This window comes from Oncorhynchus tshawytscha, linkage group LG30, assembly GCF_018296145.1.
Source record: "Oncorhynchus tshawytscha isolate Ot180627B linkage group LG30, Otsh_v2.0, whole genome shotgun sequence".
NCBI lineage: Eukaryota > Metazoa > Chordata > Actinopteri > Salmoniformes > Salmonidae > Oncorhynchus > Oncorhynchus tshawytscha.
This window is the reverse complement of record NC_056458.1, coordinates 10,393,666-10,530,580: the sequence shown is the minus strand read 5'-3', so window position 1 is coordinate 10,530,580 and position 136,915 is coordinate 10,393,666. Positions and strand designations below refer to the sequence as shown.

The 136,915-nt window shown below is 42.8% G+C and overlaps 3 protein-coding genes and 1 long non-coding RNA gene across 4 annotated transcripts; 1 reads left to right on the top strand and 3 right to left on the bottom strand.

Annotated features, from left to right (window-relative positions):
- Nucleotides 1-16,510: 16,510 nt before the first annotated feature.
- LOC112231382 (cornifelin homolog B) lies at nucleotides 16,511-17,559 on the bottom strand. The gene is made up of 3 exons (XM_024398117.2): nucleotides 17,448-17,559; nucleotides 17,152-17,306; nucleotides 16,511-16,933 (listed from the first exon to the last, which is right to left on the bottom strand). The coding sequence occupies exons 1-3, from the start codon at nucleotides 17,548-17,550 to the stop codon at nucleotides 16,814-16,816; spliced, it is 378 nt and encodes a 125-aa protein (XP_024253885.1). The 5' UTR covers nucleotides 17,551-17,559; the 3' UTR covers nucleotides 16,511-16,813.
- Nucleotides 17,560-27,385: 9,826 nt separating this feature from the next.
- Nucleotides 27,386-29,689, top strand: LOC112231381. Its single transcript, XR_002950438.2, has 2 exons — nucleotides 27,386-28,196; nucleotides 28,429-29,689. It is a non-coding gene; the product is annotated as an uncharacterized LOC112231381 (long non-coding RNA).
- Nucleotides 29,690-34,079: 4,390 nt separating this feature from the next.
- On the bottom strand, nucleotides 34,080-41,688 carry LOC112231380 (claudin-7-B-like). Its single transcript, XM_024398116.2, has 4 exons — nucleotides 41,169-41,688; nucleotides 35,474-35,638; nucleotides 35,296-35,380; nucleotides 34,080-35,125 (listed from the first exon to the last, which is right to left on the bottom strand). Exons 1-4 carry the CDS (start codon nucleotides 41,389-41,391, stop codon nucleotides 34,966-34,968), a joined length of 633 nt encoding a protein of 210 aa, XP_024253884.2. The 5' UTR covers nucleotides 41,392-41,688; the 3' UTR covers nucleotides 34,080-34,965.
- A 41,999-nt stretch (nucleotides 41,689-83,687) lies between these two features.
- fgf11b (fibroblast growth factor 11b) lies at nucleotides 83,688-131,598 on the bottom strand. The gene is made up of 5 exons (XM_024398115.2): nucleotides 131,172-131,598; nucleotides 96,724-96,834; nucleotides 94,732-94,835; nucleotides 84,017-84,215; nucleotides 83,688-83,876 (listed from the first exon to the last, which is right to left on the bottom strand). The coding sequence occupies exons 1-5, from the start codon at nucleotides 131,362-131,364 to the stop codon at nucleotides 83,692-83,694; spliced, it is 792 nt and encodes a 263-aa protein (XP_024253883.1). The 5' UTR covers nucleotides 131,365-131,598; the 3' UTR covers nucleotides 83,688-83,691.
- Between the last annotated feature and the right edge of the window lie 5,317 nt (nucleotides 131,599-136,915).

The following is a 136,915-nucleotide window of genomic DNA, read 5'->3' as shown; positions in this document are numbered from 1 at the left end:
TATACTAAATATATTCACATGTCACCAAATAGTTGATTGAAACACACTGTTTTGCAAGAACGGTCTACAGTAGCCTCAACAGCACTTTGTAGGGTAGCACCATGGTGTACCCGGAAGACAGCTAGCTTCCGTCCTCCTCTTGGTACATAGACTTCAACGCAAAACCTAGAAGGCTCTTGGTTCTCACCCCCTTCCATAGACTCACACAGTAATTATGACAACTTCCGGAGGACATCCTCCAACCCATCAGACCTCTTGCAGCATGAACTGACAACGTTGTCCACCCAATCAAAGTATCAGAGAATCTAGCACTGAAAGCATAAGCTAGCTAGCTAGCACTGCAGTGCATAAAATGTGGTGAGTAGATGACTCAAAGAGAGAAAGACAATAATAGTTGAACAGTTTAGAACAAATTCATTTCTTAAAAAATGAAGGAGAAGCGAGAGAGCGTTATTATTTTTTTCAGTTTCAGTTTCACTTAGCTAGCAAATGCAGCTAGCTAGTTTAATCTACTCAAAATACCCTGCTTAAACAGAGGGATGCTAAGTTAGCTAGCTGGCTATGACTATCCAACACAACACGGGTACTCTTCCAAGTCAAGGTAAGCTTTTAGTTTTATGAATTTATTGCCACAGGGGTCTGCCAGTTTAACCGCTAAATTGCTTAGTAACTGTAACGTAACTGCAAGATTGTAACAGGGTTTACTAACGCATTAGTTCTATTAGCTATGTTGACTAGGACGTTACTTTAGCTAATATGGTGACAACGATGTAGGCTGTGTGTAGTGGTTATGATATGGTTTGGCTCGGAATGGTTTTTTTCACCTGGTTACATAGAGCTGATGTGCTGTGCATTGAAGTCCACAAACAAAGGGAAAATGTGAGAGCAGGAGAGAGCATAGATGTAGAGAGCACAGAGAAGGAATGCAAAGTGGCTGCTATGAAAGTGAACTCTGTTTATGCCTGATCAGGGGTGTATTTATTCCACCAATTCTGTTGAAAACATTTCTTAAACGGAAGCAAACGGAACAAAACACGGATGAACATACAGCTAGAAGAGGCAGTATTGAACGTGTCACTGTCTGTAACCTCAACATGTTCTCTCGGCCTGTGTGCAACGACATTGTAAACCCTCATTTATCGGCTAGGTTGTAGCAACCTCATGATGGGTGCAGGGGAAATTAGAGTATCACGTAGTAGCCTAAACCTATCGCTGTTACATTGAGGCGGGTGAATAGAATATGAATGACAGTCATCTAATATGCTGTGATAGAAATAAGGCAATGCTCATGAGAAAAATATTGTCCTCCCTCATCATAAACGGCACTGACCGCCACTGTTGAAATCGTAAACAATCACTTCAGATGTTATTAGATGCATTGTTAAGCCATCATGAATTGACTTATAATACATAAATCCCATTATGATTTTTTTTATATTCATGCACTCAGAAACAAATGTATCAGTTTCTACATATCATTTTGTTTTTAGATTTGTCTTAGAACATGGACAAAACAATACTAGACAATCTTATTTCCAGCACGTTCCATGCTGCTCTGTACTTTTTAGACAGGTATTTTGTCACTGGTGAGATAAGCTTTCTTTCAGCAAACAACTGAAAGTGACAGCAATCAAATGTATGGGACAATGCACTATGCAACCTGTATTATGTACCAGTATTGTTTATCAAATCAAATCAAATCAATGTCTAAAGCCCTTTTTACATCAGCAGATGTCACAAAGTGCTTATACAGAAACCCAGCCTAAATCCCCCAAAAGCAAGCAATGCAGATGTAGAAGCACCTTTTGCATATGATCCACAGAGAATTGTCAGTGAGAAATACAGTACAACTTCTGTTTGACTTAGTTTTCTAAGTATCTTATAGGACCAGGTCTCCCAGTTTCCCGTGTTTTGCTTTTCACTATCTGGGTTTTCTCTGTTTTTTTCCTATCTGCATGTGACATTTTCTCTGTTTTCTTTTCATCTAGTTGTGTGTTTTCCACTTTTTTCCCTTTGTTTTAGGTTTGTCCTCTATCTTTGTGTTCTCTGGTTGAGGCATTGACTTCTTGGACCTTCGTTTGAGTAGCACTCTGAAAAAGGAGAACAGAGCCCCTACAGAGCCCAGTGGGATGGTCAGTAGTAGATGGCCAGCACATAAATACCAGGGCATGCTGTAGGCCTCAGTACGGAGGTGGGCATCTCCTTCAGTTCCTGATCACATACTCCACCCAGAAGGTAGTACGCTCCAGGGGTTGGAGAAGCTGGTCCCGGTTTAGGGTGCAGAGTCTCTCCATGCTGCGCTGGTAAGAGGGGTTCTTCAGGATGTCCTGCAGCGCCTCCAGGAACTCCCATTCAGTGAGCGTGGCTGCATCCAGCAACCGGGCCGCCCTGCTGGCTTTGCCAACGCACCAGGTTGTCCTGCTGGTCAAACAGCAGAGGCAGGCCCATTACAGGGACACCTTGGTAAATGGCCTCATAGACACCGTTGGTGCCTCCATGGGCCACAAATGCACGGGTCTTTGGGTGGCCCAGGAGGTCATTCTGGAGGAGCCGTCCAGCAGCAGGGTGTTGTTCCCTAGAGAGGACAGTTTTTCTCCCATGAACCTCCACACCACCTCCTGTGGCAGTTGGGCGAAGGCGGCAGCGACAGCCTCAGTCACCTCCTTAGGCTGGAGCAGAGATGAGGGTTCCCAGGGACAACCCAACCACACCCTGCTCCCCAGAGCTCTGCATGAACCCCCTTATGTAGACCACATTAGGCATACTGGGCCACAGAAACTCAAACACAAGTCCACCCTCATCAGCCACATATCACCTGGCTGCTGCATGGGCAGCAGGTCACTCCCTCGGGGGAATATTGATCCAGTATGTCACTGTAAATGGGTTGGAACAACAGGAGGAGGTTGATGATGTAATGTAGGAGGTTCTGTGACCTCTGGAGGAGACCCATGTTGTCAGTGAGCCCAGAGCCTGGTACAGGCACATATGAGATAGGAGAGGAGGCTTTGTAGAAATGGTCCTCTCCAAAGCTCATTCAGTACACATTGTAGAGCATGGTTGAAGAAATTCACTAAGATGAAACCAGCATGCATGCCAAGGTCTGTGAACATGAGGTCAAAGCTTGAGTCCTTGAGCTCTGCCATCAGGGCCCGGAGAGCATGGTTATGGTGGCACTGTCGGCAGCTCTCTGATCTGGATCAGGCCTGTGTCCCTCCAGGACATTACGCACAGCCTGCTCAAAAAGGTCGAACTCTGTATCCTCCGGCTTCACCGTGGCTGAGGTGTAGTGGGGTGAGGTCTCCCTGACAAAACCAGCTGTTAGCCTGTCGTATGACGGTCATCTGTTGGCCCCGCCCATTGAGTTCCTTCACCAGCACCTCCATGTTGACCCAGTGGCTACCATCCATAGGGAACACCAGGATCCTGCTGCCATGGCAACTAGGGGTTGGTGTGAGAAGGAGGAGCAACAACGGGAGGAGGAGCCAGACAAAGGTGGGCAGGACCAGGGCTTTCAGCACACGCTCAGACATTTCTTTCACCTGAATAGAAACAAGATCGTAGTCATGGGAAATGGAAATAATTTACACAAAAGTGTATTTATTTTTAATAGCAAAAAAAAAATCATGCACTGCTTAATAGTAGTACAAGTACAGTATTTTAAGGTGTAGAATATATATTTGGAAGGTTGGAATGAGTTGTAAAATAAACTTTCAATGTTTTATATCATTCTTACAAATGAATGATTACATTCTGTATGTTGATTTTGATTGCTGTGTGGTCGAGGTGTTTCTAGCTAGGACAGACTTGTGGGTGGCACAAAGATGTGCACCTGAAAAGCAACCAACCAAGCAGGGCCCATGAGCTCCAGTAAAGGCAGACAGGTACTCTATCTAAACTCTCCCAAGGTGGAGTAGGCAAAGCAAGGAGACAACACCAGAAACCACAGCAACCTACACAAACAGTCAGACACACCTCATCAACAGAGAGAGCAACAACAATACCACTCTTTTGAGACACTAATAGTTTTGCAACTCTTACTACAAGGAGTAAAAACAGTCATAGCCTGATCGTGTCTGTTATTCATCAGTGTTGCAGTGGTGGCTTTGTGAAGGATCCTCGGAGCATAGGGGCTGATGGGATATGATTTCCAATGGATACTCACAGGAAGGAATGTCCAGACAGCAGTCGAAGAGGCCAGTATTCCAGCCCTTCAGAGAAGGTGCTGCCACCTGCTGATGGACTATGGTACTGCATGGTGGTCAGACCTGCCTGCAGACACAATGACACGGAAGACAACACTCTTATTAGTCCTTTTCTTGTGGGGGAAAATATGTCTTGTAATAACACAGAAGTAGCGACATACAACAGACTTTACATATGCTGCATGTTGTTGGCTTTTTACTCGTGACCCAAGGATTTTGTTTTTGTTTACATAGCATCAGCATGGTTGAGGGAGCAAAAATGGATGGGGTTGGAATGCTGTTAACAAGCCTAAACCACCTAAAGGTAACATTAAAGCTGGATAGAGTAGCAGCATCATGACGCCTTCAATATTTTCAAAATAAGTATTGTTTTAATTGTTGCGCTGATATTGAGTTGTATGTTCACATGACATTGCTTCAACATGCCTCAGCAGAATGCTTCTTCAGGCTCTAAGTGTCAACGTTGTATTGTTCTCCGAGATCTAGCAGGACATACCTGGCATCTTGTGGGTTGGTTTGGCTTTTTAAAATGCTTTTTCAGCGTCAAGTTCAAGCCTAATTATTGGCTGCGCTGTAAATCATTCAAGGTGGTCCAACTCAAAAATGTTTGACTTCCACATCTTTTTGAACCTCACCTAACATTTGTGCTTGTATGCAATTCACATTTGACCAACACTTTTTCTGAGTCAATGAGACAAGTTGGGAAATAGCAAGTGTTAGACAGATGACTGATAAAAAATAAACACAAAATAAAAGTAAATTACTGTTCTACTAATAGAATCCACTTCCTTTCTAACTTCAGTCATGGTCCAATCATGGACCAACCAGACGGAGGGTTCTGTCAAATCTATCCAACCAGATAAACAGGTGCAAAAATATCACTAATAATAAGAACAAATCCTCATTCTTGCTCTTTGGTTAAATGCCTCATATTTCAACTGATATCTATGTTTTGAATTGTAAATGTTCCTTAACAAGTAAATTGAATAAAATAAAGTACTTGCTGAAAGGCACAATGGGCGATATGTTTATTAAACTCATGTATCGTAAGCCAACACAGTATTTTAAATTGCGAGTCTTGGTAAAATAAACTTGTTCTGTGAGTAACTAGTTGCTAAATCCTATTTAGTTCGCCCCCTTTAGATGTTTTTTTATACAGTGTACAGAAGTAAACTCGTAAAAATGTTGCCAGGAAAGTATAGCAGCGTGACACAATTGTGGCTTCCTGTTTACTCATTCACAGTCCGGCGGTAACCCTGTAGAGATATGACCAAATCTTCCACAAAATAACTGCACCCTTTTTATCCATTTTACACTATTATCCATTATTATCAATTATTTATAGTTTTTATTATAAAGAAACATTTTTGGATCTATACCAAGCTAGAACATTTGGTTCCTTGGAAGTTGTGGGAACGTGTGTTTTTGGTTTCACATTGCTTGTGGGAACGAAGCCATAAGCTTCCTGACTGGTAAAACTGAATTTGTAAAAAAAAAAAAATCTGAGAACAGAAGTGAACATTTTGACTGTTCTGGGAACGATCATTTTTTTTAGGTTGAATGGAGGTTCTGAGAATGTTTTACTCTTGTTACTTGAATGTTTACTGGGAGGTTTTTATTTATTTATTAACACAGAAATTCAATTATAGGTTATTTGGAGGTTAAAACCTTCACTGAATGTTTCAATAACACTTTAAATAACACTGTTAGCTTATTTTGGGTTCACTTTTTTGAAAACCGAGCACAGATAGGACACATGGGAATGCATTTCCTTAGGCATTAATCATGTCAACACATGTCTTTTTTTATTGTGACACAGCATCAGTGAGATTCAAACCTATGATTTTCTGGTCTCTATCCATTGAATTAGTACACTGTGGCACCAGGATGAGTTGATCCTGAGAACGGAACACATGTGTTTTTAAATAGCATTCTTAGAACATTCTCGGAACGCTCGTTAAGTTTTCTTCACCATCTGAGAATGGAATTTAAAAGCTTATTGATGTTTATGTGCACACTTCTATTTTGTAGGACACTCCCCAAATATTGCCATGAACTGACATAAAAGAGAACCATACATTCTCTGAACGTTCTGAGAACGTTCCCAGGATTTAGTAAAAATATGACAATAAATTGAACCACATGGGAACTTGTGTGGATTGTGCTAAGACAATGTCAGTACTTACACAGAACATTCCACACACGTTCCCATGTGGTTCTACTTAAGAACGTTGTTTCTTGAAGTTCTCTGAACAACTTGAGAACATGACTTTAGGAGAATATTCCATCAACGTGGTTGCCATGTCGCTTGCAATGTTCTCAGAATATAAGATCATGTTCTAGACACGTTTCGTGAGAACATTGCAAAAACATTCATGTTTCCAGATTTCTGAGGGTTAGAAGAATTTTCCATCAACGTCCCACCAAACATGGTTGAGGTTTTTGCTTCCATACACCCTAACTAATAGAAAACTGGACACTCAAACATCTGGGGAACATTACAGGTTACGGGTTACATTACAAATACATTCTCTCTCCCTGGAATTGTTAGCTGGGAGGACAGGAGACGACTTTGACTTAGTCATGAAGCACAATACAATATGTCTGGAATAACTGCAGGTATATATGTCTGGAATAACTGCAGGTATATATGTCTGGAATAACTGCAGGTATATATGTCTGGAATAACTGCAGGTATATATGTCTGGAATAACTGCAGGTATATATGTCTGGAATAACTGCAGGTATATATGTCTGGAATAACTGCAGGTATATATGTCTGGAATAACTGCAGGTATATATGTCTGGAATAACTGCAGGTATATATGTCTGGAATAACTGCAGGTATATATGTCTGGAATAACTGCAGGTATATATGTCTGGAATAACTGCTGGTATATATGTCTGGAATAACTGCAGGTATATATGTCTGGAATAACTGCAGCTATGCAAGCTACTTAACGGAAAGCTCACACAAAAGCTGCAAAACCTGAATGAGAGCCTTTCGTTTTGATTAACGGAAAACAAAAGTGTTACAACTGGAATTAGGTTGGTGCTTTGAGTATAAATGTATAAAAAGTGCTTTACAAATAAAGTTCAGATCAGTTCAGATCTGTTTAAACTGAGATCAATTCAAATGTAGTTTGATTGAGAGGGCATTGTGGCAGTGGAGATTAACAGCAGACTGGGCCAATGACGGATATATACAGTATGCCCTGACTCGAGCAGCATTCACACTATGCCTATCTGCCCGCCACTGGGAACAGACGTCAATTCAATGACTATATCACGTTGGTTCAATGTAATTTCATTGAAATGACGTGGAAACAACGTTGATTCAATGTCTGGACGACAGATTAAGTTATTTCTCCATGAAAAGGATCATTCAAATGATCCAACAGGAAATACAGAAAGGATCAGTTTTAACAAGGCCAAAAGACGGAACCAGGGCCGGCATGAAAATACTATGCAAATGAGAGGGTTGAGTTGAGTAACATAATGACATAGCCAAGATGAATGCCAACTCCAAGGCATTGGAGAGAAACATACATTTTATAGAGGTGGAGAAACAATTTGTTTTACGCCTCTAAGGTGTTATGCAATCATTGTAACAAAATGGCCCCCCTGGACAGTCAGAAAAGACACCTTCCTGAAGATACAGACATACAGTGCCTTGCGAAAGTATTCGGCCCCCTTGAACTTTGCGACCTTTTGCCACATTTCAGGCTTCAAACATAAAGATATAAAACTGTATTTTTTTGTGAAGAATCAACAACAAGTGGGACACAATCATGAAGTGGAACGACATTTATTGGATATTTCAAACTTTTTTAACAAATCAAAAACTGAAAAATTGGGCGTGCAAAATTATTCAGCCCCTTTACTTTCAGTGCAGCAAACTCTCTCCAGAAGTTCAGTGAGGATCTCTGAATGATCCAATGTTGACCTAAATGACTAATGATGATAAATACAATCCACCTGTGTGTAATCAAGTCTCCGTATAAATGCACCTGCACTGTGATAGTCTCAGAGGTCCGTTAAAAGCGCAGAGAGCATCATGAAGAACAAGGAACACACCAGGCAGGTCCGAGATACTGTTGTGAAGAAGTTTAAAGCCAGATTTGTATACAAAAAGATTTCCCAAGCTTTAAACATCCCAAGGAGCATTGTGCAAGCAATAATATTGAAATGGAAGGAGTATCAGACCACTGCAAATCTACCAAGACCTGGCCGTCCCTCTAAACTTTCAGCTCATACAAGGAGAAGACTGATCAGAGATGCAGCCAAGAGGCCCATGATCACTCTGGATGAACTGCAGAGATCTACAGCTGAGGTGGGAGACTCTGTCCATAGGACAACAATCAGTCGTATATTGCACAAATCTGGCCTTTATGGAAGAGTGGCAAGAAGAAAGCCATTTCTTAAAGATATCCATAAAAAGTGTTGTTTAAAGTTTGCCACAAGCCACCTGGGAGACACACCAAACATGTGGAAGAAGGTGCTCTGGTCAGATGAAACCAAAATTGAACTTTTTGGCAACAATGCAAAACGTTATGTTTGGCGTAAAAGCAACACAGCTCATCACCCTGAACACCCTATCCCCACTGTCAAACATGGTGGTGGCAGCATCATGGTTTGGGCCTGCTTTTCTTCAGCAGGGACAGGGAAGATGGTTAAAATTGATGGGAAGATGGATGGAGCCAAATACAGGACCATTCTGGAAGAAAACCTGATGGAGTCTGCAAAAGACCTGAGACTGGGATGGAGATTTGTCTTCCAACAAGACAATGATCCAAAACATAAAGCAAAATCTACAATGGAATGGTTCAAAAATAAACATATCCAGGTGTTAGAATGGCCAAGTCAAAGTCTAGACCTGAATCCAATCGAGAATCTGTGGAAAGAACTGAAAACTGCTGTTCACAAATGCTCTCCATCCAACCTCACTGAGCTCGAGCTGTTTTGCAAGGAGGAATGGGAAAAAATGTCAGTCTCTCGATGTGCAAAACTGATAGAGACATACCCCAAGCGACTTACAGCTGTAATCGCAGCAAAAGGTGGCGCTACAAAGTATTAACTTAAGGGGGCTGAATAATTTTGCACGCCCAATTTTTCAGTTTTTGATTTGTTAAAAAAGTTTGAAATATCCAATAAATGTCGTTCCACTTCATTATTGTGTCCCACTTGTTGTTGATTCTTCACAAAAAAATACAGATTTATATCTTTATGTTTGAAGCCTGAAATGTGGCAAAAGGTCGCAAAGTTCAAGGGGGCCGAATACTTTCGCAAGGCACTGTACCTACAGTTGAAGTTAGAAGTTTACATACACCTTAGCCAAATACATTTAAACTCAGTTTTTCACAATTCCTGACATTTAATCCTGGTAAAGATTCCCTGTCTTTAAGAATGTGAAATGTCAGAATAATAGTAGAGAGAATGATTTATTTCAGCTTTTATTTCTTTCATCACATTTCCAGTGGGTCAGAAGTTTACATACACTCAATTAGTATTTGGTAGCATTGCCTTTAAATTGTTTAATTTGGGTCAAATATTTCAGGTAGCCTTCCACAAGCTTACCACAATAATTTGGGTGAATTTTGGCCCATTCCTCCTGCCAGAGCTGGTGTAACTGAGTCAGGTTTGTAGGCTTCCTTGCTCGCACAAGCTTTTTCAGTAGGATTTTCTGTAGGATTGAGGTCAGGGCTTTGTGATGGCCACTCCAATACCTTGACTTTGTTGCCCTTAAGTAATTTTGCCACAACTTTGGAAGTATGGTTGGGGTCATTGTCCATTTGGAAGACCCATTTGCGACCAAGCTTCCTGACTGATGTCTTGAGATGTTGCTTCAATATATCAACATAATTTCCCCGCCCCATGATGCCATCTATTTTGTGAAGTGAACCAGTCCCTCCTGCAGCACGGTTGGGATGGTGTTCTTCGGCTTATAAGCCTCTTCCTTTTCCCTCAAAACATAATGATGGTCATTATGGCCAAACAGTTAGATTTTTGCTTCATCAGACCAGAGGACATTTCTCCAAAAAGTATGATCTTTGTCCCCATGTGCAGTTGCAAAAGTAGTCAGGCTTTTTTATGGTGGTTTTGGAGCAGTGGCTTCTTCCTTGCTGAGCGGCCTTTCATGTTATGTCGATATAGGACTCGTTTTACTGTGGATACAGATACTTTTGTACCTGTTTCCTCCAGCATCTTCAGAAGGTCCTTTGCTGTTGTTCTGGGATTTACTTGCACTTTTCACACCAACGTACATTCATCTCTAGGAAACAGAACGCGTCTCCATCCTGAGCTGTATGACGGCTGCGTGGTCACATGGTGTTTATACTTGCATACTATTGTTTGTACAGATGAACGTGGTGCCTTCAGGCATTTGGAAATTGCTCCCAAGGATGAACTAGACTTGTGGAGGTCTACAATTTATTTTCTGCGGTCTCGGCTAATTTCTTTTGACTTTCCAATGGTCAAGCAAAGAGGCACTGAGTTTGAACGTGGGCGTTGAAATACATCAACAGGTACACCTCCGATTGACTAAAAAGGATGTAAATTAGCATATCAGTAGCTTCTAAGGCCATGACATCATTTTCTGGAATTTTCCAAGCTGTTTAAAACTTGTTTTTCAACCACTCCACAAATTTCTTGTGAACAAACTATAGTTTTGGCAAGTCGGTTAGGACATCTACTTTGTGCATGACACAAGTCATTTTTCCAACAATTGTTTACAGACAGATTATTTCACTTATAATTCACTGTATCACAATTCCAGTGGGTCAGAAGTGTACATACACTAAGTCGACTGCGCCTTTAATGACTCCAACCTAAGTGTATGTAAACTTCCGACTTCAACTGTATGTGTCAGCATGGGTTACTTACACAGTGACACTCCACTCTAATACTTAAGTTAATCATGAAAAGATGCAGCCTAACAGCAGGAGGGAGAGACAAACACATTGATATTTAAGTCTGACTTAATGAGAAACTGACTGACAGGCAGAGACAGTCATTACTGAGCTGCAAACAGAGAGACTGATATACTGTACACAGACATAGCTGACACACAGGGGTTCAACCTAAATTCATTTGATTTGTTTCATACTGATCTACACAACCTTCTCCACAATTTCAAAGTGAAAGAAAATTATAGAAAATGTTTAAAAAAGTTTTAAATCAATAAACATATACAGTATATATATATATACATACATACATATATATATATAAAGTATATATATACACTACCTTTCAAACATTTGGACACACCTTCTCATTCAAGGGTTTTCCTTTATTTTGACTATTTTCTTTTGACTATTCTTCTTCTAGAATAATAGAGAAGACATCAAAACTATGAAATAACATATATGGAATCATGTAGTAACCAAAAAAGTGTTAAACAATTCAAAATATATTTTATATTTGAGATTCTTCAAAGTAGCCACCCTTTGCCTTGATGACACCCTACAATTAGCCTACTAGCTAGCTAGCATCTAAGACAATATAGAAACCTTCCTCCAATAGCTCTGTTATCATCATTATTATCATCATGATTATGATTTCTATCATTTAGGGTTTAGGCATATAGCCTGCAGTTATTCCAGTTGTGTTATCCAGCTAGTGTAATACTAATAATGGGTCTTGCTAACACTAACAAGCTAGCTAGTGTTTACATTGAAAATGAACAACTCTTAATACTAGTATTGACACAAGTAGCTAGCTAGCTAGCTAATGTTAACATGCTGGGTGTGTCTCATGTAACACCCTTGGGTAAAGATACCCTGAGAACAAGGTTCAGGGAAGATAAGACCATTGATCCCAGTTAGCTAACCTTTGGTAGCTAGCTAGCTAGCTAATGTTAGAGGTCAAGGCATAGAAAGTATATTCTGTATGTTAAAGACATGCTCCGGAATTTAGTTCATACATGCATAATCTATGAGCAGAATTACTGTTTTACCCCAATTAGCCACAAAATCCCTAGTTTGAAAGTGACTGTTTATTGGAAGCTGTGTGGCGCCATTTTCCCCCACATGGGACAGCCCCTAGCAATTTGAGTTCCAGCCAATGAGATTCAGCCCCTCGACATTTGAGTGACAGCTAGCAAGATGCATATACAGCAGAGCGAGAGAGAGAGCAATGATGTGGTGCACATGTGTGATGTGGTACGCAATTTTGGGGACCACTTTTGACTCATGAGCACTACTTTCAGAACTACAACCTCTTTAACTAAGTTAGCTAGCTAGCCTAGTTGGTAGGCCTACCAAAAAGAGCAGCTAATGTTTGCTAGCTAGCTTGGGTATTATGCTGGATGATTTAACACAAATAGTTCGCTAGCTAGCTAGCAAGCTATTGTTAGTTAGCTAGCCAACACCAGACTAGATAGCTGGCAAACGCTAGCTAACTTCCTATATGCTAAATCATTCAGCACAATTTCTGTATTCAAAAAGCCAAACAAATTGCATGAAAAACCTACCTTCTCTCTTTGTGGACATTTTTGTCTCCTCTACAACACTCTCTTTCATGACAATCTCATGTCTGGATTTTGAACACTGTCACTATGCACTATCAACATAAATTGTGGGCACGTCATCGTTATTTTGAGCATGTTGCACAGATGAGCAGATCGTGGCGAACGGCCTTATTTCCTGGGATAAATATATAAGTGCACCAATGCATCCCATCCAAGAGTGAGAATGTTCCTCAACCGTGAAACCCTTGCAAGGTTCCATGATGAAATAAGAGGTTGTCTTATGACCATTTTAAGTGAATTTATAAACCGTTATTCAACCAAGCTTATAATAGGCTCACAATTTGTCAAGCACTGAATGACTATCTCACAATTTTAATCATACCTGTTTACTAACGTGTTAAATATTTTTGATTTGCGCTTAACCCAATGAGTCCCACCGTATTGCCGGTGCGCTTTGGACTTCTAACTCCTTTTAAACATTGTATGGTTGAGCTACAGACTTCTGGGTTGAACATTTGGATGCGTTTATCCCTTCCGTATCCATAGATACCATTAGACTGTGTGATTAACGAGGGTAGAGCTGCGTTTGGGAGACACGGGCGGAATCCGAAGGAGACCGAATGGTTTGAGCTACAAACTCTGGCGAACATGCACATGTAACAAGCTCACATAATTGCTGTCACGAACTCCAAACTCCAGACAGTTCTCACTGACTGGTTGGATATTAATTTCCCCGTGGGCAAATAATTTCTGTACTTACAGCATTCATATACATTTACTTTATCAGGTTTTTGCTTTATTTTTTAATATATAATAATATAATATATAATATAATAACATTTTTTTAAACATTATTTTATTTTAATTTTATCTGTCAAAAAAACTTATGAATGCAACTGTTTATGTCAAAATGTTGTGTGTTCTACTTGAAGCCCTGGTTGTCCTGAAAATAAAAGGGTAAAGCCATAGCTGCAGGAAGATGTTTTGAGTAGAGGGTGCTGAGTGCAGGAAGATGTTTTGAGTAGAGGGTGCTGAGTGCAGGGGGGGAAATCCTCTTTATAATTAAGTAGTTGCAGGCTAACAATGAAATATAATTCCTAATGTGATGAGAAGCCTAAGCATAGGACAAAATTCGCTAACAGTATCACTGCAGCTAAAAGCAAATTGAAATAAATTTGCCAAAATGATATAGGCTTAATTACTCTATACAGAAATAAATAATCATTCAAAATACTTTTCAAAATACTTTCCCAGACAGCTTCTTTTAAAGCGGTGGAATGTTTCAAGCCTATATGCCTAGTTGGGAAGCCAACAATTTGAAGCTGTCAGTGAAATGCAATGCATCTAATATATGTGTGAAGATAATGTGTCTTGAGTATATTTTGAAATGTTACTTGAACTCCGTGAAGCTTTTATTTGGGCTGCAATTTCTGAGGCTGGTAACTCGAATGAACGTATCCTCTGCAGCAGAGGTTACTCTGGGTCTTCCATTCCTGTGGCGGTCCTCATGAGAGCCAGTTTCATCATTGGGCTTGATAGTTTTTGCGACTGCACTTTAAGAAACTTTCAAAGTTCTTGAAATGTTCCGGATTGACTGACCTTCATGTCTTAAAGTATTGATGGACTGTCATTTCTCTTTAATTTGAGCTGTTCTTGCCATCATATGGACTTGGTCTTTTACCAAATAGGGCTATCTTCTGTATACCTCCCCTACCTTGACACAACACAACTGATTGGCTCAAATGCATTAAGAAGGATATAAATTCCAGTTAAATGAACTTTTAAGAAGGCACACCTGTTAATTGAAATGCATTCCAGGTGACTGCCTCATGAAGTTGGTTGAGAGAATGCCAAGAGTGTGCGAAGCTGTCATGAGGCAAAGGGTGGCTATTTGAAGAATCTCAAAGAGAACATGTTTTATTTTTAACACTTTTTTGGTTACTACATGATTCCATGTGTGTTATTTCATAGTTTTGATGTCTTCACTATTATTCTACAATGTAGACAATAGTAAAAATAAAGAAAAACCCTTGTGTTCTAAAACCTTTGACCGGTAGTGTTCACTGAGTGTACAAAACAGTAAGAGCACCTGCTCTTTCCACAGCAGATTGTCCAGGTGAATCCAGGGGGAAGCTAGGATCCCTTATTGATATCACTTGTTAAATCCACTTTAAATCAGTGTAGATGACGGGGAGGAGACAGGTTAAAGAAGGATTTATGTCTGTGTGCCAGTCAGAGCGTGAATGAGTAAGACAAAAGATTCAAGTGCCTTTGAACGGGGTATGGTAGTTGGTGCTAGGCACACTAGTTTTTTCACACTTAACTGTTTCTTGTATGTATCAAGAATAGTCCACCACCCAAAGGGCATGCAGTCAACTTATTATTTATTAGGACAGTGTTTTTTGTTTTGTACACAGTAGGGGGGCAACTCAATATTAGGAAGGTGTTTCTTTAATGTTTTCTGCACAGTAATTGCGCCGGACACACACTCATTTGATTGATTTCATACAATATTGCACTTCACTAGCGATAGCAAAAGTTAAGACAGATAGAAAGGGAGCCAGACAGGAGGAATAGAGATGAATATGATTTAAAGAACCTGTATTATCATCACAATGTTTTCTGTTTATTTGTTGGCTTTATGTATTTTGACTCAGTTGACAATGGAGGTTATAGGCCTGCTGATACATTGGCCTAGGCTACTTCTCTAGCTGCCAATGGCTCTTGGTAAATTAATGTGTCCATATGGCAGAGGCTGGTGCTCTCGCATTAGTGGAATTTGAACTTAGCTTTATCATTTTAGTTCTGATTTGTATTATTAACCACGATACAATGATTAAGAAACTAAAAAGTTATTGAAATTAAACTATTCCACCAAAAAATGGCTCACAGGTTGGTAGAAATTGTAGGATGCATTTTAAGCCTTCCCCAAAGTTGAAACTCTCATGCTGCCTAGGAATAAGTTGTTATGAAATAGTGCACTTTTCTTTGTAGGCTGTTACGTTCCCTAGCAAGAAACCAAAAGATGTCGCTCGAACAGAAGGGGAAACTAACAGTGTCACTAACAACCAAAACGAAACAGGAGGGGTTCTGAAAGACACTCAGGGGGGGTGACAAGCTAGCACAGATGTAATACATATTGACTAATGAGGTGATGCCAATCGGTGTGCCCAACATTCTAATGTTCAACCTCTAAATATAAATGGTTAAACCAAAGCCTGTAACAAGGCCTACTGCAAAATTACAACGAGAGAGAGATAATGAGAGGGGTGTTGTAACTAAGATTGTGCCTATTAAAACTCGGCTTATCCATCGCGGCGATCCATCACGGAGAAAAGCGCTCACCTCAATCCAGCACCAGGGGATGGAAAGCACCACTGTGTTGCTTGCTATACTAGTGGGCTCGTACAGAGTTTCCCAAACTCAGTCCTGGCCCCGCTGGATGCACATTTTGGTTTAGCCCTAGCACTACACATCTGATTCAAATAACCAACTCATCATCATATTTGAATCAGCTGTGTAGTGCTAGGGCAAAAACCAAAATGTGCACCCAGGGGGGGGCCCCAGGACTGAGTTGGGGAAACCTTGGGCTAGTACACCTACATGTTTGACATGGTCAGGAGCAGGCCTACGATCATGGGCAGGATCGAGCACTGCTCCAGATCACTTGATATCCATGACAAGGGGGAGATAAGAGAAGAGGGAGAGGGATGGAGAAAGAGATATCTGACTTAACTCAAACTAAACTGTGTTTCGTACCATCTCGCTCTACACAAAAGACACATATGAAGATATTCAAACAAACAGAGATGAACAGAGATAACAGGATGGAAAAATGTTAGCATTTGTAAATATATTTATTTGATATATATTTTATAGAATAAAACATTTATAACATATGTCCTTATTGTGGGCATAATAGTACATAGAATGACGTATATACATCATTTTAAGCATGCATAAATATTGTTTTAATATACACTGTTTACAATGACTTCTTGTCAAACAATCTGACAATTCGGGCATGTAGGAATAAATACACAGTCTATAAACACAGAAACATGACTCTGAAAAAGGTTATGGCTCTATTGGGATGACTACGGTGATATTGAGGTTATGGTAACATGTTGGTCATTCGTTCCTACTTCCTAGCACTGACCAGGACAATGGGGATGATGCGGCTCTTCATCTCTCTGGACATCTGGCACCAGACACAGCAGTTGCAGCAGGTGGCGTTCACACAGTCGTTACAGATAGTGCCCTGGAGACACAGTCAGCAAATTTACAACAATGGTCATATAGCAGACATTGGAATGGCCAAGCACCAGAAAAGAGAAGGGAAAATGTTCACTAACTATTAACCCTATGAATATCACAGTGCACTAGGTAGGTGGTTGGTGGTGTATAATAATGTACTTTATTTGAGTTCGGTAATGTAATGTTTTTTTTCCAGAAGCAGCCAACTCTAAATGTACTTACTTTGATGCCGTAGCGCTGGCGCATGGACACCCTCATGGACATTGTGACGGGTGGGATGATGCCAAAGATGTCCAGCAGAGGGAGACAAAGACACTGTCCGTACTCCCTTGTATGTATACAGGCATGGCAGGGACAACACCAGAATCCAAAACAGCCTCGCCAAAGTGAATGAAGCACCAATCGAGAAAACACACTTACATAAACTATGAATTTGAATGATACGCGCACTAATACTCTTACATACAAATATACACAAACAAATGTGATCACACAAACACATGCACACACACACTAACAGTCTGCCATGTCATCGGTGCAGTCACAGATTCCGGAACTCCACTGGTCAGACTCCTTGGACTCCATGACGGGCAGAGGCTGATCGATGACGAATGAAGGCATGATGACTTCTTACCTACAAAGACAGAGGTCAGAGGACATCTTCAACAAACCACTCATGGCTTTGGTTTGCTTTGAGAGACAGTTCTTAAGCTGTTCTCATCATTGTACAGATCTAATGCCAGTAATCAGACAATTCCTAATTCCCAAAAGATATCACATTCATTAATCATTCTATCAAACTTCAATCCCAAAAAATTATTCAAAAAGTGTCTGGTCTTCTGTTATTTACCGAATGATTACAACATCCTTTTCCATCAGGTAAACATAATCAAATTAGATCTCAACCATAACTGATAAAACATGACTTGGATTAGAGAGTAAACTATGGAGCCAAAGAAATGATATGAAACACAACTAGGATTCCTCTCCATATAACCTTATTGAATCTCACAAGTGCATTTTTATCTTAAAATGTTTATTGATAAAATATAATAAATGTAAAAAATAAAAGTCCATTGATAGTCTAAGTCTGAACATCAAAAAGATGGCCACCTCTTACCTGTGAGAGAGAGCTTTGAGACTGAACCATTGATGACATCAAGCTGAACTGACGTCTGACACAGGATTTTCTGAATAAGAGCTGTGGAAGAGTGGAGGAATATTTGACATGAGGTAATGTCTCAGATACAGTCCTAGAAACCGCACCAGCTTGTCAATCCTGAACATTCCAGGTCAGGGTTAGACTCTCTAGAACAGAGTCAAAAAGAGGGTGAGGCAATTAGGCTACTTAAGGTCAAAGAGAAAGGGTAACATGACATAGTAAAAGCAAATCACCAGAACTATCACACCACACAGGATGACACAAAATCGAAGCTAGCCTTGTTCGATGGAAATTAAAATTAGGAGTCCTTTCTGTTCCATTCAAAGGGCAGGCTAGGAAGTATGGCTGGAACGGTGCTCAGCGGGTTGACTGGTTACACGAATGCCTGCGGGGATCAGCCATCAGAAATGTATGCTCACTGCCTGAATAAATTCGGGAGGACTATAACCTTCTCAAGGAGCAGCTGAATCAGCTTTTTGGTCAGTGGAACCCCCCGCACACAGTCAGAAGGAAGTTGGGAGAGCTTTGCCAATCCAAGGAGTCGTCGGCTGAATTTGCAGAGGAAGTGCGCTGGCTGGTCACACTTGCCGATCCTGGTGTAAAATGTCATAGCCAAAAGTATAGATGCAATGGTTGTAAAGGTCAAGAGAGGTCTGTTCGTAATCAAGAGATGTTCTACTTTTTTGACACCACACTCCACAAAGCAAATCCAGCACGCTCCAGTTTTATCTTGTCTTGATAACTGTCCAGTCATATGGTCAAGTGCTGCAAAGAAAGACCTAGTTAAGCTGCAGGCTGGCCCAGAACAGAGTGACACGTATTGCTCTTCATTGTAATCAGGGGGCTAATATTAATACTATGGATGCCAGTCTCTCTTGGCTAAGAGTTGAAGAAAGACTGACTGCGTCAAGTTCTTGTTTTAATTAGAAACATTAATGTGTTGGAAATTCCAAATTGTTTGCATAGTCAACTTACACACAGCACTGACACACGCACTTACCCCACCAGGGGTCTTTTCACAGTCCCCAGGTCCAGAACAAATTCAAGGAAGTGTACAGTATAATACAGACCCATGATTGAATGGAACTCCCTTCCATCTCATATAGCGCAAGTGAACAGCAAACCTGGTTTAAAAAAATAATTAAACAACACTCACGGCACAATGCCTCTCCTTCACTATGTGACCTACTTGTTGTGTGTATGTACTGACATGTATGTGGAACTGGTAGATGCGCACACACACACACACACTACATGTTAATGTTTTTGAACATATGTAAATTGTAAAGTATTTTGTCTGTAATGTCTTTTTCGTTATATGTCGGACTCCAGTAAGACTAGCTGTCACCGTTGGCGTCAGCTAATAGGGAGCCTAATGATTCAAGATCCCAGCTCACTTGTGGAGGCTCAGAGACATGCAGAAGATGAATAAGCTACAGCTAAAGCTTGAACAGGCTGCCGCTGTGGACCACAGGATCCGGGAGTTGCCAGAGTACTCTCTCAGGCAGTTCGAAGGCAGCAGTCTTGAGAGTCAGGAGAGGAGACAAGGACATTTAGCACTGCAGCAGGTTAACAGGACGCACTGCTACAGGGCCGTGTTACCAATGTGGTGAGGAAGGACACTTCCGGAGAGAATGTGTGAGGCCCCTCAGCCTAACCCCTCCCCATACCCGGGGTGGTAAAGAACTTGGCCAAGCTACTTCTGCAGGTGGGCTTGTCAGCCAATGGAGCCAGTCCTCTACTGTACAAGTCAGCTGTACTACAAACAGAGGGCCAAGTTTGCAGATATCTCTGACAGTCAACGGCATCCCAGTCCAAGCTGTTGTAGAGACTGGAGCTGAAACAACAATCCTCTCTGTGAGCCGTTACCAGCAGTTCCCTGTGAGTGAGCAGACAGCACTCAAGAAGAAACTCCTTTGGAATGCTGAGTCGGGGAAAGACATGACTGCCATGGGTGGACTGAAACTTAGATTTAAGATCTGCACCAGGAGCTTTGAATGGGAGGTGTACATGGCCCCTATACATGACACTTTCCCCCTCAGCCTGGACCTGTTGAGAGCTGCACATGTAACTATTCATGCCAATGGAAGAGTCTTCATCGAGGGGGAACTTTTGCCTGACAAAATCGTTGGAAGCTACAGACCAGACTACTTCGTAGCTCGGGTCCTCCTGGAGAAAGACACAACCTTCCTACCAGAATGTGAATGTTTAGTCTGGGGTGAAGTTGACCATCCAAAGCCCGGTGTCTCTAAGTATCAACGAAGCGGTGTCCTTCAGAAGTGTCGTCACAACCATGGAGCAGAGGGTGTCTGTCAGGCTCTGCAACCTTTCGAGCAACAAGGCCACTCTACCAAGAGGAGCTTGCCTTGGTTTCCTGGTCGAAACATTCACTGATGACCCAGTCCATCTTGTCCAGCTGAGCAGAAAGTGCCCAGCGACCAGAAATGAGAAGAGTGACTGCTGCCACAGACCTACCTGAACATCCCCGAGCTATGTTTGCTGCTTCAAGCAACAAACTCAGTGGGGAACAACAACATAGGATGATTGAGCTCCTGCTGGAGTACAAGTCCCTTTTTGAAATGACCAACACTGACTTAGGTTACATGTCTACTGTCACCCACAAGATAGACCCTGGAGTGTCTAGGCCAGTACGTCAACAGGTTTGACAGACAAGGTTCCAAGGAGAAAAGGAAACGCACCTCAAAGCCATGCTGGAAGCAGGTGTTGTCACACCATCCTCCTCAGAGTGGGTATCTTAGCTTGTAAGAAGGATGGTGGAGTCCCCTGGTGTGTCATAACCGCTGCCTCAACAACCTGACAGCCAAGGATGCATACCCCTTGCCCAAGATTGAAGAGTGTCTTGACATCCTTGGCGGAGCAAATGTCTTCTCCACATTAGATCTTCAATCCGGGTGTTGGCAGATAACAGTCGATGAAAAGGACCGGGAGAAGACGGTGTTTATCACTAGATATGGGCTCTACCAATACACCTGTATACCATTCAGCCTTTGCAATGCCCCAAGTACGTTTCAGAGGGCCATGGAGCTCGTCCTCTGTGGACCCTAATGGGAAACATCTACTGCTCTATCTGGATGACACCCTCATCCTGGGGAGAAAAGTTGACGAGAGCCTAGAACGGCTTGCAGATGTCTTCCAATCCCTTCACAGCTACGGACTGAAGCTGATGTAATCCAAGTGCAACCTCCTCAAGGAAGAAGTCCTGTTCTTAGGGCATGTCGTGAGTGGTGAAGGCAGAAGTCACAACCCTGCTCTGATCAAGGATGTGTAAGCCTGGCAACCTCCTAGTAATGTGCAAGAACTCCAAGCCTTCATAGGGTTACGCAATTACTACCGCAAGTTCGTTCCAGCCTTTGCAGAACTTTGCCAGCCCACTCAACATTCTCCTCAGGAAGGAAGCTAAGTTCCTGTGGAGAGAAGAGCACCAGAATACCTTCAATCAGCTTAAGGAAAAACTGAGAACAGCCCAAATACTAGGGTATCCAGCTGCAGAAGGGAAGTACATCCTTGACACGGATGCCTCAAACCACAGTATTGGCTGCAGTGCTTTCGCAACTACAGTGGAGAGAAGATAATTATCACCTATGCAAGCACCCACCTCACGCCAGCATAGCGGAAGTACTGCATCATTAGGAGCTAGCTACTGGCCACTGTCCGCTACACCCGCCAATTGAACAGTGAGCGAGGTTCGCGGATGATGTAGTGCCGCTGGCGCTGAGGTTCATTGGACTTGGAGAGACTGAGAACAAGGAGCCCAACAGTGCCAGTAGCGACCCATCACAGGAAGACGGCCAGCCAGATGTGCCAACGCTAGAAGCTCCAACTGTAAACTGGCTTCGGCCACTTAATAGTGAGGAACTAGCCGAAGAGCAAAAGAAAGATCCTTTCCTCTCCATCCATCGCCAGTGGAAAGAGTCAGGAAGCCTTCCCACTAAGGATCAAGTTACTCTGGAGAGCCCTGCACTAAGAAAGTACTGGCTGTGCTGGCCAAGTTGAACTATGCCAAGGTGTTCTCTACTACCACTGGGAGAAAGCTGGTGGACTCAGCCCATCTTCATTGTTGCTGGTGCCAGCCTCAATGCAGACTGAAGTGTTGCAAGCTTGCAACGACCTGTCAGAGCTTGCCACGACCCTTCTCCACCAGAGCTACCACTGGTATGGAATGGGAGGAGATGTCCACCTGTTTATAGAGAGATGTCAGCACTGCAATTCTCATAAATCTGCAGGTCCCATTAAAAGAGCCAAGATTCAAACTAACAGGCTGGAGCACCTCTGGATTGTCTCCATGTGGACATGCTAGGCCCATTTTCCAGGATCCAGTTCCGGAAACAAGTACATCCTCAACATCATCGACCAGTTTACTCTGTCGGTTGAATCTTTTCCTGTTCCTGACCAAGGAGCTAAAACGGCTACTAAGAGACTTGTATATTACTTCAATGCCAAACTCGAGGTGCACACAGACCAAGTTTTCTGTTCAAGAGTGTGTGCAGGCTCTTGCAGATCTCAAAGACAAGGACAACCCCCTATCAATATCAACCGGCTTCCAATGGTCAGGTTGAGCGGTTCAACCGCACACTACTCCAGATGATCTGCTGCTACGTGGACCAGAATCAGCAAAACTGGGATGAACACTTGCAGCTCCTGACGTCAACGTACCCCAGCTCCCTTTAGGCAATCACTGGGTTCACTCCAAACCGACTAATGCTTGGAAGAGAGATCCATCAACCTCAGGATATCTGGTCTGGTGCAGCATAGGTAAAGTATGACAGGATGGAAGGCCCAGCGTTCCTCTACCACCTGGAGAAGGTCTAAAGGAAGCACAAAGAACTGCAAGGGAGCATTTCTGAGCAGCTCAGCAGAGTCAAAATAAAATATATGAGAGAGGACTTACACTGTCGGAGATCTTGTCTAGAGTTGAAGTTGGAAGTTTACATACACTTAGGTTGGAGTCATTAAAACTTGTTTTTCAACCACTCCACACATTTCTAGTTAACAAACTATAGTTTTGGCAAGTCGGTTAGGACATCTACTTTGTGCATGACACAAGTCATTTTTCCAACAATTGTTTACAGACAGATTATTTCACTTAAAGTTCTCTGTATCACAATTCCAGTGGAAGAAGCCACAGCTTGCTTTCTTCCTTGGAGTTTCCAGTCAAGTTATAAGTCAGAGAGACTGTGCACTTTGTTTATTTATATTTATTGTTTAAGCCAGTCTACAGCAAGTTTAGACCGTAATGACGGTAGTTATGTCATACTGTAGGTTAAGGGGTTAGGGTTATGGCATTTGTGCCCAACCTTCTTTGACTTGAGATCTACTTTTTAATTTGCCAGCCTGATGAGATCTACCAGTCTCTAAATCTAAACTAACCAGCAAAATGTATGAAACGCAACACATCGCTGATTATGGACCTGCTGCTATGATACCTATTTGGTACCCAAATATAATTTGGACCAATAACATGTTTTCCACAAATAAGTGCAACTCATGTAATTTCCTACCTTAGTGTGACTTTTGGCATTGGGTGGAGGCAAGTAGGTTTCATAGTCAGGGCTGTAGCAGCTTGTTGCAAGTCTCATGCAGGCCACAAGGTGGTCATCAGACATAGTAGGTCTGTACTTAGACTTTATTATCTTCATGTGAGAAAATGCAGACTCACAGAGGAAGGTGGATCCAAAAGGAGCTGATAAGTTGAGAGCACATCTTCTAATGTTGGTATAATTCTCCTCCAGCATTAGCTCCCTGAACTCTTCCTTTCTCAGTGGTTGCCCTGGATTTCAGCTGAATGTCATTTTGAAGGGTGAGAAATGTAGTTTCTGCTATTGTTGTGTCCAACTGAAAAGGTGATTCCATTTTGGATTCAATGACCTCCAGATTTATGTCTGTGCCAAACGGAAAACTCAGATACTGTAAGTGGCAATAGGCTCAAGTGATGCAAAGTCAGTGAAACGACTGTCAAATTCAGATGAGATGCTCTGGACTTGCACCACATAACATGCACTGTCAAGCTGTGCTGTGTCCTTGTCCCTGACGTTCAAGTTCTGAATGTATGTGTTGAAAGAAGTGCAGGTCCTTACGTTGCAGCTTTCTCGTGAGCAGTTGTAGTTTGCATTTAAAAGTGTTCACAGAGCTGATCATGTCGATTACGTTTGTCGTTTCCTTGCAGCTCTACATTTAATTCATTAAGCATGTAAGTTCGGTCAGTGAGAAAAGCTAAATCCAGGAGCCACTGTGTGTCCTCTAGCTGTGCATATTCTGCATGTTTGGAGACCTTGAAAAACTCCTTGATTTCAGGCATCAAGTCACTGAATCTCCCTAAAAATGTATCTCGGCTCAGCCACCTCGCATCTGTGTGCAGCAGCAGGCCTGTGTGCTCCGCTTCAGTCTCTTCTAAGTGAGCCCGAAATAGCCTCCGCTGTAGGCTTCTTGCTTGAGTAGGACACACAATCTTCATCGCAATATCCATCACCTTTTTTCATGATTAACATCTTCCTGCACAAAGCTTGTTGATAAATTACGCAGTGATAACTAAGGAAATCCGGGAAAGATTCATCCCGTTTGCACAAGGCAACGAACCCACTAATGCGGCCTACCATAGCGGATGCCCCACAGGTAGGAATGAAAACAAGCCTACAAAATGGGCATTTGGAATTTGTTAGCAAACCTCATAAAAGCTTGAAATATATATTTGCCCCTTGTGTGCTGTGCCACCAGAGACTCTGGGTTCGATCTCAGGCTCTGTCGCAGCCGGCTGCGACCGGGATTGGCGTCGCCCCATGGTTAGGGAGGGTTTGGCCGGTAGGGATATCCTTGTCTCATTGCGCACTAGCGACTCCTGTGGCGGGCCGGGCGCAGTGCACACTAGCCAGGTGTACAGTGTTTCCTTCGATTCATTGGTGCGGCTGGCTTCCGGGTTGGATGATTGCTGTGTTAAGAAGCAGTGCGGCTTGGTTGGGTTGTGTTCCGGAGGACGCATGACTTTCGACCTTCGTCTCTTCCTCGCCCGTACGGGAGTGGTAGCGGTGAGACAAGATAGTAACTACTAACAATTGGATACCACAAAATTAGGGGTAAAATGTATAAAATAATAATGATTTTTTTTTAAATGCATAACTGTGCCACATCTCCCATATCTGTGGACTCGTCAAACTGGAGGGAATAACACTTGCAGTTGTCAGTTGATTCTCAAGGTTCTCTGCTATTCCCTCACATCTTCTTGTCACCGTTTTTCTGGACAACTGAATGTCATTGATGGCAGCCTCAATAAATGCTTAATTGATTGCCTCCCCATCTTTGAATGACTTTTTATGCTTAGCAAGAACGCGACTCACACGATAAGATGTTGCCGCCTTCCCAACTGCTGCGCTGTCAGTTGATTTTTTAGTTTTTGTAACTTTCTTCTTCGTAATTCAGTCTTTGCTGGAAAATCTATTTCCTGGGTTTTGTGTGGTTTTAAACTGTTGTTCTATGTTACTTTTCTTTGGGATAACGATGCTATTTTGGCAAATGAGACACACACATTTTGAGTTTGACATGACGAAAAAATAATAATAAAATAAAATAATTATTGTGGAAATGACCCATTTTCAGTTTTTTTCTTTGTATTCTTCCCTTCACTCATTATTGGTGCTGTCGCCCACACAACTTAAGAACAATTTAACAACGAATCTGACTACAAAGTTTGCTAGCTAGCTACCTGCCTGGCATCACTGTTACCTCGACTTGGAGTTGGCGGGCGGCATCTGACCGCGCTAACTAAGCATATGTAAATAAGTGGGCAGGGACTGGTCCTATTTTACGTAAATCACGTGACTTTTCAGACATCGCTGTGAATGGAGGATTGTCGAAAAACATTAAAACAGAGATTATAGGCATTGTATGGCTGAATTTTAGTAGATATATAATCATCTCACGATCGCTTGGCAAGCACTCCACGATAGACCAGTAGATTGCGATCGACTGGTTGGGCACCCCTGGGTTAGGGGAAGGGATAGCTAACATGCTAAGTAGTTGCAAAGTAGCTAAAGAGTTGAAAGTAGTTGTAAAGTTGCTTAAATGCTAAAGTTGTCTGTGATGAGATTCGAACACGCAACCTTTGGGTTGCTAGTCGTTCGTGTTAAATATCGTACTAATTTGGGTGCCCCGGATTTATGTTTACTATGTTGCATCTATTCTTAACTGCTAAGCAGGTAGCTTAGCGGTTTAGAGTGCTATACCAGTAATTGAAAGGTTGCTGGTTCAAATCCCCAGATCAACTAGGCACTTAACCCTAATTGCTCTTATAGGTCACTCTGGATAATAGTGACTGCTAAAGGATGTAAAAGTAAAAGAAACCAGGCTGGGTAACTAGTCTGACCTAAGAACAATGTCCAATTGCTGGTACAAGTATATTGTTTTTAGAAAAGGGGCGTACCAGGGTAACCGATTATAAATGACCAAATATTTGATCAACTTACCTCATAATAATTTTAATAGAGTGACTTAAACAATGTTGATTAGCATTTTAACTCTTGTGCACCCAACATGTTCAGGAAGATATTAGGGTCACAACACCAAAACACTTCATTGCATTTTCCCCTTTTATCGACCTCACATTTCCAGGAACTGAGGATGTCCAGGAAGGACATTAATAATGGAGATGTGATAATCAAACATAGAACTGTCCTACTACTTTGACAAGTCCTTTCACACGTGGGCTATAATTGCAGCAGGGGAGTGAATGGACAGACATGTTGGACATTAGTGTGTTGCAACAACAACAATAAAACAGCTAGTCCTGCAATGTACTACACCAAGTCTTTCCAACATTCTCTCACCATGCGAAGCAGGATATTACCTTCATCAGAGAAGTTTGATGACTCATACAAACAGAAAGACCGATTTAACACATCTAAATGAATAAGGCCAGATGTCTGAAATATGCAGGCCTATTCTGTGACTGTGTCTGCCCGAACAATGTCTCTTCTACCTCCACCCAGTCAGCTAAATGGAGGCACTTTTTTAATGCTGTGACTATGATCAGATTCACAACCTCTTTAGTCTCTTTATTATTTGCCTGTTTGTAATGGAATTCCATAAATACGAGTGTGTGAGTAATCTCATACTCATACATCGATGTTTTATTTTATTTTATTTTACATGTTGCCATAATTCCTGCAACTTCAATTCGTTCATCATGACGCTATCAGGTGCGGGTTTGGGAAATCCCGGATTGTAATAACGCATTTATCATTGACGGTCTACACCTTTAAGACGTCGAAACTGTGCGTACTGGGAGTGGGCATATGTTCAACTGTAAAATCACAACAACACATCGCAATTGGGGGGTATGTGAAGAGGACTCTCTTCAGTGACCACTAGTTATAGAAAAGATTTAAAATAATGTACACCAATATTTTACCAGATTAACTGAAAAGTGAATCATACTGAAACAATATTGATGGGGAAATGCATTTGGGATAAGTTTTGCGCAATGGTCGAGCAAGCGTCTTGGTCTGCAGACGTCAACACATTTAGTGTGACAGTTTCACGAGCTGATATTTTTCGTTTTGATTTGCCTCTAGAATGTTGTGATTTAATAGTCTGACATTTATGGCAGAAATGTGTTGTGGATCAGCAGGGATACTGTGTCGGCAAAGTGTGAATATGTATTCAGTTGATTTTTATGAGTTGTGTTATGTACCACATTCTCCATTTTAACTACGTCTTCAGACAAGAACAACGACATTTATCTCATCGACACTAAAATATCTGCCGGTATCCTGCATGCTGTACTGTTGTGGAAGCAGGGACAAGGAGAAGCAGCGCTCGGACGCTGCTGAGGTGTCGAGAATTCTAGAGACAGAGAAAAACCGAAAGAACCGTGAAAGCGCACCTCAACCACTGGAAATGTACGGAATAGCGGGCATACCCGAGTTTCTACCCCCCTCTGGCGTACTCCAGCCCAGCTCAGTAATCCCACTCGAGTCTGGTGAGGTGCCTGGTTTGGGGAGTCGATTCAACAGGGGTGTGCTGAGCTTTGACTCCCCCCAGCGGAGACGAGGCCAACGGGCCCCGAAGCTAGGGCAAATAGGACGTTCGAAGAGAGGTGAGTGCGGCAGATAAAGCAAGCAAAAGATAAGGAACGAGAATTGAGACGAAAGAAACTGAAAATATAGTTGGTCTAAAATATAGTTTCATTCTAGGTTTATCGATAAAATAACTAAGTTAGTCTGACCAGAATATGTACTTATTTTAATTGTATGATTATACAGAATCAGACGAACCTTGTATGTCTTTTCTCCTGCTTTTAATATATATATATATATTTTTTTTTACAGTGGTGATAGAGGATGAGGACTTGGATGACGTCATGAACAACAATGGCCTCCCCATTTCAATCAATATCTCTCCTGTTGCCTAAACACTGTCAGACTGTCCAGACCTCAAGAAGCTATCGTGCACATTTGTGAAATTCTGAGGCGAGTACCACTTGTTCTGGACCATACCCAGTTCAGGTGCCCATTGCAAAGTTTACAATAGCAGCATGCGCATCACCAGTAGTTTAGCTCTTCCCAGAGGGAAGGTGGGTGTCCCAATGAAATAGAGAGAACACGGTGCATCTCTGCTGCGGTTCTGGTTTTGAACGGGAAGGGAGCAAGTTGGATAGATTTGGAGCCAGACAGTCTGAAACATAAGCACACACAAGAAGGCCCTACCCATCAAGACCTGGCCCTTAAAAATGAGTTGACCTATGCTTTTTCATTGTTTCACATATTATTTTGACAAAAACACTTTATTTTAGCCTTTGATGGTCGACAAAACTGTCTCGTTTTGGTGCAAGTGAAGTGTCTGTAAAATCTGTTCTAAAACATGATAGATAGATACACTGATACACTTTCATTTGTCATGCACGTCCTAATTAGAAACTTAGTAAGCCTATACCCTGCCTATGTTGTAATGTATTTCATTTTTACCATTGAGTTACTAGACAAAGGAGTTCTCACTGTGAACTAGTGAACTTCTATGTATCCCTGAATAGAGGTGTAAAGACAACTTCTTTTTTTTTGAATTAGCTTCTTATCCAATGTCCTTCACCAATCACCATAATAATCTAATCTGGTCTATAAAAAAAAAATCATATGACATTCAGACAAGTTGCCAACCTCTGCTCTTGGAGTATGGAGTATCATTCATTTTGGTGGTTCATGTAAAACCCAGTTACGAATCAGAACGATGAAGTAGATCGCAACATGGAGGAGAAATTTGGTATTTGGTGCATGACTGACCGAGCTGTGAGGAATACATTGTTTTGATATGGAACCATTGGTCAGTTTGGCTGTAAAGGTATACAGTTATATCACTAAAAGGGTTAGGCCTACTTCAACTCCAGTTACAGTAATTCAATTCTCATTAAAACAAAAATAAATTATATGCTTGGACTGATACTAAAGTGAGTGTTTGTTGTTTTTTACTCTTTGCATGAAAGAGTCTGATAAGTGGCATGTGTTATTGTAAAACCTTGATTATACTTCTTGGAATGTGATATGCTGTTGTACAGTGATAGTACCACCAGATGGAGATAAAGTCGAAGGAACACAGTGCTCTGTCCAGAACTTTTGTCTCACTCAACTAGCACAGACTTGTAATTCATTTGGAATAAAACCTGTTTGGGTAGTCTTTGGAAATGAACCTATTTTTGGGTAGTCTTTGAAAATTAACCTAAGTCACGGGATCCCTGTTGAAGACAATGAGGACATTTTTGGTTTGAGGAGAAGTGTTATTTTGGCAAAATGTGGATCTGAGAGAACTTTGTGGATGTACCCTCCCCCTACATATTTATTTGGACAGTGGAGCTAAAACATTTAACTTGGCTCCATATTCCAGCATTTTGGTTTTGAGATCAAATGTTTCAAATGAGGCGACAGTACAGAATGTCACCTCTTATTTGAGGTTATTTCAAATCAAAGTTTATTGGTTGCATACATAGATTTGCAGCTGTTATAGCAGCAGGTAAACTAGTGGTTAGAACGTTAGGCCAGTAACCGAAGGTCGCTAGTTTGAATACCAAAGCCGACAACATGAAAAAACATTTTGATGTGCCCTTGATCAAGGCACTTAATCCTAATTTGCTCCAGGGGCGCCGTACTACCAAGGCTAACCCGAGAATACAGTATATACTTAAACAGTGAGTAAACAACAGAATATGAGGTGACCCGTGTTCAATGACTCTGTAAATGGGGAATTAGTCTCAAGGTGCAGGGCAGAGTACCGGGCAGGCAGCCGGCTAGTGATGGCTGTTCAACAGTGATGACATGGAGATAAACTGCTTCTTTCAGTCTCTCGGTCTCTGCTAGAAGGGTGACTGAGGTTCTTGATGATGTTATTGGCCTTCCTTTGACACCGAGTGCAGTGGGCACCCGGTGATGCTTGCCCCCCATGATGCATTTTTTCATACATACACTATGCGACCAAAAGTACATGGACACCTGCTCTGAGAAAATCTTGTTACAAAATCAATGGCATTAACATGGAGTTGGTCTCCCCTTTGCTGCTACAACAGTCTCCACTCTTCTGGGAAGGCTTTCCACTAGATGTTGGAACATTGCTGCGGGGACTTGCTTCCATTCAGCCACAAGAGCATTGGTGAGGTTGGGCACTAATGTTGGGCGATTCGGCCTGGCTTGCAGTCGGCGTTCCAATTCATCACAAAGGTGTTCGATAGGGTTGAGGTCAGGCCAGTCAAGTTCTTCCACGCCGATTTCAACAAACCATTTCTGTATGGACCTCGCTTTGTGCATGGGGCCATTGTCATGCTGAAACTGGAGGGGCCTAGCCCGAACCATGAAAAACAGCCCCTGATCTTTAGTCCTCTTCCACCGAACTTTACAGTTGGCACTTTGCACTGGGGCAGGTAGCGTTCTTCATGCGTCCATTGGACTGCCAGATGGTGAAGCGTGATTCATCACTCTAGAGAACGTTTTTCCACTGCTCCAGAGTCCAATGGAGGCAAGCTTTACACCACTCCAGCTGAAGCTTGGCATTGCCATTGGTGATCTTAAGCTTGTGTGTGGCTGATCGGCCATAGAAACCCATTTCTTGATTTGTTGTAAAGGTGGCATCCTATGACGGTGCCACGTTGAAAGTCAGGGCTCTTCAGTAAGGACATTCTACTGCCAATGTTTGTCTATGGAGATTGCATGGTTGTGCGCTCAATTTTATATACCTGTCAGCAACGGGTGTGGCTGAAATAGACGAATCCACTAATTTGAAGGGGTGTCCACATACTTTTGGATATAGTGTATCCGTTTACAAATCAAGCACTTTATTTATCTAGTCCTCCCATCTGAAGGTGTCATAAATATTTGGACAAATTCCAAATACTATAAAGTAGTCAAACGTTTAGTATTGGGTTCCATATTCTTAGCACACAATGACTACATCAAGCTTTGAAGTTTGTTTTGGTTGCGTTTCAGATTGTGCCCAATAGAAACTAATGGTAAACAATTGTATTGTGTCATTTTGGAGTCACTTTTATTTAAAGAATAGGTTTCTGAAAACTTCTCCATTAAATGTAGATGCTACCATGGATACAGATAATGAATGAATCGTGAATAATGAGAAAGTCTGAGGAACTAGAAAAAGGGACTCCAAAAATGACAAACCATTATTTACCATTCATTTCTATTTGACACAATCTGAAACACAACCAAAACAAACTGCAGATGCATCCAAGTTTGTAGTCACAAGTGTGACATAGTGCTAGGAACAATGGGACCAAGTAAACATTTGACTACTTTAATACAAATGAATTTGTTCAAAAACTTATGACACCTTCAAATATGGGGGATTATATACACAGTGCCTTCATTTCTAAACAGTAAAACATATGAAAATACTCTAAAATAAAAAGGTGACATTCTGTACTGTCACCTCATGAAACATTTGATCTCAAATCCAAAATGCTGGAGTAATAGAGCCAAATTAATATTTTATCTTCACAGTCTAAATAAATACATATGGGAGTGTACAATATGTTATGGAAACTTGCCTAGCAAAGGGTGAGTTACAGCCAAACTGCATACAATTCTGTTGGATCAAGAAGTGCCTAAGGAATAGGTTCAGGATTGATTTTGGACAGGACATGTATATTTTTGCCTCTCTTATATCCAATGACTTGGTATTTTGTGAAAGTTTTAAAAGGACAGAATAAACTTTGTGGTAATGCTCAGTTTGTACAACACCACCCTGAAGATCTCACAAGACAACACTGCATTTCACAGTTATGAAAACTTAGGACACTAAAGAGGCCTTTCTTCTGACTCTGAAAAACACCAAAAGAAAGATGCCCAGGGTCCCTGCTCATTTGCATGAATGTGCTTTAGGCATGCTACAAGGAGGCATGAGGACTGCAGATGTGTCCGTACTGTGAGACACCTAAGACTACAGGGAGACAGGACGGACAGCTGATCGTCCTCGCAGTGGTAGAACACGTGTAACAACACCTGCACAGGATCGGTACATCTGAACATCACACCTGCGGGACAAGTACAGGATGGCAACAACAACTGCCCGAGTTACACCAGGAACGCACAATCCCTCCATCAGTGCTCAGACTGTGCGCAATAGGCTGAGAGAGGCTGAACTGAGGGCTTGTAGGCCTGTTGTAAGGCAGGTCCTCACCAGACATCACCGGCAACAACATCGCCTATGGGCACAAACCCACCGTCGCTGGACCAGACAGGACTGGCAAAAAGTGCTCTTCACTGACGAGTTGCGTTTTTGTCTCACCAGGGGCGATGGTCAGATTCACGTTTATCGTTGAAGGAATGACCGTTACACTGTGGCCTGTACTCTGAATCGATTTGGAGGTTACAGGGTCCATCATGGTCTGGGGCGGTGTGTCACATCCGACTGAGCTTGTCATTGCAGGCAATCTCAATGCTGTGCGTTACAGGGAAGACATCCTTCTCCCTCATGTGGTACACTTCCTGCTGGCTCATCCTGACATGACCCTCCAGCATGATAATGCCACTAGCCATACTGCTCGTTTTGTGAGTGATTTCCTGAATGACAGTAATGTCAGTGTTCTGCCATGGTCAGCAAAGAGCCTGGATTTCAATCCCATTGAGCACGTCTGGGACCTGTTGGATCAGAGGCTGAGGGCTAGGGCCATTCCCCCCAGAAATGTCTGGGAACTTGCAGGTGCCTTGGTGGAAGAATGGAGTAACATCTCACAACAAGAACTGGCAAATCTGGTGCGGTTCATGAAGAGGAGATGCACTGCAGAACTTAATGCAGCTGGTGGCCACACAAGATTACTTTTGATCCCCCACCCCATACAAATATTTACACATTAAGTATGCAGAAAATAAACACAGTTGACAATGAGGATGTTTCTTTTTTTGCTGAGTTTATATTACACTGGTCATCCCCAAAGCCAACATCTTTGGCCGCCTTTCCTTCCAGTTACCTGCTGCCAATGACTGGAACGAATTGCAAAAATAACTGAAGTTGGAGACTTTCTCCCTCACCAACTTTAAGCATCAGCTGTCAGAGCAGCTTACTGATCACTGCCGCTGTACACAGCCTGTGTAAATAGCCCGTGCAACCAACTACCTACCTCATCCCCATATTTGTTTTTCCTGCTCTTTTGTACATCCTCATCTGCACAGATCAAGCCAGTGTAAATTGATAAATTGTAATGTCACCACTATTGGCCTATTTATTGCCTTAACTCATTTGCACACTCTGTATACAGATTTTTCTATTGTGTGTTATTGGCTGTACTTTGTTTATCCCATGTGTAACTCTGTTGTCGCACTGCTTTGCTTTATCTTGGCCAGGTTGCGGTTGTAAATGAGAACTTGTTCGCAACTAACCTACCTGGTTAAATAAAAATATTTCAGCCGAGTTCACATCTGGTTGGTTACAAAGCAACCTAGCTAATCAGGATAGGACTAGACAAGACTTATAGCAACAGCTCTGCATATACCCAAAACCACAACTTTATTTACAGATGCCAAATCGCATAATAACTAAAATAAACTCTTAAAATAAACACACAAAAAACAAGTTGAATATTCTGAATGTGACAGAAAGGATTACAATTTTACCATCTTTGAAGCACACCTACTGTACGCTACTAGCTAATAAAACAAACAAGTACTTGACCAAAGGGAGAGTATGGAGTCAAATGTTTCACCAAATGAGTCACACCGATTTCCTTTACCACTGATAATAGCAATAACTGAACTACAGCAAATAGTCTGTCAATCTTGTAAAGATATGGAGGACTCCGTCCCAGACCTTCAAATCATACAAGTCTTGACTGGTACCTCATAGTATGTGTTGTCTTAGGCTTTGAAATAAAAATATCTAGCATAAACATTAAGTCAGAAAATAGAGTTCCCATCTGGCTCCTAGAAGATGTTGTGAGAGGTTTGACTATTGTAATGCAATACCAAATCATGGTGGCCCTTTCATCATTACAATCATCTGGCCTGTCCATGTAGCCTACAGTAATAGACATGGGAGAAAAGTGGAGTAATGGTGTGAGGGGGATATAAAACATTCTCACAGAGGCAGACGCTCACCATCTGCTCTCCCTTACAAGTAAATATCATGAGTCGTCCTCGAAAACAGTCACATAAAAACAAAAACAGCTCTTAAAATCACAGCCTTACAATATCAGTAATTGAGGGTACACCGCAGATGAAATGTTAAACATACGTAGTTCAAAAAAAGACAACGCTATCTAGGTGGACTTGGCAGAGACCAAATGACATGTTGAGTTGGACTGATGCACAGTACATGTGGGTGCCTTTCCTTCAGCCTCCAGGCAGCAGGGCAGAGAAAGAGAGGGGGGGGTCTCCTGCTCAGACGAATTCCTTGGTGCTGCTAGGGGGGCGGGTGGTGGCGATGGGGTATTTGGGTGTAGGTTTGCCCTTGGGGCATGACGCTGCGAGCATGGCACCGCCGATTATGTCCAGGAAGGCTCCAGCCCAGGCAATGAAGATGGCTAAACCAAACTCATACCTAGAGGAGAAGAGGGTTTGTGTTGGTATCAGTACAATTACATACGTGACAGAAAATGGACCGCAACTTATATCATTCACCAACTCCAAGACGGGGAGTTAATGATTCCAGGTAACTAGAGGGGCAATAAAGAACAGAAGGAGGCCATAGAGGGATTCAGCAGTACTTACTTGGAGTTGACAGGGGCGAATGGATTGTAGAACTCTTTGATGATGTTATGAGCAAACCACGAGCAGGCAATAGTTGCAGACAGAGCTATGGAGAGGGAAAAATGTTAGAGGTTAAAATATCCGACCATACAGAGAATTTAGAGCAAATGACATATCCGCCAATTTCAAGGTAACTCACATCCAATCAGCAGGATGATGCCTCCAGTCATGGTGATGCGAGACTTCTTTATTTTGTCATCTCCTCCACAGTTGCTGCACTTCATTCCCATGGTTGCCACCCCCAGTCCAGCCACAGTCACAATGATGCCCACAATCATCAGGGCACGCGTTGCCTGGAGCGCACCTGTAGAGGTGGGGAGGACAGAGTTAATACACCAGATTATCCCTTTAGGGTGATATGCCCTTCTAAACATTTTTTTCTCTTCTTCTTTTCAACAGAGACGAGTTATAGTTTATAGAGGAAGGAGAAGTACAAATGGTCTAGTGAATGAATGACCATGTTATTTGACAAATGTTTGATTTATCCACACAGACTTTAGAGGACTCTGCGACAAGTTGTTTTGGTCATAGGAATAAAAGGCTTAACTTGATTTTATAGGCATGTTTAGCTTTAATAGCCAGGTTATTAAGACCAGAAAGCAGTAGCCACTGAAACTCTTCCACACTGAACTCGTCTCTGCCTCAACCACTCTCTCCCCCAATGTAGGCAGGTGTATAACCCGGTTTTGCATGAACATTGCCATTGAGAGCTTCCGCCATTTTAAAGTTGTCAAGTGGGTGGGGAGTGATCAGACAATGATCAGAGCATAGTCTTCTTCAAAATTGCTTTGCCTAGTTTGTAAATGTCCACTGTTTAGTGGCCACAATAAATTAATGGCAAGATTTGGTTCAAAACTCCAGCACTGCAGGTGGTGTGGTAAGTCACCAATATTAGCTTCACAAACATCAAAAGAAGATGTACTACTTTTAGAATTAGATTGCGTCAATGGTGCTGCCCACGCAGTCACAGCTACAACATAGCGATCTCTATAAATCTCTATGGGTGCAACAGAAACCATATCCAACGGAAACCCTCAAGGGTGGAGTGTGTGTGGGTGGGTGATTCTCATGAAACCAGTTTAAAAAATGTCTGTAGCAAATTGAGAAACAAACCGTGATGCATCTGCAAATAATCAACTACCATTCTGGAGGACTAAGATCTCATTTTAGGGAACGTGTTATTTTAAATACACAAATGTGCCTGAATTGTACAATTTCACCTCAAATTCCCGTAAAGAGTCCAGATTAAAACTCAGGTATTTTTTTTTAACACTTTAGAAAAACCTAATTTTAATAAAACACCAAATATGTTGCTGTAGTTTGTCCATGAATCATAAAAATCGTTTACTAGTTGAAGTTTACATGAAACTAATATTTATGCCTACAAACAGTGTGAACGCGTGTCATTGCCATAACACTTAAGTTCCTGTAAAATACTCCAGTCAGTTTCTAATTCAGTTTTAGTCACCCATGATGCATCATCTAGGAGTAGCCCTTAGATGAGCACGGTGAGTTAAGTTATTTGCTTATATGCCTTGAGAATAAGGTTCTTATTCTCAAACACCACCTTCACCCCATTAAAAAGCTCAAACCGGGAAAAAGTTATTTTATAATTTCATTTGAAATATATTTTTTTTTTCAGTCTTGTGTTTAACTCAGGCCTTCTCATAATTTTGGGGGGGTATTTTCTTAAAACTGCATTGTTGGTTATGGGCTTGTAGTAAGTAAGTATTTCACTGTAAGGTTGTATTCGGCGCATGTAACAAATAACATTTGATTTGATTCATTAGGGGAGCAATATACGCATTAGAAATACGGATTTGTTTCACTTTTTTGGACTTATGTAATGAGAATTGTGGAAAAATGCATATTATCTGAATTAAAAATAAAATAAAAAAACGATGAAATAGTTACGTAAAGATCCTAATCTCAGTAATTCAAGAAGAAATTATAAAAATTACAGAATGCATCTTCATTTTTACAGTTCCGTAAGAATGACCTGTGTTTGTGTTGTATGTGTGCAACCCCTCCCTGGCTCAGTCAGCAAGTCAGGAACAGGTCAGACCAGTCTTGAGACCGGGGGAGTCGGGTTTCACTGAGGGAGACACTCCCTCTCCATGCCGCTATAAACATTTCCTTCCTCTATTGGATAGCTAGACCCTCTTACAGCAGATAGATATGGATTTTGCTTACAACTGACATTGAGCACATTCACAAGAGCCCAAATCAAAATGGCTGCCTTGAAGTCAGCAAAGTTCTCCAATATTGCATTATAACACCCCAAACAATTCAGGAACCATTTAGACAACATAGCAACAACATTTGAAACTACTATTAAAATGTGGTTGTGGTTCTGAAAAGCTCTAATCAGTATTGGCATGAGAAAAACTGTAGGCATACTCTGCAATCTTCACTTACCAGGACAACATGAGGACATTAATGTAAGCAGTTGGCACAACCTAACGCCTTATTCATATCTGGCCATATTTAATCTCCCGGCTATCAGCGCAATGAAATTGATATCAAGCTATTATTTTCTGACTTGTTACATCCGACCACTGGTTTGATAACAGTGCTTATCAGAACTGGCTTGTGTTCATGTTTGCAGATACAATAAAGCATACAAGCAAAAGAGAGAAAGCGATAAGGAGTCTAAAACAATACACCCTCATCAAAAGGTGTTGTTGATACACAAGTCAAACAAAGTACTTTAGCGCCACTAAAAAAAAACTACCATAAACAGTCTAGGGAACTCAAGCAGCCGGAAGTCTGGGAGCATAGGGAACTTCACAGGTGTACCATAGGTGAAGTGTCAGAAGACATGAGTGGACTAGATGGCACACCCGCAGTAAGCCACACACTTAACTCTACATCTAGACAGCACAGGGTGTATACTGATGAAGAGTAATGGAGGACACATTCTTACATTGCAATATAGTGGATAGAGAAAAGACCATAGAATGCATTTACATTTTGCAAGACTAATTGATAAGATAAAGGATCAAGCAATTTAAAAATCAGAGGGAAGTGGTCAGTAAGTGTACTGTAGTCAGAGGCTAACATGTAGCTGTAGCTCCATGTCTAAAATATTGCAATGTCATGATTTACAGTGTTTTGGTATAGGCTAATCATATTCTAACACGCCCAGACATTTATCTGAAGAGACCGTGCAGAGGAAAGGCTGTAAAAGTGAGCGGGCTATTGAAAAACAAGGGACGAGCAGGTGTACGATTACCCTTGGACACTGCGTTGAGTACTAATTCTCCCCATAATACAACAGGGCCCGGTTTCCCAAAAGTATCTTAAGGCTAAATTCATCGTTATAACCTTTGTCGGAGCATGCGCTGTTTCCCCAAAACCATCGTTATTAAGTTAAAACATTGGTAATCAAATGCCTGCCTCGCCACTCGTAGAACAGCGAAGTGCACAATTAGATGCTTTTTTTTTTTAATCCTCCCGCGTCACTACATAACGCTAGACATGACTCAGTCCCTCTGAAAGCCGATAACTTCAGAACAAAGTTGACAAAGTCACAAATGTCTTCGCAAAGATGCTTCAAATTAGGCTAATGTAAACAGTAGGCTATCGGTCCATTTATCATATTGAAGCGCCATCACTTTAGGGAAACCCTGGCCCTGATCATTATCAGATCATACGCCTACTAAATTGATCTTGGTCTTTAGTGGGGTAGGATGAAAAAGGAGAACATTGCTGCCAGTTTTATTCAATATAGGTTATAGAATGTATAATGTGTGGTCCTTGCTAACAGTTCCCTGTGCGCGCAGTTTCATACAGTGCCATCCCTGCATATTGAGTCTCTTCACTGGCGTGTTGACGAAACAGAGCACGATAAACGTGATATTTACCCCCATGCCTGCAGCTTGCACACCCTCGATCACCAACTTGGTTTCAGTATTTCATATGTAAATCCAAGACACTCCATTTAGTATGATATATTACGTTTCGAATAGTATGTATTAATTTGTGGATGTCCATTACCCATTTCATATGGCATGTTACAAATCGCAAGCTGTACAATATTCCAATTTGTTGTGGCAAATGTTAACCAGCTCCTCGGGGTTCGGGTTTAAGATTAAAAGTGAGGGGAAAGGCTAGCCAACATGTTAAGTATACTGAACAAAACATGTAAAGTGCTGGTCCCATGTTTCATTAACTAAAAAAAGATCCCGGAAATTTGACTTACGCACAAAAAGCTTCTCATTTTGTGCACATCCCTGTTCATGAGCAGTTCTCTTTTGCCAAGATTATCCATCCACCTGACAGGTGTGACAAAGACGCTGATTAAACAGCATGATCATTCAGAACTTGCAACCCCCCCCCCGCACATTTTCCGGGTGGCGCACGCATTATCTTCATTGTCGTTTTCCTTCCTAACAATAGCTTTTGACATGTGCGTTGCCATCAAAGCAAGTGCCTTATTATGTTATCATTCTAATTTCTGTATATTGGTGTTGTCACTTCTATTGTAGCACACCATATGTTTGGAGAATAATGTGTTTTCAAGTAATGTTGACAAATCTTGCATTCCGATTCTTGCATAGATTGTAATGGACACGTGTGTAAAATACTTTGAAGGTTGTACGAATTATGATGAGCTAATTAACAGCCATGTTTGTTGACATCATACAAAGCATTCTGATTGTCACAAACTGTCAGACCAAAGATGTATAACAAAATGAGGTGAAGGTAAGTGAATGATGGTAGATGATATACCCCCTTCAACATGCATGCTACAAACAGACCCAAATCATTTGCATAAAAAGTCATTCATTCAGTGGCCTGTGTTTGATTATATCCCCAGATTGCTGTATTCTCAGAGGTTAGATAGTGAACTGAAAGTGAGATTAAAAATTAAATATATCAACCCCATAGAGAAAGGGATAAAAAACATTTTAATTTTAAGATGGATGGCACGCAGAGGGTCTGAGTTGAATAGTGAATGGACAAAGCAACCAAAAGTTTACAATTGAGCATGGACACTAAATATGAGTCATAAATCCAACAACAACGTGTGTCAATTGCATAATATTATCAGGTTTCCAATAATGCATGGAGCATGCTAGCCCTCGTCATGAATCTGTTCCATTAAATTACACAAGTGTCAAAGAAGGAATCTTCTGTAGGGGGCAGTTTTGCTAAGAGAAGCGATGCTCGGTCTGAACATTAACACGCATCGCTTGCAGTAGGTTTTGGGAGCATAAGGACATTTTATAAATCGGTGCGAAATTATTTTCAAAAACAAAAAAAAAAGGTTAAATTCATACACCTTTACAAGTTTAGGTTTCCCTCACGACCATAGTTCTAAGTTACAACGCTTGTTTACCGAAAACAAATATTTGACTATCTGTGCTAATTATCTGTCTCTGAACACCTGTGTGTAAACGAGAGGCCAGCCATTTTTGGTCAATGAAAAATAGGGTCTGCGGCAAGTGTTAAGTATACAGTAAGTGTGTAGTTTGCATTTCTGAAGTTGATATGGAAGTAGAGGAATTTGTGTTTCTAGAACCATAGCGCAATTAAATCAATTCACGTTTAGATGGAGTATTTGGCAGGTTTGGCCTCGAGCCAATTCGCCCTTTAAAAACAGAACATGTAAGACTCCTCTAAGGTTTAACGTTAGTTTCCTTTAGTCCAATATTGGGCAAGGTGCATGCCTCATCCACAGCGCAAATTCCGTCGCCTTCAACGTTCATACAGCATGTTCAACATAATACGTTATATTGCACTCATAGCTCTAAGATCCATACAGGGGCAAGGCAAACGTTCAATACACACACGTTTATATATTAAAACAAATTCATTAGCCTACTTACTGTCAAGTTGCAGAATTGAGTCGTAGACTTTGCATTGGATCTGGCCGGTGCTCTGAAATGCACAAGACATCCATAATCCCTGGTACATAGACACTGCTGTGATGATGTTGTCCCCGACATAGGCGGACATCTTCCACTGGGGCAGGATTGTGCCTACAATTAACCCGATCAGACCTAGTAGCGACAGGGCAAACCCCAAAATCTGGAGTCCCGAGTTGGCCATTATGAACTTCTTGAATCAAACTGAGTTTTAGGAAAGTCACTGTTCTTGTAAAACCTGTAGAAAGTCTAATTGTTTTGTAGGAACAAAAAAATAAATGACCGTCCACCTGGTTGAGACTAGCAGTCCTCCACGCGTTCACCCAATCTTAAAAAAAGAAGCTGTTGTTGTAAAATTGTTTTAGAAAGTAGTCTGCGAAATATAAACCCAATTTGGTAGTTTTGCCTGTAAAATGCAAAAGGGACTATTTCTCAGACACCTGTTGAATAGCCGCACCTTCGATATAATGAGGATTTGTCTGCGAATGGGCGTTTTTTAAAGTAGCTTCCTCCTCACAAGGGGCGGGGGACGCGCACAGTTTCGAGTCATCAACAGGTATCTTGAAGACCTGAGGTTTCATGATGTCATGGTATCAGTCACTGCAGAATAGACGCCATCGCAATCTTTTTTTTAACGAATGCGATAGGGCGAATTTAGTGCATTTCTTGTATTGTTTTCCATAAATCAATGGCTGCAACTCCTGTGCGCAGACATAGGCTAGCGAGGACATATCCCAGGGCACAATGAATGATATTTTCCAGTTTGCCATTTAGCTTAAAGTAATGGGATATTTTTTCTCTCCACTGCATTGGATGACGAAAGATGCCTCCAGAGAACACTGTTTGCATGGAGATGGTGAGTTTATCGACCCAAAACATCCCATACTGAAACTTAATATTTGAAATACATATATGTAATATATGTACTAGAATTTTAAATAAATATATATAAATACATTTATTACTCATGTCACATATATTTCATAAATATATTTTCTTAAATTCCATTTTGCCCATCTAAAAAAATATACGTTGTAATATTTGACATATGTACATATATTTACATGTATTACTAATCCATATGTGGTAATATGCATTTTACATACATGTATTATTCAGATAATTATTGACCATATATGCAAATGTGCAGGCTAGAAATACATGTTGACAACATGCTGTGGTAGCTAGCAAAATATATTCCAAAATATATTTCATAAGTATATGTTGACATTTATTTTTATGAAATACAAGATGTATACATTTACCTTAGATACAGTAGTTAGGCAACATTCAAATGCAACGCATAACACAAAAAGTTCAACACTATTACACAATAGCATGCTGTAGTATACTTTGAAAAGTTTTAATAAATGACTCATGACTGACAACTAAAGGAGTGCTTTTAATAATCTTTATTTTCAGCTCAAATAACTTGGTCCATTGTTGAATTGTGGCATAGGAGTCACTGGAAGGTTGCATCTGGATAAAAATTTTAAAAAAGTACAAATTACCTCTGTGCACTTCTCATCTGTATTTGAAAATAAGGTATTTAAAGATCAAATTGATATTTACAATGCAGATTCCTTCTCCTGGTCCATTACCAGACTAAGGTTGCGTTCGTATTTTCACTCTGGGGTGCCAGAGTGCGCTCAGAGTGCGCTCTGGACATTTCTAATTTAGAACGTTGTCAGATTGTAAATTAGTAAATTCAGAGTGTTTTGCTCTCGGATTGTTCAGAGCGCACACTGGACGCTCTGGCGGAGGAGAAGGGTTGATCTGATCGTTCTGACCTCACAACGGCAGTCAAGCAAACTGGCTAACTACTTCCAGATATAAATGAGAGAACACCTCACTCTGACCATTTTACTCACCCTAGCAGAGCTGGTTAGGCAGTGTTCATGTTACCCAGAGCTTTGATGACTGTAACTGTGCGAATGGCAACAATTGAAATATGTTTTTTTTTGCCGACGTTTACTGACAACGGCCATATTCAACGGGTGTTGAGAGTTCGTAAATGTATCAGTTATCAGTTATTCTGCTCTCTGGCACACTGAGACGAAAGTGCTCTGAAATCGGAGTAGATAGCCAGAGCAAATTTACGAACGTGCCCTAAGTTAACAGTTACCCTGTGGATAATGCAGAGGCGGAGAGTCAGTAAAACATTTCTAAAAGATGAAGAATAAGGTGTTAATGTTCATGAACACATTTGTATTTAATTGGGAACTAGCTAGCTAAAAGAAACAAAATAATAACTTATATTGGCTGAGGTCTATGCATAGGCCGTTGATCCTTCAAACCAGAAGGATCCACTGCAGGGAAAAATATGATTATTTTTTGCTCGAAATAATCATATTTTTCCCTGCAGTGGATCCTTCTGGTTTGAAGGATCAACGGCCTATGCATAGACCTCAGCCAATATAAGTTATTATTTTGTTTCTTTTAGCTAGCTAGTTAGTTACAGTCATAACATTTGATCTTTAAATACCTTATTTTCAAATATAGATGAGAAGTGTAGCTAGCGATGTTGCTGTCAGAGAAACCCCAGATAGAACAAGGAGCTAGGATTAGTTGTGAAAATCTTTGGAGAAACCCAGCCCTCACTATAAAGCTATGTAGCTAGCTAGCTAGTAACAAGCAACACATTGCTTGGCAGGCATCATTTAATGAAAGGCCTAACCCAACTAAAATGTTTTGTATTGTTACCCTAATGTTTGAGTGTCCAGTTTTCCTTTAGTTAGGGGAGCATTCCATCTATGTTAGCAAAAACCTTCTGAGAACCTTTTTAGAATGTTTGATGTTAAAGTTAGGAGAACATTCCCTTAATATCAAGCATAACTTACCTAGAACGTGGTTACAATGGCCTCAGAATATACAACATTAATGTTTATGGGACATTGCAAGAACATTCATGTCTCCAGTTTTCTGAGGGTTAGAACAATAATCCATCAACGTCACATCAAACGTACACAAAAAATGGTTTCCATGTTCTCAGAATATAAGATTAGAATGTTCTAGACATGTTAAATGAGAACATGTATGTTTGGTGGGAATTTGATGGAATATTCTCCTAACCCACAGAAAACTGGACACATTAATGTTCTAGTGAGACTCTTAGAGGAACATTCTCTAAATTTGTGGCAACGTTTGATGTCATGATTATTTGCATCAATCCAGCTGCCATTTATTTTGCAAACTCCATCACGTGAGCTACAGAAAATGTAACTACATAAATTTCTTTGATTTTTCCCAGACCTTAAAAGTTGACTACAAATGTGGTTCTAGCATTGTTGTGGACTTAGAACATCCATTTTTTAAATTAAAAAGTGTAACTTTGAGAGCAAAAACCTGAAAAAATGGGGGAATTGCTGACAAATTTGACACGCTCATTTATCTACATGACAAAAAGTATGTGGACACCTGCTCGTCGAACATTTCATTCCAAAATCATAGGAATTCATATGGAGTTGGTCCCCGTTTTGCTGCTATAACAGCTTCCACTCTTCTGGGTAGGCTTTTCACGAGATGTTGGAACATTGCTGCAGTGACTTGCTTCAGTTCAGTTGCAAGAGGATTAGTGAGGTCGGGCACTGATGTTGGGCAATTAGACTTGGCTCACAGTCAGCATTCCAATTCATCCCAAAGGTGTTCGATGGGGTTGAGGTCAGGGCTCAGTGCAGGCTAGTCAAGTTCTTACACACTGATCTCGACAACCATTTCTGTATGAACCTTGCTTTGTGCACAGGGCCATTGTCATGCTTAAACAGGAAAGGGCCTTCCCTAAAATGTTGCCACAAAGTTGGAAGCACAGAATCGTCTAGAATGTAATTGAATGCTTTGGAAGTTACGATTTCCCTTCACTGGAACTAAGGGGCCTAGCCTCAACCATGAAAAACAACCCCAGACCATTATTCCTCCTCCAGCAAACTTTACAGTTGGCACTATGCATTGGGGCAGGTAGAGTTTTCCTGGCATCTGCCAAACCCAGATTTGTCCGTCGGACTGCCAGATGGTGAAGCGTGATTCAGCACACCAGAGAATGCAATCCACTGCTCAAGAGTCCAATGACGGTGAGCTTTACACCACTCCAGCCGACGCTTGGCCATGCGCATGGTAATCTTAGGCTTGTGTGCGTCTGCTCAGCCATGGAAACCCATTTCATGAAGCTCCCGACCAACAGTTCTTGTGCTGACGTTGCTTCCAGAGGCACTTTGAAACTTGGTAGGGAGTGTTGCAACTGAGGACAGACGATTTTTACGCATTATGCGCTTCAACACTCGGCGGTCAAGGGGCTTGTGTGGCCTACCACTTCGTGGCTGAGCCTTTGTTGCTCCTAGACATTTCCACTTCACAATAACATCACTTACAGGCAGTTCTAGCAAGGCAGAAATTAGACTAACTGACTTGTTGGAGAGGTGGCATCCTATGACAGTGCCACATTGAAAGTCACTGAGCTCTTCAGTAAGGCCATTCTACTGCCAATGTTTGTCTATGGAGATTGCATGGCTATGCGATCCATGTAAAACACCTGTCAGCAACGGGTGTGCCTGAAATAGCTGAATCCACTAATTTGAAGGTGTCCACATACTTTTGTATATATAGTGTATTTCAGTAGTAAGTCTACCATTACCTACTTGCACAGTACAGCTTGGGTTTGCCTGAATGTGAAATACTAATATGGGATTAATCATTTTAGGTCATTCAGAGTACGTAACTGTTTTTCATATAATTTTTCACACAGGGCGCCTTTCCTTTGAACCGTTTGTGAAATGTTTGGTAAATTTGACTATTCACACTTCTCCAGGCACCACAACACCACTGACTAGAGTAAAATAGCAGCCTATGTTTTATTATGTTTGTAACTGGGGTTGTTTTTGTTCCTGCATGTCTCTCTTTCTCAATATCATGTCACTAAACAATTCTTTAATACAAGGTAACACAACATTCAAAGACGAGGTACGTTATTTGCATATAAGAGTAGGATAATGAATACACCCTAGGCAAAGACCATGGCAGAGACTGACCTGGGGTGTATTCATTACATCTTACAATGGAAAACGTTCACTGTTTAAGAACATAAGCAAATGGAACCAAATGGGGAGGGACCTATATGAATTTGTCCAATAGAAACTCTTGTTTTCATTGCAAAACGTTTTCCATTTGGGGTAAACAGTATTTGTTGCAAAACGTTTCGCAACAGACAGAATCAGACTAATGAATACACCCCTGGTGTGCCACCCAAAGCACAAGAATTTAGCAAGCAAACGTACAGGAGGGATACAACTTAATCACCCTAAAGACGTGTTGCCCCAAGCCAGGATTAATGAGAACACAGTTCATGTTGAAGTTGTGGAGAATACCTTCCAATCACCAGTGGTTTAAAGTACTTAAGTATAAATACTTTAAAGTACTACTTCAGTTGTTTTGGGGGGTATCTGTACTTTACGTTATTATTGAAATGTTTGACAACATTTGCTTCACTACATTCCTAAAAAAGATGATGTACTTCTTACTCAATACATTTTCCCTGACACCCAAAAGTACTCCTTACATTTTGAATGCTTAGCAGGACAGGAAAATTGTCAAATTCACGCACCAATCAAGAAAACATCCCTGATCATCCCTACTGCCTCTTATCTGGCGGACTCACAAAACACAAGCGCTTCGTTTGTAAATGATGTCTGAGTGTTGGAGAATCCCCTGGCTATCCTTAAATGTTTTAAAATGAAAATACATTTGGCCATCTGGTTAATTAATTAATATAAGAAATGTGAAATTATTTATGTTGCTTTTGATACTTAAGTATATTTTAGCAATTGCACTTAGTTTTGATACTTAAGTATACAGTTGAAGTCGGAAGTTTACATACACCTCAGCCAAATACATTTAAACTCAGTTTTTCACAATTCCTGACATTTAATCGGAATAAAAATTCCCTGTCTTAGGTCAGTTAGGATCACCACTTTATTTTAAGAATGTGAAATGTCAGAATAATAGTAGAGAGAATGATTTATTTCAGCTTTTATTTCTTTCATCACATGGGGGTCAGAAGTTTACATACACTCAAATAGTATTTGGTAGCATTGCCTTTATATTTTTTTAACTTGGGTCAAACGTTTCGGGTATCCTTCCACAATAAGTTGGGTGAATTTTGGCCCATTCCTCCTGACAGAGCTGGTGTAACTGAGTCAGGTTTGTAGGTCTCCTTGCTCGCACACACTATTCCAGTTCTGCCAACACATTTTCTATAGGATTGAGGTCAGGGCTTTGTGATGGCCACTCCAAGCTTTAACTTCCTGACTGATGTCTTGAGATGTTGCTTCAATATATCCACATAATTCCTCATAATGCCATCTATTTTGTGAAGTGCACCGGTCCCTCCTGCAGCAAAGCACCCCCACAACATAATGCTACCACCCCTGTGCTTCACGGTTGGGATGGTATTCTTCAGCTTGCAAGCATCCCCCTTTTTCCTCCAAACATAAGGATGGTCATTATGGCCAAACGGTTCTATTTTTGTTTCATCAGACTAGTTGTCATTTCTCCAAAAAGTATGATCTTTGTCCCCATGTGCAGTTACAAACCGTAGTCTGGCTTTTTTACGGCGGTTTTGGAGCAGTGGCTTCTTCCCTGCTGAGCAACCTCTCAGGTTATGTCGATATAGGACTTGTTTTACAGTGGATATAGATACTTTTGTACCTGTTTCCTCCAGCATCTTCACAAAGTCCTTTGCTGTTGTTCTGGGATTGATTTGCACTTTTCGCACCAAAGTACATTCATCTCTAGGACACAGAACGCGTCTCTATCCTGAGCGGTATGACGGCTGCGTGGTCCCATGGTGTTTATACTTTCGTACTATTGTTTGTACAGATGTATGTGGTACCTTCAGGCATTTGGAAATTGCTCCCAAGGATGAACCAGACTTGTGGAGGCCTACAGTTATTTTTCCGAGGTCTTGGCTGATTTCTTTTGATTTTCCCATAATGTCAAGCAAAGAGGCACTGAGTTTGAAGGTTGGACTTGAAATACATCCACAGATACGCCTCCAATTGACTCAAATTATGTCAATAAGCCTATCCGTAGCTTCTAAAGCCATTAAATAATTCTCTGGAATTTTCCAAGCTGTTTAAAGGCACAGTCAACTTAGTATGTAAACCTCTGACCCACTGGAATTGTGATACAGTGTATTATAAGTTAAATAAACTGTCTGCAAACAATTGTTGGAAAAATGACTTGTGTCATGCACAAATGAGATGTCCTAACCGACTTGCCAAAACTATAGTTTGTTAACAAGAAATTTGTGGAGTGGTTGAAAAACAAGTTTTAATGACTCCAACCTAAGTGTATATGTACTTCCGACTTCAACTGTATTTAAAAAAAATACTTTTACTCAAGTAGTATTTTACTGGGTGACTCATTTTCTGTGAAGGTATCTTTACTTTTACTCAATTATGACAAATGGGTACACCATTCTACTTCCTGATGAAGCAGGTTCTAAACTACAGGACTGCTTTGCTAGCACAGACTGGAATATGTTCCGGGATTCTTCCGATGGCATTGAGGAGTACACCACATCAGTCACTGGCTTCATCAATAAGTGCATCGATGACGCTGTCCCCACAGTGACTGTACGTACATACCCCAACCAGAAGCCATGGATTACAGGCAACATTCGCACTGAGCTAAAGGGTGAAGCTGCCGCTATCAAGGAGCGGGACTCTAACCAAAAAGCTTATAAGAAATCCCGTTATGCCCTCCGACGAACCATCAAACAGGCAAAGCGTCAATACAGGACTAAGATCGAATCGTACTACACTGGCTCCAACACTCGTCAGATGTGGCAGGGTTGCAAACTATAACAGACTCCAAAGGGAATCACAGCCGAGAGCTGCCCAGTGACATGAGCCTACCAGACGAGCTAAATAACTTCTAAGCTCGCTTCGAGGCAAGTAACACTGAAACATGCATGAGAGCATCAGCTGTTCTGGATGACTGGGTAATCAAGCTCTCCGCGGCCAATGTGATTACGACCTTTAAACAGGGCAACGTTCACAAGGCCGCAGGGCCAGATGGATTACCAGGACGTGTACTCCGATTATGCGCTGACCAACTGGCAGGTGTCTTCACTGACATTTTCATCCTCTCCCTGTCCGAGTCTGTAATACCAACATGTTTCAAGCAGACCACCATAGTACCTGTGCCCAAGAACACTTAGATAACCTGCCTAAATGACTACTGACTTGTAGCACTCATGTCTGTAGCCATGCAGTGCTTTGAAAGGCTTGTCATGGCTCACATCAACACCATTATCCCAGAAACCCTAGACCTACTCATATTTGCATAACGTCAGGGGCGGAGCTAGCATGTTGGAGTGAACGGCTGTGCGTGAGAGGCTCCTGCAACTTTTTTGCGAAATAATCTAATTTAACCTACTTTATGGCACTTTATGGCCTACTCCCCACTAAACAACGAGACAGACATGGCGGGTTGCACATGCAACAATGTGACACTTACAGAACTTACCCGGGTTTTGGGGGAGCTACGTGTTGCTATAGCTGAGGATCTTAAGGCCACTATTGCTGAACTGGACACCAAAATCGAGAGCATCATTCGAACAGTCGCTTCACATGGCCAGAGTATTGTGGACCTTGAGAAAGCTTCTGAATTCAACGCTGGTAGGATCGACGAGTTAGAGAAGCTATGCACGTCATTGCAGGATAGTGTGCAGAGGCTTTCTGTGAAAGTGGTGGACCTGGAGGGCCGATCCAGACGTAATAACCTTTGCGTTGTTGGTCTGGCAGAGGGGGTAGAGGCGGGCTCTCGCCCCACCGACTTCTTCGCCAAGCTATTGAAGGATGCAATGGGATCGGATGTTTTGGATTCGGATCCCCAGCTAGACCATGCACATCACTCCCTTGACCCAGTGCCTGGACCGGGCCAACGTCCTCGCCCAGTAATCATCTGTTGTCACAGTTTCAAGACCAAGGATCTTATCGTGCGTGAAGCTCGAATGAGGGGCAACCTGTCACATAAAGGGCACCCATTCCGTGTCTATGAGGATTATGCGCCCGATGTGGCAAAGCACTGCGCCGACTACAGAGATGTCATGACCAAACTCGACAAACTCCATCTTCGCCCAGCCTTGCTCTTCCCTGCAAGACTAAGAATTACCCCGCCTTCCAGTGAGAAGATTTGGATCTCCTCGGTTTTGGACGCAGAGAAGTTAATCCGGGGATATACACCAATCCCCCGTACAGGGTAGAGTGCCTTGTCATTGTGTGTTTGGGTCTGCTCATGGACTCGAATCCATACTATACCATATTGGGTGAAACCGTATTAAACGGGCTCAACAAGGGACGCTGAGCCGACCAATGGATGACGGTCAGAGCTCTCATTTAACGTTAAACTCACTTTCATCCCGGCTGTGCTCAGAGTGATGCATATTTTTACTTCCAGGTTTGATCACTGACACCTTCGGATGGATATACTTGTATTCCCCCATTTTTGTTTTGTATCGTTATTTATTTTACAATCCTTACATTATTCTTACTACCATACCATTTATTTATTGCTTGCAGGGGACTGGGGGTGATGGTTGGGAAGGGGCAGACGCAGACACCTGGTTAGCAAGTTGATGTTTTGTGCCGTTCTGCCTTTGTCTAGCCGTAGGCCGCTCTCCCGACTAGAGTCCCACCAGCCCCCTGTAGTGCTTGTGTCTGTGTAGGTGTGAGTACATATAATTACTATTTGTATTTTATTATTATTTTCTCTTAGCATTTTAGTATTATGTATGTGTATATTTTAAATCAGTGTAGATTGTTATTCTGGGGTATGAATGTTTGTATGTGTATATGTGCATATGGATGTATATACATATTCTTTTAATATATATTTTTATATATGATTTTTTTGTGTGGGTATGTATGTATGTATGTATGTATGTGTATATGTGTATATGTGTATATGTGTATGTATATGTATGTGTATATGTATGTGTGTGTATGTATGTGTTGGTATATATATATGTATGTTAATTTAGCAAATCCTTAACTGTGTGCTAGACCCATATTTGGATCGATCATCTACCCGGCGAACCCCTACCTCCCATTCAAGCGAATTCTTGAATACCTACATAAAAAATTCTAACTTATTTGATATAAGGAGGATCGCTAACCCTACGGGTAGGGAATACTCCTTTTACTCTCATGTTCACAATGTTTACACTCGAATTGACTACTTTTTGTTGGATGCTAGACTACTCCCCTATACCTGTGATGTGAGGTATCATGATATTATAATCTCGGACCACAGTCCACTCACATTTTCCCTGAGATTGAGTGACATTGTACCAAACGAGAGGGTCTGGAGGTTGAATCTTCAGCTCCTCACAGAACCAACATTCTGTGAATATCTTAAAGACCAAATTACATTTTTCTTTGATACCAACAACAACACAGGGACTTCCCCAGCATTATTGTGGGAAACACTGAAGGCTTATCTGAGAGGCTGTATCATCTCCTTTCAGGCTGACAGGAGTAGGCAAAACAGAGGAAAACTGGAAGAACTGGAGGGACAAATTCCCTTACTGGATAGGGAGAATGCTAGCCATCCATCTATGGAGAAACATAAAAAAATTACCTCTTTAAAATTTGAATATAATCAGATTCTCTCAGCTAAAATTGCTAAATCTTTTCTCCATGCCAAGCAAAAATATTTTGAGTTTGGTGACAAACCACACAAATGACTCGCCAGACAACTTCAAAAAAATGTGAGTGACCGAATGATTCACAAAGTTAAATCTGCATCTGGGGAATTACTCTCTTCCCCCAAAGACATCAATGACAGATTCCGTCAGTTTTATGAGACTCTATATACATCTAAAGCGGACCCTAACCCCTTAATTATGCAAACATTTTGGGAGGACTGTAATCTTCCTACCCTGAACCAGGAAGATTCTAACTTCCTGAATAAGAAAATATCTCGATGAAATTCGAGAAACAATTAAATCTCTAAAGAGTGGCAAGACCCCGGGCCCAGATGGATACCCTGGTGAATTCTATAAAACATTCAGCAACATGCTCTCTCCCTACCTGCACAAAATTTTGGTTCAGGCCAATGAGGATGGAGCTCTCCCTTCTACTTTGGACGAAGCGTTCATTACAGTTATACATAGGAAGGGTAAAGATCCAGAAGAGGTAGGGTCATACAGACCAATATCTCTCCTTAATACAGACCAAAAGATTTTAGCAAAAACTCTGGCTAACAGGCTTAGCACTTTAATTGGCAAATTGGTCCATTCGGATCAGACCGGCTTTATCCCTAACAGAAACTCATTCTTCAATCTCAGGCGCCTCTTCAATATTATGTATTCTCAGAGGTTACCCAACGTGGACCTTGCCGTCATATCTCTTGACGCCGAAAAGGCCTTTGACCAAGTTGAGTGGCCCTATCTATTCAAGGTCCTACAAAAATTTAATATTGGAGATGGGTTCATAAATTGGATCCAGCTTTTATATAGGAACCCCTGTGCCAGAATACTCACTAACCAATCATTGTCGCCCCGATTTAACCTTTACAGGGGGACAAGGCAGGGTTGTGCGCTTTCGCCTATGCTCTTCACCCTAATTATCGAACCGCTCGCTCAGACGATTAGATCTCATGCAGCAATACACGGCTATAATACAAAAGATACTCTAAATAAGATTTCCCTATATGCAGATGACATCCTCCTCTATGTAACAGAACCCCAGGCTAGTATCCCAGCTATTCTTGATGTGATCAATTTGTTTGGTACCTTCTCGGGATACAGAATAACTTGGAACAAGAGTGAATTAATGCCCATACGGTCGCAAAACACCTCCTGGCTAGAACATCTCCCATTTAAGTTATCTTCAGAAAAATTTACCTGCCTAGGAATTGTAGTTACCAAACAATACTCCTTACTATTTAAAGAGAATTTCCCCTCTCTGATACAAAAACTCAAGGCAAACATACTCTCCCAACAAGAAGAATTAATGCCATTAAAATGGTCTTCCTCCCACAACTGTTCTACCTATATCAGAACATCCCAATATTCATACCTAAATCCTTTCATAAACAACTGGACTCAATTATCAATCCTTTCATCTGGGATTATAAAACACACAGGATAGGTAAAAAACACCTCTGTAAATCCAAGATGGAAGGAGGATTGTCTCTCCCAAATTTTATATTTTATTACTGGGCCGCTAACCTCTGTGCTGTTACGTTTCTGCTGGATGACGCACTTCCGTCATCCAGCTGGCTTAGTATGGAGCGTGAGGAGTGTCACCCCTTCTCTATTGGCGCTGTGATTTTGTCGCCTGTCAATCTGGAGTTGTCAATTTATTGTAACAATCCTATTATACATAGCACAGTCCGAATCTGGAAGCAAATTAAAGTCCACTTTGAGCTTAGACCAATGTCATTCATGCTCCCTGTCGCCAGGAATCCCTCCTTTGCCCCTTCTAACGTTGATAACACCTTTGAGCGATGGGGAGAGTTGGGGATACGTACCATAGGGGATTTATACATAGAAGGTACCTTTGCTTCCTTTGAGTTGCTGAGGGAAACTTATAATCTTCCCAGAAGTAATTTTTTCAGATACCTACAGAGACTACGTTAGAAAACACCTCCCAACATTTAGGAATGCTAAACCTTCCATGTTTGACGGATGCATAAAAATATGCCCCACCTCAGATAAACTGATATCGCGTCTATATGATGCTTTTCAATCTGTTAGCACAGCTTCTACAGATGCCATCAAGGCAAAATGGGAGGAAGAACTAGGGACTGACATCTCGGTGGCAGACTGGGAAGAGAGCTTGGAGTATATCCACACATGCTCCATTAATTCCAGACATCGTCTCATACAATTCAAGGTATTACACAGATTACACTATTCCAAAACTAAACTGCATGATGAATGAATATGGATGAATGAATGCACACAGAAATATATAAATCATTATTTAAATAATGAATCCCACTTTCATTGTTTTTATTAATTCATATTATTTCTTTCTTTATTTATTTATGTATTTCTTCCTCCAATATGACAATGAAGGGGTATCAAGGAAACTTATGTGGGTGGTATCTAACACAACATTGGTTGATCAATGTCATGGCGCATTACTTGATTGTGTTTGCCTGGGCTGCATTCAGTATGACAGAATGGTGTTCAATGTTTAATACAATGGAAATGGTACTGTACTGAATTACCCACTGGTGTGCTGCACGAATTCTGTGACAATGGTCCCACCTATATTAATCAGGCCACACCTCGCCAGCACTTTCAAGTCTCTGGCTACCGCTCGCCTAATTGAAGCCATACTACTTACCAGGATAACTGGGCTGCTATAGTTATCTACCTGTTGTACATCTCTCAAGTGTGTAGTTTGATTATTTACTTTTCAGACCATCAGAGCCAGATAAACGCAATGGTGGGTTAGATACCACCCACATACATTTGATTGACACCACCTCATAATCATATTGGAGGAATAAATAAATATATATGAATAAAATGAATGAAAGTGTGAATAATTAGATAGATAAAGAACTGGATCAGCTAGAAAACAAATCAAGACAAAACAATATGAGAATATTGTCCCTACCGGAAGTCAAGGAAAAAGGCGACCTTTCCACCTATATGATCAAGCGGATATCGGAGGAGCTTGGTGTGGATGTATCACCAAAGGAACTGGAGTGATGCCATCGGTTTAGCATGAAGCAGAAGAATGCACTCCCAGGAATCCTAGTTCCACAATAAATGCTTGATTTGTTCGATAATGTCCATTATTTATGTACAAGAAGCTAGTTTTGTTAGCGCGTTTAGTACACAAATCCAAACGCTCGTGCAGGTTCATCCGAACGTCGGACGAAAACTTCAAAAAGTTATATTACAGGTCGAAGAAACTTGTCAAACTAAGTATAGAATCAATCTTTAGGGTGTTATCATAAATCTTCAATAAAGTTCCAACCGGAGAATTCCGTTGTGTGTAGAGAAGCCATGGAACGCAGGTCGCTATCGTGTGAATTGCGTGTGACCAGGCCCTGGCTCTCTGCCAGACACCTGGCTCATTCAGCTCCCATTCAGCCCCACAACACAGTACAAGCCTCATTCAAGTTTCTAAAGACGGTTGACATCTAGTGGAAGCCCTAGGAAGTGCAACTACATCCATATCCCACTGTGAATTCAATAGGGGCTGGGTTGAAAATCGACCAACCTCAGATTCCTCACTTCCTGTTTGGATTTCTTCTCAGGTTTTTGCCTGTTATACTCACAGATATCATTCAAACAGTTTTAGAAACTTAAGAGTGTTTTCTATCCAATACTAATAATAATATGCATATATTAGCAACTGGGACCGAGGAGCAGGCCGTTGACTCTGGGCACCTCTGGGCACCTTTCAACCAAGCTACTCAATACTGCCCTTGCAGCCATAAGAACTTAACCTTAACCCTAGCCACTGGGATTTTTGCCCATTTTTCAAGGCAAAACTGATCCAGATTCTTCAAGTTGGATGGGTTCCGCTGGTGTACAGCAATCTTTAAGTCTTAACACAGATTCTCAATTGGATTGAGGTCTGGGCTTTGACTAGGCCATTCCAAGACAATTAAATGTTTCCCCTTAAACCACTCAAGTGTTGCTTTAGCAGTATGCTTAGGGCCATTGTCCTGCTGGAAGGTGAACCTCCGTCCCAGTCTTCAATCTCAGGAAGACTGAAACAGGTTTCCCTCAAGAACTCAAGAACCCTATATTTAGCGCCATCCATCATTCCTTCAATTCTGACCATGTGGGGATGGTGTTCTCGGGGTGATGAGAGGTGTTGAGTTTGCACCAGACATAGCGTTTTGGCCAAAAAGCTCAATTTTAGTTTTAGTACCTTCTTTCCATATGTTTGAGGAATCTCCCACATGCCTTTTGGCAAACAGCAAACATGTTTTCTTTAACTTCTTGGATATAGGGGGCGCTATTTTAATTTTTGGATGAAAAACGTTCCCGTTTTAAACAAGATATTTTGTCACGAAAAGATGCTCGACTATGCATATAATTGACAGCTTTGGAAAGAAAACACTTGACGTTTCCAAAACTGCAAAGATATTGTCTGTGAGTGCCACAGAACTGATGTTACAGGCGAAACCCAGATAAAAATCCAATCAAGAAGTGCCGCATTTTTTTAAACCGCCTCATGCCAATGACTCCTTATATGGCTGTGAATGGGCCACGAATGAGCTTAGGCTTTCTGTCGCTTCCCCAAGGTGTCGACAGCATTGTGACGTATTTGTAGGCATATCATTGGAAGATTGACCATGAGAGACTACATCTACCAGGTGGTTGCTTGGTGTCCTCTGTTGCAATTATTGCGTAATCTCCAGCTGCAGTATTTTTCCGTTCGCTTCTGATGAGAAACCAACTGTCACCACTGATATATTATCGAAATAGATATGTGAAAAACACCTTGAGGATTGATTCTAAACAACGTTTGCCATGTTTCTGTCGATATTATGGAACTAATTTGGAAAAAAGTTTGGCGTTGTAGTGACTGCATTTTCCGGTCTTTTTCTTAGCCAAATGTGATGAACAAAATGGAGCTATTTCGCCAACATAAATAATATTTTTGGAAAAAATGAACATTTGCTATCTAACTGAGAGTCTCGTCTTTGCAATCATCCGAAGTTCTTCAAAGGTAAATTATTTTATTTGAATGCTTATCTTGTTTTTGTGAAAATGTTGCCTGCTGAATGCTAGGCTTAATGCTATGCTAGGCTATCAATACTCTTACAAAAAATGCTCGTGTAGCTTTGGTTGAAAAGCATATTTTACAAATCTGAGATGACAGTGTTGTTAACAAAAGGCTAAGCTTGTGTTTCAATATATTTATTTAATTTAATTTGCGATTTTCATGAATAGGAAACGTTGCGTTATGGTAATGCGCTTGAGGCTATGATTACGCTCCCGGATACGGGATTGCTCATCGCTAGAGGTTAAGCAATGGCTTTTTTTCTGTCCACGCTTCCTTAAAGCCCAGCTCTGTGGAGTGAATGGCTTAAAGTGGTCTTATGGACAGATACTACAATCTCCTCTGTGGAGCTTTGCAGCACCTTCAGGGTTATCTTTGGTTTATTTGTTGCCTCTCTGGTTAATGCCCTCCTTGCCTGGTCAGAGATTTTTGGTGGGTGGTCCTCTCTTGACAGGTTTGTTGTGGTGCCATATTCTTTCAATTTTTTAAGAATGGATTGAATGGTGCTCCGGGGGATGTTCAGAGTTTCGGGTATTTTTTTATAACCCACTTCCTGATCTGTACTTCTCCACAACTTTGTCCCTGACCTGTTTGGAGAGCTCCTTGGTCTTCATGGTGCCACTTGCTTGGTGCTGCCCCTTGCTTAGTGGTGTTGCAGACCCTGGGGCCTTTCAGATCAGGTGTATATTTACTGAGATCATGTGACAGATCATGTGAAACTTAGATTGCACACAGCTGGACTTTATTTAATTAATTTTGTGGCTTCTGAAGGCACCAGATCGTATTTAGGGGCTTCATAGCAAAGTGGTGAATACAAATGCACGCACCACTTTTTCATTTTTTTTATTTTTTGAAAAAAGTTCCCTATTTCATTTCACTTCAAGAATTTGGGCTATTTTGTGTATGTCCGTTACATGAAATCCAAATAAAAATCCATTTAAATTACAGGTTGTAATGCAACAAAATAGGAAAAACACCAAGGGGGGTGAATACTTTTGCAAGGCACTGTATCTTTTAACAGGTGTTTGCCAGTCTCACAGCTGAGCTGCAGAGGCGTTTTTCAAAGAAGTATTGTGAGATAATGCAAGGGGTCCAGTCTCTCAACCCAAAGAGCACAACATTCTTGAATGAGGAGCCTCTGTTTGCCTTTGCTCAGACCTTCTCGTCAGATTTAAGCGGCTTCTTGATAGGAGAGAGAAAAGTGGAAGGGACAGACCGTCTAGTCTCCTTGACTTTGTTGTGTTTGTAGAACCATATAAAGAGGTCTTCAATGAGCTATTTCGACTTTAGAAGATTTCTGTTGTTACACCAGTCAGCAGTGCTTCTTGCGAGAGAAGCTTCTCAGCTTTACAACCGATTAAAACCCACCTTAGGACAACAATGGTTGATGACAGGTTAAGTCACCTCGGAATTCTCAGTGTTGAGTCAAGGAGGGCACGTTCCCTCAACATGGATAAGGTTGGGATTTAGATCTAATGAGATTTAGCCAGTTCTCAACAGAACCGCAGAATATTGCTGTTTTAAATCTACCTAGGGTAATTTGGCACTTAGGTGGTCCCTCTGGTCATGAATAAAACCTGCACGGTGTACTAACTAGTACACTGACATTTTAAAATGACAATTTCAAAGGGTACAATGTCACAGATTCAATTTGGTCTTTATTAGGCCAATTCCAAAACATTCCTTCGCTATAAACCTAATATATATGATACTGTAAGTTTGTAATATTGATGGGCACCAAAATTATTTATATTTTTCAAGTCTGCTTGATTTCTGGTATGTCAAATTGCAGTGTTTTTTGATGTTGTTGTAAATTGAATTTTGTAAATAAAACTATGCAATTTATGTAACACACAAATGCTCTTATCTCCTTGGTGCTTGAGCTTTATTTTCTGAAAATATTTTGGATTTTCAACACTTACAGACCCAGATGATATATTCATGAAAACAGAGTGACCCAAGTGTCTCCAGTATGTGAGTACAGTACTGTGTGTGTGTGTGTGTGTGAGAGAGAGAAAGAAAGAAATGGAGCTGCAGTTCTGAGGTAGAGACACTGTATGTTAAAGAATTCTAGTGAAGTAACCCTTTTGGACCACACTATCTGCCACATTGAAGAACTCCGGGTTAAGTGAATTATCACTTCTACCTCTAATCAGCAATCATAGGATTCATTCATGCTCCTTAGATACCAGGTTAGGGTTACACACACATTTTCTGTCATGGTCTATGGACCCCCTGAAGTAGCCTTGGCCACCCCCATGCGCACCCCATGTATAAAACTAGTTCTACCACTGGGTGGAGAGGGGTGGATTTGGTTTGTAAAATGAATAAGAGTTCTGGACAGATTAGGAAAGGATTCCTAATCATTATCACTCCTTGTTTGTCATTACAACTAAGATTTCATAGTGGTTATTAGTGAGAATGGAGAGGGGCTATGTCCGGGGGCTTGGGATGGGGTGACTGGGAAGGCATCAGACACTTCTCAGAGGTGTGCTTGGGGCCTCCACTCATCCCATTTCAGTCTCTCAGAGGACCCACTCAACCCAAGTAGACCCCCTCCAACCACTATTCTTTCATTTATAAGGTAATACTAACCAACCACAGTACTTAAGTGGCAGTCTTTCTTCAAATGTATGTCAATGTATGTATCCACAGTTTTTTTGGGGGTTCATTAGGAGAGGAGTGGGAACTAAAAAGCCCTAAAAAGGCATAGTGCCTCAAGTACAAAGACGTACTTTGCATGATGTTTATTTTTTTATGTAATGTCTGCTCAGCCCACATGCTCTATATGTAATGTATACAATATCTATATATTTATACTATGATCCTCCCATTCTATTGGGATGCCCACCACCCTCATATGTCATGCCTGCTAAAATGTTTTACTTGGTTCTTCAATGATAGACAAAACAGGTAAGTTTACCTTAGAATCAAAGTAAAGACCAACAAAATCTAACTTATCACATGGAATATGCACAGGCTCCATAATGGGGAAAAATAATATTATTCTTAAACACTTAGAGATTTCAGCAAATGTGGTTTTCTTGCAAGAGTTCCTTGTAAAAAAAATAAGTAATTTAACATTTAAAGTGGAGTAACATCAGAGGAGTAGACATCCTGATAAATAAGAATACACCATTTCCCCTTATTTCTAAGCACATGGACCAAGAAGGTTGAATTGTTCCTTACATGGTGGAAAATCAACATTGATTTCATTGTATATCCCACCACGGGCAAATCTGGTGTTTGTTCATAGAATTCAAATCCAGACAGGAACTATTATTTTAGCAGATGACCTAAATTATACATTCGATAAGAGTGACAGATGTAGTAATAACAATGTCCAAAGAGGCTGAAAATGTTTATCTCTAAAATAATTTACACCTGGAGGTTATTATTCCCAGCTACAAAAGACAATGACTTTTTTTTCAAAGTAAGAAAAGCTATTCAAGAATTGACTACATTTCTATTTCCAAAATTGCACTCAACAATTCACCGGATTCGTAAATGAATGATGCAGTGCATTCGGAAAGTATTCAGACCTCTTGAATTTTTGCACATTTTGTTAAATTACTGCCTTATTCTAAAATGGATTAAGGTGTTTTTTTCCCCTCATCAATCTACACACAATACTCCACAATGACAAAGTGAAAACAGGTTTTTAGAAATGTTTGCAAAGGGTGCAACAGGTCAGCACCTCAGGAGTAATGTCAGTTGGCTTTTCATAGCCGATCATTCAGAGCATCGCTCCTGCTGTCTCTAGAGAGTTGAAAACAGCAGGTCTGGGACAGGTAGCACGTCCGGTGAACAGGTCAGTGTTCCATAGCTGAAGGCAGAACATTTTAAACTGGAGCAGCAGCACGACCAGGTGAACTGGGGACAGCAAGGAGTCATCAGGCCAGGTAGTCCTGAGGCATGGTCCTAGGGCTCAGGTCCTCCGAGAGAGAGAAGGAGAGAAGAAAGAAAAAGAGAATTAGAGAGAGCATACTTAAATTCACACAGGACACCGGATAAGCCAGGAGAAATACTCCAGATATAACAGACTGATCCTAGCCCCCTGTCACAAACTATTGCAGCATAAATACTGGAGGCTGAGACAGGAGGGGTCGAGAGACACTGTGGCCCCGTCCGATGATACCCCCGGACAGGGCCGAACAGGCAGGATATAACCACACCCACTTCGCCAAAGCACAGCCCCCACACCACTAGAGGGATATCTCCAACTTACCATCCTGAGACAAGTCCGAGTATAGCCCATGAAGATCTCCCCACGGCACAACCCAAGGGAGGGGGCACCAATCCGGACAGGAAGATCACGTCAGTGACTCAACCCACTCAAGTGACGCACCCCTCCTAGGGATAGCATGGTAGACCACCAGTAAGCCAGTGACTCAGCCCCTGTAATAGGGTTTAAGGCAGAGAATCCCAGTGGAGAGAGGGGATCTGGCCAGGCAGAGACAGCAAGGGCGGTTCGTTGTTCCAGTGCCTTTCCATTCACCTTCACACTCCTACACTCAATCATATGACCCACTGAAGAGATGAGAGATGAGATGAGTCTTCAATAAAGACTTAAAGGTTGAGACCGAGTCTTTGTCTCTCACATGGATAGGCAGCACATTCCATAAAAATGGAGCTCTATAGGAGAAAGCCCTGCCTCCAGCTGTTTGCTTAGAAATTCTAGGGACAATTAGGAGGCCTGCGTCTTGTGACCGTAGCGTACGTGTAGGTATGTACGGCAGGACCAAATCAGAGAGATAGGTAGGAGCAAGCCCATGTAATGCTTTGTAGGTTAGCAGTAAAACCTTGAAATCAGCCCTTGCCTTAACAGGAAGCCAGTGTAGAGAGGCTAGCACTGGAGTAATATGATGTCACGGCTGTCGTCAGGGTGGAAATGACCGGACCAAGGTGCAGCTTAGTGAGCGTACATTTTCCTTTATTAATGTAAATGTCGGCAACAAAACAAGAAACAAAGAAACGACCGTGAAGCTTACGAGGGCTATAGTGCCACTAACAAAGATAACTTCCCACAATGACAAAAGGGAACAAGGCTGCCTAAGTGTGATTCCCAATCAGAGACAACAATAGACAGCTGTCCCTGATTGAGAACCATACCCGGCCAAAACATAGAAATACAAAAACATAGAAAACAGAACATAGAATGCCCACACAAATCACACCCTGACCAAACCAAATAGAAACATAAAAAGGCTCTCTAAGGTCAGGACGTGACATATGATCATGTTTTTTGGTTCTATTCAAGATTCTAGCAGCCGTGTTTAGCACTAACTGAAGTTTATTTATTGCTTTATCCGGGTAGCCGGAAAGTAGAGCATTGCAGTAGTCTAACCTAGAAGTGACAAAAGCATGTGGTTGTCGTAAGAACGGTTGTCGTAAGAACGGAACCAAGGCGCAGCGGATGTTGAGTGAAACAAAAATATACCAATAAATGAACAACTAAACGTGACTATGTGATGCAAATGCACAAACACAAAACAATATCCCACAAACACAGGTGGGAGAAATATCTACTTAAAATTATCCCCAATTAGAGACAACGATTACCAGCTGCCTCTAATTGGGAATCATACAAAACACCAACACAGAAAATATAAATTAGAACACTACTACACCATAGAGAAACAAGGGCTCTCTATGGTCAGAGCGTGACAGTAACCCCCCCCCCCAAAGGTGCGGACTCCGGCCGCAAAACCTGAAACCAAATGGGGGGTTAGGGGGGTGACTAGTGTCGGTGGCGGCTCCGGTGCGGGTCGTAGCCCCCCCTAGACCCCGGATCCAATCATGGCGCCGGGCTGAACGCCGTGCCTGGACTGGGCACCGGCGCAGAGGAAGGCTCCGGCCTTGGAGCGGGACTGGACGCCGTGCCTGGACTGGGCATCGGCACAGAGGAAGGTTCCGGCCTTGGAGCGGGACTGGACACCATGCCTGGACTAGCCAACGGTGCAGAGGAATGCTCCTGCCCTGGACTGGACGCCTGGAAGCTCCGGACCATTGACCCTCGCTGGAGGTTCCCGAACCGTTGACTGTCGCTGGAGGTTCCGGACCTTGGACCGTCGCAGGAGGTTCCGGACCGTGGACCGTCGCTGGAGGTTCAGCACTGTGGACCGTTGCGTGAGGTTCCTGACTGTGGACCGTCGCAGGAGGTTCCTGACTGTGGACCGTCGCAGGAGGTTCCTGACTGTGGACCGTCGCAGAAGGTTCCTGACTGTGGACCGTCGCAGGAGGTTCCTGACTGTGGACCGTCGCAGGAGGTTCCTGACTGTGGACCGTCGCAGGAGGTTCCTGACTGTGGGCCGTCGCAGGAGGTTCCTGACTGTGGACCGTCGCAGGAGGTTCCTGACTGTGGACCGTCGCAGGAGGTTCCTGACTGTGGACCGTCGCAGGAGGTTCCTGACTGTGGACCGTCGCAGGAGGTTCCTGACTGTGGACCGTCGCAGGAGGTTCCTGACTGTGGACCGTTGCCGGAGTTTCCGGACTGTGGACCGTTGCCGGAGCTTCCGGACTGAGGACCGTTGCTGGAGGTTCCGGACTGTGAACCATCTCCGGAAGCTCTGGACTATGAATGCACACTGGAGGCCTAGTGTGTGAAGCCGGTACAGGTGGCACTGGACTGGTGACACGCACTTCAGGGCGAGTGCGGGGAGCAGGCACAGGACTCACCGGACTGGGGAGGCACACCGGAGGCCTGGTGCGTGGAGCCGGCACAGGTGGCACTGGACTGGTGACACGCACTTCAGGGCGAGTGCGGGGAGCAGGCACAGGACGCACCAGACTGGGGAGGGACACCGGAGGCCTGGTGCGTTGAGCCGGCACAGGTGGCACCGGACTGGTGACACGCACTTCAGGGCGAGTGCGGGGAGCAGGCACAGGACGCACCAGACTGGAGAGGCACACCGGAGGCCTGGTGTGTGGTGCCGGCACAGGTGGCACCAAGTTGCACCAGACTGCTAACCGGATCCTCTGGGCGGATGTTGAGCAGAACACACTTGCACAACATCTCTCTCATCTCTCTCTCTCCTAACTTCCCCAATGCCTCCCTGACCATCTATGGCACTTCAGGGCAAGTGCAGGAAGCAGGCACAGGACGTACCGGGCAGGGGACACACACTTCAGGGAGAGTGCGAGGAGGAGAGACAGGACGTACCGGACTGGGGAGGCGCACTGGAGACCAGATGCGTGGAGCCAGCCCAGGTTTCACCGGACTGATGACACGCTCCTCCAAATGCCTGCATTGCCGCCTACTCCTAATCAACTCCATTCTCCGGTATCCCTCCTCACACTGTTCCATCAACTCCGTCCACCTCTCTATCTCCTCCCAGATATTCTCTGGCTCTTCCCTCTGCTCAGCCGCCAGCTCCATATGCCCCCACCCCCAAAAAATTATGGGGTTTCTATGGCCGCCGTCCCCGCGTCGTCGCCGTCCTTCTTGCGTCCTCTGCGACTCCTGCCAAGGAAGGGTCTCCTGTCCTTCCATGATTTCTTACCAGGTCCAACTTATTTTTCTCATCATTGCACGCTGATTGGTCCTTGTTTGGTGGGATATTCTGTCACGCTTGTCATAAGAACGGGACCAAGGCGCAGCGGATGTTGAGTTCCACATATTTATTTTCAAGTGACACTTCAGCAAAACAAAAATATACCAATAAACAAACAACTAAACGTGACTACGTGGTGCAAATGCACAAACATAAAACAATATCCCACAAACACAGGTGGGAGAAATAACTACTTAAATATGATCCCCAATTAGAGACAATGGTTACCAGCTGCCTCTAATTGGGAATCATACAAAACACCAACATAGAAAATATAAACTAGAACACAACATAGAAATTATAAACTAGAATACCCCCTAGTCCCTCCCTGACCTACTACATCATAGAGAAACAAGGGCTCTCTATGGCCAGGGCGTGACAGCATGGATACATTTTTCTGCATCATTTTTGGACAGAACATTTCTGATTTTGCATTGTCCAGAGTCCAGAGTAACGCTGAGGTCCTTCACAGTTTTATTTTAGACGACTGTATAACCATAAAGATTAATTGTCAGATTCAACAGAAGATCTCTTTCTTTCGTGGGACCTAGAACTAGCATCTCTGTTTTGTATGAGTTTAAAAGTAGAAAATTTGTCGTCCGCATAGCAGTGAAAGTTAACATTATGTTTCCGAATGACATCACCAAGAGGTAAAAATATATAGTGAAAACAATAGTGGTCCTAAAACGGAGCCTTGATGAACACCGACATTTACAGTTGATTTGTCAGAGGACAAACCATCCACAGAGACAAACATATCTTTCCGACAGATAAGATCTAAACCAGGCCAGAACTTGTCTGTGTAAACCAATTTGGGTTTCCAATCGATGGTATCAAAAGCAGCACTAAGGTCTAGGAGCATGAGGACAGATGCAGAGCCTCGGTCTGATGCCATTAAAAGGTAATTTTCCACCTCCACAAGTGCAGTCTCAGTGCTATGATGGGGTCTAAAACCAGACTGAAGCGTTTTGTATACGTTGTATGTCTTCAGGAAGGCAGTGAGTTGCTGCACAACAGCTTTTCCAAACATTGAGAGGAATGGGAGATTTGATATAGGCCGATAGTTTTTAATATTTTCTGGTTCAAGGTTTGGCTTTTTCAAGAGAGGCTTTATTACTTCCACTTTTAGTGAGTTTGGTACACATCTGGTGGATAGAGTGCCGTTATGTTCAACATAGGAGGGCCAAGCACAGGAAGCAGCTCTTTCAGTAGTTAGGTTGGAATAAGGTTCAGTATGCAGCTTGAAGGTTTAGAGGCCATGATTATTTTCATCAATTTGTCAAAAGATATAGTATTAAAAAACTTGACTGTCTACCTTGATCCTAAGTCCTGGCAGAGTTGGGAAGACTCAGGACAACTGAGCTTTGGAGGAATACGCAGATTTAAAAAGGAGTCCGTAATTTGCTTGCTAATGATCATGATCTTTTGCTCAAAGACGTTCATGAATTTATCACTGCTGAAGTGAAAGCCATCCTCTCTTGGGGAATTCTGCTTTTTAGTTAGCTTTGAGACAGTATCAAAAATACATTTTGGATTGTTCTTATTTTCCTCAATTAAGTTGGAAAAATAGGATGATCAAGCAGCAAAAATAGGATGATCGAGGGTTCTTTGATACTGCACAGTACTGTCTTTCCAAGCTAGTCAGAAGACTTCCAGTTCGGTGTAGCGCCAATTCCGTTCCAATTTTCTGGAAGCTTGCTTCAGAGCCCGGGTATTTTCTGTATACCAGGGAGCTAGTTTCTTATTGTTAAAGTAATTTAAATGTTGAAAGATAATGATTAAATAATTCCACTCTGAAACCTTATAACTGTATGAAATTGATTAGAATCATAAAAGTATTAATGATGGGTGTAGTTTTAGTCAGAATTAGGGTAAAACAATATACCTGTACAATGTCTCTATAGTACAGCATGATGCTGCCATCACAATGTTTCACCTTAGGGATGGTGCCAGGTTTCCTCCAGACGTGTTGTTTGGCATTCAGGTCAAAGTGTTCAATCTGGCTTTCATCAGACCAGAGAATCTTGTTTCTCATGGTCTGAGAGTCCTTTAGGTGCCTTTTGGCAAACTCCAAGCGAGCTGTCATGTACCTTTCACTGAGGAGTGGATTCCATCTGGCCATTCTACCATAAATGCCTGATTGGTGGAGTGCTGCAGAGATGGTTGTCCTTCTGGAAGGTTCTCTCATCTCCACAGAGGAATTCTGGAGCTCTGTCAGAGTGACTTTCCTGACCAAGGCCTTCTCCCCTGATTGCTCAGTTTGGCTGGGAGGCCAGCTCTAGGAAGAGTCTTGGTGGTTCCAAACTTTTTCCATTTAAGAATAAGGAAGGCCACTGTGTTCTTGGGGACCTTCAATGCTGCAGAAATGTTTTGGTACCCTTCCCCAGATCTGTGCCCCAATAGAATCCTGTCTCAGCGCTCTACAGGAAATTCCTTCGACCTCATGGCTTGGTTTTTGCTCTGACCTGCACTGTCAACTGTGGGACCTTATATAGATAGGTGTGTGCCTTTCCAAATCATGTCCAATCAATTGAATTTACCACAGGTGGACTCCAATCAAGTTGTAGAAACATCTCAAGGTTGATCAACGGAAACAGGATCCACCTGAGCTCAATGTCGAGTCTCATTGAAAAGGGTCTGAATTCTTATGTAAATAAGGTATTTCTGTTTTTTATGTTTAGTAAATGTGCAAACATTTTAAAAAAAACTTTTCGCTTTGTCATTTTGGGGTATTGTGTGTAGATTGATGAGAAAAATAAATATTTGAATACATTTTAGAATAAGGCTGTACTGTAACAAAATGTGGGAAAAGGGAAGGGGTCTGAATACTTTCCGAATGCACTGTATTGTGATATCGGATCATTCTCCGATATCATGTTTAATTACACCAATAGATAATGAATTTAGCGACAGAGTTTGGACCCAAAATGTATTTACTACATTTATTTCCATGATGGAATTGAAATGTCAACTGACCAATGTCGATAGTTTCAAATACACGCTTACATTTAAAAGTTACATATCACAAAATTTCGATGTGAAATCTTTTGGACATCAGAGCAACCTTGACAGAATCTTATTTGAGTCAGAAAATTATGTTCATCTGATAGGTAAGATATACAAAACCTTACAGAGAGCATATCCAACTGTATAAACTATTGGAACCAATATTTTAAAATAACTGATGTTGGCACAAAATGAAGGGAATGTTGGAGCATAACTAATGAAATTACAGCTAACAAAAATGTATGCTTAATCCAGTATAAAATAATGTATAGAATGTATTACACAAGACACAAAATTATCCGATTCTACAGCAGAACGGCAGAGTTCAATTTGAGGTATAAAACTAACAAGGATTCAATAATCCATGTTTTCTGGGAATGCAATCAAATCCAGAATGTATGGGCGGGGCTAGAATGTTGGCTGTCAGAAGTATTACAAAGTAAATGTAATTTTAATCCTCACTGCATGTTTCAATATATGGCATATGGGGGTGTAGTGAGAAACCCAATGGGCTGGATGATTCTCTTCACGGTTCAGAACAAATATATTGTGGGTCGGAAATGGTTTAGTTAGTCTCTATGCTGCGCTGCAGCGGATTTAGAAGCTACTAGTAGGCAGCCCACTCGCTGTGGCGTGATTTCGGGTGCGTTCGTAAATTCACTCTGGCTGTCTACTCCGATTCAGAGCACTCTCGCCTGGGGGTGCTAGAGCGCAGAATAACTGCTAGGGCTCTGCTAGGGCGAGTAAAAGGGTCAGAGTGAGGTGTTCTCTCATTTATATCTGGAAGTAGTTAGCCAGTTAGCTTGACTGCCGTTGTGAGGTCAGAACGATCAGATCAACCCTTCTCCTCCGCCAGAGCGTCCAGCGTGCGCTCTGAACAATCTGAGAGCGAAACACTCTGAATTTACGAACTACAATCTGACAATGTACTGAATTTACTCATTTACAATCTGACAACGCTCTGAATTTACTAATTTACAATCTGACAAAACTCTGAATTTACAAATTACCACAGCGCACTCTGGCACTCCATATTGAATTTAAGAACACACCCCAGATTGTATGATTGATGGATGAGCGCTAGGTGTTTGTTCACTCTGGTTGCTAGGCAACCCAACACCACAGCGTGGACTGTCTGCTAGTCGCTACCATAGAGACTAACTAAAACATTTCCGACCCACAATATAATTGTTCTGCGACGCAAACCGACCCATGGGTTGAAGGAATGTTAATGTTTCATTCCACCCGACAGCTGAATTTTTTTGGAGGTCACCTACTGGAACCGTGGGTACCAGATTTGATGCAGGACTCTACTGGCAACCCATAGGAATCCTGGCTAGGTTGGGGACTAGTACCTTGCCAGTCCTGTCATTTGCCAAAGTGGAATGCAATAGCTGAACAGAGATGGCAAGCAGGCTATAGGAATTCCCACCCAGTTAACTAAAACGGTGGAAGCCCTCAATGGCAATGACCATGCAAAAACGAGTTATTTCTAAGTAATAATCTCTACACATCTCTATGATGAAGACCCACATTTGGTATCTTAATATTGTGCTGTGATTGGTAAATATTTTGAAAAGAACATTCATAGATAGAAAAAATGTCTGAAACCTCTGATTGGCTCATATAAACTCAGCAACAAAAACAAAACGTCCCTTTTTCAGGACCCTGTCTTTCAAAGATAATTCATAAAAATCCAAATAACTTCACAGATCTTTGTTGTAAAGGGTTTAAACACTGTTTCCTGTGCTTGTTCAATGAACGATAAACAATTAATGAACATGCACTTGTGGAACAGTCGTTAAGACACTAACAGCTTACAGACGGAAGGCAATTAAGGTCACAGTTCTAAAAACTTAGGACACTAAAGAGGCCTTTCTACTGACTCTGAAAAACACCAAAAGAAAGATGTCCAGGGTCCGTGCTCATCTGCGTGAACGTGCCTTAGGCATGCTGCAAGGAGGCATGAGGACTGCAGATGTGGCCAGGGCAAGAAATTGCATTGTCCGTAATGTGAGACACCTAAGACAGCGCTACAGGGAGACATGATGGACAGCTGATCGTCCTCGCAGTGGCAGACCGCGTGTAACAACACTTGCACAGGATCGGTACATCCGAACATCACACCTGTGGGACAAGTACAGAATGGCAACAACAACTGCCCGAGTTACACCAGGAACGCACAATCCCTCCATCAGTGCTCAGACTGTCCGCAATAGGCAAAGAGAGGCTGGACTGAGGGCTTGTAGGCCTGTTGTAAGGCAGGTCCTCACTAGACGTCACTGGCAACAACTTTGCCTATGGGCACAAACCCACCGTCGCTGGACCAGACAGGACTGGCAAAAAGTGCTCTTCACTGACAAGTGGTGGTTTTGTCTCACCAGGGGTGATGGTCAGATTTGCGTTTATTGCCGAGAGAATGAGCGTTACACCGAGGCCTGTACTCTGGAGCGGGATCAATTTTGAGGTCGAAGGATCGTCATGGTTTGGGGCGGTGTGCCACAGCATCATCGGAGTGAGCTTGTTGTCATTGCAGGCAATCTCAACGTTGTGCGTTACAGGGAAGACATCCTCCTCCCTCATGTTGTACCCTTCCTGCATGCACTGCAGAACTTAATGCAGCTGGTGGCCACACCAGATACTGACTGTTACTGACTGGATGGGGGTACAGATCAGAAGTGAGTCATACTGTAGTGAGTAAGGGTGTTATATTTAGGTGGGGTAAGTCTGCAGGTAGAGAGTTTTTCAGATGACAGTTAGCTGTGTACTGGGGAAGCGTAGGAGGCATGGGCTAAACTGTGATGATTGGGATGACATCAGGTTTCAGTCAAGTGGAGTCAGAGCTTTGACCAGATTTGAATGTACGGAAATACCTTGATCAAAAAAGGAGCAAGTAATGTGTCGGTCATTTCGTCAAATGAATGGGAAATGATTCATTCTGTGACATGTTTACATGCTGTACTGTGGTTTTAAGTACCTGACATTTCTCCTATTGCAAGCCAAGTGTATTACGGAGGGAGTGGTGTCTGCTCGGCTGTTACCAGTCAAACGGGTTTACTGAACAACCTCTGTAATTCTACAACCACCTTTAGATCCAATAGGGCGGCGGCTCACAGTTGGCCCAGCGTCGTCTGGGTTTGGCCGGTGTAGGCCGTCATTGTAAACAAGAATTTGTTTCTTAATTCACTTGCATAGTTAAATAAAGGTTAAAAAAAAAGAAAAAATATATATTTAAAGTAGTGACTGAAAAGTACAATGAAGATCCTACCACACACACATTTACATCTAGAATCCTGAATGCATGTACACAAACATAGTCAGAAACAATGACGCTCACATATAAACACATACACACATTATGGCTAGTCACACATACACTCATGTGAGAGTGAGACATTTCACACTCAAGCTTACACACACACACACACACAATCATTTATTGACTCACTTTAGAGGTAAATTATTTTGTAGACGGAGAGAGAGAGAGAGAGAAACAAAAACACACATCTATGTAATTACCCTTTGACTTCTGAAGGCAGAGTTTTTGTTGTCAAATTACTCACTTCGTGAGAAAAACATTACCTCACCTGATGTGTGGAGAAGATGAAGCTGTGTTTAGTTTTTTTATTTATAGAGTAGCTTTTCGTTGACCACAGTCTATGTAAGGACTTCCCAAAATGAGAATTAAAAGTACTACCGTCATGTTATGTAGCAGTGCCGCTAGGTCTCAGGATAAAAGGTTACCCCACGTTTGATGAAACGATAAAGCTCACTACTGTCATCTAGTGGACAGTATGAAGTGTGTGTGTGTGTGTGCAGGCACGTGCACATATAGCGTCTACCTGGCCCTGTCCCTTTGCACTCCCACTCCCCCAATGCCCTTTTGGGTGGTAGTATATAAATATTTTTTTAAATTGTACACATTTTTTGTTGTTGTTGTTGTTTTGAATCTACTGCCCACAAGTCATCGTGACATCATGAAGACTGAAATAAATAAATAAATAGGTCTATGCTAAAAAAAAGAAGCTAAATGGTTCACTACAAAGGCAGTCAGTGAGATATGAATTATGAAAGTCGATTGATGAAAGTTGGTGGATGCCCTTTTTTCATTTTGAGCACCTATCCCCTAATAAGTCGGTGCACGGACCTGTGTGTGTGGTGTGTGTTTGTGGGATATGTGGCAGAGAGAACAGTGCCATGTTTTTACTGCTCTGTCATTTGTAAAACTGCTGCTGTTATCACCTCTCTGAATGCCAAACATCATTAAGGTGTCCATGAGCTTCAACCCCCCCCCCTCTCTCTCTCTCCCCCTCCGTCAGTCAGTCAATAAAGCAAATTTACATCCAAATGAGAACATAAGCTGAAATGGGGGGGGAACGAGACAGGAGATGAGGATTAGTGTGTTAGCAAAATAAAGGTGAAATGAGCAGTGACACATTTGTCAGGGACAGAGAGGAGAGGATGATGAAGGACAATGAGGATGAGTGCTGCATGCTAACTGTGTGTGTGTTCACAACATAGAAATACACATTTTTGAAACGTCCAGGTTGTCCTGTATTTTTGGTAAGCTACTCTTGATGTGGCAGTGGGACACTTAGAACTCATAACTGAATATCTTCGGGAAATGAGTTCTCATTCCTGGAGACAGTCTATTAACTGTTAATGCATACGCCTGTCCAATTAGGACATGCTCTGGATCTTTGGTGACTACTATGTCATTTCTAAACCTCCGGCTTTGGGCATTATGAGCAGAATTACTGTTTTACCTCAATTAGCCATGAAACCCCTAGTTTGAAAGCGACTGTTTTTCTGAAAGTAGTGTTTCCCTCCATTTTCCCCCACGGGGGCCGGCCCACTAACAACTGGAGTTCTAGCCAATGAGCTTTGGCCGCTTGCTATTTGAGTGACAGCTAGCAAGTTGCACATGCAGCAAAGCGAGAGAAAGAGCAATGATGTGGTGCAGATATGTGACGTAGTAAGCAATTTTCAGGGACCTCTTTTGGCTCGTGACACTACTTTAAGTACTGCTGGCTAAAAAGTATACAAAAGTACTTTCAATTTCTTTCAGCCTTGACTGCAGTGATTGACCGAGAGTGCTGGTTTCCGGACAAACTGATGATGTTCTTGTAAATCCAGCAGAGGGCAGCAGAAGACACAAATATAGGAGTTAGTTGATCTCATTTTAAAAGGATGAGCAACTGCAGTATGGATCTCGTGGGTGTGTGTGTGCGTTTGTGTGTGTTTCCATGTATGTGTGTGTACCCTTATGCACCCTTCTGAGACAGATAGTGTGTGTCCTCAGCCTCAGTGTATGTCAAGGTCAAGAGATGAGGACATCTGTGAGGGGGAGAGGTAGAGATGAGGTGTGTAAACGGTTTGAAGTGGCCAGAGAGTGTGAGAACCAGGGTTGGAACTGTAATCAGTTATGTTACCATTTAAAAAACAGAATCAGATTACAGATACTTTTGAAAAACTAGATGATGACTTCTTGGATTACTTGTAAATTCAGAAAGGATGTTTGCGAATTTGTAAAAAACATTTGACACCTTTCTGTTTTCTCAATAACATTCAATTCAGCATTTAAAAAAGGCACAACTTTACGTTTGTTCCACCAGAGCGAGTCTGACTACAAGTCAAATGTGTTTGATGGATCCTTTTTGTCTTCTTCTAATGATTCACGAAAAATGATAATATCGGTACCAGGATTTGAATGGGATTTGTGACACAAATGCTAAAACGTTAGCATATGGAACTAGTATCAGAGAACTAAACCAAAACATGGATTGCTGTCAAACCTTGTCCATAGACTGCTTACAGGCTAAGGAAACTAATGTGACATTTTGTAATTTTGGGTGAACTATCCCTTTAAGGGGAAAGTAATCCAAAAGTAACAGAAAGTAACCAGATTACGTTACTGCTTTTGGATAATCCAAAAGTTGCGTTACTGATACATTTTTTTGTAACTGATTACATTTAGAATGTAACCTACCCAACCCTGGTGAGAATGTGTGCAGCGTGTGTGTGGAGGAATGTTTGTGTGGAAGAATGTTTATGTGGAGGAGTGTGTGATGTGTAATGAATGGTTTGTGAGGGAAATCCCAGCTCTGGGTCCAGATGGTAAATGTAATGAGGAAATTCAGCAGCATGCAAGGTGCATCTCCTGACACCAACGTCCCCCTCCCCTCCCCCCTAACACTGCCTCTCCCGGGAGGAATTATGAATCATTTATGAATGAATCATTACTTTTAACAGATCGTTTTTCTCTACTGTGAAAACAGCCAGCGGTAGGAAAAACCACTATGTATTTATGTCTCAGTGTGTATTTATGTAGATAGATTTCTAAGATCGGCAAAAGTACGACTTAAAGCTTGCATAGCATATTTGTCATGGCTTTGCTCTGAAGCGCACATGTTCTCTTGCAGATGACTATTTCTGGTAATGGGTTACCTCAAATACAGTACGACCAATGGCCATTGCCTCATATGTGTGATGAAATGCCTGAATCCATTTTCACTGTATTAATCTACCGTAGCACAGCTTGATTCAATCTGTTGAAACATAGCCACTGCATTGAGTACATATTTTCCCCATTGTAGTTGAGGTCATGCCTGTGCTCTACCCAGCAGTCACCTGGTTAGCTGTAACCAGAGGAAAGCTGACCTTGATGGAGGTCAAAAGGTCAGTGGCCAATTTCAGTATTTCTGAAAATCCTTGACAGCCGTGACTTGTAATAATCCATCTGAATATCCTGCCTAGATCGTCAACCTGGGCTGCCAGACACCTAGAAACATCATTAATGTTTCTCCCACTGCTTGTAATCCGTCATCCGGTTAGCATGATTATCACTGAGACTGGCCAGTCTCACCAACCTTGGAGTGGCCGAAGAGAAATAAATGCTGCTATTCATCTCTCTGATGTGTTTCTTAATAATCTGCAGGTTTTTGAAATGCAGGCTGATTATAAAGTCGATCAGATGGAGATGAGCGAGTGTTTAATCTCAGCCCTGGGGATCCTCTCGCACTTTCACCATTTCTTTTTACGACAGTGGATTAGTGCTAATTTACTCATCTCTCACGCTCTAAAACACTGCATGATTGTGTGTGTCACAAAACATTCTCACTCTAAATCGTTCATTTAAATAGTCAATCACATCCAAAACATACATGGTTTACGACACCATGACGCATTAAGCGTTTCTGTACTTAGTGGGTTATATGTGGGTAATTATTTTAAATGGCAATTAAGTGAATGTCTTGCCATCATGCTGCTGACTAGAGGCCTTGGGAGGGTTTTAGACTTTGGGCTGCTGTGTGTGAGAGGGCTGTGGTAACCCTTGGCCCTGTATTAATGAGAGGCCGTGTGTGTGTGTGTGTGTGTGTTAGAGAGACAGTGAGAGACTCTGTAGGGTGATGATGGGTCACGTGGTTTCCCTGCGCCACTGTGCTCAGCTTGGAGGAGCCAGGTACTTCTGTCACCTGTCTCTCTCCACTCACCTGTGAGCACCTGCAGCTGTCAATACCATCTGAACACACACACACACACACACACACACACACACACACACACACACACACACACACACACACACACACACACACACACACACACACACACACACACACATGGCCTCTCATTAATACAGGGCCAAGGGTCACCACAGCCCTCTCACACACAGCAGCCCAAAGTCTAAAACCCTCCCAAGGCCTCTAGTCAGCAGCACACATGTATGAGAGTATGTGTTTTCTTCACCTTGAGGCCTTGAAGTTCCACTGGTCAGTAGCCACACATAACTAGACCCTGTAATCACTTAGCTATAAGTCAATTTGCACAACACATAATCAAAAACACGTCATCAGATGACCTCTTTTGACCAGAGCATGAGTCATGACAAGAATCACCAAGGGACAATATGTACAATCATACAAATATATCTGTTTGTTTTATTGAATAATATTCCATAATAAGACATCTCCCCTTGATTCAGGTGTGATTTACTATAGAAATGTACACAGGTCAGTGTCAAACTCAGAGAGAGGGTGAGGGGAGGGGCCGGTGTGTCTCTAGTTACTGTGGAGGAGGAGTCATCCCTTATCATGAAAGTTGGTAAATGGTGGTGCATGCATATGCGTTGCAAAAATTCTCAAGTCAACCTGGATTTGTTGTCCTTATTGCAGACTGCTGGACTGTTTTGTAGCCTGTTAGTCCTCCTTGCTAACTGTTAATCCTTGCTGATGACGGTTTGCCGTCCTTGCGAGCTGGTTGTCCCAATTGCAAGTTGTTAGTCCTATCTGTATTGTTCATACTCTCTAGTCTCAGTTTTTTGTTGTGGCTGGAGTGTTAGTAGATCGAGCTCTGCTCACTTTGTCTCAGTTGCCATGTAGAGTCCCACCTGGTAAGTAATACCACAGCCCTTCTTTCATAGGCCTCATCAGTGCTAAGCCCTGTGTTATTACTTATGGCTCTTGTTGGAAGACGTCTGTAACTTTTGGAAGACGAGAGGAAAGGACTGAGATAAACCAAGAGCCGAGAGGAAAAAGGAGGGGGCGTAGTTTGTTTTTGGAAGACTTGTGTGACCATAACGCTGAGCCCAGTGGGTGCTGGGGAAGTCTGGTCATTGCTGGGAAAGGTCATAACTGACTGACAGACAGGTGTTGGCTTTAGGAGGACAAATCTGGCCTTTGCATGTTTCCACATACTCTTTTGAACTTTGACAACATTTACAGTTTAGGGTTAAATCTCTGGCATACTGTAAATCATTCACACTGTGAGCTTCCACCCAGAGGATTTAGTTTGGGTGGAAGCTCACACTGCCTCATTTAGCATTCTGTGGGAACGATGAACCAGTGACCTTACCACTTCACCCCAACACAACACTTTTGTTCACCTACAAAACCACATTGAGGGGAGGATTGGTATGAGGAAAGAAAAACATCCCTCCCAAGAGTCTGCATCAGAATGTCATGACAACGCAAAGTAAAACACAACAAGAAAAATGTTCACCACCTATTCTTGGAGATATTTTCTGAAAAATATCAATACAACACCTCACACACATATATCACATATATTATTTATATATGGACATAGCTATATAGTAATATTTCTATGAAACAATGAGCCAGGAAAGCACCAACAGATGCTAGGTTTCCCTGGCCTTTAGCTGTGTACTGTAGACTGACAGCCCTATTAAACATCACTGTTAAATCATACGTAAACAGTAAAAAAGCCAGACTTTGGAAGTACTGTCAAATCCCTTCATAAAGAACTCTATAAATATTTATTATTATTATTAGAATATCATTTTAACCACTATTTTCTCTTGTTATTATGAGATTGGTGTTCCCTTTTGTTTTTGACCCCAGTTGGGTCAGAACCTAATACCAAAGTCCTTCAAACAGAGTGCACTCTAATGGAGTTCCACGGCATTGTCCCCAGAGTCTCAGAAAAGGACGGTTAAAAGACAGAAACCCAAGTAGCTCAGTACATGGCCAGATCACACTGGCCAGTTGTATGGGGCTGTTGATCTCTGAAGTGTACCGTAAGATGGGAGAAATATCTGCCCCCACATTTGTTGTGCAACAGGCCACGTTGTCCAGTTTGCACGTTGGAATGGGACAAAACTGCTCTTGAGTTCATTGTCCACAAACATGGGTTGCTCCTCCCACTGCACCTAAGGGACATTATTGCTCTCAACGCTATACTATTGCTTTCCTCTTTGGCTTTTATTGAGTCTATCGATCGTCACTTCACTCTCTTGTTTTTTTTCCCCCTCTCCCATTTCTCTCCTTTTTCTCCCTCACACACTCATGTACACATACAGGTAGGTCATTACACTCGCTCAGTCACTCTTTCACTCACCCACACAGACACACACGTGCAAACGAACGCACACACATGTACAAGCACACAGTGTGTGGAGGGAAGGTTAATGGGCAGTAGACATATAGGACACCTTTTGGCGAGATTGCGCATTAAGTGGAGTGTGACTTCGAAGCGGACATGTGCGAGCGAGTGTGTGTGGGAACCACAACTGTCCTTGTATTCTCAACATCACTACCCCCTCCCCCTCCCCTTGTGGGACCTGCTCTGCCTTAAATTCTGCTCTAATCAAGAAAAGAGCTCTCTTTGCCTTACTTTATGATAGCTAATTTGTTATTTCTGCCTCAACCAGCTAAATATCCCTCTGGCTTGCTCTCAATATCAGAACCAAAGAGCAGTGGTGTAAAGTACTTAAGTAAAAATACTTAAGTAGTTTTTTGGGGTAGCTATACTTTACTTTACTATTTATATTTTTGACAACTTTTACTTTTACTTCAAATCATTCCTTAAGATGATATTGTATTTTTTACTCCATTCATTTCCCTCGACACTCAAAAGTACTTGTTACATTTTGAATGCTTAGCAGGACAGGAAAATAGTCAAATTCACGCACTTATCAACCGAACATCCCTGGTCATCCCTACTGCCGCTGATCTGACGGACTCACTAAACAGAGAACATCCCTGGTCATCCCTACTGCCGCTGATCTGACGGACTCACTAAACAGAGAACATCCCTGGTCATCCCTACTGCCGCTGATCTGACGGACTCACTAAACAGAGAACATCCCTGGGCATCCCTACTGCCGCTGATCTGACGGACTCACTAAACAGAGAACATCCCTGGTCATCCCTACTGCCGCTGATCTGACGGACTCACTAAACAGAGAACATCCCTGGTCATCCTACTGCCTACTGTCTCTGATCTAGTGGACTAACTAAACAGAGAACATCCCTGGTCATCCTACTGCCTCTGATCTGACGGACTCACTAAACAGAGAACATCCCTGGTCATCCTACTGCCTCTGATCTGACGGACTCACTAAACAGAGAACATCCCTGGTCATCCTACTGCCTACTGTCTCTGATCTGGCAGACTCACTAAACACACATGCGTCATTTGTAAATAATGTCTGAATGTTGGAGTGTGCCCCTGGCTATCCGTAAAAAGAAAAGAAAATGGTGGTGTCTGGTTTGCTCAAGAAAAGGAATTTTATATGATTCATACTTTTACTTTTGGTACTTAAGTACATTTTAGGAATTACATTTACTTTTGATACTTAAGTATATTTTAAACCAAATACTTTTAGACTTTTACTTAAGTAGAATTTTACTGGGTGACTTTGACTTTTACTTGAGTCGTTTTCTATTAAGGTATCTTTACTTTTACTCAAGTATGACAGTTGGGTACTTTTTCCACCACTGCCAAACAGTCCTGCTTCGCATTTAATATCATTTCACTGCCTCAAATTCAATATCAGAACTAGTGAACTTTCACCATCTCACTTTCAAGATCAGAATAAGTGAACTTTGCCTCACATTCTATTTCAGAACTAGTAAACTGTCTATGCCTCACATTCAATATCAGAACTAGTGAACTGTCTATGCCTCACATTCAATATCAGAACTAGTGAACTGTCTATGCCTCACATTCAATATCAGAACTAGTGAACCAGTTTGTCTCACATTCAATATCAGAACTAGTGAACCAGTTTGTCTCACATTCTACCTCAGAACTATTGAACTTCCTATGACTCTAAGTGACTTCCTCTTTCTCTGCTTCACATTCTACCTCAGAACTATTGAACTTCCTATGACTCTAAGTGACTTCCTCTTTCTCTGCTTCACATTCTACCTCAGAACTATTGAACTTCCTATGACTCTAAGTGACTTCCTCTTTCTCTGCTTCACATTCTACCTCAGAACTATTGAACTTCCTATGACTCTAAGTGACTTCCTCTTTCTCTGCTTCACATTCTACCTCAGAACTATTGAACTTCCTATGACTCTAAGTGACTTCCTCTTTCTCTGCTTCACATTCTACCTCAGAACTATTGAACTTCCTATGACTCTAAGTGACTTCCTCTTTCTCTGCTTCACATTCTACCTCAGAACTATTGAACTTCCTATGACTCTAAGTGACTTCCTCTTTCTCTGCTTCACATTCTACCTCAGAACTATTGAACTTCCTATGACTCTAAGTGACTTCCTCTTTCTCTGCTTCACATTCTATCACAAAATGTGTGAACTTTTTCTGCCTCACATTCTATTTCAAAACTATTGAATTTCCTTTGACTCTCATTGACTTACTCTTTCTCATAGTAAACTTTTTCTGCCTCACATTTTATCTCAGAACAATTGAACTTTCTTTGTCTTACTTTCTTTCTCAGAACTAGTGCACTTTCTCTGTCCCACATTCTATCTCAGAATGTTCTCTGCCTCACATTATTTCTTAAAACTTTCGCTGTCTTACATTCTTTCTCAGAACTATTGAACTTCCTTTGACTCGAAGTGACTTCCTCTTTTTCTCCCTCCCATTCTATCACAAAACGTGAACTCTTTCTGCCTCACATTCTATTTCAAAACCATTAAACTTTCTTTGACTCTCATTGACTTCCTCTTTCTCATAGTAAACTTTCTCTGCCTCACATTCTTTTTCAGAACTTGCTGACTTTTACTGCCTCACATTCAATATCAGAACTAGTGAACTTAGCATCACATTGTTTCAGACGTAGAAAACCAGTTTATCTCACATTCTACCTCAAAACTAGTGAACTTTCTCTGCATATCATTGTTTCTCAGAACTAGTGAACTTTCTCTGACTCACATTCTATCTCAGAACTATTGAACTTTATTTGACTCTCATTGACTTCCTCTTTCTCATAGTAAACTTTCTCTGCCTCACATTCTATCTCAGAACTATTGAACTTTATTTGACTCTCATTGACTTCCTCTTTCTCATAGTAAACTTTCTCTGCCTCACATTCTATCTCAGAACTATTGAACTTTATTTGACTCTCATTGACTTCCTCTTTCTCATAGTAAACTTTCTCTGCCTCACATTCTATCTCAGAACTATTGAAGCTTCCTCCTCATACGTTAGAACTCAGCAAGGAACCCTCATTCCCTAATATTAAGTCTAACCCAAAAACGTTCTCAGATAGTCTACATCACCAAAAAGCAGGCTTGATATTTCAGAACATGACTGTATCTCAATGACTGCCTACACACTCTGACCCTCTTAGAACATTCTAGACCATCTCAGACATACTCTTATCCTCAATAACATGCCAAAAACATCCTTCTCACATTCTGTACATTTTGGGAACATGTAACATTCTTAGAATGTCACTTTAATAATGTTTGCATATCTTGCGTTACTCATCTCATATGTATATACTGCATTCCATACTATTTTACTATATCTTAGTCTATGCCGCTCTGACATTGCTCATCCATATATTTATATATTCTTAATTCCATTCCTTGACTTTAGATGTGTCTGTATTGGGTATATGTTGTGAAATTGTTAGATATTACTTGTTTGATATTGCTGCACTGTCGGAACTAGAAGCACAAGCATTTCGCTACACCCGCAATAACATCTGCTAAACACGTGTATGTGACCAATCAAATTTGATTAGATTTTCATTTGTTATGCATTTTCCCTCTCTGGGTTTTCCCTCATCTTCTGTAATGTTGTGTAACATATTTACAGGCAGTCCACTGCTATTGCCTGTTTCTTATAGAGGGGCTCTGTAAGGGATGAAAATAATGAGCTCACTTGTGTTGCCATCCCTTCTCAGTGACCCACTAGACAGGACAGGAGCTGGTCACACAGAACACCCCTGCCATCTCACTCTGACAGCACAGCCGCCATGGCAGGAACAAGCTACGCAACAATGCCTTTGGGCATTTTACTTCATATATCCCCATGCTTAGAAAATCAGCCTTCTGTACACCAGGATGTCCCTGTGTATGTTGTACTTTTGTGTCCATGATTTGTTTCAGATGCTATTGCCCATTGCTTCCTTCAGCACTCTCAGGCCAATAACAATGGGGTGGTAGTGCTGGCTTTGAAAGGTGGCCATTTGTCACCCAAACATCATCTTCACAGAGAAGGACATCACTAAGACACCCCTCACCAGTGCCCCATGTCCAGTATGAAGGACGTTGTAGAAGTCCCCTCCCACTCAACACACAGATACACACACACACACACACACACACACACACACACACACACACACACACACACACACACACACACACACACACACACACACACACACACACACACACACACACACACACACACACACACACACACACACACAGAAACAGACACTTGCACAAACATGGACACACACACTATGCACTCCCAACATAAACTCACATATTCCCACAAACATCCATACACTGGGAGAAGAACACAATCACAAACAGCCACGCACACAAAGAAATCCATATTTGCGAGTGGATTCCTCTGTGGTGATTTGATAACTCTGGTGAGGGGATAAGCAGTGAGATGTCTTTAGAATAGCAAGTAGGTGCTCCAGCTGTGTCTTATAAAAACTCATCCAGAAAGCCCCATATATCTATTGTGCTCCAGCTAAGAGCCTCCTCAGACTTTGATGTCAGCTTTAAACTCTGCTTCCTGTCGACAACAGTTGCCAAGCAAAGGATACAGTCAGCGGTCACTGGCACTACCTTTCAAGTGACAGAGAATTTAATCAGATTCAACAGGTCCAATCCTTACCATTTATCTGAAATAGTTTAGTGAATTATGAGCACCACAAGGTGAGTTTTGGAGGCTAGCAATTGGGAGTATTTTAAGCATGCACATTCATAACCACTGTCACTATCTCCCTCACTTGTATAAAATGCCATACTTTCTTTTTTAACACAGCCCAGCTCTGACAGAGACTCAAACCTGTACAAATATTGCAGAGACATGTTAATATTTTTTTTTTACATACATTTAAGCGAATAACTTAAGCAATTATGTCTGTATTCCATAAAATCCCCAGGAAATAACCTTCAAAGAGTTGCATCATAATAACATTGGGCCCAGAGGGCATTTAGCTTCATCACTCTCTCACATGCTCAGAATCAGCCTGCTGAGCCCAATCTGAAATCATCTCTGTCAGGCTACTGTTATGTGGGCCAGACATGGCAGTCATGTCCCAGTCAGGGTTCTAATAGTAATTTGGACATGGTGCTTTCATGGCTCCAGAAGGGCAAATGGCTATCAACTTCAGATAATGGGATACCCTGACATTTCTGTCTCGTTATTTTGCCTTTGAGATTATTGCAAGGTTACGCGGCAGTTGAATCATCAATATCACCATAATCACTGTAACCATTGTAATTATCCTCATCCTCATCATCCTCATTATCATCCTTTACATCATCCTCATGATTTCATATGATAATCTTCTTCAGTTCCCTCCATTTATTTCCTCATTGTGATTTGATCAAAGGAGAAATGGACTTTGAAAGAGTGAGCTAGAAAAGGCTGGTCACTGAAAAAGGTTATCCTGTAGCCTGTAGATATCTCTGATCCCAAAAAAAGAGCTGGCTTGACTTTTCTCTTTCAGCAGAAGATTTGGCATTTTTGAAAGTGATTGGCAGACTGCGGTTCAACAGACAGGCCTACTATCAAATATAAATAGATCCCCCCCTGATGCTGTTCAATAAAGCATCATTTTGATGGCCCATGTCCAGCTGCGGGGTGTGTGATTTGCAGGTGGGCAGATGGTGGAGGCCAGGCATAGCGACACTTTCACCATGGTGATTTCCATTACTTAGAAGACTGGACCCACGCATGGCGGTTATGATGACATAAAGTGATTAGTGTGAAACACTTTTTCTCCAACACACACACACACACAATTGCACGCACATACATCAAAATACACAGATTAGAAATGACTGTGTGTGGGCGAGGGTAGGTGATTTCTGAAAATTGAGACAGGTGATGGAGGGCAGTAGATCAATTAAAGAGGTATGACACAGGCTGTGCTTTTTGGTAGTGAGTGTACCAGAGGAGGGGTAGAGGTGATTGACAGGGTGGAAGGGTGGTGATGCTGACTCGGTCCCTGGTCCATCTCTCTCTCTCTCTGGTGACAGGTGAGAGGAAACCCTCCCAGAACCAGACCTGGTGAGCTGCTGATGAGCTGTTGACCCCTGACCCGTCAGCATGGTGCAGCCCCAGTGCACTTCTGGTAAAGGGAGCCCATGAGGGTCATTCCTCCAGCCAGCCCAATGCATGATGGGTGATTGAGTCCCCATTGAGTTCTCAGTGTCACTGCTCCCCGCCCCCCCCTCCCCTTGGTCCCCTGTGCTACGAGGCGTCAGCCTTGGGAGCTTTTTTCTCTTTCCTGCAGTTCTTGATGGAGAATGTTATTTCATGACGTTCTTCTGACGTCTTCACTGTCTTCCGAGCAGGGCTCTCTTTATCTCTTTCCTTCTCTTTTTCCTTCGGTTCATTGACTAGTTCGTGTAGCGATGGCTCCTTGTACATGGCAACTGTGGAGCAGAAGAGAGAAACGGTTGAGTGTCCAGTGCACATCTATGGCATCTATGATAACTTAATACGTTTCTGATATATCCGTGTCTTATTTGTTCCTCTCAAACATTCGTCATAGCTTGGAGGGCATGTGACCAACCTTCAATAACTTTAGGCAGGAAGTGTGCGGCTCCCTTGGTCTTCTTCACCCGGTTGCCCTTCATAACCTGTCCGTCGCGGTTGATACCGATATACCAGGAGCGGCCCGACTGGTTCTGGCGGTAGAGCATGGAGGAGTACGTCACGTAGTAGTTCTCAAACACACTCTCCTTGAACTTACACTCTGGAGTGAAGTGTTCCTGAAGGAGAACAAACACAACAAACATCATGAGAGGATCGACTGTACCCATTAAGCCAACCCAGAAACACAGACAGACATTCCAAAGCATGCATAGTATGTGCTCACAAATACCGTAGGCGCACACACACGCTCAGTGAAAAACATATTCATTTAGAGAGTTGTGTCTACGGAGAATGGAAGGGAATGCTAGGATTCTGTGTGTACTCATGTTCCTTTGAAAAAGCGAGAACATCCTGGTCTTTGGGGAGAAGAGTGTGGAATTATTACACTCATAGAGAGGGATTACGTTACAGCATCAGTGGTATGAACTTAACGAAGCCCTCTAAGGGTACAGTGGAAGGGAGAAATCACTGGGAAACTCTCCCATAAACAAAAGATTGACACATACCTACAAATACACGCACATAGTATGCAAATGAATAAATACACAACACAACAATACATTCACAGTTGTTTTGGAAACACATGAAAGTACGGAGGCAGAACAAATGCTTCAGATGGAAGTCCCCTTTCAACCTTCAAATTCAACATTCAACACACTCTGGAATACTGGCTGAAAGTGAACACACATAGCAGAACCCCTTCAAAGTTAAAGCGTATCCAACATTTATGGTGCACCTCCACCTAAGACTTACCCCAGACCTGTGTGTCACCGGTGTCTTGTGTTAATATGGGCTCTAGTGTTATAGTGTTTCCTTGGGGCGACCAGAAATGTTGGGGGGAGCAGAATCAACAACCTCTACGTCATTCAAGACTGTTGCTTTGTGAGAAGGTGTCCCCAAAGTTAGAGCAGTTCCACCAAGGCCATGGCCCAGTAAAAACATGGCTGCCGGCCCGCGTAGATGGAAACAGAAAAGTCTGAGCCTTTTGGGTAAAACACTGGGGTAAATCTCAGATGGAAACTCGACAGTTATTGGCTGCTAGAACACCTCCCCAGTCCCTACACCAGTGTTTAACCCGTCTATGTCCAGCACTCACATAAGGACCACTAAACCCTGCAGAATGTTGCCTGGTGATTGTAACCACTAGCGACAGGTATACATCTCTCTTAGTCACCGTCAGCCTCCTTCCCTTGTCAGAGAGCAAACCCAATCTGCACGATTTATATAGTGCGAGCAGAAGGGCAGAAACAGCTGACTGGAGACTTTCTCTGGGGCTCAGGGAGACTGGGGGAGATGGTGGAGGACTGGGGGAGGACGAGTCGGCAATAAGAAGGGGCATTAAGGAGTCAGTAGTGGACTCGTCAGCATTAAGGAGCTCCATGGTCACACGCTCCCAGATCATCACCTCTCACCTTCAAGGTGCTGTGCGTGTCTGGGAAAGTCAATCACGCCATATCTCCACCTCGCTCCGCCACGCCCTCATATCCTTCCTCAGTTCCCCTCGACCCCATTTTCTCTATCGTACCTCCGGACCACCTGAGCCACCCTCATCTGTAGGTACTTTCCACACCCAGCCCCCCCCAGATCACAGAGTTATTTATACGTCTTCTGTCAGGTTTGGTATCTTAAGGAGCTTGATAAATGATCTGCTTCATTCATTATTAATCAGGGTGGAGAGGGAGAGAGAGAAAGGGTATTTGGTATTTTATTAGGATCCCCATTAGCTGTTGCGAAAGCCACAAGCTGCTCTTCCTGGGGTCCACACAAAACATGAACCATGACATAATACAGAACATTAATAGACAAGAACAGCTCAAGGACAGAACTACATACATTTAAAAACGGCACACATAGCCTACATGTCAGTACATACACACAAAATATCTGGGTCAAATAGGGGAGAGGCGTTGTGCTGTGAGGTGTTGCTTTATCTGTTTTTTGAAACCAGGTCTGCTGTTCATTTCAGCAATATGAGATGGAAGGGGAGTTCCATGCAATGATGGCTTTCTATAATACTGTACACTTTCTTCCATTTGTTCTAGATTTGGGGGACTACGAAAAGACCTCTGGTGGTATGTCTGGTGGGGCAAGTGTGTGTGTCAGAGCTGTGCGTAAGTTGACTATGCAAACCATTTGGGATTTTCAAGATAAGCCAAAACTAGAGCCTGCAGGACTTGCTTTACGGAGTGTGGTGTCAAAAAAGCAGAGCATCTCTTTATTACGGACAAACCTCTCCCCATCTTCACAACCATTTCATCTATTATGTTTTCACCATGACAGTTTACAATCTAAAGTAACACCAAGCAATTTAGTCTCCTCAACTTGTTCGACAGCCACACCATTCATGACCAGATTCAGCTGAGGTCTAGAGCTTCGTTTTAGTTTCTAGAGATGTTTAGGTCCAATTTACTGGCCACCCATTCCAAAACTGACTGCAACTCTTTGTTAACGGTTTCAGTGACTTCATTAGCTGTGGTTGCTGACAAGTATATAGTTGAATCATCAGCATACATGGACATACAGGCTTTGTTTAATGCCAGTGGCATGTCATTGGGAGAAAGAGGGTCTGAGTCTGAGGCCTTCTCCCCTGGTTCTCCTCCAGGACCTGCAGTTGGAAGCAGGGCACCAAGGACAATTGGTCTCCAATCACCATAACCTAGGACCCTACCACTGACTTCTGTGTCACCATAACCCACAATCAACCTCTGAATCATCAGCAGGCAGGATAACCCATTACTAAGACCTAGATAACCTTCAATTCTGAAATGACCCTCATGATAACACAATTTCCTCTCTGAAATTATACCCTCACGAAAACCCACCAGTCGACTTCTGAAATGACCCTGACGATAATCCACGTGTTGTACTTGTAAACACTACCATGACGACAATCTTTGATAAATCCTGTGGAATGAGCCTAATTATAACCCACGTCTTCATTTTGAGGTCTATGTAACAGCAGGATGTCTCCTGAGCTTTCCTGGAAAGACGTCAGCACAGACTAAGGACCCTCTTCATAAACCGACCGCTAAACCCCTGGACTAACCATCCTCATAATCTCCAACTCGGCTACCATGGCTGCTATGACTAATCTCATACAACCTAGTTTCTGTAATTACCATACCTTTAATCCATGAGTCAGCCTCAAGGACCCAGGTAATCTGCTATCTATCTCTTTAGAATGGAAGACACCTCCCCCACAATGTGACCTTTGAACTTCCACTGAGTACCTATAGAACCACCAGTGGAGTAAATAATTGCTGAGCGTGTGTTGAACGTGACAGGGAGGGTCACCATTTTTAAGCGTAGAAGGGGGGACAAAATATTAAATTAAATAAAAATCTCACCCTTCACTTGTGACTTACTGACTGACTCGGGCAGCCTCCTTTCCCTGCATCTCCAGCCAGAATGAATTCTAATGAAAGCTGGCGAAATAGGTAATATCCAGCGTCCGTGGAGAGAATCCTGAGGATGGGAAGAACCTCTTTATCATGCAGAGCAGTGTCCCGACCTTCTCCTCAACCCTCTCCTTTCTCCTCCTCCTCTTCCTCCTCCTCCTCCCTCAGTGCCTGATCACACCTATTCTACCTGCTCCAAGAAGCTGAACTCCTAACGCCACCATACGTTACGCTACGTTGCTCTCCTGAAACACTAGTTAGGCCAAGCACTCAGGCCAGGGGCTAGCACATAAGGTGCTTACATTGTAACTGGTACCTCTTCCTCACCCATCAGTCATTCATACATTTAGGGCTACTCATGCAGATTCATAGGGAGAATCTCAATGGCAAACTACTCTCCTAGCCTCCTTCTCAAAACCATTGGTTGAGAAGGCCAGAAGTCCCACCTCTCTGACCTTCTCCTCCCATGGGTTTTGAGAAGGAGGTGGGAAGAGAGGGGAGAAAATGTGAGGAGTATGCAATTGAGAGTCTCCCATAGCGGGGGAGTTCTATGCCACTTTCTCCCTTTCAAACAACCTCCTTTCGCATAACAAAATGTCATCTGTAGCACTTCCTGCCACCTCTACTTTGTCTGCTCTTCTCTGATAAGTAAATCACCTCTTGCACCAGTGCAAATGCTTAGTAAATATGACGGGGGAGTAAAATACAATATGTGTTGGGCTCATAGTAAGACTGAGGTCCTGTTTCCTTGGTGTACTGCTCTGTATTGCCAGCAGGGGTGGTAGTGACACATTAGGCAGCCCTGCCTGGGTCTGTTGACCATCCCCAGCAGTCCCGGGTATTCTGGGAGATGCTGTGGAATCTGCCTAGCTACAGTAATCCCGCCATATTCCATGGTGCTGTATTAACGCTGTAGCAACAACCCCCCCCCTCAAAACGTTCACTGAATCTCCTATTGGGTCTTTCCTCTGTGTGTGTGTGTGTGTGTCGGAGTGTGTGTGTGTGTATACTCCCCTTGTCCTAAGGGTCAAAAATGACCCGCCTTCACTAAACCCTTCAAATAAAGCAGCTTAATTGGATAATTTTAAAACCCAAATGTAGTTTGCATGAAGAAACAACCTGTCATTCATCACAAACTTTGTGAATATCTGGGTTTTCCCTCTTCAACATGCAGGAAGACTGCATTTAATTAGTGGACGCCACTCATTTTAATTACAACACACCTGTCATAATTGTTTTCTATACTAAAGTATTATTATTATTATTATTATTATTGCTGAAGGTATTGCATAAGTGTAAACATTGTTTTTTTAGCAAGAGATATCACTTGTATAGCCTAAGAAAGTAGCAGAAATGTGCAGAAAGTAGTTTTGAATGCATTTTATTGAACAATAACAGTCTTGAACTTTTTGGCAACATAGTGATATATTCTTACACACTGAACAATGAGGAATTAACTACAAAATACTAGCCTTCTCCCATTTTTTTAACCATTGCCCCCACCCATAAGGTGTATAAACAACAACAATAAATATGAATAAAATAAGATAATAGATACAAAACAAAAATGTGAAAAACATAAATCAATCATCTCTAATTAGCACATGTAGGACAGTATGCAAGTGTGTGTGCAAGGACTTTGCAGATGTATTTCTCACATGTGCAGCACATAGTATTTGTTTTACAGTCCTTCTTTGGGGGGCAGAATTGGAATCTCCTCCTCTTGTCTGCCCCAGCTGCAGCTTCAGGTGGATGGTGGATCAGGACAAGATTCAGTCCACTGAACAGCTTTCACAAGCGCTGCAGAGGCTGCTGTGCCGGGGAGGCACTCCCTTCTTTGAATGCGTGGGGTTACAAGTGCCTTTCCCAGCTGCTCCAGGAACACCCTCCTCTTGTTTCGTTTATCAGGCATCCAGGTAGGGTTGATCTTGTTCCACATCACAAAGGCATTGTATGAGGACACATCAATGTTATGGAAGATGACCAGGGGCAAGCAAGCAGTCATGATCCTGTAGCTGTAAGTTCCAATCACCTTGCCCAGGTTGTCCACATCTCCTTTGTTGTGGTTGAAGTCCAGGATGATGGCTGGCTTCCTGTCCTCACGATCACTGATCTCAGCCGTTTTGTGCAGTGTGCTCAGGAGGACCACATTCTTGTTCCTCTTTGGGAGGTAAGAAACTAGAGTGGTGGTGGGGGTGAAGGCAAACCTTTATGAGTTGGCTTCTCTCCCCCTTGTTCCGAGGAGTGCAGGGGGGAGCTCAGGCTTGTTCTTTCTAACTGGTGCCAACCATGGTGATCTTCCTCTTCAGGAGCTGCTGGCTGAGTTCAATCAGTACCACACATAATCTCAATATCTCATTGTGTGTGTGTCTTTGTTTTTGTTTTTTTGTGGTGTGTAAATGATTTTATAACTGCCGGGTCAAAAATGACCCTAAGACAATCTTTGCACCCTGGTGCTGTACAGCTTTCATGGAAATATGAACAAAGGCGACGTTTCACTTTTTCTAACGTTGGGGTCATTCTAGGAAAAGTCATCAAATTTCACGTTGAAGAAATATCATTTAGGGGTTTTTCCTCTGCTGCTATACATAGTGGTGGGTCATTGTTTGACCCTTAAGGACAACACAAGGGTTAAGAAGGCGTACAGGGCTGTGAAAAGGTATTGGTCACCTTTCTAATTTTTTCTACTTTTGCATATTTTTGAAACTGAATGTTATCAGATCTTCAACCAAAACAGATCTTCAAACAAAGTGAACAAATAACACAACAATTACATACTTATATCATTTTATCAATTTAAAAAAGATATGCAATACCCAATGTCATGCAAAAGTTATACTTTTGACCCATCTGTCCATAGAACATTCTTCCAAGAGTCTTGATGATCATCCAGGTGCTTTCAGTTGCCTTTTGGCAAACTTGAGTCAACTTTTTGGACAAGATGGGTCCCGTTATGTCGGGCAAAAACCAAACTCTGCATTCCACATTAGGAACCTCATACCAATGGTCAAACATGATGGTGGTAGTGTGATGGTTTGGGGATGCTTTGCTGCCTCAGGACCTGGACAACTTGCCTTATGGAAGGAACCATGAATTCTGCTCTGCATCAGAGAATTCCACAGGAGAATGACAGGCCATTCGTCTGTGAGCTGAAGCTGAAGCACAGCTGGGTCATGCAGCAAGACAACGATCCAAAACACACAATCAAGTCTACATGAACATGGATAAAAAGCAACACATTTAAAGTTTTGGAATGGGCTAATCCCAAAGTGGCAAGACTTGAAACCAGCAGTTCGTGGTTGAAAACCCACAAATGTTGCTGAGTTACAGAAGTTCTGCATGCAATAGTTACAGCAGTTCTGCATGCAATAGACAGCAGTTCTGCATTTGGTTCCAGTCAATTCAGCTAAAAGTGGCACAAGCAGTTATTAGTGTAAGCGGGCAATTACTTTTTCACACAGGGGAATTAGGTGTTGCATAACTTTGTTAATTCAATATTTAAAATTAAGTATCCATTTTTTGGGTTATTTGTAAACTTAGGCTCCCTTTATCTAATATTAGGTTTTGGTTGAAGATCTGATAACATTCAGTATAAAAAATAGGCAAAATATAGAAATCAGAAAGGGGGCAAATACTTCTTCACGGCTCTGTAGATGCACTTAAAGAGAAAGGTTAAAGGTTACCAGAGGGCGAGGCTGACCTCACTGGTCATGTTGTGTGCACGAGCATCGCAATACACAGGTTATTCAATCATTTCACCCACACTGCTCGAGCGCTGGTCTTTGATTGGGCTGGAGGTTGTGAACGAGCGTATCCGTACCCAACCGCTAAAATAGACCTTGTTTCTACTGGAGACGGGCCACACGCTGCAAGTCCCCTCCTGACTGGGTATCAGGAAGTTACAGACCTATGTGGAAGCTTGAAAGACAAAAGAGGAGAGATTCATTGAAGATGAACTAAAAACAAACCCGGCTTCCCTTTTTATCTGTGGATGAATCGTCGGAGTAGAGAAACACACCATGTTGTATGACAAAGAACCAGCTAAAATAACAACCAAATGTTCACCTCCCAGGACAAGCTAGCTAAATATCCATGAATGTTTCATGCCTGCACACAGCATTACTTCTCCTAAGTGCACTTCATTGCCTGGCTGGAAGCATGTCTGCCTCTGTATCATTCCATTCCGTTTCTCTATACCTCATGCCTTCTTTCTCTATCCCTGCCGTTTTGCCTGATTACTCTTCTCTTCTTCCCCTTTCCTGTTTTTTCCAACTCTCTCCTGTTCTCTCTCTCTCCCCCATTGTGATGGAGGTGATGCTATCTGGACGGCTGTGTTGTCCTGCATCTCAATGCAGCCCTCACAGGAGAAGAATGGACTACAAAGCCATTCATCAGGAAAGGTCTGTCTCTCACTCTCTCTCTCTCTCACTCACTCACTCACTCACTCACTCACTCACTCACTCACTCACTCACTCACTCACTCACACACTCACACACTCACACACACACACACACACACACACACACACACACACACACACATACACACACACACACACACACACACACACACACACACACACACACACACACACACACACACACACACACACACACACACACACACACACACACACACAGATACAGCACCACATAGATATTACAGTGATTTACATGTATAACCTCACAAGCAATTAAACGCAGACAATAGAAATGACTCATATAAGCACAGACACAAACACAATTATCCACTCAAATATACATAACCACATGTGTAAAACCTGCCCACACACACACACATCAACCACTACACAAATGCGCTGAACATATATTACATCATAGACATTATAATTGAAGGTATGCATACGTACATCAACACACCCATTAAATACGCAATCACCGATTGACATGCATTGGAACTGCATCTGTGAAATCTAGGCTCTCAATTGTGCCTCTTCCCATCCACCATCTCTCTATCTGTCTTTCTCGCACGCACGCACGCACGCACGCACGCACGCACGCACGCACGCACGCACACACACACACACACACACACACACACACACTCGCACTCACACACACAATCGGCCCCCTTCTCTCACACATCTCCCCCTCTCATGGCCCAGGAGGGTTTTCCAGAGAACACAGATGATAAAATGGGTCAGGACAGAGCTGAGCACTATTTTTACCAGGACAGAAGCCATTTTCCTGGAGTCTCCTACAGGTATAGGGAAGCTGAGGCTCATGGCTGAGACAACAGAGCTGTGACATGGAGTTCCCCCTTGTCATTAGCTCCATACTGCCCTCCTGGGCTATGTGCTTCACTAGCCTGACAAAAGCTGTCTGATCACGCTTTTACTGCAATGCACAGCCTAATTGAAAAGAGGAGGACAAAGAATCAAAGTGAGTGAGTGAGTGAGTGAGTGACTGAGAGCCCCTGCAGAGGTTTTCCCCAATGGCAGTGTCCTCTGTGTCTCTTGTTGTCACTCACCTCAGCCTCTCACCCACACAGTCACAAAACAGAGTACATCACTGTTTCAAACATGCATCCGCTCTCACAAACAACAGCTTACCGGTGTGTGACTGTAACACACACCAAACACACAAGGTTACACATCCTCAGCACGATTCTATTCTAAGGGAAGACACTCTGTCTGTCTGCTTGAAGCCACATAGAAGGCCTTTGTGAGTTACCGAGGGGTTTTGACTGTGTTTCCTTTTGAACCCGATGCTCCTATTGCCTCTGTACACACAGAGGCAATAGACAAACGCCTTCTCATTGCAGAATGTTAATCTTCAGCTCAGGGATATTCTCTCTCTCTCACACTGACAGAGGTGTAGCTGTTACAACCTTACACCAATGCTCCAACGACTAACAAATGATTGTTCTCCGTGACTCTCCCAACTTGAATGCGTCTGCCCTACGTGCACTGCACGCTGACAGACTTTATGTATGAAGTATCGCACGGTTATGCCCTGTGTTTAAAAAAATGGATTCTGTGACACACACACACACAAACAACACACACACAACACACACACACACACACACACACACACACACACACACACACACACACAGTGAGATTGAGTGAATGTTCCACTACTCTGTAATGCTATTGCTCTATGTCCTTTACAGTAGCACCAGACACAGTGTAGGTAATTGGTCACACTGCAGTGGCTAATCCCTTGTTATTATTCTGCTGTTTTTATGTTGTGTGGCAATCTAGACGCTCGGGGCACAGTAACCTTTCATCCTTAATCACACACAGAGCTTACACCCTATTACCTAAGCTCGGTAAAGAGACTTAACGCTGAACAGTACATCCTCAGTACAGACGCTGTACTATAGCTGCATACTGTCCTCAACCCCCATAAAATTGTACATTGCAGATTCAAAGTTCTTTGTTTCTGGCCATTTTGAACCTGTAATCGAACTGAGAAATGCTGATGTTCCAGATACTCAACTAGTCTAAAGAATGCCAGCTCCATTGCTTCTTTAATCAGAACAACAGTTTTCAGCTGTGCTAACATAATTGTAAAAGGGTTTTCTAATGATCAATTAGCCTTTTAAAATGATCAACTTGGATTAGCTAACACAAAGTGCCATTGGAACACAGGTGTGATGGTTGCTGATAATGGGCCTCTGTACACCTATGTAGATATTCAATAAAAACCAGCCATTTCCAGCTACAATAGTCATTTACAACATTAACAATGTCTACACTGTATTTCTGATCAATTTGATGTTATTTTAATGCACAAAACAAAGACATTTCTAAGTGACCCCAATTGTTTTTACGGGGGGTGTATATTTCTAAGTGACTCAACTGCACCGCTGAATCTAAGCCCATGGAACAGGATGTGCAACTCCAGATTGAAGTCCATTTCAGCACCATGGACAGCAAACAGATTCTCCTGGCACAGAGTTCAGCATCATGGGCAGAAACCAGATTCTCCTGGCAGAGAGTTCAGCACCATGGACAGCAACAACACAGACCGTAATTGAGGAGATTTCGCAACAGCAGTCCACTCCTGATATGACTGTTCCAGCCGTTGCATGGTCATTATAACTGTCATTTAGAGAGCTAAAGCTTCACTGAGTATCTCTATTGCTGGCACTGGCCTATTGTCACACAGCCATTTCCCCCAGGTTTACTCAGAAACACTACTGTAAAAGACACATTGTCCAATGTTGTTACTGGTTTATGTATTGTTGAGCATGTGGACTCACAGAGGTGTAGAGGTACCCATCACTGTTCATGCCCAGGTAGAGCCCTGTCTTCGCCCCCTGGATCGCCACGATCCTCAGACCCACAGGAATCAAGTTGAACTGTGCTGCAGAGAGGCGGAAAGAGGGAGGAGAGAGAAACGTTAGAACATGAGACTGACATTAGACCGACCCAGAGAGCAGCAATCAAGAGCTTCCTAGATTGTCTTCTATAGGAATTAACATGGCTGTTGTTTCACCTCTGAATAACTCTACCAGGCACAAAGGTCACAACCTCACTGAGCCTAAGCCAGAGTGTCATGAGCGAGATATGGAGTGTTGTTGGAGTGAGGGGCTATCATCCGGTCACCTCAGGTTTGCCATACTTTTGCTCTACTCTGGGTGCAGCACCTCCCTGAATACAGCTAAGAGGACTGGTGAAACACAAAGGAATATAACGAGAGCATGTGAGAGAGACAGTGGGAGAAAACAAGGGAGAAAGAGAGCGTTAACAACAGAGAGGATGGAGTGACAAAAAGATGACAGAAATAGACGTCAGGAAGGGGCAGAGGCGGGAGGAAGGAAGGAAGAGAAAGGACAAGTCTATCCTCTATCTCTCTCGTCTCTTCTCACTCTCTCTGGGGCGTGCAGGGTTTCAGGGGTGTTACTGATCTCTTCTACATAGAGACCAATGGAACCCATCAGAACAGGAAAACAGAGTGGAAAGAGTAGAAGACAGATCGGGTGGAAAAGAGAAAGTAGAGATGAGAGAGATAAAGGAACAATTATTGCTTCCATGGATTTTAAATGTGCCAACTAAATATCCTTATCAAATCCACACCCATTCTGAAACCTAAACCCGATGCAATAGGAAGCACAGCGTCTTTGTCAACGTGTGATTGTGTTGTCTATTTATTTGCAGACCTTGCTGTTTGTGAATGGGCATCTGGCTTTCCTAATCTCTAAATATATTTGAATAAGATCTTTGTCAAATCCTCTTGTTGATTTTGTGTATTTTCACTGTTGGCAGTTTCTAAAGGCGCATTTGGGAATCAAATAAGATTAATATTGAAAGTCAATACATGCATCCAATCCATATTATAAGTAAGTAAACAATTCAATGAAACAAAGAACCTGCAAAGCGAGGGGTCCTTGAGGATGTCTCAAGTGGTTATTTATTTATCTGCTGAATAATAACTCAATTATTGTACAACGATGTCATGGTATATCATGTCTATAAGTCTCCGATGTGACCTCCCCATTCTCTGCCTCACCATGCTGCTCTCTTCTCTCTTCCCTTTTCATCACTCTGTGGTGTCATAGTCACCCTGCACCAAACCCTCTGACAACCTCCAGCTCAATCAAAGACCAGTCAATCTGTTCCACACGCTCTGCTCTGCTCCTCACACACGCAGACAGCTGGGCCAGAGGAGGAGAGCTGAGGACAGACCCAGTCACCACACACTGCGCACACACACTCATCCCTCTCACTCCCCCTTCTCTCTTTCTGTACCATTCTCTCCCTTCCATCTCTTTCTCTATTTCTTTGTTACTCTATTGCTACATCTCTCTCTCTCTCTCTCTCTCTTTCTCTCTCTCTCTCTCTATTTCTCTACTTCTCCTTCTATCTTCTCTTGGCATGACCTCACTATATGAAAGATTTTATGGATGAGGGAGAAGTATACAATAACACTGAATATTTCAGTATTTCAAATTGTGTGCTTAGTGTGGTTTTGTGTACTGTTGCCATGACCTGATCTGAGTTGGTGTTAATGGTGATTGGGTTGTGTGCTGTAGTTATTCCGGTATACCAGGATACTAGTATCTAGTATCCACCTATTCTGGAAAAACATAGGCTTCAGAACCTCAGCCACAGACCAATAGCCTTGATCAGCGGTTGTTGAATGAGCAATCAACTGGTGCCAGTGACCAGACACTGAGAGAAGTATACAATACCTGGCTACTAGCCAGACGGGCAGGCCATGTGCCAAAACACACACACACACACACACTTACAGAAGGAGCTGCCTTCGTCCCTTGTGCCATCCATGGTGCCATCCGGCTGCATCTGCAGGTAGTATCCGTGCTGACTGTACAGCCTGGTAACGATGCCTTTCAACTGGGGCTCTGCAGAGGAAACAGTCAGCACAAAGCTTTATTAGACAGGGCCCATGGACAGGGACAGATAGAAGAGTTATGTAATAGTTATTTAGGGTTGAGAGGAACTTGGAGTTGAACAGAATGGGTTAATAGGAGATTGTCAGTTAGGGAAATACTTGTAACAGTCTGAGTTAACAACACACAGCCAAATGTGTCTTTTAGAAGGGTATACAAATAGTTTAGTCGTCAGTGCAATGAATATTTGCAACGTCATCTAATGATGATGAATAATAGTTGAATAAAAGTTGACGACAAAAATAGACAAACTGATGTCATGAACAGTGGCTGCTGGCTCTTGGAACTCGCCAGCACCTTATCACTCTCTGCCCATTATCATTGCCGTTGGTATTTTAAGCAAACGAGTTTGGGGTCATTGGAGGATTAAGTCAAATGAAAGAGAGCCTGTCTTCTGCTCCATGAAAGATACATCAGCATCACACATGTATTTGTGATGAGAAGGAGATGAGGAGGCATAAGATAACATTTAATGTGCAGGGTCCCTGCCGTGTACTTTGTGTTCATTTAAGAAACCGACAGATAACGAATCCTTACAGCTAGGAGACATGCAGCCACTGAGTCTGTTCCGGTTCACTCCTACAACCTTCCTCACTTTCCCTTTCCCTGCTCTGTGGTGCTCCTAGTTGACAGTCTGCCAGCAGGAGGCTGCAGGTGCTGTGGTGCCATGGCTTAATGCTCAGTCACTCTCAGTTAGAGAGAACAGCCTGGTCGGGCTAAGCTAGCGGGCCGCCTCTCATCCACAATGTAGCTTTAATGAGGGAGATGAAACATGGATGAGAGAGCAGTTTGTGAGAAACCCTCTGGAGGAATGGGGGTCAGATGTTAGTTCCCATGCCTCTAACCTCCTCCTCCTACTCTGCCCTCTCCTCTCTCAGCCTCCCTGAGAGCCATTTGCTCGCAGGATCCCGATCGATACACAGAACCCAAGATTGGTCTCTCTATCTGTGTGTGTGTGTGTACTCACAATGTGGGTATGTGATTGGGTATATGATTTGAAGGGTTATTTCCCCATAGGAACAGAGTCAGGGTCTGTAACAATGTGACAGAGACTCTCATGTCATCTCATGAACCATGTAGATACAAAACTCACACTTTCCCCCTCTCTCCCTCTAATATCTCTCCCTCTTTCTCTACTTCCCTTCCTTGCTTTCTCTCTCTCTCTCTCTCTCTTTCTCTCTTTATTGCCCCCATACACTCTCTCTTTACCATTCCCCATTGTCTCTCTCTCTTTATCGCCCCCATTCTCTCTCTCTCGCTCCCCATTGTCTCTCTCTCTTTATCACCCCATTCTCTCTCTCTCTCTCTTTACCCCTCCCCATTGTCTCTCTCTCTTTATCACCCCATTCTCTCTCTCTCTCTTTACCACTCCCCATTGTCTCTCTCTCTCTCTCTCGCCCCCATTCTCTCTCTCTCTCATATCCTTTGAGTTATGTGGGATTCATCCTACCCAATAACACCATACATCACCCAATCAGAGCAGGGAAGCCGTTCATTACATGTCCCTGCGGATGTCTGTGGGAGAGCAGGGAGACAAGGGATCTTAGAGAGAGAGATGGCAGTGTCATTTCATTGGGAAAGATGGCTGTATGTGCTGTTCAACAGACAGCTCATGCAAGACAGGGCTAATAAACACCACTGCTTGCTGTCTGTCTGGGCCAATACATCTGATGCTTCACTCCACACTGAACAGGTCCCACTGTCTCAACATACTGTACAATACACACTCAGGCTGCTTAGAACAAATGGAAGACAAAAGCTAGGAGGTTTTTTTCAATTGTTTAAGCACAATTCTGAAAACAGGGCCCGGTTTGTCAAAACACGACACACAATTAGCACAACCCTACACCAAAGTAGCACAACACTTCAGATCATGTGCTAAATGGAACACTTTTGTCAAAACTATACACGACTTCATAAAAATAATATTTTGTTACCATACGATACCCACACATTTCATATGACTTCAATCTTTTGGAACCAGTTACACACTGCTGTTGCTAAACCTAAAACACTTTTAGCAAGTCTAAGTGTCAGTGATCAGAGTGCAGTAAATGAAGTACACAGAGAAAGTGCAACTATACAAACACTACATAAGACCAATGCTGCAGACTGAGGAAAACATCATTTATTTCTCTCCATATACCCAAATCAGTCAACATATCAACATGGAGAATCACAACAAAACAGGTCCCAGTTTTCATGCTACTACAGTAGTGTGCATAACACTGTTAGCTCAGCAAACAGACCAACGTAAAATACTGTATCCAGTACAGGTTACAATTACAGTAAATAACAACAAACAAAACATAATCTGAAAAAAACTGACAATATTGTACAGAAAATACTACAGTAAACATACTATACATACTGTACATTATCTCTACGCCTGGCTGGATCTGGCCAGAGAATTTCATCAACAACACAAGCAATATCATCATTAGCAAGACAACGTGGGAAGAACCGTCTTAAATGTCGAATCCATCCTTGCACAGCTGCGGCGTCGACTTGGTCACAGGCGTCCTCCATGGCCTGAATGAGGGGTACCTGAGCCTGGGGTTGGAGATCGTAAACCTTCCACCGCCATGCAGAGAACAACTCTTCCATAGGGTTTAGAAACAGAGAGTATGGTGGAAGGTATAGTACTGTCAACTGTGGAGGGTGTTGAAACCAGTTCTGGACCAAAGCAGAGCGGTGGAATGACACATTGTCCCAGATGACCGTGTATTGCATCTGGTGCATTTCATTACCTGCTGTGACGATGTGGTGCAATCGGTCCAAAAATGTGAGAATGTGAGGTGTGTGGTAAGGGCCCATTTTGGCATGACGGAGGACAACCCCATGCTGTGAAATGGCAGCGCAAAGGGTGATGTTACCCCCACGTTGCCCTGGGACATTGATTATAGCCCTGTGGCCAATGATATCTCTCCTTCTTGCTTTTGCGATGTTGAACCCTGCCTCATCAATATATATGAATTCATGCAGGATTTCCTCAGCATCCATCTGCAAAACTCCCTGAAATACAGTGAAAGACAAGATTGTGTAGTTCAGGAAAGAGCTAGTATACAGTCAATGTAAAAAAGCCATGTGTGCAGTATGCAGTGCTAAAGTGAACAATACAAACCTCCACATACTCATGCCGCAGCCGTTTGACCCTCTCTGAACTCCGCTCAAAAGGCACTCGATAAAGTTGTGTCATTTGAACCAGATGTCTCTTCAGGATGCGTGCCAGTGTTGACTGAGAGACCTGATGGACATTATTGAAAATGGCATGGTTACCGATAATGTTGGCTTGTAGTTCTCGGAGCCTGATAGCATTATTGGCCAAAACCATGTTTATTATCTCTCTCTTGTTCTTGTGTGAATATGGGCCCCCTTCCTCCTTGTTGTTCCCGACACTCAATCCTATGTAGAGAATAATACATGTAACTTACTGTACAATGTCACAGGAAGGGGTATCAGAAGTGCTGATATGGTGCAGACAATAAGCTGCTGATTACTGTAACTGTAGACAGATCTTCTACCTGTTTTCCTGTCGAAAAGTCCTTATGACAGATGCCACTGTATATCTGCTAAGATTTGGCTGAACTCTCAGTCCAGCCTCCCTCAGCGTAAATCCGTGGTTCACAACATGGTCCACTAGTGTTGCACGAATGTCCTCCTGCTTCAGGTATTCCTCTGGCTTGGGCCTCTGCCTCTTCCTCCTCCTCTACCTCCTCCTCTTCCTCTACCTCCTTCTCCTCCTCTGTGTACTCCTCCTCTCACTCTCACTCACTCTCACTCTTCTTCTGACTCCTTCCATTTTGGTTGAAGGCAGGTGAACCTACCTGCTGCATTTTTATAGTGCTTAAACCTGATTGGTGTGTCTACAATTTAGCAATCATGTGTTTGTGCACCTGATGGCTGTGTTTAACAACTTCTTATGACTGGGGGGCAGTATTGAGTAGCTTGGATGAATAAGGTGCCTAAAGTAAACGGCCTGCTCCTCAGTCTCAGTTGCTAATATATGCATATTATTATTAGCATTGGATAGAAACACTCTAAGGTTTCTAAAACTCTTTGAATGATGTCTGTGAGTATAACAGAACTCAGGCAAAATCCCGAGTTGAAATGAGGAAGTGAGAAATCTGGGCTTTGTATGTATTCACCAGAGTCCCCAATGAAATCCCCTCGAGATATTAATGATGTTGCACTGCCTAGGGGTTCCACTAGATGTCAACCAATAATAGAAATTGTAATGAGATTTCTATGGTGTTGTGGGAGTGAATGATAGCAGAATGCATCAGGTGTCTATCAAGCAGCCATTTTCAACAAAAGAAGGTATTTGGACATAAATAACGGATATTATCGAAACAAAACAAACATTTATTGTGGACCTGGGATTCCTGGAGTGCTTTCTGATGTACATCATCAAAGGTAAGGGAATATTTGTCATGTAATTTCTTGTTTATGTTGACGCCATCGTTGTGGCTGTGGTGATTTTTACTTCTGAGCGCCGTCTCAGATTATTGCATGGGTTTCTTTTTCCGTAAAGTTTAAAAAAAAATCTGACACAGCGTTTGCATTAAGGAGAGGTATATCTATAATATACATTTATGATGAGTATTTCTGTTGAATCGATGTGGCTATGCAAAATCACTGGATGTTTTTGGAACTAGTGAATGTAACGCGCCAATGTGAACTCAGATTTTTTTATATAAATATGAACTTTATCAAACAAAACATACATGTATTATGTAACATGAAGTCCTATGAGTGTCATCTGATGAAGATTATCAAAGGTTAGTGATTAATTTTATCTCTATTTGTGCTTTTTTTTCTCTCTCTCTTTGGCTGGTAAAATTGGTTGTGTATTTTAGTGAGTTGTTGGTGACCTAACATAATCGTTTGTGGTGCTTTCCCCATAAATCCTATTTGAAATCAGACACTGTGGTGGGATTAACAACAAGACCACATTGAAAATGATATAAGATACATGTATGTTTGAGGAATTTTAATTATGAGATTTCTGTTCTTTTGAATATGGCGCCCTGCACTTTCACTGGTTGTTGTCATATCATCCCGTTAACGGGATTGCAGCCCTAAGAAGTTTAACAGATTGGCTCATAGGTGTGTTAATTTGACAGTCAGTGCTTTGGAATTGCAAGGAAGTGACATCATGATATACTTCTGTGGCTGATGTATACAAGTGTGTTTAGGGTTTTGCAAATCACTGTCTGTAATGTTTTGCAAATAGTGTGAAGCTGACAATGTGCTTACAGTGTCAGCTGTAAGTGTAAGGTTTTGCTAATTGTGGGAAAAGTTCCATTTTAGTGTGTAAGCAATCGTAAAAAAAACTGTAACCAGTCCTCATCACACCAGATATGTACCAGAGGGGAATAAAGTGCCACTGTGGCTTTTACCAACTCTAGCCATTAGGAAGTGCCACTGAGAATCTCCCAGGTGCCATTAGGGCTCTTGTGTTGCTCTGCTAACGCTCTGCATCGATCAATGGAAAAATCATTGCAGCTCTAGTGGCCTCTTTATACCATGAAACAAGTGAGACTGTGGCTTTGGGATGAGGAACAGTATAATATATTGTCACAAGGAAGTCAAGCCAGTTGGTGGAGAAGGCCAAAGGATGGTTTCATTTGTCACTGACTAGAGTTCTGTTCAATTCTTGGTAAGAAAGAAAGAAAGAAAGAAAGAAAGAAAGAAAGAAAGAAAGAAAGAAAGAAAGAAAGAAAGAAAAAGAAAGAAAGAAAGAAAGAAAGAAAGAAAGAAAGAAAGAAAGAAAGAAAGAAAGAAAGAAAGAAAGAAAGGAAGAAAGAGAGGGCAACAATGATCAGGGTTCACAGGATGACAGAAAGAACACAAGATAAGTTCATTAACACTCCACATTCGCATTCCAAAATAATACTTTAATACACGCTCACAGCTGTAATACACATACTGCGCAAGCGACAGGACTTCAGGTTTCTAATTTTCCAGAATAAAATTGCAAAATTTAAATCTAACCCTCATTTGCATGAGACAAAGATCACTTAATCAATAGTTACTGCTCTAGCATTCTATGGTTCCACTGGTGCCAATGACATTCATAATGCCAACAACTGACTTTATATTCACACAGCTTCTAACGACAAATACACAAGGTTTACATACCAAATTTCATGGCCTCATGTCAATGGGTTCAGTTCTTATAGCCCTGGTGTGATATGGTACCATCTAGTGGTGTAGAGTGGCCGACTTTGAATGCAGAAACTAATCATTCTCAAATTCATTAGAGGATAATTAATTTAGTTTATATACCAAATCTGGAGCCAATCTGACTCATGGTTCATGATAAGAAGATGTTTTAAGCATTTGTATCATTAGCATATGTGCTAACATGCATCTATAGGTACATTGCGGCCATATTTGTCTCAAAACCAGTAAAGACTGGTGTAATAAGTCTAAATACCAAATCTGGAGTGAATGTGCCATATGGTTCATGAGGAGATGATGATTGCAGATGATTTTGAGCATTAGTGTTATATATTGCAAAGAATACCTCTTAATATAGTTTCCTTGTTTTTCTAGATATCAATACCACATTCAGTGAGGTTCATCTTAGGGACGTCCAGGATGGTGATGACCAGTTTCGAGGTGATAGGTTATTGCGGGGTGGATTTAAAGTGTAAAATGTGATTTTTGATTTGGTAATAACAAAAGGTTTAAGATAGAGGAAAATCTGTCCTGACGGATGTTATGGACACATTTGTTCAGCACGAGGATCTTTGTTATTTGAGCATGTCAAGGAAAAAACATATCTAAGAACAACACAGCCTTGCTGTGACCCCCCCCCCCACAAATGTAAATATAATAAAAAGACAGCCAGAACGAAAAATCACTGAAGAGGGAGGCAGATAGTTAGTGTTAGAAAAAGAGAGAGAGAGCTCTCCCAGCGGAGCTCTTAACTGGGCAGCAGAGAGAGAGAGGGAAATGATTGTTGGGGAGGCTGTGTCGCGCTGAGCTTTCAATCCCAGGCAAGCCTGTTACAGATGGCCATTATGTCACAACTCACTCTTCCCCAGAGCAGAGCAACCCTGGAGAGTCACTAGAGGCGAGAGGGTGTGACTGGGAGGCAGCAGGACCAGAGGAGGGAGGGGATGGCTGGGAGGCAGCAGGGCCAGAGGGGATTCCTGGGAGGCAGCAGGACCAGAGGGGATGGCTGGGAGGCAGCAGGACCAGAGGGGAGAGGGGATGGCTGGAAGGCAGTAGGACCAGACGGGAGAGGGGATGGCTGGGAGGCAGTAGGACCAGAGGGGAGAGGGATGGCTGGGAGGCAGCAGGACCAGAGGGGATGGCTGGGAGGCAGCAGGACCAGAGGGGAGAGGGGATGGCTGGGAGGCAGCAGGACCAGAGGGGAGAGGGGATGGCTGGGAGGCAGTAGGACCAGAGGGGATGGCTGGGAGAAAGCATGACCAGGGGGGAGAGGGGCGGCAGAAGGACATTTCCAAGACAGACTGAGGCTGGCATGTCAACGCATATGCCCACAGTTTACCTGTTCCGTTTATTCAGTTTATAGTTCTTAGTTGATCTAAGTGCAGGCACACATGCTATTTTCCAAATGACCATCTACCTATATGTTTACCAAAATGGTTCCCTCAAGCCAGTTAGCCGTTTTACAAGCTCCCCTCAATACTCCATCCATGGCTGTCTCACGAAGACATATGTGTGCACACACACATTTGAATGGGCACAATGACATTGATGTGAATGTCAACCAGACAGCGGACTATATAGTGCAGAATCATAACACTGACTCCTTGTACTCCATGTCACAGGACACTGCAGCACTACATTACCATGAACACATGGACTTCTCTCTCTCTTTCATACACACAAACACGGACGCCAGAGGAGGCTGCTGAGGGGAGAACGGCTCATAATAATGGCTAGAACGGAGTGAATGGAATGGTATCAAACACATGGAAACCAGGTGTTTGATGTGTTCGATACCATTATCATGTGTTCCATTCCTATGAGCCCATCCTCCCCAATTAAGGTGCCACCGGCCACCCGGGACACACATGCTTTTTCATCCTAGTTAATGATCTGGTAGCATACGGGTAGGGGTGACAACCTCAGTACCACAGCAAACATGTTACACTCTCATCACTGTAACAGATCCATGCTCATTTCATTCATCAGACAGGGTAACACGCACACACACCGTACCCTCTACCCACAATATTCTCCTTTTACCCCTGGCTCTGTCTAATTGAATCTCATGCATCAATACCCTTTAATTAATATGATTGGCTGAGGGATTTTCTTGCTGTTTCCTTTTGTTTCCTTCTCACTGCTGTCACCCACAATGTGAGCCAATTAACCCACCTCCCTTGTTGGCACCTAATATGCTGAGCCATCACTATTGCATCACTATTCCAGTCCAGGGTGAGGGCAGTCATACAAGAGCATGTGCCATCATCAACCATGGATGCCAGTCAGTGGAACCCTTTTGTGTGTGTGCGCGTGTGTGCATGTGTGTGTTTGTGTCTTTGTGTTCGTGTCTTTGTATCTGTGCATGTGTGCGTGTGTGTGCGCTTGTATGAGTGCATGTGTGTATGTGGTGTGTGTGTGTGTGTGTCTTTGTGTGTGTGCCTGTGTATATGTTAGTGAGTGTGTCTGCAATGCTCTGTTAGTCTATTGCTCCCTGGGAACTGTAGCTTGCTGGGGTTATCTGTGACTTACCTCATCTTGATAAGTGTGGAGAGTAATCACAAGCACTGCTTGACTTATCAGCCAAGGGCATTTCTCATTCTGCTCTGTGACCGGGCTAAACTACAGGGGCTTCCCTCTCCTTTCATTAGAAGGACTCTCTGCCTCTCCCCTCCCCTCTTGTCATTTGTCCTCGCTCTCTGCCTTCCTCTTTCAACCAGATTGTGAGGGAATTGTATGTGTGCGTGTGAGAGTGAGAGAGAGAGAGAGCAGTTTGTCTCTGGTGGTGTTCAATCCCTCCAAACAGAGCCATGAATTCTGGAGTATCGCTAGTAATTATCAATGCTACGTGGGACGTGGAGAGAGAGAGATAGAAAGAGAGCGAGAGATAACAATAGGGAGGCAGGGATGAGGATAGACAAGAAGCTGAAAGATAGAGGACAGAGAAGAGGAGGAGGAGAGAGAGAAGGATGCGGATGTGATATGAGGAAGGTTGAAACATTAGAAGGAAGAGAGAGGAAAAGAGGTACATTGGGTAAATCATGCAGTAGTAGCGTGAGAAGGGTGTTTAATGACCTCTTCATCTCCCAATCAAACACTACTCTCTCACTTTCAATTATACCACGGTAAAACGGTTACCCATGTCAAACACTCAGCAGCCAGCCAGGCGAGAGTTACTGCTACTTATTAATGACATTGACAAGGACATGTCAAACACCCAGCAGCCAGCCAGCCAGGCGAGAGTTACTGCTACTTATTAATGACATTGACAAGGACATGTCAAACACCCAGCAGCCAGCCAGCCAGGCGAGAGTTACTGCTACTTATTAATGACATTGACAAGGACATGTCAAACACACAGCGACGCAAATAGAGCTCCCACTGACTGATTCCCTAGTTGACACACATTAAACATTCACATATTTCATATCTGCCTCATTGGCATCATGACAGATCTGTGTCATTAGTAATTAGCAATATAGACTGTCTGAGGAGCTGTAAGCTCAGAAAGAAAGGGAGCACCATAGTGCGCCCCAAGGAATGCTCTTACTACAGTACCTCCATACACCACAAGGACTGCTCTTACTACAGTACCTCCATACACCACAAGGACTGCTCTTACTACCTCCATACATCATGGTTTCTTCCCTCCTAGCTGCAGACTCCAAAGCCTCTGCCCTGCTTACTTGGAGGAATAAGGACCAGAGGCAGGTGAAGAAAACTAATGCAAAGCAGCAAGAGTGCTGTTCATCATCACACACACTACTCACTCTCCCTTCAGTCCTATCCAACAGCTTCCCATGACCCTCAAACCCTCATCTACCATGTCTTTCCCATGAACCCTTCAACACACACACACACACACACGTCTGCACTCCCACACAAGTTCAGCCAGGCACCTCTGTTTGATTTACCAGAGAAGACAAACACTGTCCCATGAGGGTTCATCCTCACCGCAGAAAGAGGGGTTTCCTCCCCCTACAGCAGTGCACAGCGTGGCATACAAGGGGAACAATCTGTCAACTGGAGAACTGGGTCATGATGTTTAAACCAGAAGATCATTCTTATTGGCCAGTGTATATAGTAGATTATAAACTGGGTAGTTTGGGTTCTGGATGCTGATAGGCTAAAAAAAGCATTCCAGCCGTGTGCATATCAGACAATATACCACGGGTATGACACAAACATGCTTGTTTACCATTCTATTTATGTTGGTAACCAGTTTAATAGCAGCACCTCAGGGTTGGGGGCGGCAGTGTAGCCTAGTGGTTAGAGCGTTGGACTAGTAACCGAAAGGTTGCAACTTCAAATCCCCGAGCTGACAAGGTACAAAATCTGTGGTTCTGCCCCTGAACAGGCAGTTAACCCACTGTTCCTAGGCCGTCATTGAAAATAAGAATTTGTTCTTAACTGACTTGCCTAGTTAAATAAAGGTAAAAAATAAAAAAAAGGGTTGTGCCTCACGTTGTGTCAAAGAATATCCCTTAGCCATGGTATATGTAAGCAATAAGGCCCGAGGAGGTGTGGTATATGGCCAATATACCATGGCTAAGGGCTGTTCTTAAGCACTACGCAACACGGAGTGTCTGGACACAGACCTTAGCCGTGGTATATTGGCCGTACATCACAAACCCCTGAGGCGACTTATTGCTATTATAAACTGGTTACCAAGGTAATTAAAGTAAAAATAAATGTTTTGTCATACCCGTGGTATACTGTCTGATATACCACGCTGTCAGCCAATCAGCACTCAGGGCTCAAACCACCCAGTTTATAATTAAGCAATAAGGCATGAGAACCTGGTAATTATCGTGTGAATAATTCCTGACTAACAGCTGGTCATAGAAACAGCACATAGGTGTCAAACCCTGATCTGTTTCACCTGTCTTCACCCCCCTGATTTGTTTCACCTGTCTTGTCTCCACCCCCCTCCAGGTATCGCCCATCTTCCCCATTATCCCCTGTTCATTTATACCTGTGTTCTCTGTTTGTCTGTTGCCAGTTTGTTTTGTTCATTCATACCTACCAGCGTTTTCCCCCCTGCTCCTGTCCTGTCTAGAGTGCCTGTTTTCAAGTTTTCCAGGTTTTGAGGTTTCTGCCTGCCCTGACCCTGCCTACCGTCCCGTACATTTGCCTCACTACTCTGGATTATCGACCTCTGCCTGCCCTGACCCTGACCCTGACCCTGAGCCTGTCTGCCGTCCTGTATCTTTGACTGCCAGTGTTAGATTTAATAAACTTCTGTTACTTTGACATTGTCTGCACCTGGGTCTTACCTTCAAACCTGTTAGTACGAATTGGCCATGACCAGCAGACCAGGTCAGCTGTGCAACGCCATCTCCTCCCAAGGACCCACCATCGGGAGGCATGAGGAACTGCTTCGTGGCCTTATGGAGGGGGTCCAAACGTTGGCTGAATGCCATGATCGGGGATTGGACAAGTTGCTGGAGCAATTTCACAGGTTGTCTGGGAGGCAGCTTACAACGGTGGTACATCGATCTCTCCACCTTCTCGGGAGCCCCGCTTACCCCCCCACTCAGCCCCTGGACGGGCGCTCTATAGGCCGGGTCACTCATAATACCACTCCCATCAACCTACAGGTGTCAGAGAATCACAGTGAGACTATTCAATTCATGCTCATCAAGTCTCCTCAGATTCCCGTGGTTTTAGGATTCTCCTGGCTCCAATGACACATTCCCCCCATCAACTGGTCTACTGGTGCCATCATGGGCTGGAGTCCGTTCTGCCCCGGGATGTCTTCTTGGGGTCTCGGAAGGTGCCCCGGACCTCTCCTCCATTCCCGCAGAGTACCAGGACCTTCCCACATCTCCCTGGACTTTGTCATGGCTCTTCCCCCATCTGATGGCAACACCGCCATCCTGACTGTTGTGGATCGGTTTTCCAAAGTCGCCCACTTCATTCCTCTCCCCAAACTACCCTCTGCCACGGAGACGGCCAGCTCATGGTACATCACGTCTTCCGGATCCATAGACTACCGGTCGACATGGCCTCTCATCTCAGTTCTGGAAGGCGTTCCGCACCCTCATTGGGTCATCTGCCAGCCTGTCCTCTGGAAATTGATCCGCTGGCCTACAAAAGGGGGGCAGGCAGCCAGTTGCCCATTCCTCGTTTAGACAAACCCCAACTGTTGCAAATGCTAGCCTAGTAGCATGGGGAAATATTGTCTAGATGCTTTTTTTCGGGGGAGATTAAGTTTAATAATTGACTGGCTGGGCTGTGGGACAGTGGATGCACATTGAAAAATCTAATGGAGCTACTAACAGGCATTACCTGGAGAATGCAGCAATTGTGGTGCTATAACTCCCTGCTATCAACCAATCAGCATCCAGGATCCAAACAACCAGTGTTATAGTGGACATAAAAAAATGGCTTGTTTGAGCCCTGAATGCTGATTGGCTGAAAGCTGTGGTATATCAGACTGTATACCATGGGTATGACACAACATTATTTGTTTACTGTTTCTAATTACGCTGATAACCAGTTTATAAACTGAAATGTGTCTTCTGCATTTAATCCAACCCCTCTGAATCAGAGAGGTGAGGCTGCCTTATTCGATGTCCACAGCCCCCAGGGAGCAGTTGTCGTTAGGGGTTAACTGCCCTGATCAAGGACAGAAGAGCAATTTTTTTCCCACCCTGCCAGTTCAAGGATAAGAACCAGCAATCTTAGCCACTAGGCTACTTGCCACCCCCTTGTTATTGTGTTAAAATGGACTACAAAGTAACAGGATCATTTTGTTCATAAAGTCAATCTCGTCCAAAACTGAAATTTGCGAGATGATAAGGAGAAAATGGTATGACACAGAATTTAAGGAATATGTCTGCTGTCAATACAGTCCCAAAAGGTTTTACATGCCGACAGTCAACTTTGCATCATCATGAGGATGTGGCAAGTAATACTTTGTTCCTTGAAAGTCCAATATCTTGAAAACGTGGCTGCTGACAGATGTTCTTTTTTTTGTAGCCCTTTACACTCATTCCTGTATATGGGTTGAAAATGGCAGATTTGGATACTGATAAGCATTTAAATTGGAACGTAGTGGCTGTACATGCTATGAATTACAGTCAGAGCTCAGGTTCTGTGCTTCACAGCGCTGTACGGGATTTGACTGACAGCCTTTCTGAACTTGAGCACCATATGTGACAAGAAGTTGGCCAACTTTTGCAATTTTTAGGTTGTCAGACTGAAAGAAACACTGTAAATTAAGAGGATTTGGTGTATTTTGAAACACAACACATTGAGGATTATGATACATCCTGCTTTAAAGTCCTACATGAAAGCCAAACATCAATGAGTACAAATGTGCAGTTCACATTTCCATATCATAAAACTCAAGTCATATACAGTGTCAACGTTTATGATCACTATGTTTGATGCACAGTTACAAGATGACATGGCGACATACCATGAGTTGTTCTGAACAAACAGAAGGAGCCTATGTTTGTCTACCGTAATGAAAATTTGGAACATTAAAAACTGTAATATCCTATGTTTCACCGAGTCCTGGCTGAATGACGACATGGATAATATGGGGCTGGTGGGATTTTCCATGCACAGAGAAGCTACGTCTGGTAAGACGAGGGGCGGGTTTGTGTCTATTTGTCAATAACAGCTGGTGCGTGATGTCTAATGTTAAAGAAGTCTCGAGGTATTGCTTGCCTGAGGTAGAGTACCTTATGATAAGTTGTAGACCCCACTATCTACCAAGAGAGTTCTCATATATATTATTTGTAGCTGTCTATTTACCACCACAAACCGATGCTGGCACTAAGACCATACTCAACCAGCTGCATAAGGCCAGAAGGAAACAAGAAAATGCTCATCCAGAAGCGGCGCTCCTAGTGGCCGGGGACTTTAATGCAGGCAAACTTAAATCCATTTTACCTCATTTCTACCAGCATGTCACATATGCAACCAAAGGAAGAAAACTCTAGACCACCTTTACTCCACACATAGAGATGCATACCAAGCTCTCCCCCACCTTCCATTTGGCAAATCTGACCCTAATTGTATCCTCCTATTGCTCCTCATGCTAACAAGCAAAAACTAAAGCAGGAAGTACCAGTAACTTGCTAGCACAGACTGGAATATGTTCCGGGGTTCATCAAATGGCATTGAAGAGTATACCACCTCAGTCATCGGCTTCATCAATAAGTGCATTGACAACGTTATCCCACAGTGGCCGTATGTATATATTCCAACCAGAAGCCATGGATTACAGTACATCCTCATCGAGCTAAATACTAGAGCTGCCGGTTTCAAGGAGTGGGGCGCTAATCCAGACACTTATAAGAAATCCTGCTATGCCCTCAGACAAACCACCAAACAAGCAAAGCGTTAATACAAGATTAAGATTGAATCCTACTACACCGGCTCTGACATTCATCGGATGTAGCAGGGCTTGAAAACTATTACGGACTACAAAGGGGAAACCCAGCCGCGAGCTGCTCAGTGACAGGATCCTACCTGACGAGTTAAATGCCTTTTATGTTCGTTTCGAGGCAATCAACACTGAAGCATACATGAGAGCACCAGCTGTTCTGGATGACTGTGTGATAACGCTCTTGGTAGCCGGTACTCCCCGTTCACCCACAACTGCGTGGCCAAACATGACTCCAACACCATCATTAAGTTTGCAGATGACACAACAGTGGTAGGCCTGATCACCGACAACGATGAAACCGCCTATAGGGAGGAGGTTAGAGACCTGGTAGTGTGGTGCCAGGACAACAACCTCTCCCTTAATGTGAGCAAGACAAAGGAGCTGATCGTGGACCAGTGGAGGCTCCTCAGAGGAGGAAGGGGAGGACTATCCTCCTCAGTGAAATTTCATAAAAATAAAAATAGTGAAACATTACATTTATCCTTTTTAGATAAAACTATGTTAAATATATTCATGCGTCACCAAAAAAATTATTAAATAACATTTTTTTGCAATGAAGGTCTACAGTAACTTCAACAGCACTGTCTGGGGTAGCACCATGGTGCAGCCGGAGGACAGCTAGCTTCTGTCCTCCTCTGGCTACATTGACTTCATAACAAAACCTAGGAGGCTCGTAGGCCTCACCACCTTCCATAGACATACATGGTAATTATGAGCACTTCCGGAGGACATCCTTACAACCAATCAAAGCTTTTGCAGTATGAATTGACATGGTGTCCATCCAATCCTAGAATTAGGATCAGATAATGAACATGTTGAGCTGAATTGGGATTGTGCCACAGAGCATTATGGGTGTTATATGTGTTAAGAACCCCTTTCATTAACTGGGGTTTATGGAAAAGTTGCGAATTAAAAGCGAGGGTCGACCTCAGCCTGAGATCAGTTTCATGAAGAAGTATGAAAAGGTAAAGGCATTCAATACCAACTGGTATCAAAAGTATAGCTGGCCATCAAGCCGCCTGTATTATTGGCCTTGCCTGCGTTTTTGGGCATGCTATAATTTGCTTTTAGAGGACACGACGAGGTGGAAAGTTCCGCTGACAAGGGCAACTACAAGGAGGTTGCAGAGGAAATGGCATGTTACTCTGTTTTACTAGCTGAACATATCACACTTCCGACTGTCTTTTCTGGGATGTAGAAAATAATTCCGAATGATTTGATCGTGTCATCCATTACACGTTTTTAAAGAGAGAGTTTGACGCAGCATATTTTTTCGCGTGCGGTCAAGTAGCCTTTCCACTTTCCTCCGGTATTTATTTAGCGAAGATGGTAACACATAATCACTCCGGACAGACGCAAGCAAAAACTCACGATATAAATGTTGCAACAGACTAGGCTATACCTAAACATTAGAAATCTGACATGCTGAGACTATTTTTCAGTCTGATCAACTGTAGGCTACTAATAAGAGCAGCTGCATACAGCCTATGCGCCCTGTCCATCTGGTCAGGGTAAACTAATTGGTAACGTTATGTATTTATAGTCCATTTGTGTGTCAGGAGAGAATGTGATCAAATTTAGTTTATATTCAAATTTGGCTGAGTTAGGCTGCCTATACGTTTTTAATCCATAATGATAAACTGGAATGAATGAATCAACATAATAGTGATGACGGGTGTGAGTAAATGTTTTATAAAGCCTACAGTTGCCTGCATGATGCAAACATGCATAAAGCAAGCTCAGCCCTGTGAGTTCTTATGTCTATCAGTTGTTGTCTGGGTAGAGGAAATCCCCTTCCTAATCCAGTTAAATAAAATTCATATGAACAAATATAAGGTAGCTGCAGTTTGACAGGGTTTTCATCCCCCCAGGGCCAGGAATTTCAGGAGTTTTTAAAAATCATGTGGCCTGATTAGGAAAAACTGGTCCCACCATAGCCCATATAAAACCTTTTTACAAATGAATCACTGTCATACCTTATAGGGTCCAGAGTTTTCCAAGTTAGGTTAACATATAAGGAAAAACTCCAGGCCCCAGGGGGAAAAATTGCTACACCGCTCTGAGACCTATGGTGCCACCAGTCTGCTTGCAGTTGTCAGTTATCCTCAGGTATGTGGATGGTCAGGGCTTTATTCAGGAACGTTTCTTGGGATACTTTGATGTGTCAAGCAAGCGAGATGTGCAGTCTGTGTTTGACTACATTATTTTTCATAGTTTATAGAGAAACTCGTCCAAACCTACGATGGCGCAGCTGTAATGGAATGTATCTGCTATTTGTATTTACAGCCAAGTCCCCTCATGTTCCCTGTTTAAGAGGTGATGACTACTCCACTCCACTACCATTGTCATTTTCTCCTGGCATGAACTGAAGCCACGTCTTATGTGCCCTCTCATCCACAGGCACATTGAATGTTTCCTCTCCAAGCACTGTGTACCCCTATCAAATATCTCTCATTACTGTATGTAGAGTCAATCACAAACACAATCACATTATTACACATCGATGATTTTACTCCTTGCTTGGACTAACTCATTCTTAGCTCTTTTATCTAACTATGTAGTGTGTTGTGTTATTGTTTTTTGTCTTCCCAGTCAAATCATGTCCTGCACTGGTCAAGCCTCTGAACACCTCAACTCATGCCTCATATCCTCATTCAATCACTGCTGTGATCCCTATCACACATGGTGTAAGTAGCCCTCTCACTCCCATACCCCATAATATTGTACTATAAATGTCTTTATTAAATGCTTTAGGTTAAAATAATTAGTCTTTGACGATTTCTGAAACACAATTTTTCCTCTTTGTGCGTTATTCACCTATACCGTGGGTCTCCCATCCTCCTCAATTTTTCAAGTCACCAGCCTCCACTGTCACGGACTGTCGCTTCTCAACAGCTTCTACCACCAAGCCAGAAAACTGCTGAACAATTAATCAGATGGTCACCGGATTATTTACATTGACACCCCCCTCCCCCACCCCATTTGATTTTTACACTGCTGCTACTAGCTGTTTATTATCTATGCAGTCACTTCACCCATACCTACATGTACAAATTACCTCAACTAACCTGTACTCCCGCACATTGACTCTGTACCGGTACCCCCTGTATATACTGTAGCCTCGCTATTGTTATTTTGTGTTACTTTTTATTATTTTATATAGTTTATTTGGTAAATATTTTCTTAACTCTTTCTTGAACTGCACTGTTGGTTAAGGGCTTGTAAGTAAGCATTTCACGGTAAGGTCTACACTTGTTGTATTCGGCGCAGGTGTCAAATAAAGTTTGATTTGAAACCTGAATGCACTCCTGACTCCTTTCTGAGCACTCCAAAACTACAATGTGTTTCTCTGAATTGCCTTGTCAAAGCCTAACACTGTACGATCACATTCTATAACTTAGGTAGTCTTGTTGGCTAGCTTTCAGATGATGCCCACCTGACCCAGATTGTGATTTATAATGGGATGTTTTGTATTGCGTAAAACAAAAACAGTAATTATGTGATGGTGGAGATGCAGTGTTGTGTTCAAAACAACTACAAGTGTGCTTGCTCTAGCTCCTCAACGGCACAGCTAGGAGAGCTCAAACAAGCCCCTTATAGTTGAGGACTCTTTTTTTGAGTCATAAAAAAAAATGAAATCACTTAGGAAGTGTGCACAAGTTGGAGAGGTGTGTGTGTCCACTTGGAGACACCAGTTAGTCCTCTCACTCAAATTCTTAAATTGTTTTGTCTTATGTTGCACCTACCCCACATTTTCCAGGAATATTCTTATCATGTCACTGAATGCATCCAGAGTATTTTCAGATTTTGCTATCAACAAATGTGGCAAAAAGTACAGTGAACGTGAAATGCCCATAAAATCAACAGTGTAATGTTTAGATTCAGTCTTGAGTCAGGTGAACAGTTGTGTCCTCAACTTTGGTCTAATACGTTTCCAATAATCTCCAAACTGTTCCCTTCCAATTGCTACCATGCTTATGCATTTCATATTTCTTTTGTAGGAAACATTTCAATGTAGCCCTATAGGCCAATTCCCATGAGTGTAAAGGGTTAAAGGTACGCCACAGTATTCCTTGGGTTGGGTTTATTTCAATAATGCCCACAGCCGGCAGCACCTTAGTAATCATCCATTCAGAGCTCAGCTGTATGCAACCCGGTTGTGATGCTGGTAAATTTGGTTTAACTTTGGATATCACTACAGGGCTAGTTATGGACGATAGGTAAATTACACAATGGAAATGGGACAATATTTTTTTTAAATGTCAGCAGTTCATATACAAATATTGAAAGCATTAAATGAGAAGTTAAAGGTGTGCAATATGAAAATGTTTTCCCTTGTAAATTATTGACGGTCCCTAACTAGCCCCACAGAGGCAATACAAGGTCAAACCAATTTTCCCACGGTCTGGCTTCAGCCAATCCCACTGCCTGGCTTCAGCCAGTCCCACTGTCTGGCTTCAGCCAGTCCCACTGTCTGGCTTCAGCCAGTCCCACTGTCTGGCTTCAGCCAGTCCCACTGTCTGGCTTCAGCCAGTCCCACTGTCTGGCTGAAGCTAATTGGCAAAAGGAGTTGGCTAGCTTGCTAGTTAGCCTAGGCTACTTCCAGCCTGGTTAGACTGTTTCAAGTTATCTAGAATGGTGAGTGACTGTAACTGTACACATGTACAGCTTAGGCAGAGCGAATGTACAAACACGTCCTACGTGCAAACACACACACAAGAGACAACCACATCAAAGCACGCCTCCAAGACCCTAATCTCCTTCTCAGTTGCATTTCTTAATAAAGTGGATTGAAACTGTGGATAAATCAGTCAGTTTAAGTGTAAATGAGCAATATGAAGAATGGTACTGTTGGTATAGATATTACTATGTGTGGATTGTTGTAGCCTATAGAGAAACTAAATTGGTGTGAGAACATTGTGGGTCATGAATGGTTCTATATAGTACTGGTGTTGTGTGAGAGGCGTTTTGTGTTGGTGCTGCCTGGGATCAGCCACTTTTCAGCCCAACATTGCCTGAGATAGATTACAGCTGACACAAAGTCAATACTAACCACACACATGTACATTTACTCGAGCACACACACACACACAGAACACACACACACACACGCGAACGAACACACACACACACACGAACACACACAGAGGCACGTTGCTTATGCACAATTTTTCTTCTATAGATTACTTTAATCCAGATGGACAGGGATGGTACACGCCTTCTACACCCACTTTCTATCCCACTATCTCTCTCTCTCTATACCCCTCTCTCTCTTTCACACTCCCTCCATCTTTATCTCGCTGCCTGTCCTCCACCACCCCCTCCCCACCCCCTCTCTCTCTGTCTGTCTTTCTCTTGTTAGCGGTTAAACTCAATCTGTCCTTGTCCGGTCTAATCAAAGTCTCCACAATTTCAATTTCAGCTGTTATATGTGGGGGGCACTGACTGCGTTCTTTGTCTTTTTGTGATATCTTTAGGGCGAGAGAAGGCAAAGAGGTGTTTCCTGTGCATAACTTATTCCCTTAGCTGAGCTGGATGAGGGTAAATAAGCCCCGGGGCCTGTGGCAACACCCTCAGCTCAGTTCAGTGCACACTCAGGGTTACACAGCATAGTCATAGAGTGAACTCTTACCACTGTACAGTACTGCTGCCCAATACTAATACATGGCCAGACTTGATTTTTGCCTTCTGATGAAAGGAGTAAGTATTTTACAGCTTGATGTTAGATGATCCCTCACCCTGAATGTGGTCTATGGGCCTGGAGAATATGTCATCCATGGTTACATTTCCTTTATTCAGCCATGACTAACTTAAGCTGACTTTACCATCCGCTAGCTGAAAACCAATGAAAGTGATGTTGTAAAAAATCATGTCCAAATGACCTGACCTGACCTGACAAATGACCTGACCTGTTTCGCTAGCGGTGGCTAAAGTTAGCTGTAGTTTGCAATGGCTGTTTAAAGAACTGAACCATTAACCATACAGTTTCATATGGCTCATAGACTACTTTCAGGGTGTGGAGCCATCTTACATCAAATTGTAAAATAGTGAACTAATCTTTTAAATTCCAGGGACTAGCATACGTATAGCCATACCAGCATTACCATAACAGACCCCTTTCATCAAATTTATATCAGCATGTTAAATGTGAAACCAGAGGGAAAAGAACTCTGGACCACTCATACTCCACACACAGAGACGCATACCAAGCTCTCCCCCGCCCTCCATTTGGCAAATTTGACCATAATTCCATCCTCCTAATTCCTGCTTACAAGCAAAAATTAAAGCAGGAAGCACCAGACTAGATCAATAAAAAAAAGTGGTCAGATGAAGCAGATGCTAAGCTACAGGACTGTTTTGCTAGCACAGACTGGAATATGTTCCAGGACTCCTCCGATGGCATTGAGGAGTACACCACATCTGTCATTGGTTTCATCAACAAGTGCTTCGATGATGTCATCCCCACAGTGACCGTACGTACATACCAGAAGCCATGGATTACAGCCAGCATCTGCACTGACCTAAAGGCTAGAGCGGCCGCTTTCAAGGAGCGGGACTCAAACCCGGAAGTTTACAAGAAATTCCTCTATGCCATCCGACAAACCATCAAACAGGCAAAGCGTCAATACAGGACTAAGATTGAGTCGTACTACACCGGCTCTGACACTCGTCGGATGTGGCAGGGCTTGCAAACCATTACAGACTACAAAGGGAAGCACAGCTGAGAGCTGCCCAGTGAAACGAGCCTACCAGACGAGCTAAACTACTTCTATGCTCGCTTCGAGGAAAATAACACTGAAACATACATGAGAGCATCAGCTGTACTGGAAGGCTGTGTGATCACACTCTCCGCAGCTGATGTGAGTAAAACCTTTAGCCAGGTCAACATTCACAAGGTTGCAGGGCCAGATGGATAACCAGGACTTGTACTGCGAGCATACGCTGACCAACTAGTGTTGCGGCGTATCAGAATTAGTTGGGTAACATAGATAAGATGTTTTATTTTCATAATGTGCTTACGTGAGATACTTGTCATTAGAATGTTTCCCTTTGGACTATAGGGTTGGCAGTTGCAGTTCTCGCTCCTCAGCTGGGGCTAAGTCACTTGGTGCCCATAGAGGGGAGAGGTCAGGCTTGTCTTCATATGTGAATGTATCTGTTAAACCATGTGGTGCTATGCAGAATATCAGAAGGGGAGGAGGACAGAATGGAACATTGTCTTCTTATGGGAATGTGTCTGTCACTATTCCTAAACCCTGTGAAGGGATGGCGTGATAATGGGGAACTGGTTAGTTATCTCCACAATGTCTGTACGCCAGTCACTCCCTCCTTTTCCCATTGGGGGGAGGAGTATGGCAGTGTCTGGAACCATTGTATGTCCCCTCTGATGTTGCCCTTATCGTGACCTAGTATATGACCTAGAGGCTCACTCCCCTCAGTGATCTTGTCCAGAAGTGGGGTGTTCTTGAGATGTGAGTATCTAGAATTGACAATTGATATATGCCATTGGATGAGTTGGTGTTTTGGTACTATGAAGTACCAAAAAGAGATTAGAGCCTCGTCTTAGAGACCAAACTGAACGATAATTTATAGCGAATGCTGTCTGGCTATGGGATACTCCTCTCTCAAGTAAAAGTCTTTCTTTGTGAACAGTTCCTATTATCTGTGGTTTGTCATGTCGACTAGGGTGTGGATCTTTGCTATAAAATATCTCAGTTGGTCAATTATGTTGACCAATTATGTTGACCACTCTCAACTTTTCATTAGAGATGCTGAAATGTTGAAAGTCAAATGCTATTGCAAAAGCTTAATTATTATTAAAGGTGAAGTTTAAGTATAACTCTGACTGGTGTGTGGTTTGCTCTCTCATCATTTGGTAATACAGGAAATTGCCACGACACTGGCAAGTGTCTTCACTGACATTTTTAACCTCTCCCTGTCCAAGTCTGTAATACCAACATGTTTTAAGCAGACCACCATAGTGCCTATGCCCAAGAACACTAAGATAACCTGCCTAAATGACTACCGACCCGTAGCACTCACATCTGAAGCCATGAAGTGCTTTAAAAAGCTGGTCATGGCTCACATCAACACCAAAAGGAACACCTATGTGAGAATGCTATTCATTGACTACAGCTCAGCGTTCAACAACATAGTGCCCTCAAAGCTTATCAATAAGCTAAGGACCCTGGGACTAAACACCTCCCTCTGCAACTGGATCCTGGACTTCCTGACGGGCCGCCCCCAGGTAGTAAGGGTAGGTAACAACACATCCGCCATGCTGATCCTCAACGCGGGCCCCTCAGGGGTGTGTGTTCAGCCCCCTCCTATACTCCCTTTTTACTGATGACTGCACGGCCAGGCACGACTCCAACACCGTCATTCAATTTGCAGATGACACAACAGTGGTAGGCCTGATAACCGACAACGAGACAGCCTATAGGGACGAGGTCAGAGACATGGTCGTGTGGTGCCAGGACAACAACCTCTCCCTCAATATGATCAAGACAAAGGAGATGATTGTGGACTACAGGAATAAGAGGACATAGCACGGCCCCATTCTCATCGACGGGGCTGCATTGGAGCAGGTTGAGAGCCAACAAACTAACATGCTCCAAGCACACCAAGACAGTCGTGTAGCGGACATGACAAAACCTATTCCCCCTCAGGAGACTGAAAATATTTGGCATGGGTCCTCAGATCCTCAAAAGTTTTTACAGCTGCACCAGTGAGAGCCTCCTGACTGGTTGCATCACTGCCTGGTATGGCAACTGCTTGGCCTCTGACCGCAAGGCACGACAGGCGGTAGTGTGAATGGCCCAGTACATCACTGGGGCCAAGCTTCCTGCCATCCAGGACCTCTATACCAGGCGGTGTCAAAGAAAGGCCCTAAAAATTGTCAAAGACTCCAGCCACCCTAGTCATAGACTGTTCTCTCCGCTACTGCACGGCAAGCGGTACCGGAGCACCAAGTCTAGGTCCAAGAGGTTTCTAAACAGCTTCTACACCCAAGCCATAAGACTCCTGAACATCTAGTCAAATGGCCACTCAGACTATTTGCATTGCCCCCCCCCCTCCCCTCTCCACACCACTACCACTCTCTGTCATCTATGTACCTCAACTAACCGGTGCCCCTGCACATTGACTCTATTCCGGCACCCCCCTGTATATATTGTTCTTTTTTTACTGCTGCTCTTTAATTACTTGTTACTTTTGTCTCTTAACTGTTGGTTAGGGGCTCGTAAGTAAACATTTCACTGTAAGGTCTACTACACCTGTTGTATTCGACGCATATGACTAATGCAATTTGATTTGATTACTGCCACTAAAGCTATCAGAGCTACTGTACCCTAATATCACTGTGTGTTTGGCCAAAGGCCACATTTCCTCTGATCCATTCAAAGAGAATGATAATCTGATTTATGCATTCTGCATTTCTTTTAGATATCAGCATGATTCTGGATGCTTTCCATCTACTGTATCCTGCAGCTCAGTTAGGAGCTCCAGCTTGGAGACTTATTTTATGGACAGAAAATTAAGCCACCAAACCACAAACATCAATCCCTTCACTTCTAATTGTGTTTTTTCCTTTTGAGCAAAAAAATCCTCAAAGATTATGGAACGGACCCAAATCTTTGCTGTTGCATAAGGCTGAAATCTGATGCATCTTGGGCATTCTCATTATCAAACAGTGGAATATAGGAATTTATTCTCCCTCTGTTCCTAAACTAATCGGATATGCTTACGCATGGATACTAGCGTCCTGGTCCGTGGATGCTATTTGCTAAGAGGTATTTTAGGCATTGTGACGCAACAAGGGCTGTTCATGGACAAATTTGAAAATCCACGGAAATTGGTTGGACAAATCCAAGGTGATCTTTGCTCATTGTTTTGCCCAGAGACTGACAGACACAAGCTGGGTGTCGACTCTTTCCCTAGGTTTTATTCCATAATACAGTACACTCTGTGTCTATTTTCAAAGGTTATTTTTAAATCTTGTTTGTCATGGCTAAAGAATTTTTTAAATCTCAAATAAAACACCAAGCTTAAAAACAGGATTGCATATGGTTTACTTGTGATAAAATCACTTATTAGTAATTATAGCCTCCCAAGTGGTTCAGCTGTCTAAGACACTGCATCACAGTGCTAGAGGCGTCACTACAGACTCGGGTTCGATCCCAGGCTGTGTCGCAGCCAGCTGCGACCGGGAGACCCATGAGGCGGCACCCAATTGGCACAGCGTGGTCCGGGTTAGGGGAGGGTTTGGCTGGCCGGGATATCCTTGTACCATTGCGCTCTAGCGACTCCTTGTGGTGGGCCGGGCGCATTCACGCTGACTTCGGACGCCAGTTGTATAGCGTTTATTCCGACATATTGGTGCGGCTGGCCTCCAGGTTAAGCGAGCAGTGTGTCAAGAAGCAGTGCAGCTTAGCAGGGTGGTGTCTTGGAGGACTCTTGGCTCTCGACCTTTGCCTCTCCCGAGTCCGTACGGGAGTTGCAGCGATGGGACAAGAATGTAACTACCAATTGGGGAGATAAAGGGGTAAAAAAAATGTAAACGTTGTAATTATTGTGCAGATGTGATGGCTATCAACACGGCCTATTCAATGTACAGTAGTTTGCTATTAAAAAGTATTACTGTCAGATCTGACTGTGCTTATAGTGATGCTTTCTTTTGTCATAAGGGAAAAGAAGGGCTTAACTTGTAGAAATAAATACTTTTTTCTATTGACCGTGGTCTCTTACCTCTCAACCTCATGGTATCCCTTCTCCCTTCTCCCTCTCTCTCTCGCTCCCTTCTTCTCTCTCTCTCTCCCTCTCTGACCCCTGTCGCAGTCAGTAAAGATCTGATGGGAGGCTACCTAACACCGCTCAGTCTGATCAGGTGTTGTCCAGTAAGCGACTTTAGGGCCCTCATCTCTTGCGGTCAGCTAAATGCTATCCTACGCTGGATCTCACCACATTCCCTGGTCTCCTGCTCGCCGATAGGGTCCCAGATTTGTGACCCGCAGCAATTTTCCAGAGTACAGTCGATTGGCCCTACTGATGCCTACTCATGCTTTACTACGACCCACCTCTGCGCCAGAAGACATCTGGGACTATACTACACTTCCTGTCTGTCTGGCTGTCAACATGCACTAACTGCAGATCAAACACTCCTCTTTAGCTTTGGTTCATATTACTGTCTCATTCTCATCTTGCCCAGGTGTCATTGGCCAGGTTGTAGGTGTGTGTGAGTTTGTGTGTGTGTGTGTGTGTGTGTGTGTGTGTGTGTGTGTGTGTGTGTGTGTGTGTGTGTGTGTGTGTGTGTGTGTGTGTGTGTGTGTGTGTGTGTGTGTGTGTGTGTGTGTGTGTGTGTGTGTGTGTGAGCGAGCGAGTGAGTTAGACAGTGTGTGTGAGGGGAGGAGAGGGTCACTGCTCTATATCCCACCCTTCCCAGGTCAGATTCCTCCTTGGACAAACTAAGGGGGTAATTATTGTTTAATCAGTATACTGTACATTAATGTGTTGGATGGATCGGAGAGGGGAGAATCACCGCAGATCACTGGCAGAGAGCTTTCATATAGCGGGCCAGCCAGGCGGCCATCTTAAGAAAGGCCAGGACAGGAAGAGGTGGAGGGAAGGTGGGAGCAGAGGCTGATGCTGCATTTTGCAACGATCACACTGTTGATGGTAATATGACATCTTTAACACTGTACACCTACAACCATTATAGGAAATGTGTATACTGCAAATATTACAGTTTAATAAAAGTGGTAAATGCTTCAGAGTGGCTGCGGATCTGACTGAAACAAAACACAGGTATGCTACAGTTTAACGCCATCTGCTCACTATACATAATTCAAAACAACATTGTACATAACTAAAAAGACCTAAATGCGTATTCCTATGAAGCTGAGATCAAATGGTTAGCATGAAGATGCTGCATGGATGTTTCACCTGTGAAACTTGGAGGAATTATCATTCACGATTGGCAGTGAGAAATGTGAATGGAGGGTGACCACAAACATATGTGTGTAATGAAGGTAAATAAATACATGCGCAGAACATGATCTGGGTCTTCCGTGCCAATGCTGATGGCTATATGGTAGAACGCACTTAAAATGGAGGAATGGCGATGGATCACTTATATAACTCTCTGCACACACCCTAAATGAAAGACACAACCACTGGCATGAAGTGAGTACCCTACAGTGCAGTGAACTCAACTATGAGACATTTAGTGGCCTGAAGCCGTGTTATGCAAACACACAGTCATATGTGAGAGCATCGAAGCTTTCCTGTTGTTTTTCACTGTTGTTTATGATATCGCTCACAGTTGCAAGACCAATGGGTATTACCATAACAAAGCTATGAGGCATGGCAGCAGTGCACTCTGTTGCCACTAGAAGAATGGGAATACAGCACGGTGCTATTTCAGGCCCGTGGAGAGGTTGTTATCATACATTACTCTGGGGCTTTCACACACAGAGACATGAACATGCACAGCAACTCAAACACACATATACGGGAGGCAAGCACTCACACACACTCATGGACACACACGCACACATACAGGTAATTGACTAAATAAAGGAAACACCAACATAAAGTGTCTTAGGGCGTTAGAACACCAGGAGCCAGAACAGCTTCAATGCACCTTAGAATAGATTATACAAGTGTCTGGAACTCTATTGGAGGGATGCGACACCATTCTTCCACAAGAAATTCCATCATTTGATGTTTAGTTAGATGGTGGTGGAAAACACTGTCTCAGGCGCTGCTGCTGAATCTCCCATAAGTGTTCAATTGGGTTGAGATCTGGTGACTGAGACGGCCATGGCATATGGTCTCACATCAGAATTAGATGTTCATCCGTGTATCTCAAACGTCAAATTTCTAAGTTGCTCCAAACGTCAAATCTCGAAGTGTATGGTTGCTGTATGGTTCCAAGGTTATGTTAATGCATTAACGCTGAATTCCTAAGGTTAAGCATTAACTATGGATGTGTCAAGTAAGGGTTAAGGTTTGGGATATGCTTGAAACAAAAAATATACAAATGGATTGCGACTTCTGGAACCAGGGGGAGATGCTTATGCCCAAGCAAAACTAAAGCCTACTTGAAGGTAAAAGTGATCACTGTTGCCCATAGGGATCTGTTTCCACGACATCTCCTGACGTCCCCCAGACATGGATGGACATCGAACACTGACTCGTATCACGGGTGACCTGCCTGGGTTTACATTGTTTTCATGCTCATCAAACCATTCCGTGACCACTCGTGCCCTGTGGATTGGGGAATTGCAGTCTTACACATTCACATGTAAATAGAGATCTACAAACACTAACAAAGACACACAAATAATTTATGTCACACAAAGAGCAGATCGTTTTTTTATCACTTTGTAGCAATTTCCACAAGAACTGCATGTGCTACATTTTCACAACTCTTAGCACAAATATCAAAACAGATCCCCAGAATGTTTTTTTTAATTTGTTGTTTATTTCACTTTTATTTAACCAGGTAGGCCAGTTGAGAACAAGTTCTCATTTACAACTGCGACCTGGCCAAGATAATGCAAAGCAGTGCGACACAAACAACAACACAGTTGAGTTACACATGGAATAAACAAACGTACAGTCAATAACACAATAGAAAAAAAAATCTGTATACAGTGTGTGCAAATGAGGTAAGATTAGGGAGGTAAGGCAATAAATAGGCTGTAGTGGTAATTACAATTTAGCAATTAAACACTGGAGTGATAGATGTGGCAGAAGATGAATGTGCAAGTAGAGATACTGGGGTGCAAAGGAGCAAAAAATAAATAACAATATGGGGATGTGGTAGTTGGATGGGCTATTTACAGATGGGCTATGTACAGGTGCAATGATCTGTGAGGTGCTCTGACAGCTAATGCTTAAAGTTAGTGAGGGAGATATGAGTCTCCAGCTTCAGTGATTTTTGCAATTCGTTCCAGTCACTGGCAGCAGAGAACTGGAAGGAAAGGCGGCCAAAGGAAGAATTGGCTTTGGGGGTGACCAGTGAAATACACCTGCTGGAGCACGTGCTACTGGTGGGTCCTGCTATGGTGACCAGTGAGCTGAGATAAGGCAGGGCTTCACCTAGCAAAGACTTATAGATGACCTGGAGCCAGTGGGTTTGGCGACGAATATGAAGCGAGGGCCAGCCAACGAGAATATACAGGTCGCAGTGGTGGGTAGTATATGGGGCTTTGGTGACAAAACAGATGGCACTGTGATAGACTGCATCCAATTTTCTGAGTAGAGTAAATGACATCGCCGAAGTCAAGGATCAGTAGGATAGTTCGTTTTACGAGGGTATGTTTGGAAGCATGAGTGAAGGATGCTTTGTTTCAAAATAGGAAGGATTCAATTTTGGATTGGAGATGCTTAATGTGAGTCTGGAAGGAGAGTTTACAGTCTATCCAGACACCTAGGTATTTGTAGTTGTCCACATATTCTAAGTCAGAACCGTCCAGAGTAGTGATGCTGGATGGGCAGCGATAGGTTGAAGAGCAAGCAAAGCGGTGTGGTGACAGTGTTTCCTAGCCTCAGTTCAGTGGCCAGCTGGGAGGAGGTGCTGTTATTCTTAGTTTCACAACTCTAAGCACAAATATCGAAACAGATCATCAGAATGTTTCACAACTCTAATCACAAATATCGAAACAGATCATCAGAATGTTTCACAACTCTAATCACAAATATCGAAACAGATCATCAGAATGTTTCACAACTCTAATCACAAATATCGAAACAGATCATCAGAATGTTTCACAACTCTAATCACAAATATCGAAACAGATCATCAGAATGTTTCACAACTCTAATCACAAATATCGAAACAGATCATCAGAATGTTTCACAACTCTAAGCACAAATATCGAAACAGCTCATCGAAGCACATTTTCAGTTGACTGATTACAACAAACTAATTCACAAAGTCACTTGTTCACGGTACCAAATTACTCCCCACAGGGCACATACGTCAGTTCAACGTCTCGTTTTGCTTTTACATTTGGTTGAGTTGTCAACTAATGTGAATTCAGTGGGAAACCAATAAAAGAAAAATCACCATGTCATTGGATTTAGACGAAGAAAACGAAATATCCTTACGTATCCATTTTTCACATTGATTCAATGTCATCACATACATTCTTGGGTGTGTGTGTGTGGGGGAGGGGGAGGGGGGTTGAAGTGATGTGGAAACAATGTTGATTCAACCAGTTTTTGCCCAGTGGTTCTTTCCATTTGGGTACATAGTCAATCTGAGCATCTGCTTTTCAAATATATAAATATAAATATTCACTTTACTTTTCATATGATTTTGTTGTCATTTGTTAACAATAAAATGAACTATCACTTAATCTAACTGCTCAAAACTGATCATTTCTAAACCAAAATGATATAGTCCCTAGTTAACGGATATAGATAACTGCTGAACGCTGTACATTTATATATTTTTGCCTCATAAATTTATCAATTTGAGTCAATTTATCTTGGAAGGTAAAACCAAATCATACAGTTTGAGTCAGAAGTTTACATACACTTAGGTAGAAGTCATTAAAACTTGTTTTTCAACCACTTCAGACATTTCTTGTTAACAAACTATAGTTTTGGCAAGTCAGTTAGGACATCTCCTTTGTGCATGACACAAGTCATTCGTCCAACAATTGTTGACAGACCGATTATTTCACTCATAATGCAAATGTTTTTGGCTAAGGTGTATGTAAACTTCCAACTTCAACTGTATATCGATGTGGCTGTAATACTACAACATTGTCTATCAGCCAGAATGCTTCAATAGGACAAAGTGGAAAGAGTCACTCTATGTGCTACCATTTGGAACTATAGTGTAGTGTAGAATGCTCTGATGAAATATCTGGGTTGTATATAACAATATACACAAAACATTAGGAACACCTTCCTAATATTGAGTTGTACCATTTTTGCCCTCAGAACTGCCTTGGGGAATGGCCTCTGCAAGGTGTTGAAAGCTTTCCACGGGGATGCTGGCCCATGTTGACTACAATGCGTTCCACAGTTGTGTCAAGTTGGCTGGATGTCCTTTGGGTGGTGGACCATTCTTGATACACACGGAAAACTAATGAGCTTCAAAAACCCAGCAGCGCTGCAGTTGTTGATACACTCAAACCGGAGAGCCTTGCACCTACTAGCATACCCTTTCAAAGCCCTTAAATCTTTTGTCTTTCCCATGTCGTCTGAGATCCCCCAAAGACTGGAAAGCTGCCGCGGTCATCCCCCTCTTCAAAGGGGGAGACACTCTAGACCCAAACTGCTTCAGACCAATATCTACCCCTGCCTATCTAAGGTCTTCGAAAGCCAAGTTAACAAACAGATCACCAACCATTTCGAATCCCACCTTACCTTCTCCACTATGCAATCTGGTTTCAGAGCTGGTTATGGGTGCACCTCAGCCACTCTCAAGGTCCTAAACGATATCATAACCACCATCGATAAGAGACAATACTGTGCAGCTGTATTCATCAACCTGGCCAAGGCTTTCAACTCTGTCGATCACCACAGTCTTATCGGCAGACTCAACAGCCTTGGTTTCTAAAATGACTGCCTCGTCTGGTTCACCAACTACTTCTCAGATAGAGTGCAGTGTGTCAAATCGGAGGGCCTGTTGTCCGGATCTCTGGCAGTCTCTATGGGGGTGCCACAGGGTTCAATTCTCGGGCTGACTCTTTTCTCTGTATACATCAATGATGTCGCTCTTGCTGCTGGTGATTCTCTGATACACCTCTTTGCAGACGACACCATTCTGTATACAGTGGGGCAAAAAAGTATTTAGTCAGCCACCAATTGTGCAAGTTCTCCCACTTAAAAAGATGAGAGAGGCCTGTAATTTTCATCATAGGTACACTTCAACTATGACAGACAAAATGAGAAAAAAAAATCCAGAAAATCACATTACAAAATAGCCTCCAACACTCTACTCAGCAAATTGTATGCAGTCTATCACAGTGCCATCTGTTTTGTCACCAAAGCCCCATATACTTCCCACCACTGCGACCTGTATGTTCTCGTTGGCTGGCCCTCGCTTCATATTCGTCGGCAAACCCATTGGCTCCAGGTCATCTATAAGTATTTGCTAGGTGAAGCCCTGCCTTATCTCAGCTCACCGGTCACCATAGCAGCAGCAACCAGCAGCAGCAGCTCCAGCAAACATATTTCACTGGTCACCCCCGAAGCCAATTCCTCCTTCGGCCGCCTTTCCTTCCAGTTCTCTGCTGCCAATGACTGGAAAGAACTGCAAAAATCACTGAAGCTGGAGACTTATCTCCATCACTAGCTTTAAGCATCAGCTGTCAAAGCAGCTCACAGATCACTCCGCCTGTACACAGCCCATCCAACTACCTCATCCTCAAACTGTTATTTTTTAAATTTTATATTGCTCCTTTGCACCCCAGTATCTCTACTTGCACACTCATCTTCTGCACATCTATCACGTCAGTGTTTAATTGCTATATTGTAATTATTTCGCCACTATGGCCTATTTATTTCCTTACCTCCCTTATCCTACCTCATTTGCACATACTGTATATATACTTTTTTCTATTGTATTATTGACTGTATTTTTGTTTATTCCATGTGTAACTCTGTGTTGTTGTTTGTGTCGCACTGCTTTGCTTTATCTTGGCCAGGTTGTAGTTGTAAATGAGAACTTGTTCTCAACTAGCCTACCTGGTTAAATAAAGGTGAAATATAAATTGAAATCAAATCAAATTCACCCTCTGAATGGCACACATACACAATCCATCTACACTGATCGAAGTGGATTTAAAAGGTGACATCAATAAGGGATCACAGCTTTCACCTGGATTCACCTGGTCAGTCTGTGTCATGGAAAGAGCAGGTGTTCCTAATGATTTGTACACTCCGTGTATCCCACTTACTATCTGAATGTCATTGATGCATTGTAAGCTGATGAATTTCAAGCAGAGAGAGACAGGTGATACTGTATCAGTTGACAAGTCACGTAAGAAAAGGCACAGTGTTGCATGGGGCAGACAAATTGCATATCAAGTTAAAGTCAAAAACTGCATGGAAAATTAAACGGACTATTTACTATTCTTTCTATTCAGCACTTAAAATGTCTAGTATGTTGTGCTATTGAATAAATGGTAGTTAAAATGACTAAAGGGCCTATCTTATGTATTGGGGACTAAACGGTAATGGTATTTCATGGAAAACTTTGATTGTGCATGAATGACTCAGGGGTGAAAGATGTATGAAACCCCAATGAATGTTCCCAACAAATGTTCTGAACATTGGGTGTGTGGGGGGGGCATTACAAGTGTTATCAGTTTAGAGTTTTGTACTTAATGTTTAGAAATTATATAATTTGCGTCTGAAAAATTTGCCAAAGTCATCGAAAGAAAACTACAAGATGCCAGAGCAAAATACATGTCTGATACTACATACACCAATGGCCATAGGAAATAACAAGGATAACGTAGTGTTTTATAATGTGAACCCTCTCTGGCATGTCCTTAACTGTGTCCATAAAGCAGAATGTCTTCACTATGCAGCAACATCTTGAAAACACCATTATAACGTAGCAGACATTTCAGGCTTTGTAGAAAAGTGGTGATTCTCCAAACAGGGATTATCTGGGGTTACAACTAAATATTTGTGTTGTATGAAATGCATTATGGGTTATATTCTCAACATGGCGGCTGCTATGATCCTTTACGTTCAACTCTTCACTATCCAGAAGCACAGAAGAATTGACAGAAACCAGCCGTTTTCATTAATCAGGCAGCTCGTGTGGTCTACATTTTCATGGCCACCCAATGGACATTGAAGAGAACAATATTGTGATCATTGTATTTTTTTTTTTTGCCTGTTGCAAGGTTACATAGATTAGAAAACTGGCAAGGTTACATAGATCACAACACAGGTTAGATTGGTCTCAATCTGAAATGTATTAATCATCTCTGGAGTGGGGGTGGAAAGGTCGAGGGTCTTTAACATAACTGAATTTGAACCGGAGGTGTCATTACAGTGCACATTACCAACACACACACACACACACACTTAGACAGAAATAAGTGGCTCTAATTACCTCCCCAAAGGCAGTTCTAAAAGGTGAAGTAAGAATAGTGTATGTGAGCTGTGGGTTTTCTCTTTGTAGTCTACTGCATCATGTGGTCCCTCCAGTATGGACAGAGTAATAACCCACTCCACATGATATACCCACTATCCAACTAGCCACCAACCAGGAGGGGAACAGCTGTGTGGATTTGGGGAAGGCTGACTGTACACTATATAATCCAGTAGTGTGAGTGGAGACTCCTGCTCACCACTGTTGATTTAGCTCTGTTGTCTCTCTGTGACTAGGGCATACCCACTACAACCAGTGATAATCTAATATACTTTTCATTCTGACATGGTCTGACCCAAACAGACACATTGGATAGAATCTAATTCTCTAATCATTCATTCCAAAAAATGTACAAATAATTCCAACATGAACATCCCCACATTCCGTTAGTTATGAATAAAGCAAAAAATGTAACCCCCATAATGTTTACCCCAAAACACTACAGACAGGCTCAAAAGCATATCTTGTGTTTACCTGTGACCACCATCCCACCAACCAATCAGTGACTTGGCAGAGAGGAATGGGAGGAGATGGAGGAGGAGGAGGAAGAAGAGAGCGATGACTCACCCGGTCTCTTTTCGTTTCGACCTTTTCGACCCCCACATAGCCGTACTTTAGAGATAAGGACTAAGATCTGTTTCTGGCACAGAGACTTGTTGCTCTTAGGACAGGGCTTCCTTTTGTTGGCTACAGGTCGGTTTTGTCCGTCGTCCTTGACCGCCCGTTTCTGTCTGATGAGAGAGCTGGCGAGAGCTGCCATCTTCCCCCCCCTCTCACCTTTGGGAGGGGGGTGTCTTCCTACCTAACAACCCCTCTCCTGGTGGGGCTGTCTCTGTCCTCAAGCAGCAGAGAGAGATGGGAAGGTCCAGGGAGAGCCCCAGAGGGGGGAGAGGGGTTCTACGCGGTGTTACAGATATGGGGGTTAGGTTCAGAGCCCCCTGAAAAAGGAAGGAGCTGGAGAAGGTGAAAGTTCAAGTGCAGTCAAACATCCAATGTTGACCCTCCAGTGTGATGATAAATAAATACACCAACACTAAAAAAAAACCCACCCAAAACAAAGACCAGTAAGGTCACATCATCAGTCGAAATAAAGAAGGGTGATTGAGGTTAGAATGTCTGTTCGATAAAAAAAACATGTAAAGACATCTCCATTTCTTACATTTTTAACCCCACCCATCTTGTCCCTCGCGACCAAATTACCAGACAACGAAGTTCAAAATATTGCAAAATCACTAGCCTATCCTACAAGTAAACAATCCCCCAAAATCACTAGCCTATCCTACAAGTAAACAATCCCCCAAAAAGAGACAGAGCTCTTTTCTATGTCATATAAAAATGACACTTCTTCCAGTGAAAAGTGAAATCATTTTGAAGCTCAAACAGCAGAAAAATATACAGGCAGTCACCATGTAGTTTCTGGATGCCCAACTTTGCCGTGGAAAAGCGTCAGGAGTAATGAGCGGAGAAACGGCGCAGTAATCCAGCAGATCCAGTGGCAGCATACAGGCGGGACGGTGATGGACTCACAAGAATGAAGCCGGGAACGGAACAGAGGGATGGACAGAGAGAGATTTCTCTTCCGCCTCTTCTGGCATACTCTCTCTCCACACAGCCCTCACCTAACCCCCCCCCCCACCTCCCTCCACCCAAAGCCAGCAAGTTAGTGTGTGTGTGCGTGTGCGTGTGCGCGTGCGCGTGTGCGTGTGCGTGTGTGTGTGTGTGTGTGTGTGTGTGTGTGTGTTTGTGTGTGTGAATTTCAGCAGCCACCATCAGTAGAGGTGACATTCATGAGAGAGAGAGAGAGAGAGAGAGAAGGAGAGAGAGGGGGAGAGAGAGATAGTGGAAAAGAGAGAGAGAGGGGGAGGGAGAGAGCAGCTGTGATGGGAGAGAATGAGATCGACTGGGAATGAGAAGAAGAAGAGAGAAAGAGAGAAGCAGAGAGAGGCTGAGGAGAGAGAAACCATGCAGCCACCTCTCTCCTCAGAGTTAACGCTCTTAGAAGAGATACAATTTCTCTGTCGCGCTGCCTCCCCATCCATCTGACCGTCCGTCAGAGGTGGAGAGGGAGAAAGAGAGAGAATGTGTGTGTGTGTGCGCGCGTGCGCGCGCGTGTGTGGAAGAGAACAAGTGCTTAAGGTGCATGCATAAACACACAACACTTTTGGGTACATCTCTGCATACGGTATGTGTTTCTGTTTGGTGTGTATGCTCTCTGTCATTCACCATCTTCGTTACACTAGTATGTCATGCTGACTCTCTCTGGAGACTCTGCTGCATGTCTCCCTCCCTTTTCCCTCCTCTATTTCCTTCTCTCTCCTCAAACTCCTCATATGAAATGGAGGGTAGAAAACGCAGGTTTGCTTGCAGAGACGGTCATTGAGTGTCTGTCAAGGAAGGCTGCTGGCTTACGCTAACCGTGACAGATACACGACCAGGGACAGATTGAGTTAGACAGCCTCCCCCCTTCCCTCCCGCCACAACACCCACCACAGAACACCACCGGCCCTGGCACTCCAAGCCCAGTCTATCGCATACACTCACCCAGTCGCATATGCACAGACACACACACACACCAACACACACACACCACACACACATTGACACTCACACTCACACACAGAAAAACATAGAGTGCATTCGGGAAGTATTCAGCCATTCTTGACATTTTCCACATTTTGTTAATGTTACAGCCTTACCCTAAAATTGATTGAATTGTTATTTTCCCAATCTACAGACAATACCCCTTAATAATAAAGCAAAAACAGGTTTTTAGAAATGCTTATAAAAAATGTATAAACTGAAATATCACATTTACATAAGTATTCAGACCCTTTACTCAGTGCTTTGTTGAAGCACCTTTGGCAGCGATCACAGCCTAGAGTCTTATTGGGTATGATGCTACAAGCTTGGCACACCTGTATTTGGGCAGTTTCTCCCATTCTTCTCTGCAGATCCTGTCAAGCTCTGCCAGGTTGGATGGAGAGCGTCGCTGCACAGCTATTTTCAGGTCTCTCCAGAGATGTTCGATCAGGTTCAAGCCCGGGCTCTGGCTGGGCCACTCAAGGACATTCAGAAACTTGTCCAGGCTGTGTGCTTAGGGTCGTTGTCCTGTTGGAAGGTGAACCTTCGCCCCTGTCTGAGGTACTCAGCTCACTGGAGCATCACGGATCTTTCTGTACTTTGCTCCGTTCATCTTTGCCCTGATCCAGACTAGTCTTCCAGTCCCTGCCACTGAAAAACATCCCCACAGCATGATTCTGCCACCACTATGCTTCACTGTAGGGATGGTGCCAGGTTTCCTCAAGACGTAATGCTTGGAATTCAGGCCAAAGAGTTCAATCTTGGTTTCATCAGACCAGAAAATCTTGTTTCTCATGGTCTGTGAGTCCAACTCCAAGTGGGCTATCATGTGTCTTTTACTGAGGAGTGGCATCCATCTGGCAACTCTACCATAAAGGCCTGATTGGTGGAGTGCTGCAGAGATGGTTGTCCTTCTGGAAGGTTCACCGATCTCCACAGACGTACTCTGGAGCTCTGTCACAGTAACCATCGGGTTCTTGGTCAAGGTCCTTCTCCCCCAATTGCTCAGTTTGGCCGGGTGGCCAGCTCTAGGAAGAGTCTTGGTAGTTATGAAATCCATTGTGTTCTTGGGGACCTTCAATGCTGCAGACATTTTTTGGTACCCTTCCCCAGATCTGTGCCTCGCCACAATCCTGTCTCGGAACTCTACAGATAATTCCTTCGACCTCATGGCTTGGTTTTTGCTCTGACCTGCACTGTCAACTATGGGACCTTATATAGACAGGTGTGTGCCTTTCCAAATCATGTCCTATCAATTGAATTTAGCACAGGTGGACTCCAATCAATTTGTAGAAACATCTCAAGGATGGTCAATGGAAACCGGATGCACCTGAGCTCAATTTAGAGTCTCATAGCAAAGGGTTTGAATACTTTATTTAAAAAAAAAATGTTTTATACATTTGCAACAATTTCAAAAAAATGGTTTTCGCTTTGTCATTATAGGGTATTGTGTGTAGATTGATAAGACAAATATTTTAATATATTTTAGAATAAGGCTGTAGCGTAAGAAAATGTGGAAAAAGGGAAGGGGTCTGAATACTTTCCAAATGCACTGTATGCTCAGTTCCTGGGTAAACCCTTCCTGGAGAAATTGCTTGGTTGGTCATTAACATTGAACATATAAATGCAGTATTTACAGTTAAGAGGCTCATGACGGGCCGGCTCCCACCTGTCATGTTATCCTATTTGTCATCGTTGTTTACCTTGCGTGGTTAGCAAAACTGTTATTGAGCATAAAATCAGCCACAGTAATTAAATCGTCCCGTCCCTCACACCCCAATAAAGCCTATCAATCACTTCCATTTTATTTGGCACGGAACCTCTTTTACAAGGCAATCACCATGGAAACCAGCAGTGGAAGCAAGTTGAAAATGCAAGGTCGATTTACATTACGCCTCCTCGATTGGGAGCAAGGTCAACACTGATTGACAGGTGACAGTAGACGTCCGGTCTCCGCGGGGAGGAGGAGGGAGACGGAGGAGGAGGGCAGAGGGAGCGGGGGTGGCGTGGGTTAATACAGTTAACATTGACAAGGAAACAGGAAATATGTTTTCCTTCCATCTGATCCTCCCTCTGTCTGTCTGTTTGCATGCACCACTTTATACAGAGCACACACAGACAAACACACGGACAGATGGACACACAGGCAGACACACGGACAGATGGACACACAGACAGACACACGGACAGACATACGGACAGATGGACACACAGACAGACACACGGACAGATGGACACACAGGCAGACACACGGACAGATGGACACACAGACAAACACACGGACAGATGGACACACAGGCAGACACACGGACAGATGGACACACAGACAGACACACGGACAGACATACGGACAGATGGACACACAGACAGACACACGGACAGATGGACACACAGGCAGACACACGGACAGATGGACACACAGACAGACACACAGACAGACACACGGACAGATGGACACACAGACAGACACACGGACAGATGGACACACAGGCAGACACACGGACAGACACACGGACAGATGGACACACAGACAGACACACGGACAGATGGACACACAGGCAGACACACGGACAGATGGACACACAGACAGACACACAGACAGACACACGGACAGATGGACACACAGACAGACACACGGACAGATGGACACACAGGCAGACACACGGACAGACACACGGACAGATGGACACACAGACAGACACACGGACAGATGGACACACAGGACAGACACACGGACAGATGGACACACAGACAGACACACGGACAGATGGACACACAGACAGACACACGGACAGACACACGGACAGATGGACACACAGACAGACACACGGACAGATGGACACACAGACAGACACACGGACAGACACACGGACAGATGGACACACAGGCAGAACTCATGCCATAAGATGAGCAGAGTGGAGAGAGACCAGAGTCAATCTCCTAATGGAGAAGACATTACACACATTGCCAAGACTTTTACAACTCCTTCATCTCTCTATATCAGAAGTCTAGTAATAGTGAGTGTTTAAGTGATGTAAGGTTGGGGTCAAGGTTAGCAAATGTTGAGAGCTTTCATTCATTTCTGATTAACATTATCAATGTGATTTAAACAAATATGCAATATTTGTTTGTTGTATTCAAAAACACTTGTCCCTTGTGATGTATTGAGATATACAGGGGAAGAGACGGAGAGAAAGGTGGATGAATATTTGTGTTTTTAGATTACTTTGTGTTTTTAATGTAGTTGCAGGGACTTTGTGTTTCTCAGTCTGTCACTGTGGCTCTCATCATAGAGGACGGCTTAAGTGCGACCTTGATCTGCTTTTCCAAAGCTACTGCATTCCACAGAGGACCCCCAGACTTGCCTGACAAATGTGGGCATCCCTCCCCTGAGTTCCCCTTCATTGTGGGGGTGGGGGGGAGGGCACAAACACAGGCGCACGCACCGACACACACACACACAAGCACACACACACACACACACACACACACACAGGCACGTCCAAGCAGTTGGCCCAGTTCTGTCTCTCTGTCACCCCCTCTCTTTATCTCTCTCCCTCTACCTCTCTCTCTCTCTTTCTATCACTGCTCCACACAGATGACAGGAGGTATCCTTCAGTAATCCCCCCACCATTATGTAACCATGTGGAATACCAGCCTCTCTTTTTGGTTGCAGAGATGATATTTCTAATGTCCATGACCTCCCGGTCAGCTCCTCATTAGCAGTGAGC

Excerpts from the sequence above, each read along its gene's own strand:
- LOC112231380 (XM_024398116.2), bottom strand. The coding sequence starts at position 41,391 with ATGGCCAACTCGGGACTCCAGATTTTGGGGTTTGCCCTGTCGCTACTA. Across the intron at positions 35,381-35,473 it reads CATCATCCTGCTGATTGGAT|CTCTGTCTGCAACTATTGCC; the intron begins GTGAGTTACCTT and ends CCCTCTCCATAG. Across the intron at positions 35,126-35,295 it reads TTCGCCCCTGTCAACTCCAA|GTATGAGTTTGGTTTAGCCA; the intron begins GTAAGTACTGCT and ends CTTCTCCTCTAG.
- fgf11b (XM_024398115.2), bottom strand. The coding sequence starts at position 131,364 with ATGGCAGCTCTCGCCAGCTCTCTCATCAGACAGAAACGGGCGGTCAAG. Across the intron at positions 96,835-131,171 it reads TCGAAACGAAAAGAGACCGG|AGCCCCAGTTGAAAGGCATC; the intron begins GTGAGTCATCGC and ends TTTCCTCTGCAG. Across the intron at positions 84,216-94,731 it reads ATGGGTACCTCTACACCTCT|GAACACTTCACTCCAGAGTG; the intron begins GTGAGTCCACAT and ends GTTCTCCTTCAG.
- LOC112231382 (XM_024398117.2), bottom strand. The coding sequence starts at position 17,550 with ATGCCTTCATTCGTCATCGATCAGCCTCTGCCCGTCATGGAGTCCAAG. Across the intron at positions 17,307-17,447 it reads CACCGATGACATGGCAGACT|GCTGTTTTGGATTCTGGTGT; the intron begins GTTAGTGTGTGT and ends CACTTTGGCGAG. Across the intron at positions 16,934-17,151 it reads GCCAGCGCTACGGCATCAAA|GGCACTATCTGTAACGACTG; the intron begins GTAAGTACATTT and ends CTGTGTCTCCAG.